Source organism: Rhinoderma darwinii, chromosome 4, assembly GCF_050947455.1.
Source record: "Rhinoderma darwinii isolate aRhiDar2 chromosome 4, aRhiDar2.hap1, whole genome shotgun sequence".
NCBI classification, from domain to species: Eukaryota; Metazoa; Chordata; class Amphibia; order Anura; family Rhinodermatidae; genus Rhinoderma; species Rhinoderma darwinii.
In genome coordinates this window covers 370,568,525-370,712,703 of record NC_134690.1, presented here as the reverse complement: position 1 = coordinate 370,712,703, position 144,179 = coordinate 370,568,525, and the positions used below count along the sequence as shown (strand labels likewise).

Sequence of the window (144,179 nt, the reverse complement as noted above, 5' to 3'; positions counted from 1 at the left end):
AGCGCATCACACTACATTTAAATAAAGAGGGGATTGTACAATGATATCGCCCTCCTATTGGTCCCAATGTTAACACGTTACCTCCCCTCCTGATCGAAAATGGAGGTGTGCGCTGTCATTAAGCAGAGCTTTTGTCGATCTGACCTGATTATACATCCCCTGTGTCAGGATATCATGTGACCGGTCAGCTGCTGTTATTGCCGGACATGTGACAGATGCATTTAACCCTAATCCTGCTATTATATATTAGGCTATTTGTGGGCTACTATACTCTATGTATTTAACATATATATATATATATATATATATATATATATATATATATATATATATATATATATATATGACTTGTTTAACAAATAAAACAGCTTAAAAACGTGAAACATGCAAAATTTGCAAAGACATACTGATGACGTTATTCTTATTGTACTCCTAAAAAATTCCTGTAAATCCAAGTACTCAAACACTAAAAAACTCCTGATGAACTTCTCACTGTTATGCCTTATCTAGATGAGCGTATAAATCGGCCGCGTGACAGCCAATTTATTCTCTCTGTGTTTGCGTGGGTAAACCTCTGGGTACACTGGTTTCCTTTGACACTTATAAATGTTTTGGTTCCAATATTTTTTCTCATAAATCAGTAGTACTTGTGAATCTGCAAAACTTTATTTTTATCTTTCAGCAGCCTGTATTCCCCTTCTCCCCTTCTGCAGACTTCCCTTCTGTAACCATTCGGAAACCTCTTCATCCACCCAAAAATCCATCTAACCTAAAACAGTAAATATGAGACTAGGAAGAGAGGAGAGGAAGGGGATGCAACTGCAATTTCTAAGACTGCATTCTGTTAAAGGGGAGGCATCTGATTGGCTCAAAGTGAACACAGCTCTAGCATCACATGTAGAAAGAATTTTTTTAAAAGGTATGCAGAAGGAAAAAGAGCAAAAAACACAGATAAAACTCACAGATACAGGTTAAGAAAAACATACTGTTAGGTTAATCAGCTTCCTATAAATAACGTAATACCTTGTGGACCAGATTGGCGCACCAACGTCTATACGATGATTACATCCACCACGTTATCCTGTTCACATGTACCTGAAGCTATTGCTCACAGAACCACATACACAATTCCTGTGGAGGACGCATAGAGCCTCTGTGTGCGGCTCATACTTTACATAGGGCAGGGCAGTATGGAGGGGGGGCGTCAAAAATTTAATTTATATGTGGCCTTACTAATTGCTAGATATATCCAAAAAAATATCCAGACAAGGGGTTATAGGGCATAAACATGCAAAATGATGACATATTTTCATGAAGCACCTAAAGCTGCAGCAACTGTACAATACGACCCTGAGCATAACGTATATCTGTTTAAGAGTAACTAAAACTAAACTAAATTTGAAAAAGTAACAACTTGGTGTAAATGGGGTCCCAAAAGTAAAGTAAAATTCCGGCAGCCTGCTGCTTATCCTTCAAATGGAGAACGCCATAGATGTGTTTAGAATTGGGAGCAGAGAAGGTGGAACAGGAATGTGTGAATGCAATTACATATGACTAATTCATATTTACACGTACACACCGCCTGGCAGAGAGGAGATGCAAAATAACGTGGCAGGCAGCCATATAATAATAGCCAGTGGGTCTTATTTATTATTTTAAGAGCAGTCCCTTGTTTAAGAAATTAGGGAGCCAGCCAAATAATTGCTCTGAAATGACCTTGAATTCCCCACGTTCTACCCAACTGTTGAACTTTCATTAACCTTGCCCCAAGAGAGGTCACAACCTGGAGGCTGATGCAAAATGCTCCTTAAAGTAAATATAATATTATAGGGATTAAAAATAAGTAAAATGTACTGTAGTTCTATAACACTCCCTCAATGGTAATATGAAGCATATTCATTTCTATGTTATAAAATATGTATTGAATTCATGCAGCAATGGTAGAAAAGATTCGACACTTTCAGAAATTGTAAAGACAATAGTTGATTAGTAGCTTGGGGAATCAGCGCAAAGAGAATTATCTATAAAAGATGTAAAAAATTCCAAATTATTGAATTATACAGAAGGCAGTTCATTGAAAACCAAAACAGCCTGAAGGGGATGTCCTATGTTTATGGATAAGGGGTGTAACGTATGATAAAAATTGCTTTATTTTTCCCATCCAACAGCATTACATAATTCTACCTACAACAGGTTGTACTCCACAATCATAAGGCTGGTCACATACATTAGACCAATGTCAGCCTAATCCACCAATTTCGGAGGTCTAATGTGTATGTGAGGCCTCCCGACAGTACCACCATAGGCAGATATTGGGGAAAAGTAGGATCAGCCAAGTTGGAATTCAGACTAGTGTGCATGATTATGGGGGAGTAGGGAGAGATAGCCGTACAGATGTTCGACCAACAGGTATCTGTTCTATATGGCCAACTGAAGACAACTTATTCTTTAATGCTGTTTTAGAGCAAGCTTAGATAATATGAAAGACTCTTGCATTTGAGGTCCACTCCATTGGTCCATTGCCTGTACTACACTCGCTTGAATGAAGAATGAAGAAGATGCAGCGTTCACCATGGCTCCTTCAATGTGCTGATCAGCATGAGTCCGGAGGGACCGTCCCCCAACAATCAAACATTTCTAGGCCATCAATGTTAAAGTCCCGGAGAACTCTTTTAAGACAGATGGTAATGCCAAGGTACATCTTCTCAAGTAAAATTTTTTAGAAAATAATAAACAGTGAACCAGAATAAATCAAAAATATTACAAAAAATATAAAATTAGGACTGCATAGAGGCATCCTAGCAATCCTGAGCATATAGCGTTTCGACTAAGTACATTTGTTCATAGGGACAAATACATCCAGCTTCCCCTAAATAAGACTTGATTGGCATAGGTGGTGAGTGACCTTCAGCCATCTTCTGTTGTACTCAAGTACGTGTAAACGGAGGGATCTCATCCTCTATCCAGAAAGGCTGTTCATAAAGCCAGATTAATTGGACCTTTGCTAATATATGTGGATGGCAGATGTTGTTGGACAGCCAGCTATATACCACTTTGCCGCATTCAAAACATGTGTTAACCATTTCTTCTCCACCAATGTTCCCCGCACGACTGTTCAATAATGCAAATTTTTGTATCCAGAGTTATACGAAATATATTACAAAACTCGGTCCTAAAATTGCTTAACAGAGGACAGACGATCTTAGAGACTTATAAATTGGCATTATCCTGTTTCTAAAGTTACCACAGAACATGACTCTGGCTTATACCCTCATCTCGAAAAGGGTTGAAATTCTGATATAATACAAAATAAATAACCTGCTTTCTACATTAATACTGCTTTCACATCCTAAAAGGGGTTCTCAGGCGTTCAATATCCTTAGGTGTGGGTTCGACTGCCGGGAAAATGCTGATCAGCCACGGCGTTCTCATAGCTTCCCAGGCACAAATCGATAGCGCCTGTGCCGGGATTGCAGTTCCAGTCCAATTCAAGACAATTTAACCGAGTTGCAATCCCAGGCACAGCTACTATGGATTTGTACGGTGCTGTGCCTGATAAACATTGAAGAGGCCACAGCGTCCATTGCCGTGGCCCCTTCAGTCAGCTGATTTGCGGGTGTGCCGGGAGTCGGACCCCCACAGATCTGATATTGATGATCTATTGGAAGAACAGACTATCAAAATAAATTGCCTGGAGAACCGAGATAAAAAAGAGGGAAAAACATGTTCTGAGAAGGTCAACATAGATGAAGATAATCTATCAATTTCTCAGTATTCTCTGATAATGAGTGCTCAGATGCTGTTATCCCTGTACCCCTGTATAGATGCATAAGCTATTCCGGGTCAATAAATAGTCTTATCATTGAGTTGGAAATTTTATATGAAACGTAGAAGTCCTTTGATCTGGATGTTAAGGTCTAAAAGTACAAGTCAAGGTGTTTTTGTGTTTAATTAGCATCAGGGTCAGAAGGACATCTGCAAAGATCAGCCTGGAAACTAGGTACAGCCATTAACTTTGGTGAACCTCCAGATAGTAATACTGGAGGGCACCTTTTCAAAAAGTTTGATTTAAATGGGTTTTCCAGGAATTTATGCTAATGGTCAATTCTTAGGATTAGCTATCAATAAGTCATCGGTGGGGGCTCGACTCATGGGATCCCTACCAATAAGTACAGCAAGAGGGCTTCAGTTTCACTGTTGTTCCATTCACACACTCAATTGAATAGGCCAAGTTTGGAATAGGCTGAAGTGCAGCAACCCTTTTGTTCTGCTGATTTTGGAAGCTCAGGTGTCGGACCCAAAGCAAACATACATTAATGGCCTATCCTAGGGTTAGACAAACAAAGTAAATTCCTGGAAAAGCACTTTAATCTTCAAAATGTCATATACACCTAAAATCCACCATCCAGCTGGCCCCACTGAAGATGGCACACCAATTGTCTTGGGATAAACAAGGATCAGGCATGTTGGCTTTCAAAAAGCCCAATTCTTTCTTGTGCCAGGACACAAGCGCTACCAGAGGTGACAGACATTGGCTTATTCCCCCATCCCCTATGGCAGTAAATATGTATTATGGGAAGACTGGGGAGATAGCTGTCGGCTAAATAAGTATTAAGCCGCATAAACCGGACCCTTCCCCCCTCATTTTCTCAGACAGTCCTTGTTATTAATGAAAGGAATAGGAGATATGAAACCATTAGCTGGAATAATATATAGTCAATTTTAATTGTACTATTAAATCAGAAAATTATAATTCACTGTGACAGGTCCACTTCAGTTATTATCCGCTGTTACAAATAACGCTTAATTTCTCTTTAGTATCATTAATTAATTCATCCAGTCGGACCAAGAACACATTTTTACTTTATTATGCCAGTTATTGCCTGACTAACCCCTTTGCCTTCAATCTTGGTTGAAGCATTTTCCTGATTAATCTGCAGGTCAAACAGGCCAATGAAGAGAATCAAACAATTGTCTAATGGCATTTCTAAGGTCAACTGGCTAATGTAGAATTGTTATTACAGGCAAATCAAATGTCATTTCCACCATTTATCTATATTTCTTTATATATATATTTCTACACTTGTCCTTTCTGATAACTTTCTTGCAGTGTATTTATGATCCATACATGATATTGGTTTCAGTTCCTCCACAAAGCATGACAAACAGACTGCACATTTTAAAGGGGTTGTCTGACTGGAAAACCAATTTTTAAAAACTCTAAATAGAATTCTAGCTATAGTCAAGATAAAGAGCAGCTACAAAGAGCATCTCTCTCTTGGAACAGGCATGTCTGAGCATTACATAGAAAAGCTAATGGAATTTGATGGGCATCGTGTAATGCTCCATTTCCCCTGTGGTGGTGCTGTAGGGAAATTAAACTCCTGCTGCAGTGTTCCTTCATATATTACAGCTGATCACTACGGGTCACCCTGTGATCAGCTTTTCATCCAAGGGCTCATCTAACAAAATGGAATTATTCAAAAGAAGACAATCTTTTTAAAACAAGAGATAGAAAATACAGGCTACCAAATCACAACTCAACGAATCGATCAAGAGGGGTAAAAAAATTTAACATGCAGTGTGTTCATTTTTTTTTTATAGTTTCAATGCTCACAAACTTGTAATTGAGTTGATGACATTGTTGAAGATCTATTACAGTATAATATATATTATATTGTATGCATTAGTTAAAATCACATATGTATCTGCAGCATTTTTATATTTCATCCATGACACTAATCAATGTACTTAAATTGTGAATTAAATAATTCTAATTTGATCATAATTAGTTTTAAGATCGCCCTGTTCTTTTTTTATGTTTTTGTATGGTAGTAATTATTTATTTGTTTCTGTTACTTACAATAGATCACTGTAAAAAAAAAACTGGATGTGCGGACCGTGTCTTTTTTATCTCTTGTTTGTATATATGTAAATTAAGTAATGGACATGACATTAAAGTAATTAAATGGGATGAAAATGGTGATTAGCATTGACAACTTGCAGCACTGGAACCATTTATGAACTGGATATTACTAGTTAGGAGTTTGTTTACATTGTATGTTTCTTCATGTCCGTTGTTCAGTGTAAGTGAGGCAGCAGCAAGTACACTTCAATGCAAAATCTCTTCAGAATATTCGCCACCTGTTCACAAGACATTTGCATTGGTAACATGCATATAGCGTAAAGTGTGCTGCATTATACGTATCGGTTCTTACATAACTACAGCGGCCACTTTTCCACAAGGGATAATGAAACAAGGAGCCATCAGACACTTGTAACGTGGGGTTACTGAAGTGGTTCCCCTTTGGTAGGTGACCTCCCTACTCAGCTCCGCACAGGACTTCCATCACGTCTTTCGACCTCCGATCCACCACCTCCACAGCCACCAGTCTCCCTCGCCTCTCCACAGAGGGACAAGCCTGCTTATGATTGTGACCAGATCCTGATACGCTAGTAAAAAAGAGAAGCAAATGCAAAAAGTGTGCTCACCAGATACGTCTTTGTGATATTTGTAGTTCCTCCATAGCGAGTGTAGCGGAGGGGAGCTTACAGCCTAACAAGAAAAATCCATATATGGAAGGAAAAAAGAAAGGATCTTCCAGCATATCCTTAAAAAGGTGTACGTTTGATCGGCAAACATAATTAAAATTCACAGGCAGAGAACAGCTTAAGCGTGTAGACACTTACATGTTTCGAATAGAGGTGTCCTTACTCATAGCTAACCTGTGCTAGCCTAACCTGTGCTAGCCTAACCTGTGCTAGCCTAACCTGTGCTCTGCCTCAGAATTTTAATTATGTTTGCCGATCAAACGTATACCTTTTTAAGGATGTGCTGGAAAATTCTCTCTTTATTCCTTCCATATATAGATCCCAATCCCTTCCTGCTCAGACTCACCACTAATGGTGCCAAAACCTCTTTATATGGGCTCTCTCTGTCCTGCCTGACTGTATGGTGTCACATCGCATCACTACGTTACGATGCCAGCCATCACCATGCTCTTCCAAGGCCTAGCCAAATCCTCTGAACCTCCTTTGTCACCCAAAAGCCTCTCATTTCTTTGTACAGTGACAGCATCGCAGGGCACCGCAGCCTGCCCACCAGCCAACCTGTAAGACAAAACATTGCATACAGTGCAACACAACATATTTACAGCAAATAAACAAACAGTCCATTTAAAGAGACAGGCAACCAATTTAATTAAACAAGCAGTCCAAAGGCTGCAAAATGGAGGTTGTACATTTCACCCTCCTTACACACTTCTACCATACTGCTAGTCTTGTCTTATGACTTTTTAACCTTCCCACAATCTAGAGTTGATATCTCCTCCCAAGTCCCTTACTTGCCCTGTACATTCCTAAGGCTGGGTTCACACGACCTATTTTCAGACATAAACGAGGCGTATTATGCCTCGTTTTACGTCTGAAAATAGGGCTACAATATGTCGGCAAACATCTGCCCATTCATTTGAATGGGTTTGCCGACGTACTGTGCAGACGACCTGTTATTTACGCATCGTCGTTTGACAGCTGTCAAACGACGACGCGTAAAAATACAGCCTCGTCAAAAGAAGTGCAGGACACTTCTTTGGACGTTTTTGGAGCTGTTTTCTCATAGACTCCAATGAAAACAGCTCCAAAAACGTACGTTTAAAACGGCACGAAAACGGCGGCGAAAAACGCCGCGAAAAATGCGAGTTGGTCAAAAAACGTCTGAAAAGCAGGGTCTGTTTTCCCTTTAAAACAGCTCTGGATTTTCAGACGTTTTTGGTCACTACGTGTGCACATACCCTAAGGGTATGTGCACACACACTAATTACGTCCGTAATTGACGGACGTATTTCGGCCACAAGTCCCGGACCGAACACAGTGCAAGGAGCCGGGCTCCTAGCATCATACTTATGTACGATGCTAGGAGTCCCTGCCTCGCTGCAGGACAACTGTCCCGTAGTGTAATCATGTTTACAGTACGGGACAGTTGTCCTACAGCGAGGCAGGGACTTCTAGCATCGTACATAAGTATGATGCTAGGAGCCCGGCTCCTTGCACTGTGTTCGGTCCGGGACTTGCGGCCGAAATACGTCCGTCAATTACGGATGTAATTAGTGTGTGTGCATATACCCTAACAGTGTCAGTCATAGACTATTTCAAGTTGTTACTGCATGATCGAATTAACAATGTTTTATGTTGGGTGCCACCAATCTCTTCTTTTGGTCATGAATGAAGGAGCATGGTGACTAGGAGCTGATATAATATGAAGTGGTTAACAGTTATTACAGTCCTGGCAGAAAATATTCCTTAAATATATACAAGTTTAGAATAGATTGTGGTTTTGATCACAAGTGACCGTACACATGGCATATGATAGCTGTTAGTCAAAGTCTTGATGCCGCCATTAACATACATAGTAGGCCTATGGCGGAAGGAGAGCTGAATGGCTTCTAGGAAACTTTGGCACCTCTTATCTCTCAGAGCAATAATATTCTTCTGGACTGAGAATAGCGAGCCAGAGGCGCAGTCAATACATAATAATGCAGGGTCCGACTGGCACACCAGAGTACCAAGCGATCCTCTTCGGTCCAGGCTCTGACGCAATAATGGGCCCCTAATAAAAAAGGGCCCCGAAGCATTAGAAGACAACTCCATTTGGATCTGACTTTGCATCCAAGCACTTGCTACTAGCTTCTATCTCATATGGACTCATTCACAAATAACAATACTGATGATACGTTGAGCGTGTGCAATGATAACAACAAAGTTTAAAATGTAATTAGAAGTGGATATGCACAAATTCTGTATATATGTATACTGTATTTTTCCCTGGTGGGCCCAAGTTTGACACTGCGGTGTCAGCAAAACCCACAGAAAATGATAGGATCTGCAAAAAAAAATCTTCTGCATGGGCAGATCTATGCACAAGTCTGGTCTGTTCCCATTTGGATTAAAATGTATTCTGTAAGTTCTTTAGTTCTGCCTAGTTTGTCTGTGGGACTTCTTAACAGAAAGGGTGCAGTGTTCTGTGAAGAGTAAGGTGTGGAGCGTTGATGTCCTTTCTAACGTCACTAAGTACAGGTGTGGCTACCATGAAAGTTCATGCAAATGCACATGATTTCATTGTTGTGAAAAGGTACACTCTAATAATTTTTTGGATGTGCCACCCTGCCCTTCATCTTACAAATACATGGGGTATAAAAGTCAATTGGCCAGGATGTTAAATCAATGCTCTGAAAAATGTAGACACAATGTACTTGGTGCCTGTCTAGAAAACCAGCCCATGGAGGATCAGTCCGGTGTGATGGAAGGAAAACTATATGTATCTATTGATTAGAAAAAAAAAATCTAATTCATGTCACATTGGATCTATATAAGCAAACGGGAATTAACCCCTTCCCGCCGCAGCCTTTCTCCAGATTTTCATTTTTTCCTCCCCACCTTACAAAAGCCATAACTTTTTATTTTTCCTTCGATATAGTCCTATGCGGGCTTGATTTTGGCGGGACGAGTTGTAATTTTTCGTAGCGCCATTCATTGTGCCATATAATGTACTAGGAAACGGGAAACAAGTTATTTGTGGGGTAGAAAATGAAAAAAAACTGTGATTCCTCCATTGTTTTTTGTGCTTCGTTTTTACGGAATTCACTGTGCAATTAAAACAACATGTTAGCTTTATTCTGTGGGTCAATACGATTACGGCGATACCAAATATATATAGTTTTTTCTATATTTTACTAAGTGTAAAAAATAAAATTCTGAGAGCCATAACTTTTTCCGTCGATTAAGTGGTATGAGGGCTTATTTTTTGCGGGATAAGCTGTCGTTTTTAATGATACCATTTTGGGGTATATGCAACATTTTTATCACTTTTTATTTCATTTTTTTTGTGGGAGATTAGGTGACCAAAAAAGAGCGTACACAGTGCGGGTTAAATAGTGATATATTGTAATAGTTCAGACTTTTACGGATGCGACGATACCAATTATGTTTATTTTTTTTTACTATACTCTAGGGGGAAAATGGGAAAAGGGGGGTTTTTTTAACTTTTAAAATACTTTTACATAAAAAAAACAACTTTATTTTTACTTTTTTTATTAGTCCCTCTAGGGGACTTCAACAAGTGATTGTTAGATCGCTTGCACTATATACTGCAATATCAATGTATTGCAGTATATCCTGATTCTGACAGGCATCTATTAAGCCCTGCCGGTGGCAGCGCTTAATAGGTGCACAAAGATGGCGGACCTGGGGGCTTTCATTAGGCCCCAGGCAGCCATAGCAACCATCGCCACCCCGCGATTGTATTACGGGGGGCGCGATGACCTGTTAGAGGGGGTCGCCCCCCTCTTTCTAACGATTTAAATGCCGTGGTCGCTATTGACCGCGGCATTTAAAGAGTTAAACGAGCGGGATCGCGCTCGAGTGCAATCCCACTTGTTATTCTGAAGTGTCGGCTGTAACATACAGCCAATACCCGCATCGTGTGGAGCGAGCTCACTCCGTGAGCCCGTTCCATACTTCCCCTACCCGACTTTGGCGTATGGATACGTCAAATGTCGGGAAGGGGTTAATAACACAATATTTGGTATTTTAAAGTGGTTTCAGGCCCCGTAAAGCATTTTCAAGTGGCTCAAAATATCTAACATGCTTACTGCTTAAAGGGTTTTTCTGGACATTTTTTATTGATGGCTTAAAAACTGACTGAAGCCACTTTGGCGTTCGTCCCCATAGCTTTTTCCCAGTTTACAGGCACAGCGCCGTACACATCCGGAGCGGCTGTGCCTAGGATTGCATTTTCGGTACCGTTCAAGTGAATGAGACTGAGCTGCAATCCCAGGTACAGTCGCTACCGATGTGTACGGCGCTGTGCCTGGTAAACACTGAAGAGGCCGCGGCCATTCAGGACTGTAACAATGACCATACAGCTGGATTATTCTAGATCAACCTATGAGGATATTTTTTTTATTATTATTATTGTTGTTGCTATTATTATGGTAGAACTGTTTTGCATTCCATGTGAACTAGCATCTTACAAAAATGGTCCCTATTTTGGATTAGTAGGATATTTCCTAATAGTCTGCCATTTTCTAAAATATTAAAGGATAAGTGAATCACCAATAGTCTTGACAATTTGATAATCCCGCCACAGATTTGAACATTTTACTGTATTATATTTGTAGTGCTAATCTACAGCATATTTCCAGATCTTCATTGGAGCTTGTAAAGGTATTGAAAAAGTCAATATTTGAGGCATCAAGATCGATGTGTCCATCTATGGCCATTTTAATATTGGAAAATTCTAATAACAGCAGCCTACATAACTGCCTCTGCCAACAGCTTTCACACCTTGATATGCAAATGTTTTTGGAGATATGAGAAGTAAAGCTGCGTTGATAAGGCTGAGGTTTTTTTTGCACTTCCTGTCAATAATCCCATTGAATAAAATTACAGCCAGCCTCTCCCCAGCCTGGGAACAATGGTTCATACAGAATTGCTCAACAAATGTGGGATTCCCCAAAAATTTAAAAAATGAAATTTGTAGAAACAAGCGCAGGAGTTGCTCTGGATTATATACTATATTTAGAATATTAATTTGACACGACTCGGCAGTGGCGTACCTGCAGTACAGCAAGTGTCCATGTTTGCTATGTGGTCCTTGCTTGTCATGACACTGTCATAGCAGCTACCTGCAGCTGCCACTAGGGGGAGCACACTGTATACAAATTTATACTGCAATTAGTGCCCCCTAGTGGTGGCTGCATGCAGGCAGAATTATATTAATTCTCAAACCAGAAAAACTGAGCTTTCCTATAAAGACATATGAAATAAATCAGAACAGAAATAGTGGACCATAAGTTTTATAAAGACTTAATACATTTGTTTGAGCTCTCTTTCTTAAAAGTTTTAATATTACAAGTTATGGACAGTAGATTACAGGAGATAGGTCATTGATCCAGGGATTCATTCTAATATAATTAGAGTCAGGAAGGATTTGTTTTCCCTTACATGAGGAAAATTTGACTCCTACCTCATGGGGGGGGGGGGGTTACCTTCCTCTGGATTAGAAGGACATCTTTTTTTAAACTTACAAATTATGTATGTGACTATGTATATGGGGCCTTTATTATTTCTGTGTATGCATCTGGGTTTTAAGAACCACTGCACCTCCATTGATGAGGTCTGATATCATAAAACTTCTGTGGAAATTGTCCTAAACACTGTTTGTATACAAATTTAGTGTTGGTCCTCAAAATCTGTTTCGGGGGAGGGGGAAATATTAATATAGAAACAGTATTACAATCTAAAAATAATTCTTGTGCTCGTTTCAATAAATTTGGAGAAATCCCTTAAATAGTGTAAAAGTTATATATAAAACTGTTGTATCGATGATATGTAATATAGGAAGATTTATTAACGAATGGGATTACCGCTTATCATAGATGCCGTGCATTGAATTCTGTTTGTCATATTAACTCAGAATTATATACATGCATATTATCCTTCACTGATCTTATTAAATAACTAGATATAATTTATAACCATTACTGTATGTGTTATATGAACTGCAATTTCCTCCGTTTAGAAATTATCGGATAATGTAAATAAAGTAACAGAGACTCATTCTCTTTAGTAAGGGATTTACTAGGAAACAATAAATCTCACATTTCCAGAATTTTTTTTGATGTAGAGCTGAAAATCCATTAAACATATTTTTAATTATGAAAATACATTAAAACAGCAGGGACATGGCTTAGAAGGGGGTATTACACTTTATTGCATGTCCAATATACCTTGCAAAGCAAGAATTCATCTTTACGGCAACATTCCACAACCCCCATGGGAACCGAAATGCACTGCAAAATACAGCTACACTGATTAAAGAATGAAGACATAGTAGAGTTATATATAGTCCTGGGCACGGGGGCCGAAGTCTGATCCTGAAACACTCTGCATGTACCATCCATAAATAAATACTATAAAATCATGAGGTCTCATCTGACTGTGAAGTGGAAACAGTAAAACTCAGATTATAGATATTAGATACAAATATAAAAGTGGGTTCCCATATTAATCCAGTGAAATCGAAAAAGTGAACCATCTAAGGCTATGTTCACACGGCATATTTTGCCGAGTTTTTTGACGCGGAAACCGCGTCGCAAAACTCGACAAAAACGGCCCGAGAACGCCTCCCATTGATTTCAATGGGAGGCGTCGGCGTCTTTTTCCCGCGAGCAGTAAAACTGCCTCGCGGGAAAAAGAAGCGACATGCCCTATCTTCGGGCGCTTCCGCCTCTGACCTCCCATTGACTTCAATGGGAGGCAGGAGAAAGCGTATTTCCCGCTGTTTTATGCCCGCGGCGTTCAATGGCCGCGGGCGAAAAACGGCGCGATAATCGCCGCGAAAATCCCCGTGCAGGGAGAGGAATATCTGCCTCAAAGTTCCAAACGGAATTTTGAGGCAGATATTCCTCCCCCAAAATACTCTGTGTGAACATAGCCTAAGACCCCTGTTAACATGGGAGTTATGGAAACAGCATAGCCCAGCGAATTCGTCTGTTTCCTGGATCCCTTCCTGCTCTGCACTGATTTCCTCCATAGATGCGGCTGCCAGCAGCGACTCCCCAGGCAGCACGAGGTCTGAAGACCCCCATTTAGGAGATAGGTGCTGGTCTTAGAGGTGGGACCCACATCTTTTAGATATTTAACTCCTATTCTTTGGATATGCCATTAATGTCTGTAGTGAGACAACCCCTTTAAGACAGCACCTAAAATGCTGAATAAAATTAACACCTTTTTATTTTAAAAAAAAGTTAATAAAGTAGGGCTACACTGTATGGATCAGCTCCATGTAAATAATCAAGGGCATAACTAGGGGGGTTTGGCAAGTCTTTTGCCCAGGTGCTAGGTTTCGGAGGAGGGTGCCAACAAGCCACCCTACATTGGACTGGATATTTAGATACTGGCTAGGGCACCGAACTGAATCCTTGCCAAAGATGAAGGAAATTCTAGCTATGACTCTGAAACAAGCAAACCCCTAGCCATGGATAAGGTCCCTGGGGTCAGCTCTTGAAGGTCAATTTTTTGCAGCAAGTATATTAGCAAATTATTAAAAATGTACACACAGAAAATTTGACTGAAATCTGTCGTGCCAGGTCATGAAAACGCTCTTTTTCCAGTCAGCGCTAGAGAATACCACTTTAAATGTACCATATAATAAAAACATACCGTATACCGCTCTATAGTACTACAATAACTAACTTCAGTGTTTCTATCCCTGTATGATATAAAGAGTCATTGCAGTCTCACGTGGGATTTCTTCGATCGTCTACTTTATGTGACGGGTAAGTGTGTATATATTCAGTCACAGCATGGCACTAGAAATTTCATTTTCTGTTTATAGAAATCCTCTCCACTAAAGGAAGCACTCAATCCTGGGAATGATTGATTTAATCCGCCGTCTTACAGAAAGCACACATGAAGTTTACTGGCTAAAAGCACATCAAACGGGAAAACCAAGCCAAGCCCTGACAGGTTAATCTTCAAAAACAGCAAGTCGTGTTCCTGACATTATGTGCAACTTCATACGTGTGAAGGTATTAGATCTCCAGCTGGGAATCTGACATCTTTTGGGTCAGAGTAGATACAACAGAATTACATGTTTCACTGCCTCCCAGAGTGCACTGCTCCAGCACGTGCAGAGTTTTAAATGGGAAAATATATTATTTAGACAAAAATACTATGGGGGTCCAGAAAAACTGTAGTTGCTGAAAACTAACAGAGGGATAACAAGGTCATTGGAGCAGACGCCCTCCAGAGATTTTAGATTTAGTTCCAACATGGGTGAAAATTTTCAAATAGAAGCTGTGGTTAAAGGGATACTCCTATTGTAGAGCTAGGATGTGCCATCAGTTTTCGCCCTCTGGGATGCCAACTGAGAGTGAACAGAGAGTAGACCATAAGTAGATCTCAACCAGCGCTGCTGCCCCTACATTTTCAGGTTTGGTAGGGGTTCCACCGATCAGAAAGTGGTGGCATATCCTGTTCACTTGCATTATGGTTTCAGTCTACGCTCCTCTTCCTTGCGCCTTCGTTTCGTTGAAAATATGGCCGGAAGCTGAGGCCGGAAGTCGTCATCTTACTGTCCGGCAGCGGCTTCCGGCCCACATGAAAATGGTGCCGGATTTCGCTCTACGAACGAGCTTAGTTTTCATCTGTGTGGGAGCGGCGCATGCGCCGTTCCCACACAGACTGCGCATGCTTCGGAGAATGAAACGGCTCCCGTTCGCATTCTCTATGGGGTTGTATGCGCCGTATAGCATCTCTGTATGTGTCGTTAATCGACGCATACAGAGATTTAAAAAAAAATGTCAGCCCCCATAGAGAAGTAAAAGTAAGAACAAAATAAAAAGTATAACATGAGAACACAAGTAAATAAAATGTATATTAATATCATATTAAAAGCAATATAATAATAGTAAAAAAAAAATCATGACACCTTCCCTTTAAGGAGTCACTAAAGTCAACCATACGCATTAGATCTTTTCTGAGATCGCGCAACCAAGTATACATGTTTATTTCAATGAGGAGGGGGAAATAAGCCGCTACCAGACAACTCAGGCAGCGGCTTATTTTTCTGCGGAACAAAGAATTGGCAATGTTAAAATAAAATCCTACAATCCCTTGACCCGGGGATGGATCCAGGATTGCAATCTAAGGGGACAAGGATTTTGCTATGTTTAGTTGTGGCCCTTGCTACTCCTTTCAATACATAAGACACACCATCAACACAAGATGGAAATTAAAAGTTTAACACAGAAGCAGCAGATTACACAGTTAGCATCAAGTGTACACTCCCACCATAGAAAAACCAATATAACCAATAATACCGTCATACAGTGACCATATAACGGTCAGATAGCAGTTCTACACAGGTGGTCTGCAGAGTATTATCACACTGCAGACCATACAAGAGAATACAACACTAGGTGGTGTACAGCCCCCTGAAGGTGAGTCGCGGTGACGATGGTATGAAGACAGGAGATTTCTTGTTAACTCAACTTTACTAGGCCGGTGTAAACAGCACACCAGACCACAGCAGGAAAAATAACAAAACTTCTAAATAAGAGAGGCACAGTCTCTCTGCTGAGACAGGTAGATATGGCTGGCTGGCTCACTCACTTTGTCACATACAGAGCCAAGGTTATTTTAGACCAGAACTCTAAATTAATTCCCACCCCAGACCGGACTCTTAAAAAAATTAAGCCCCCTGAACACTAAAGTAATTTAGACCACTGAACCTTAACCTCTTCAGGACTGAGCCTGTTTTGGCCTTGTGGACGCAGCCGATTTTTTCAAATCTGACATGTGTCACTATATGTGGTAATAACTTGGGAATGCTTTTACCTATCTAAGCGATTCTGACATTGTTTTCTCGTGACATGCTCTTCTTTATGTTAGTGGAAAATTTTGATCAATAAGTTCAGTATTTGTTTGTGAAAAGCACCAAATTTTAGAGAAAATTTGCAAAAATCAGCATTTTCCTAAATTTAAATGTATCTGCTTGTAAAACAGATAGCAATACGACACAAAATATTTACTAATTAACATTTCTAATATGTCTACTTTATGTTGGAATCGTTTTTTGAACATCCTTTTTTTTCTAGGACGTTACAAGGCTTAGAACTTTAGCAGCAATTTCTCACATTTTCAAGAAAATTTCCAAAACCTATTTTTATAGGTACCAGTTCAGTTGTGAAGTGGCTTTGAGGGCCTTATATATTAGAAACCTCCATAAGTCACCCAATTTTAAAAACTGCACCCCTCAAAGTTTTCAAAACAGCATTTAGAAAGTTTCTTAACCCTTTTGGTGTTTTAGAGGAATTAAAGCAAAGTACAGAGGAAATGTACAAATTTTTTTTTTTGTCAGAAAATCCATCTTAATCCATTTTTTCTGTAACAGAAAAGTACACGTGACTTTTTGATCCCTATTTATTAAAATTATTTGGAGCTGAAGTGACAAAAACTAGCGATTCTGGTATCGTTTTTTTTATATCGGTCATCGTGTGGGATAAATTACATTATATTTTTGTAGTTCAGGCCGTTACGGACGCGGCGATACCAATTATGCATAGTTTATTTATTTTTTTCAAATAATAAAAGGACTTTATAGGGGAAAAAGGGCGATTTTTTTAAAATGTTATTATACCTGTCAGTTTCACACTGGCAGGGGGCATATTAGGTCCTGCCTCTGGCAGGACCTAATCGCCTTCCATAGATGGCAGACCGGAAAGCAACAATAGCAACAATTGGCCCCCGCAATCGCGTAGCGGGGTGCCAATATTGTTGTAACAACTAAAATGCGGCGGTCGCTATTGACTGCCGCATTTAAGGGGTTAATCGGTTCGGATGACCGCTGTGATCCCTCCCGATGTTTTCCCCCAGTACTAAGGCTGCTAGTAGCAGCCCGTACTGGGAGATGCGGGACTGTGGGGATCGCCTGTGTGCTCTGTTAGAAGCACAAGTAGATTAACGGGCTGCAGGCACAAGGACCAGTGCTGCAGCCCGTTAATCTATGTGGGGTGGTCGGGAAGGGGTTAACTGCATTCAGACCCTAGACCCCAGCACAATATTAATACAGACCCCAAACTTAATTTAGACCCCATAGCAAACCCCAAAATTAATTCAGACCCCAGTAAACACCATTAACTTATTTCAGACCCCAGGCCAGAACTCTAAATTACTTCAGACCTTAGACTAAACCCCTAAATTAATTCAGACCCCTAAATTATTTAGACCCCAGACCTCTAAATTAATTCAGACCTCAGACAATCAAATTACTTAAGAGCCCCTAAATACAGACCCCAAACCAGACCCCTAAATAACTTCAGACCCCAGACCAGACCCCAAAATTACTTTAGACCCCAATCCAGAACCCTAAATAAAGTCAGAAACAAGACAAGACCCCTAACTTACTTCCATACCAAGTGCAATGGTGCATACATACACAGATTTGTGCGTTTTGGCACAACAGTTGTTATTTGCATTTATTCTTTAGGATCTTTTTCTTACAATAATGATCTTATAAATTGGTTTACAGAAGGACCATTGCAATTCATACTTAATATAAAGATTTTGGGGTGGTTTTCAGTTTTGGCATAATAATTGGGTTTAGAGAAGTTGTAGTCACAACCGGCCCTCATGCTTGGTAGCGCCACATATCTGTATAGTGGTACGATATGTGGATAAACATAAGGCTTAAAGAATCACCACTGCCCACATATGAGGGTCTCATCAATAAAAAGTTATTTTAAAGAGATATAATGCTAAATGTGCAATAATGTAATTGCGATAACTCACCATACTCCATCACAAATTCATCACAGATTTTCTGGGCAGATTCCCACCAGAAAATTTTGCAACAATTTACAGCACAATACATGTGGATGGATTTTTAAAAACCGTATGATGATGTCGATTTTAAATTCCGGAGCACGCCTATTCTGTTACTAAAAATATATTCACAGCGGATTTCACCCTTCCGCAACTAACGCATGTCATTTTTGCCATGTATTTGATGCGAAATCTGCGGCACATTTTTTTCCACCACGTCTGGACTTTATAATAGAGTATATATAAAGTTAAAGGGGTTTCCTAGGATTAGAAAAACATTTCTGCTTTTTTTTCTTGCCCATGGGCTGTGTCTGGTAATGCAGCTCAGCCCCACTTGAGGCATGGACTAGGGTGGTGCTGTTTCTTGAAAAAAAAAAAAAAAAAAAAAAAACAACACACCCTTTGGTCCTAATTGACATCTTTTGATCATTGCAGGAAAATTCTATGACAAAATATATTTAAGGATAAAAAGTTGTAAACAACTTTGTAACAGCATCAAAAGAAACTGAAGGATTTACCCGGATACAGTTGTAAGGGTACGATATTTAACATATAAGGAGTTGTTCATATCTGCGTTGGGCATTACGTTGTTCTGCTCCGTCAGAGGAGTACAACAAGGGAATGCCGACCGCGAAGGTTCCGTTGCAACACAGACACCGCCAGCGGCTGACGGAACCCATTGACTTTAATGGTTTCCGTCTGCTTTTTGTAGATTTACCATAGCGCAGCATGCAGCGCTATTGTTTCCGGTACTTTCTGCTGGATCTGCGACGGAGGCCCCTAACGGAGCCTCCAACGCAGATGTGAACAGCCCCTGATATTAAAGCCTCCTCTTTCTTTTACTACTTAAGCAATAGGGCAGTTTAAAGTGACTAAAACTTGCCTAAGGGACAAACAACTTTTTTGTATCACAGGGAAACAAGTGTTGCAATTACATCAAGATGTTAAGTGAAAGGAGACAACAAGTTTAAACTTGTAGAGAATAAAAGAAGAGTCTGTTCAGGTTTTATAAGCCATTTAATACATGTTTTACCCAGAGAACAAATGTTTCCTTTCAAAGAAAGTAATTCACCCTTTTTTCATAGTTAACTTCCAGCTGTTTGGAAAGTGATCTGCATCACGCTGTTTCTCTATATATCTATTTATTACATTTCTCCAGTCATATCAGCATGAAATTAGGGGGCCCATATTTCACGGGTATTTTAACTGCAGTGTAACATAAGCTCTAAATGAGTCCAAAATGGATCGGTGTGACACCTTTTGAAAAGTTGAATCACTATATTACATTTCCATGACCCAGACTTTTCAGTCTGACAGTAATATAATGTAACGATGCTAATGCTAACTTATCAGCGAGGCAGAGTAACAGAGATATATGGCGAAGTTATGAGGTCAAGTGCGGCAGAGCTGTGTACATGGAGCCTTACAGCAGCGCACAGTCCCTATGGCTCCATACTATGATGCCGCAGGAGCTCGGTGTGCTGCCATACAGTGCCTATCGACTTGCCTACTTTTGGGAAAATATACCAGGGACAATTTGTCAGTGGCAAGCAGAGCACCATATTTTTGGGTGGTTTAGGAAAACTCCCCATTTTCCAGGAGTCTCCCAGAAGTTCTGGGAGTATGGGCAAGAATGTTTATTACTACAATATTCTCTGATATGTGGCATCTGATGGAACAATACTTTTACCGACAAATTCTGTATGAATAAAAAAACATAACCTTTTTATGATTCCATATGAAATTGGAGACATCCTGTACGTTTAGTATGGGATGGCCCAGTTATTATAGTATTATGAATAGCTGGAATACACCCATGTGCATGATGTGGTGATATTGATGTGATTTTTGCAGAATTTTTCTATCATTTTTATACATATAGTTATCGCTTTTTTAGAATTGTAAGGCTGGATTCACACGAGGTCATTACGTCCGTAATGGACGGAACGTATTTCGGCCGCAAGTCCCGGATCGAACACACTGCAGGGAGCCCGGCTCCTAGCATCATAGTTATGTACGACGCTAGGAGTACCTGCCTCTCCGTAGAACTACTGTCCCGTACTGTAATCATAATTTCAGTACGGGACAGTTGTCCGGCAGCGAGGCAGGGACTCCTAGCATCGTACATAACTATGATGCTAGGAGCCCGGCTCCCTGCAGTGTGTTCGGTCCGGGACTTGCGGCCCAAATACGTTCCGTAATGTGCTTGTGTGAATCCAGCCTTAGGCTTATAGTTTGTAAAAACACCCCAAAAAAAGAGTTTTTAAATACTAGTTAATTTCTCTGGTAATCATATAGCGTTTCCCATAAAATAGACTTTTGTATTGTGTTCGTCATCAACTACCTTTAATTTTGATATATGACACTTCCCATTTTGGGTAAGTGGGTTAGGGCTAGCAATAAAGCAACGATTGTTGTGGGGTGGTTTTTATAAATTGACACCTGGGTGTTACAATTCCCCTCGTCAATTGGACGAGTCCCTACACAGTCTGAAAGGGTCCAATCAGCACTGACAGTGTTATACTTTATAGGGACACACCCTATTAACAAGAGGAATGGTAACACCCAGGTGTCAATTTATTTACACATTTCCAGGAGCTATAAAAGAAGAAAAGCACAACACAAAGTTGTAAGAAAAGATGTTCCAACATTGTTATTTTTAGGGCATGGCAAGTATTAACTAAAACAGACATGTCAAGAGAGTGGACAAGTTCTCTTTAAAGTGTAACTAAAAATTCGACAAACTTCTGACATGTCATAGTGACATTAAAAGAATAGTAAGGATGCACTCCTTATCGTTGGTGCTATTGTAGGTTCGGGTTGTACCCCACTAATAGAGATAGAAAACCTATAAGCACTCCAAGAACAAAAGGTCGTGTAGATTCCCAAGAGGAATTATTTATTTTTTATTCATTCCACAGGGTTCAGTATGTACAGAAAAAAGAGGTTTAAATGCAAGCGATCAGTATTAGACGTTTCGGCCCAACATAGGCCTTTCTCACATCTTATGCAGCGAATGTGAGAATGTGAATCTACAGGGGGGCTATATACAGGGGTAGGCTATATATGGAGCACTATAGGGGGAGCTATATGTGATGCACTATATACAGGGGTGGGCTACATGTGGAGCACTATTTATAGGGGGAGATATATGTAGGGCACTATCTACAGGGCTGGGCTATATGTGGAGCACTATCTACAGGGGGGCTATATTTGGGGCACTATATACAGTGGTGGCTATATGTGGGTACTATCTGCAGGGGTGGCTATATGTGGAACACTATCTACAGGGGGCTGTATGTGGGGCACTATCTAGAGGGGGATCTATTTAGGGCACTATCTACAGGGGGCAAGGTGTTTGGGGACACAGTGTATGGTGCTATTATAATTAGAGGTGGAGTGTATGGTGATATTATAATCAGGGACAGTGTATGGTGCTATTATAATTAGAGGTACAGTGTATGATCTGTATGATCTGCAGTGAGATGATGGGTGGTATGATATATTTTTTGGTGAAACAGCAACTCCCAGCATATCCTTACCATTGTTTGGGTCATGCTGGGAGATGTATACAATTTAGTGCAAACCTATACTGCAGGGGTTGCACTAAATTGAGCTGTATTCATGCTGGTGTTGTATTTATGTACTGAGCTTGGTTCTGGTGTTTTATATATGTACTGAGCTTGGTTCTGGCACTGTATATATGAACTGAGCTTGGTTCTGGTGCTGTATATATGTACTGAGCTTGTTTCTGGAGCTGTATATATGTACTGAGCTTTGTTCTGGTGCTGTACATATGTAATTAGCTTGGTTCTGGTATTGTATATATGTAGTGAGCTTTGTTCTGTATATACCGTGTTTCCCCGATAGTAAGACACCCCCGATTGTAAGACGTATCGGGGGTTTCAGGGGGGTCGGCTAATATAAGCCGTACCCCGAAAGTAAGACATATGTCTTACTTTCGGGGAAACACGGGGGTATTGCCGCCTGTGATGGCGCGGGTACTGAGACTGTACCCACGCGATCAGCGGCAGGAGCACGGCTGTTATACACAGCCTGGCTCCTGCTGCAACTGCCGGAATCGAAGCGCGCGCCGATTCCGGCAGTTTAACCCATTAAATGCCGCTGTCAATAGTGACAGCGGCATTTAATGTGTTTGACAGAGGGGGGAGCTCCCTCTGTCACCCCATCGGCGCCCCCGCAAACAAATCGCGGGTCGCCGTCGGGTTTCCATGACAGCCGGGGGTCTAACAAAGACCCCCAGGTCTGCCTTCAGCATCTGCCTGTTAGGCGATGCCGGAGGCATGACCTAATAGGTTGCCTGTCAGTTTTACACTGACAGGCAATAATGCTTCAGTATACTAAGTATACCAAAGCATTATATATGCGATCGGCACATCGCATAGTGAAGTCCCCTGGTGGGACTAAAAAAAAAAATGTAAAACAGTTAAATAAAGTTTGTGAAAAAAAAAAAAATAATAATTCGACAATTTTTTTCCAATATAAGACATACCCCGAAAGTAAGACATAGTGGGGCTTTTGGGGATAAAAAGAAAGTAAGACACTGTCTTACTTTCGGGGAAACACGGTAGAACTATATTGCTTGTAAAATTTACAAATGGCTTTTTGCTCGAGTTACATAAAAAAAAATGTGGCAAAAAATGCCACCTCATTGATTGTCAGGGAAAACAAACATGGCGAGGGGGAAGGAGATGTCGTGTAAGAGGTTTGGAGGGGAGGGCGCCAAACTGAATCTTTGCCCCGGGTGCTGGAGAACCTAGCTACGCCTCTGCATTTAGTTACACTTTAACCTTGTATATGCTGGGGGTCTAGGGAGAAACAAACGCCAAGCCTTTTTCTCCTGGTTGGTGGAACCCTACACCAAAATGGGGTGGCCTAGTTTGATATTTGGTATGGGATCCCTCTTTTCTGTGTACACTCAGTCATCCAGATATCCTAACTTATGTTTGGGAATGTGTGTGTAAAATATGTAAGTACTTTGGCAGGTCAATTGCTTTTAACAGTACAGGGCTGTGTCCCATAAAATAAATTCAGGTGACTATAAACAACAGAGGACAATGTCATCATGTATATATATTACCAAATGAATACATTATAGACCTTTCAGCTTAATGAAGTCTAGTGTGTGTCGTGTTACGATGAAGAAAAGATGAGGATCGCTACTTCAATAACCTAGATTTATCCCACTGTTAAAACGGTAGGTGATGCATCTAGCCGATGTTCGGTGTAGAAGTATTTTCCAACCGTGAGATTTAGATTTTTATAGATATAATTATACCCAAGACAACCAAATGTACAAGTTAGTTCATGTAAAATAAGGAGCTGATAACAAGCATAAGTATGTTTTACAAGTTTCAGATGCTTTACAGAATGAAGAATGACTCTGTGGCATTAAGAGGGGAACTCAAAATAACAGGTGGTTTAACATTTAACTTGGCCTAATTTGGGCCTTAAAGGGGTTTTCCCAAAAAGTACATGTATTCCCTATCCACAGAATAGGGGATACATGTGTGATCTCTGGGGGTCCGACCGCTTGGACCCCCAGTGATGTGAACGGGGGAACTTAAGTCCCCCGAGGTGCTCCATGAGAATGGAGCGCTATTGTGTATGCTCGACCAGCGCTCCATTTATTTCTATAGGACTGTCTCCAGCAGCTACATAGAAATGAATGGAACGCTGGTCAAGCATGTGCAGTAGCACTCCATTCTCATGGAGCACTTCGGGGGACTTTTGGTCCCCCGTTCTCCTCATCGGTCCCCAGCGATCACACATGTATCCCCTATCCTATGTATAGGGGATACATTTGTTTGTGGGAAAACTCCCTTAAGGACGCAGCAATTTTATGTTTTTTTCATCTCCGTATTCTAAAAGTCATACCTTGTTTTTTACAGTGACGTAGCTTTATGGGGACTTTATTTTTTTGCAGGACAAGCTGTTTTTTTTTTAACCATTTTGAGGCACATACAACTTTTTGGTTACTTGTTATTCCTTTATTTAAAGTCATGATAAACAAAAAAAAGCAATTCTGCCATCGTTTTTTGTTTAACTTTCTTAATGTTTACTGTGCGGCAGAAATATTGTAATAATTTTATAGTACTGGCCGTTACCGATACAGTGACATCTTCTCATAATAAAGCATTTTTTAAGGAAAAAGAGGTGGGTTTTTTGTTAGTGTTTTTTTATTCATAACACTTTATTTAACTTTTTCTCAATATTGTTTAATCCCAATATGATATTTCACATGCGATTGTACACTGTACTACTTATGCCTGTCAGTATTAGGGTATGTCCACACCCCCCAAATAAAATTTGACAAAGTATTCCAGTTTCTTTTTTAGCTCTTTCACATGTGCACAGTGCACCATGCCAATAAAATAAAATGGTGTAATATCTCTGCCCTGTAAATGTAGCATTCCTTTTTTTTATGTGAGAAATGGGCACAGATTAGTGTACCAAATTAAAAAAAATGGTGTCATTTCGCTGCTCTGTATTTGGAGTACTCCAGGTTTTTTTTCTTATTTGACACATGAGCATAGTGTCATGCCAAATGAAAGAAATGTGTTTATCGTCCGTACATTCGGCATTGCACTTTTATCTGTGACTTTATCATAGTACATCTCCAAATAAAAAATGTATGTAATTTCACAGCTTTGCAGATGCAGCATTTCAGTCTTTTCATCTTAAACACAATAAACACTTAGTGTTGTCTGGCTGTTCTGCACATATACTATTGCAAGACAAAAAAAAGTGAACCTTTCAGAATTACCTGGATTTCTGTATTGATTACTAATAAAATGTGGTCTGTTTGTTATCGAAGTCACAATTATAGACAAATCTTGCTAAACTAATAACAGAAAGTGTCCAAAAATGCAACAAATTTTTGTGCAAATTGGCACAGTTTGAGACAATTTTGATGCTTGCATTTCACTAGTCACTTTTTAAAAGTGATCAGAAAAGGGGCATGCCAGAATGTGGCGTGACCTAAAATGCACCAATGTGCACCAAAGATTTCAGCAAAAAATGGCACAAACTTCTGACGCAAAATAAGCCAACTCAAAAGTAGTATAAGGAAGAGAAAAATGTCCAATAGGTCATGCAAGATTCGCCAAAATTATCAGGAAGCGTGCACCACTGTGATAGACTTAGCGCATTTTGTGCCTGCCTGGTCTATGCGTACGTGTCTAACTATGAGACAGCATTAGTAAATGTGAACAAGTAAGAAAAATGTGAGAAAAAGTAAGTGAACCCTTGAATTTAATAACCTGCTGAACCCCCTTTAGCAGCAATCACCTCCAGCATACGTTTCCTTTAGCTGCAAACAAGATTTGAACAACATTGAGGAGGAATTTTGGACCAGTCCTCCCTGGAAATGTGTTTCAGTTCATCAATACTTCTTGGATGCTATGCATACACAGCGCACTTCAGGTCATGCCATAGCATCCTGATAGAGTTAAAGGGGTTGCCGATCAACTGTTTGAAGGGGCTGCAGCGCTCGTACGGGTGTTGTTGCCACTTCACTTCTTTTACTGCTCACTCTGTGAATCACCAACACACTTGTAGCGGCGGTTCACAGTATTACATTCACTTCCACAGGAGGATGTAATACTGTGACCGGCAATATAAATGTGTCGGAGAGTCACAGTACGAACAGTAAAATAAATGAAGGGGAAGCAGCACTTGTACGAGTGCTGCGGCCCCTTCAAAACAGCTCATCGGCAGGGGGGGCCAGGAGTCTGACCCCGGCCAATCTTTAGGATAGGCCATACATTTTTTGGGACTGGACAACCCCTTTAGGCCGGGTTCCTACGGGTCGGATACTGCGCAGCGCATCCGACCTAGAACCCGCAGTACCTTCCGTCTGCAAAACCGCACCACATTGTGGTGTGGTTTTTCGAATGGAATTTCTGCTGCAGGAAAAAAAAAATTGTTTCATACTTACCCCCTCCCTCTTCTCTGCACAGTCCGGCCGCCTACAATGACGTTGCAGGTCATGTGAAGCTGCAGCCTGTGATTTGCTGCAGAGGTCACATGGGATGTAACCTCATCCCAGGAGGCCGGACTGCAGGAAGGAGAGACGTTTCCCTGAGTTGCGATTTTTGCGGTGGAATCACTGAGATTCCGCCACAAAAGTCACAACACTTGGCTTTCTGTTGCGGGTGTTGCGTCCCCATTGAATTCAATGAGGAGAACCTGCAACAGAAAATCAACGAAAACGCAGCATAAATTGACATGATTAGATTCCGCACTGCAGGTCAATTTATTAACGTTTACGCTGCGTTTTTTCCCCTCAGCGTGGGCATGACATTTTCTAGATATCATCCACTTTGTTGCTACTGTAAATGCTGTGGAATTTCCGCACAGAAATCCATAGCGTTTATTCTTCGTGGGAACCTGGCCTTAAGGTCAGGACTTACTTGGACATTTCAAAACACAAATCTTCTTTTTAAGCCATTCTTTAGTTGATTTACTTGTGTGCTTTGGGTCGTTGTCTTGTTGCATCACCCAATGTTTCTTTAGCTTGAGGTCATGGACTGCTGCACTTACAGCAGTGTTCAAAAAAATAGCAGTCTAACATCATTAACCTGATAAATCAATGTTTTTGGTAGAAGTGATATTTCTACATAGTAAGTAATTTACTTGTAAGTGTAGTAGAGTAGTAGAAAAACAAACAGAGCCATCAAGAGGAACATGCATGCTGCTGATTCTGAGTAATTGAATCGTTAAATGAAAGGGGCTTGTTCAAAATAATAGCAGTGAGGAATTCAATTGGCGAAGTCCGTCATTCTGTGGAATAACCGGTGTCAATTTTGGCCCTTATTTAAGGTAGGAGGGTGGAAAATGTTGCACATGTTGGTTATAGAGCATTTCCTTCTGAAATACTGGGGACACTGGGTTGTTCCAGACATTGTTCTGATGAAAAACTTACTTTGATTAAAAAGTTGATTGGAGAGGGAAAAACATATAGAGAAGTGCAGCAAATTATAAGCTCCTCAGCTAAAATGATGTCTAATGCCTTGAAGTGGCAACCAAAACCTGAAAGACACGGAAGGAAGCGGGGAACTACTGCTCGAATGGATCGACGAATAGCTAAAATGGCAAAGGCTCAGCCAATGATCACCTCCAGAAAGATCAAAGAGGATCTGAAGTTACCAGTGAGTACTGCTACAATCAGAAGACGATTAAGTGAAGCCAAGTTACCAGCAAGAAGTCCCCGCTAAGTCCCGTTGTTGAAAATAAGACATGTCCTGAATAGGTTAAAATTTGCCATGGAACACAAAGGCTGGGCCAAAGAGAAATGGCGCAACATTTTGTGGACTGATCAAAGCACAATTTTTCTTTTTGGGTCTAGCGGCCGTAGACAGTACGTCAGATGACCCCCGAGCACTGAATTCAAGCCACAGTACGCTGTGAAGACAGTAAAGCATGGTACTGCAAAACTCATGATATGGGGATGTTTCTCATACCATGGTGTTGGGCCTATTTATTGCATACAAGGGATCATAGATCAGTTTGAATATACACTACCGTTCAAGTTTGGGGTCACCCAGACAATTTTGTTTTCCATGAAAACTCACACTTATATTTATCAAATGAGTTGCAAAATGACTAGAAAATATAGTCAAGACATTGACAAGGTTAGAAATAATGATTTTCACCTTCAATCTTTGCTTTCGTCAAAGAATGCTCCATTTGCAGCAATTACAGCACTGCAGACCTTTGGCATTCTAGCTGTTAATTTGCTGAGGTAATTGGGTGAAATTTCACCCCATGCTTCCAGAAGGCCCTCCCACAAGTTGGATTGGCTTGATGGGCACTTCTTGCGTACCATACGGTCAAGCTGCTCCCACAACAGCTCTATGGGGTTGAGATCTGGTGACTGCGCCGGCCACTCCATTACAGATAGAATACCAGCTGCCCGCTTCTTCCCTAAATAGTTCTTGCATAATTTGGAGGTGTGCTTTGGGTCATTGTCCTGTTGTAGGATGAAATTGGCTCCAATCAAGCGCTGTCCACAGGGTATGGCATGGCGTTGCAAAATGGAGTGATAGCCTTCCTTATTAAAAATCCCTTTTACCTTGTACAAATCTCCCACTTTACCAGCACCAAAGCAACCCCAGACCATCACATTACCTCCACCATGCTTGACAGATGGCGTCAGGCAATCTTCCAGCATCTTTTTCTTTGCCACTCTGCCCTGAAGGTCAGCATCCCGGAATCACCTCTTCACTGTAGACATTGACACTGGCGTTTTGCGGGTACTATTTAATGAAGCTGCCATTTGAGGACCTGTGAGGCGTCTATTTCTCAAACTAGAGACTTTAATGTACTTGTCTTGTTGCTCAGTTGTGCAGCGGGGCCTCCAACTTCTTTCTACTCTGGTTAGAGCCTGTGTGTGCTGTTCTCTGAAGGGAGTAGTACACACCGTTGTAGGAAATCTTCAGTTTCTTGGCAATTTCTCGCATGGAATAGCCTTAATTTCTAAGAAAAAGAATAGACTGTCGAGTTTCACATGAAAGCTCTCTTTTTCTAGCCATTTTGAGAGTTTAATCAAACCCACAAATGTAATGCTCCAGATTCTCAACTAGCTCAAAGGAAGGTCAGTTTTATAGCTCCTCTAAACAGCAAAACTGTTTACAGCGGTGCTAACATAATTGCACAAGGGTTTTCAAGTGTTTTCTAATCATCCATTAGCGTTCTAACACAGTTAGCAAACACAATGTACCATTATACACCTATGTAGATAGTGCATTAAAAACCAGACGTTTGCAGCTAGAATAGTCATTTACCACATGAACAATGTATAGAGTGTATTTCTGATTAATTTAATGTTATCTTCATTAAAAAAAAACTGTGCTTTTCTTTCAAAAATAAGGAAATTTCTAAGTGACCCTAAACTTTTGAACGGTAGTGTATTAAAATACTTGAGAAGATCATGTTGCCCTATGCCGAAGAAGAAATGCCCTTGAAATGGGTGTTTCAACACGACAATGACCCAAAACACACCAGTAAGCGAACAACATCTTGGTTACAGACAAACAGGATTGAGGTAATGAAGTGGCCAGACCAATCCCCTGACCTCAATCCCATAGAGGACTTGTGGGGTTACATAAAAAATGCAGCACTGTGGAATGTCGTCCAATCTTCCTGGACTGGACACCTATTCAGAGGTGCCAGAAGTTGGTCGACTCCATGCAAACACAGATGTCGAGCAGTTCTCAGATACAATGGTTGTGCCACTAAATATTAGTTCAGTAAAGTGAAATCTGAAACAGTTTATAAATTTTTGAGTTTTCAAGACAAACGCTGACACCGCTATTTTTTTTGAACAACCTAATATTCCTATTTCTAGACTTTCTGTAAAGGATTAACACAAACTGGATAAATATTATTGTTTTGGTTTGGAATTTAATGTGTCGTATTTCCAGTGCATTTGCTTTTAGGCAAATAAAAGTTGTTATAATGATTTTGTGCTTTATTTGCTTTTTTAAACGCTGCTATTTTTTTCAACACTACTGCATATTCTCCTGTAAAATGTTTTCACACACCTTTGAATTCATTGTTCCCTCAATGATGTGAAGGTGTCCTGCCCATGAGGCAGCAAAGTAGCCGGTGTTGGTAAGCAGAATTTTTGTGCTAAAAAATTACTTTTGTCTCATCTATCCATAGAAACTTTTCCCAGAAGCATTGTGGAACATCCAGGTGGTCTCGAACAAACTTAAGATGGGTCGCAATGATTTTTCCGTACAGTAGCGGCTTCCTAGGTGATGTCCCTCCATCCTGTTCAGTGTTTTTCTAATAGTGGACACATGAACAGAGTTTTTTTGCAGTTTGTAGAGTATTTAGTTGGTCTTTTACTCTTATCCTTGGGTTCTTTCTAACCTCTTTCAAGTTTGCCTGTTTTTGCAGTGAACTTAACAGGACGCCCACTCCTAGGGAGAGAGCAACAGTGCTGAATTTTCTCCATTTGTAGGCAATGGGGCAGATTTACTAATGCATCTGTGCCTAGAATGTGTCACTATTTGGCATTTTATGCATTTCATTATAATACACGTTTGCACCTCTTTAGACACAAAAAGGACTGAGAGATCAAAAGATCTGGCGCAAAATGCTGCCACAAAATAAGCTGATAAAAGGAGAAAACTGTCTAGCAAGTCTAGCTAGATAGACCAAATTTACCATACATCATGCACCACTGTGATAAATGAAGTGCATCTTCTGAGTATCTGGTCTAAATTTACACGCTCTAAAACAACCCCACAAGTTAATAAATCTGCCCCAATGTGTCTGACCATGGGTTGATTGTTGTTCTCCCAGGTCTTTAGCAATGCTTCTGTAGCCCTTTCCAGCTTCATGCGCCTCTATAACACGTCTTCTGAACGTTGTCTGCCTCGAGGCATGGTTCACACTAACCAATCTTTCTCGAGAAGAACAGATTTGTTAGTAATCAGGATTTGTGGGCCTTTATATAATAAGCAAAGCACCTGTGAAACCCACACTTCCAATCTCATCATCTTAATTGAAAAACACCTTTTAGCTAATTAGCTTCATTAAGCGGTACATAACAGATGCAAACGGAAACATTGGGCACCGGCTCCATCACCATTGAAATCAATGGTGATGGGTCTGTGTCAGTTCAGGGTCCCGTTCCGATGGAAAGCTCCGATGGAACGTCAGAACGGGACCCCAACGCAGATGTGAACAAAGCCTAAGATTGTATTTGTCTGTAAATATGACTTAAAATGTGGTCTGACCATTTTCTATTAGTAATCAATGCAGAAATCCATTTAATCTGCTTACTTTTTTTAAACTGTACTATACCAGAATTTATTTATGTTACAATGGTAAAGTGCACTGTTGAAGTTTTTTTAGAAATTTTCAGTTCAGTGGGTCCCCATTCTCAGCAGTAAGTGAGCTTGTCCAACCACAGACCCTCAGGCTATTTAAAGTGGTTGTTTCATAAAGACGTACTCTTTCTAAGCAGCTGTCCAAGCAACTGATCACCGCCCGTCTGGTCTACTCCAACCCTTGGTGATCAGTGGTTATCGCTGGGGGAAGCATACATCTTCTCTGCAACAGCCACTTTTAAAAAAAGGCACAAAAAGGCCACATCAAGAGCTGCGAATTGTGAGCGGCTCTCCACTCTGGCTCATAGATGGGGGCCCTAAAAGAACATATGGACAGGGGTTTACTTTATGAAATAACACCTTTACCGGCAAGTCTGATAGATGTACTCATCCACAGGGGTCAGCACTGTGAAGAGGTCTATTTTAGGCACTACATGACACTTGTCCGGTTTACTGTTTGTGCGCATGTGTTCTTACACCTAACTGATTCATCTTTAACACAATCCTAAATTATTGAGCGATCATAAATCAGAAGTATTGACCTAGCAGCTCACAACCTGCATTAGGGCATATAGACATGCTGGGACCTTTCACAGCCCAAAGCCAGTTCCGCACATTTGCTGTGGCTGTCCACTCTTGCTCATGGAGAGGGGTATATATAATATATAATGGGGGCATGCTAACACAAAGCATGATAAGTTCTGCCGAAATCAAGATGTGATAAACTGCTATCTTGCCCCAAATTGCGGTCCCATGTCCTTCAATAAAAGTATTGCTGAATAGGTCTCGTTCACATTTGCGTCGCAGATACGGCTGAAAATACCGGAAACAATAGCGCAGCATACTGCACTATTGTTTCCAGTAAAACCACAGACACCGTAACAGAAACCTGACAGAACCCATTAAAGTCAATTGGTTCTCTCGGCCGCCACTGGTGTCCGTGGTGCAACGGAAGTTCCGCTTCCGGTTTTCCCTTGTTCTGCTCCTCTGATGTAGCAGAACAACAGAAAGACATGCATGTATTCTCTGTGGATTTTTTTTTTTATTTGTGAAAGAAATTAGTGATTCCTGATCATCTTCATTCCATCTTTTAAGTCTCTTAACAATAATCATCAATGATCCTATGATGAAATAAACAACAAATTGATCCCAGTAAGAATATTACAATGCCGTACAGCCTGGAGCATCTCTCATTTATCTGCACAATATGGATATTCACAGATGTGTACTGAGCATTTGCCTGAAGAGATTTACTAATTACAACCATCATTTAGATTAATACATATTTTATAGCATGTAATTAGACTTGGGAAAATGTTATAGGTGGATTTTACTCCATACACCCCCAAAGCACAATACTTTTATTTCAGTACTCTGTTTACAAATGACTTACTCTTACAACACAGCAGTAGCTCTTGGGAGGATTAAAAGATAATAGAAGCAGCGAGTATCTCTTATTCAAACTACGCTATAATGTTTTTTATAAAAATTTGAGTTGTAAATGTCTTAGAGGGATTGTAGGAGATTAGAAAAAATTATTTGCTCTTTTTTAAGAAACAGTGCCACTTTTCTCATGAGCTGTGTCTGGTAATGCAGCTCAGCCATGTTCCCATGAATTGGGCTGTAATACCAGACACAGCCCATGGACAAGAGTGGCACTGTTTACCAAAAACATTTAATTTATTTTTCTTAAAAATGGAAGACAAAGTGAATGTTTGCCTTAGAGCATTTAATTGTTTTATACAAATTCTTCTCAGATTCATTTTCATAATATGTTATAAGATTTTAACTCTGTTTTGGTGATACAGAGCTCGAAATCCACTGCGTTCTTTCATATGGCCATAAAGTATGGCTAGCGGGGTTATTATTGCGTTTAATGAGAGCTGTATACATTTTTATGCAGTAAGCTCCCCCTAGTGGTGGCTGTAGGCAACCAGAATTTTATCATTTATCAATTACGGTAATGTGAAGAGAAGCAGAAGATTTTGAACTTTGTAAAATAAAAATGGAGCTCTGACACATATGAAGATACACGATATGGCCAAAAGTGTGTGGAGCGTTCTCCTGGCATCCGCCATACCCAGACTTGAATCACATTTCACTATCTGGCAGTCTGATGGACATCACTCCAGAGAACACATATCCACTGCTCCAGAGTCCAGTGGTGGCATGCTTTACATCACTCCAGCTTACGGTTGGTGCTGTTTAACCATAGAAACCCATTTTACGAAGCTACTGACACAGTTCTTGTGCAGATGTCGCTTCCAGGGGTAACTTGAGTGATGCAACAGAGGCTTGGCGATTTTTACATGCCAAGCGCTTGAGCAGTCAACAGCCCCATTGTGAGTTTGTGCTGCCTACCGTTTCATGGCTGAACTGACCTGACTCAACTTACCGCTGACCGGAGCAGATCTGAACTTTCCGGATCTGACTTGTTGCAAAGGTGGTATTCCATGACAGTGCCCCGCTTAAAGTCACTGAGCTCTTCAGTTTGACTCACATTACTATTAATATATTTAGGGCGATATCCCTTTAAGGTTGGGTTTCTTACGTTGCGATTTTAATTCGTTTTTGCCAAAGACAGCTGCAAAACAGAGCAGATTTGACGCGATTCACAGCAAAAAAAAATTTTTTAACCGTGATCTGGGAATCCAGCTTCAGAAGTTATTCCATTCTTCAATAAACTTTATTCATTCTTAAATCTATCCCTTTTTTTTTTGAGACATTTGAGGCAGATTTATTATTGTCTTTGTGCCTCGGTTCTGGTGTTTCGTGCGGCTATTTTCTTGGCGCATATATTGTCAACCAAATTTTTTTAATGTGTGCGTCAGGAAGAACCCTAATTCGTGACCTGCTCGCCACGTCGGAACGCATACTTAGAATATGGATAGATAGATTGATAGATATGAGAGAGTTGAGACAGATATGAGATAGATACTGTATATATAAGATCATGATAACGATCGATCGATCGGCTATAGATCAATAGATAGATAACTTCAGGCAAGCACACTATAAAAGTATTTAATACACATTTCCATTTCAAATTTTACCTATGCAAAACCTGATTCTTAATAATTAATTCTATTTCCTTACATTAACTCATCCTGGCAGACAAACATAAAACACCCCTGTTTTCATAATGGGTGTGTATCTATATTGGCAAAGATTCATCCGTTCAAAATTCATGCAGTGTTTGTTGCAAAAATATAAGAAGTATTTGCAATACCTAAGTAGATGTTTTGCATCTCACATTAACCCTGTGCCGCTCCAACCAGTTTTCGTTTTTATTTTGTTTTCACCACATATTAAAAGCCTTAATTTTTTTTATTCTTTCATCGATATAGCCGTATGAGGAAATTTTTTTTTTTTTGCAGGACAAGTTGTGGTTTTTGATGACCCCATTTATTATACCTTATAATGTACTGGGACACTGAAAATTCTTTAGGTGGTGGAATGGAAAAAAAAAAAAGTGTCATTCCGCCATGATGTTTTGGGTTTGGTTTTAACGGTGTTCACCCTACGGTAAAAACGACATGTTAACTTTATTCTGCTCGTCAATACTATTACGGTAATACCACATGTATATATATTTTTTTTATGTTTTTCTACAAAAATAAACTAATTATTATAATCCACATTTGTTTTGTGTTGCTATATTCCGAGACCCACAACTTTTTTATTTTTCTGTCAATTGAGCGGTGTGAGGGCTTGCTTTTTGCAGGGTGAGCCATTACTTTTTATTGGTAACATGCAACCTTCAATCACTTTTTGATGTCATTTTTTGTGGGAGACAATTTGACCAAAAACAGAAATGTGGCGGTTTAATTTTTTTTTTTTAATGGCATTCGCTACACAGGTTAAATAATGTTATACTGTAATCGTTTGGACTGTTATGGATGCAGTGATACCAAAAATTAATACATTTTGTTGGGAAAAAAAAAATTTCAACATTCAAAAAAAAACTAACAGTTTTCACTATTTTATTATTTCCCCTAGGGGACTTGAACTCATGTATTGCAGTATATTGTGTTTTTTACCGACTCTTATTAAATGGGTTTTCCAGTGAGAAGAAATTAATGGCTTATCTTCAGGATAGGCCATCAATATCTGATCAGTGGAGGTCCAACCCTCGGCACCCCCACCCAGCAGCTGTATTGAAGGGGGCGCTCGTAGAGGGGTTTCACAGTATTCCAGCCTTCCCCCATTCATGTGAATGGGAGAAGGCTGTAAGGGATTAATAGGCTGGCAGGGATTAATAGGAGTGTGATAAACCAGTCTTTGGGGGATGTAATATTCTTAATTTTCAGGTGGTGAATCAATCTCCCATACCAGCTACAAAAGGGAGAGGTGTCATGAGTTATGTTTTAAAGCCCATGCGTCAGGTAAATCTCCTAGACTGTGGGGGATAATCAGGACGTACATAATCAAATTAGTTTGCATGTCAACACAAGGACCAACTTTGTCTCTGTGGGGCTCCCATCATAATCAATACTTTGGAAGCCAGACAGCGAGACTCCAGTACCCACATGTCTCCAGAAATGGCTGTATGGGACAAAAGAAATATAATCCCTCAAAGCCCCCCCTGTCATAATTCATATTGTATATAACCCAGCTAGGTGTATATGATCCAAGAACTCAGACGCTCCTTGGGTCTCAAGCGCAGGGATTCTCGGGAATGAGAAACCCCAGAACTGAATGTTGGTTACAATTATTAATATTTCTTAGTCATGTTTGGTATGCCAGGGTTGGTTAATATATGCCGGGAACTTGTCGGTCATAGGATCTCGCTACGAGATTCATATAAGGAGTTATGACCGATTAGAATTGTGTCCGGCCACTTTCCCTGTTTTGCATGTAATTGACCATCCTCCTTCTACCTGACCAGGAGGAGGGTTGAGGGGTCTTGTTTGGACCCCTTATAATGCTATACCAAGAAATACACAGTGTCAGACCACAGGAGATGCGACCACATTGCAGTTCTGTCCACCTTCAAGCTGTTCTCAGCGGGATCGCTAACCTATCCAATACGTAAGAGGTCTGTTATTCTTTGCTTTATTCCTTTTATTTTGTAACTGTTTTGCTTATATGTATGTCATTTTTATTACATCATTTTTGTAACCTTTTTTGTAAGCACTGTACTTTCATATATTAAACCTTAAAATTAATACGTTTGTTCCTTGCTGCTCTAAACCTACCCACCACCTCGAAGAGGAAAAGCATAACCTGCTGGATATTTAGATTCAGTGTGTGCCTCTGTGAACGTGTGCGTTACCAGGAGGCGGCTCTTGTCGGCCTAATACGGCAAGTGGTGGCAGCGTTTTGTGTGGATGTGTGAATTGGTTTTTGGGTGCGCTTTAACTCATTGTTAGCCTGTTGCGATAGGTGTGTGTATAGGGAGAGTGGACAAGCGGAGTTCCCCTTTACAGTAAGTCACATGTGCCGGGAGTGGTGTTCGTGACAAGGATCATAAGGATGGCAGATCAGGGGGCCTTCATTAGGTCCCCAGGCTACCATGACAACCATCTGCACCCCCGCGATTGTGACGCATGAAGGTCGATAGAAAGAGGGGGGCCTAACGGCATAGATGCCGTGGTCGCTTTTGACCATCTAAGTGGTTGAACGACCGGGATCAGAGTTATCTCCGATCCCAGCCGTTGCAGTGAAGTGTCAAATAAAACACACAGCTTTTTTGAATTGTTACTGCATTTACATCTGGGCATCTGGTTAGGACAACAATGAAGTTTGCTGACAAAGTAAAGTAAATTGCGTTATTTTTTGAGTCTGTAGTTGGACGGTACCATCGTATGAGCTATCCTTCGGCATCTGATTGGCTCAGTGTACTCATTTGTATACAGCGCAACAGAAGCAACTACAGACTTTACCTTGGTAGAGTAGGGCCCCTACAACAATTGCTCTTTCTAATAATACACGCCCTTCAATTTTAAGATGGCCATACACATTAGATAAACTTTGGGGATAATATTCTGTGGACTGATGAGTCAAGGGTGGAACTTTTTAGAAGACATGGGTCTCATTACATCTGGCGTAAAGTTAACACTGCCTCCCACCATAAGAATATCATAGCAACAGTCAGATATGGTGGTGGTAATGTGATGGTCTGAGGCTGCTTTGCTTCTGCAGGTCCTGGATTGGTTCCATGTCTATTATGGGTTTATAGGGAAGCCTTGCTTCAGAATAGACTTCCTGATATCAGGTGAAGATGTGCAACTCCTAAGATCAGTGCTTACATTGATGTTAAGATATTGCCCGAAGTTTTGACCAACAGTCTTTCCAAAGTGATCACCACTGTTAAACATCCTGATATTAGGAATTTTTGCCTAAATGCTTCCACGGTGGTCAATATCCGTCATCTATTTCTTAATATCTTGGCCTCTCTCATTGCAAATAGGAATGCTGTGGTCAAGTCTCTTGCGGCAGCCAAGACATTTGACAGCGTGCAATGGCCCGACTCTGCGCTACTTTGAATATAATGGGTTTTTAGAAATATCTTTGTTTCTTGGGTTAAAATTACTCTATTCCCTCTTAAAGGGGTTTTCCCATAATCAATATTTATCACATATCCACAGGTTAGGTGATAAATATCTGATCGGTGGGTATCTGACCACTGGGAGCTCCACCGACCACGAGAACGGGCTTACCTTGCCGTTCCCAGGAGCCCCATAGGAATGGCGCGGTACTGCACATGATGAACCACTGCACCATTCATTTTTATGGGGCTGCCAAAGACAGCGCACTACCGCTCCATTCCTAAATTGCTAGGGTTTGAGTGAATAGCCTCCTGTCAGAGGTCTTTCTTCTCTATAGGGGCACGTCAGGGGTGCCCTTAATCACTGCTGTTATTTGCGATAACCATTGAACCATTAGCTGTGGTCCTTAGAGTGGAAGGATTTAAGTATGGAGAACTGCATGAAACGGAAGCACACTTGTGGATAATTTACTTTTATTTTTCAATGACTGTTCGCGATCTCTGCAGTTTGCCTATGTCTATAATTGCTGCCTTTTGTGTGCCCCTTCAGTTGGACTAGAACCTGGACCAAGTCGGTGGTCCTCCCCTTATAGTCTGTCTCCAATTCTAAATTGTCCCTGCATTTATACACTTGGTGGTACATGTCTCTGCCTCGGTCATTGACTAGGACTCCCTTAATTTACAGCGCCAGCTTCTCAAATTTCAAATAAAGACTGTTGTAAACTAACCCTTAAATTTGGCTTAATTTGGTTCCCTTTCAAAACTTTTACTCACCTTCCTACTTTAATTGCTATTCATAAACTTTGGTTGCAAGTTAGACAATTATTGGGTATATCGGGGTATACTACATGTACTCAAATTCTGCTGAACTTACTCTATCCTGAAATACAAAAATCCCTAGTTTTGATTCCTGGAGATCTAGAGTAATTGATCGGCTGCCGCATGTTATTTTTGATGGCAGCTTCAAATCCTTTCAGCAACTTTAACAAAAGTATGGGCTGCCTCATAGCAGTTTTTATCAGTATTTGAAGCTCTGCTATGCCTTTAATGCCCAAAATCAACTCCCTGCTATGCAGGCCTCAGCTTTAGATTTAACGCAGTCTCGTAGGACCAATTTCTCTGCATTATCGCTGTCTTTTTAGAGTCTCATCTGAAGGCTCATACTTTCGCTTTGTAAGGTGAATGGAAGACAGATGTATGACTGTTGACAGATGATCAATAGGCAGAGGTTATTCAAGCCATCATGTAGGTCTCAGTTAGTGAAGCCCATAGACTGTTCTATCTATACCTTCTACATCGTGTTTATAGGACTCCATTTTTTTTTTCTAATGGGGTTCAAGTCTGATTACATGTATGCGGTGCCAGTACCCCAAGGCTGGCATGATCCAAACAATGTGAAATTGTCCATGTCTGAGGAGGTGCTTGATTTGATAAAATATAAGCAGTAACACTCGTGATCTGGTAATTGGCCTTTTGGGTCTGAGCTTCCTGTGAGTGCCATAGTCTTGCCATTTTGCGTTCATTGTTAAAAGCTGTAAATTTATTTTTATTGGATGGCACCATTATCGCCAAATGTCGTGGAATTTTTTTTTTTTGCCCCTACGACAAACGCAGAAAACTCATGCCGCAGTGTGGGAAGGTGATCTGGAATTCCTTATTAGAAGAATTGTACATATTTTATTATGAAGTCTCAAAACATTTCAGGTCAATAATTAAATGTTATTCTTAACACAAACTTTAATCAAATCAATAAAAATACATATTCAGGAAAAAGAATAAAAATGTAATTGAAAGAAAAAAAAATTATCTAAAACACAAAAACCTCTATTTCTGCTTTGTCCTGGACTGTTTTTTGGCCGGGGTGCCTTCCTCGGCAGTGGGATCACAAAGAGCATGCTTTATAAATCGCTGCGCTGCTCCCTTGTCTATTCTGGCAGCTTTCTTACGGTCTGTTATTTCTTTGACTCTGTTCATATAACTTCGTATTCTTTCCTACAAAACAAAAGTACTAGTTCAGTCTGAGACGTACGGATAAATCAGTTTTCCTCCAACAAAAGGCAGTAGAAGAATAATCTACGGAAACACAAGTCTCAAATTCGGACAAACCATTTGATATTTAGCTGAAATTACCCGAGAACCTGAGCCGAACATAGCGGAGCTGCTGATCCTGGCATTTCGTCATACAAAGAACATTTGCCTTTTTGTATTATTTGTTCACATTGAGCATTACTGTATAATATTGACCACAACTTGCTGGCAGTCTCGTAACTAGCTTTGCTATTCTCGTTTGTAAGACCTAGCGCTAATTATCAGTTGCAGCATTTACGCCACGTACTTTAGTTACGCCAGCACTGGTCTTGGGCTAGGCATTTTGCACACTGCCATATTACTGATCTGTTGTGCTGAGTGGTAATATGGCGCTCATATCCTTCTGCAAGACCATACTGTACCTATGTTCGCTTCTGTATAAAATCTGAGAAAAATAATTGTGGTCTGCTCCATCGCATGCCATGTTACGCATTGATTTCAGGGGTGAACACATGTCTAACACGAATCAATAGGGACTCAGTGTGCCGCAGTCCGACTATCCCATGAGTTCTTATTCACACAAGCATATTGTATATTCATATCAGTTCAGTATGTGGAAAGTCCTGAATGTAAAACTTATGTAAATCAATGCAACTATTTATATGACCATATTTGTTACATCCATCTATACATATAGCATGTACTATTGTTGTCTATATTGGTATTGTATCCTAATGAAGTCAATATGATGAAAAAATAGCTGGCGCCTATTTTTACCCTTTACGTCATTATTTAATTCATAACATAGCGCCGAAATAGGCTGACAACATGGGGCACTGTCCGTGACTCCAAGATCACCTGCCCCTGCTGTATTATATATCAGTATTTATCTGATGAGGCCTTGGATACACAAATATGAGAATAAGGCTGTGATTCTTATGGAGGAAGTATCAAGTAATTTTATGCAACTTTTAAAGTAGGACTTAATTAAAAAAAAATATATATATTTTTTTTAAAGAGGCTCTGTCACCAGATTATAAATGCCCTATTTCCTACATAATCTGATCGGCGCTGTAATGTAGATAACAATAGTGGTTTTTATTTAGAAAAACGATCATTTTTGAGCAAGTTATGTGCTAGTTTAGATTTATGCTAATGAGCTAAATCTAATGAGATTTATGCTAATGAGCTGCACCGTTAATCTACTGATGATCTATCCGGTAGATAGGTCACCAGTTGTTCAGTAGTGGACACCCCCTTTAACTAATGCCTTCACATACCACATGCTACTTAGTAGTAAATAATGTATTTAATTATATATTTTTCACACATTGTAGAAGTCAGAATTATTATCTTCACTTTTCAGAATTTTTTGCATTTAGGTCGTTGAAATCCAGAGAAAAAAAAAACCTTTAACACCAGTGTGAACAAAATAATTTGGAGAAACAGCCCAGGCAATTACAACTGTGAGGAGAGAAAAAGGAACATTACGCTGCCCCAATTTAATATTTTGCTTGGCTACAATTTTTGGGATTATATAGGTACATTGAGAGCCATTATTATTCCTCTGTGACAAGTCAAAAAGGAACCAGTTCATTCCCATTTGTAATATTTCATACTTGAAATCGGTGATATGCTTTGATGTTCCCAGTTGGCAAGAAACCTTGATATCCAGAGCCTATATATTCAATCTGTTCATTCAACTTAATGGAACAAAAAAAGACAAACCCAAGAGATTTATTCAAAGTTGTAAATATGTCACTTCTACATGATTACTGGACAGTACACAGACTGCAGATGCCAAAAAAGCTTTTAGCTTTGTTGTAGAACCAAATTCTTAACTGTTGAGAAAATGAATTAATGAAGGAATAGGATGAGGGCTGCGAGCGTGAATGGATGTGTGTGTGTGTAAAAAGCTCCACTTCTATTGGGGGCTGCTCTCTCATCCCGGCTAGTAAATCACCGCCTGCAATATTTATGGACTTAAAACAGGAATGTGGAAAGCCGAGATACCATTTAAGCTTTAACACAAAGATCTTCTTAATGCAACATTTTTGCATCAATATCTCTGGGGGGGGGGAGGAGATATATGTCTATATCCTGAAGCAACCCTCTACGATTTGACAGATAACCTAAATGTTGCATTGCTACTCGTGTAGGAAAAGGATTATCAGCAACTAGCCTCAAATAGCATTTATATGTTCACATAATATACTATGGAGAATGAGAATCGGTCTCCCTACAAAAACTGTATAGGATGTACACAGCTAGGGTGGCCTAGACTATCAGTCTCATGCCAGACAGGCGTCCAGGATACAGTGAGATAGTACCGGATTCCCAGAAAACCATACATCTATGACCATGCCTCACCAACTTGCCCATCGCTGATCTCTGACTGCAGAGGTTGGCACAGGAGTGAAAGAGCTACATGCAGGTGGCTGCGGATTGGCTCCGCGCATGTAAGTTCCTTCTAGAGGAGTAGGGAGCAGTGCAGAACAATGAACGAGATAAGCAAGTTGTATTATGAGGTACAGTGGCTGGCACACTTGTATGGGCATGGTTGTGGCAGCAACTACTATATTGGCACTCCTGTGTGATTGGAACTTTATGTTTTTTATGTATGGAAGCAATGTGTCTGGTACATCACTAAAGGGTACTAAACGTTTAAAATCTTCTGACATGTCTTAGTGACATGTTAGTGGTCGGACATCCACCGTTCAAAACATCGGAGACCCCCACCGATCACGAAAACAAACCGGCAGAAGCTCTCGGGTGAGTAATGTGCCGCTTCGTTTCTGTGCGGCTTTCCGCAGAAAGCCGAGCGAGCAGTGAACGAGCTCAATAGAAAGTCTACGAGTCCGTACACCGTAGTGATCAGAAACAAATCGGCTCAGCGCTCAGAGGTCTCAATGGTCGGACCCCCACCAATCAAAACTTCTGACATGTCAAAAGTTTTTTTTAAAGTTGATTTACCCTTTAAAGGGGTTTTCCCATCAGAGACATTTATGTCATATCCACTGGATATGTCAAATGTCAGAGATGCGGGTCCCACCTCTGGGACCCACAACTATCTCTAGAACGGGGCCCCCTAAACACTGTTCTAGCTTTTTGTGCTCACGCTGCCTCCCGGCCACTTACTGATTACATGGTCGGGAGTTACGGAAACAGCCTAACTCTCTGAGCTATGCTGTTTCCGTATCTCCCATAGAACTGAATAGTAGTTAAGGGAACAGCGTAGCTCGCATGCTACGCTGCTTCCATAACTGCCACTTACTACTATGGGTGTTATGGAAACAGCGTAGCTCCGCGTGTTACGCGGTTTCCGTAACTCCCCATCATGTAATCAGCAAGTGGCCGGGAGGCAGCGTGAGCACAAAAAGCTAGAACAGTATTTAGGGGGCCCCGTTCTAGACATAGGTGGAACCCCCATCTATCTGATATTTATTAAATATCCTGTGGATATGTCATAGACGTCTCTAATGGGAAAACCCCTTTTAAGGGTAACTGTGTGATGAGCACCATGGTATAAGCTATTCTCTGGTCAGGATATTACGGTGCTTGCAATGTCTAATTTCACTTGAGGCTATTACTATGGTTGGTTCTGTAGGTTTAGCCAGAATAAAAAGGGGTTAAAGTTTCGTAGGGCTTACATCTAAAAAAAAACGTCACGCAGCACCAGCTACTGTGCTTCAATGATTGTGGCTCCCAAAAGGCAACCAGCCAGCCACATCTGCCTTATAATTCAACAAATTTTCTTCAATGAGTTTTCAAAGATTTGATTTCTTAGATTTCGGTTTTAAATGCAATTATGAGGCGGGTTAGAATCAAAGATAAAAAAGGAGATCACGGGAGGAATAGCTGGTTGTTTTCATTTTTTTGGGGTATTTTGGTCGTCCGTTTTGCACAATCACTTTTTGTCAGAAGGGTTCCCTTGGTAAGATGATCAGTGGATCCCACTGCTAGGACCCCCCAGCTAAAAACTCTGGGTAAACCCAGAGCTGAAAGTGTTGAATTTCCATGCAGTTCCACCAGAAGCGAAATAAAGTACTACTCGGTGGTCATTGAAATCAATACAACCCCCGCATCAGGAGCTGAACTTCCTGGACTCTCCAGTCTTGTTTTGCAGCCATGACCGCTACAGAGAGCCCTACTTGTTCCAGCATTGCCCGGCCATGTGTTTGCTGCTCATTGTGATCAGTTATGGATCTGCTATGTGGCCAATCACAGTAATTGCTGCCCTAGATTTACCCACAGCTTTGTGCTTTCCTGTACTTAGAGGCTCTGTCACCAGATTTTGCAACCCCTATCTGCTATTGCAGCAGATCGGCGCTGCAATGTAGATTACAGTAACGTTTTTATTTTTAAAAAACGAGCATTTTTGGCCAAGTTATGACCATTTTCGTATTTATGCAAATGAGGCTTGCAAAAGTACAACTAGGCGTGTTTAAAAGTAAAAGTACAACTGGGCGTGTATTATGTGCGTACATCGGGGCGTGTTTACTACTTTTACTAGCTGGGCTTTCTGATGAGAAGTAACATCCTCTTCTCTTCAGAACGCCCAGCTTCTGGCAGTGCAGATCTGTGACGTCACTCACAGGTCCTGCATCGTGTCGGCACCAGAGGCTACAGTTGATTCTGCAGCAGCATCAGCATTTGCAGGTAAGTAGCTACATCGACTTACCTGCAAACGCCGATGCTGCTGCAGAATCATCTGTAGCCTCTGGTGCCGATGTGTCCTCGCTCGTCTGACACGATGCAGGACCTGTGAGTGACGTCACAGCGTGATCACTGGAGAACACGGCTGTGTCTGCACTGCCAGAAGCTGGGCGTTGTGAAGAGAAGTGGATGATACTTCTATACACAACGCCCAGCTAGTAAAAGTAGTAAACACGCCCCGATGTACGCACATAATACACGCCCAGTTGTACTTTTACTTTTCAACATGCCCAGTTGTACTTTTGCAAGCCTCATTTGCATAAATACGAAAATGGTCATAACTTGGCCAAAAATGCTAGTTTTTTAAAAATAAAAACGTTACTGTAATCTACATTGCAGCGCCGATCTGCTGAAATAGCAGATAGGGGTTGCAAAATCTGGTGACAGAGCCTCTTTAACCACTATTGCTCTTCTGTGTACCGAACGCTGCATACGCCTGACCAATGCTTATCTGTCACTCCTGTGTACTTACACTGCAAACATCTGACCACGGCTAATCCTCCATTGTACTCCATCTGTAGCCCAGCCATCATTTGTAGACTATCCTGGGGATCACGACCTAGGAATCCCCTTGCAGCAAGGTCCATACCCCCTTGCGGGGATTCAGGGTGAAGACCAGGTGATTCCTTAGATTTCGCAACCCAAATTAGATTGTGCCAACCGAATTATGGTTATTTCTTATTCCAGCTTGCTAAACTACAACTCCTTAAAGAGGCTCTGTCACCAGATTATAAGTGCACTTTCTCCTACATAATGTGATCGGCGCTGTAATGTAGATAACAGTGGTTTTTATTTTGAAAAACGGTCATTTTTGAGCAAGTTCTGAACAATTTTATATTTATGCTAATTAGTTTGTTAATAGACAACTGGAAAAATTTTACCTTTTTACCAACTGGGCGTTGTAAAGAGAAGTTTATGACGATGACCTATCAGCTTCATACGCTTCTCATTGTTCCAGCCCAGCTTCGTTCACAGCAGTGTGATCTCGCGAGATCACGCTGTGCTGTAACATACTCCCACACTAACTTTACCTAAGTGTCTTGAGAGTGAATAGACATTGCCTCCAGCCAGGATGCGATGTCTATTCAACCTCCCGACACTTCGGTAAAGTTTCTGTGGGACTTAATAACAGCACAGCGTGATCTCACTGTGCTGTGTGAGTAAGTCCCACAAAAACTTTACCGAAGTGTCAGGAGTGTGAATAGACATCGCATCCTGGCTGGAGGTGAGGTCTATTCACTGTCAAGACACTTCGGTAAAGTTAATGTAGGAGTATGTGACAGCACAGTGTGATCTTGCGAGATCACGCTGTGCTGCGAGTACAGCTAAAAATGAATGAAGAAAAGTGTGTGACGCGGAATGGTCAGAATCATACTCTTCTCTTTACAACAAGTGTAACAGTCTCTGCATTACTGACTATTATTGTGAACTGTGTCGTTGCCTCGCCTATTGGATTTAGACTCGAGAACCAGCATCATTACAGCCCGTGTAATCCATGGATGTTCTGGGTCCTCCAGACGCTCTTTGTAGTCTTCTCCAGCTAAAAGATGAGGGTCCTCCATCTATTAAGTCAGTTTCCCATTTGAAAATTGCTTTCCTAAACCAGACAACTAGTTAACTTGTGTGCTTCTCACGGTCAATGAGAATGGTAACGCTCCAGGGTACCTACACAAATAATGTATACTCCAGCGCATGGCCATGTAAACTATAATTGTATTAAAGAGTATTCCCATGATGGTAAGTGATGGCATAACACTAGTATATGCCATCACTTACTGATCTGTGGGCGTTCAAATGCCGCAACCCCAACAGTTCCTCAGAATGTACACAGCATTGCCCTGTATAGCGACGCTCCTGCAACACAGCCCTGTTTCTTTGGATGAAGCAGTGTTGCAGTTCCTTGCACAGCATGTCGTCACCGACACCCCTGTGCAGGGAATGAGCCAAGGAAACCTCAGCCCGAGTTGGGAGACCCCCACGGATCATGTTACGCTATATCCTAGTGATACGCCATAACTTTATAAGATGAGAATACCCCTTTAATTTCAAAGGCATTTTTGTTTAATTTCTACCGACCACTCGACACTAAATGAAAAATTAACTAAAAGGGGAAAAAAAAATATTTTTTTTCCTAGCAGCACATAAAAAAAGTGAAACCCTAGAAGACCGGAGATGGGAACAATGAATCACAGTGAAGTCTCCCCGCTTCAGACAAGTTCATTATCTCCATGCAGAACACAGCTCTTTTGATATGTCTCCTGTAGATATACTCTGCCTCCTACAATGCTCGGCTACCATCATATATAATAATTACTTACAAAAAGGTCAACTCACAGAAGGAAGTCACCAGCCAACTGCAAACCGCTGCACTGAAGGAAATGATCCAAGTCCTGCTGGCTTACACCCTAATCTCTGCTCTTTGGATATGTGCTAAACTTTGCTGTTCTAATTACTTTATTTGTCATGGTTTCTCTTTGTAAAAATGATGGATAGCGGCGCTGCTTGCACAGTTCTCATTCCTTTAGCTTCTACAAGATATATACTGTTACAAGGCGCAGAGAATATAACGTTACAGGCTGCAGCTGTATAATCTACGCTCGCAGCTGCAGGAGCCCATAGATCTTCCTTTCGCTTGCAATGTTTCAAAAAAAAATATACCACTCAAAGGAAGGTAGAAAAATCATATACAACTCACATATTTAATCTCACTTATAAAGCCTTCCATCCTCCCGATTTTCTGGCTGATGTAACCCTTACAGTGTGAGAAAAAGAAATCTACTAGAAGAAAAGTCATGTCTTGTGCAGTAGTGTCTTCGTTATATGTGGGCAAACGGATCTCAAAGTCACTTTAAGTTCTATTGTAATAGTTAAAAATGCATACATTGTAGACACAGGTATACACAGAGGAGAAGCCGCTTCCATACTGATCCGGTTCTCACCCCCACGTAGAATAGTTGGGGTCTGTTTACATCCCCCCTTCTCATTGGTCATTGCTAAAAGTGATGGCCTCTCCTCTTCGGGATGTAATTTATGTAGGTTCATAGAGAAAGAGGTCTGGCTAAGTCACTCATGTATAATGCTATTCTTTATTGTATCATAATAAAAGCAGCTGGAATGAACAGTAGTCATGGTAATAGAGAATTTAGGTCTACGGCTTTCCTGTTGTAGTCAGACAGCCCCCTTGACTGTACTAACTCCATCAGTGCAGTGTCAAGCATTACATGGTCGTCTATTCATTTGTAAGGGCCGATATGTGAAGCTACAGGGGAACTGTATGCGGCCTCCTCCAGCAAATACAGCTCATCGCTGGAGGTTAGAGAAGCCAGACCAGCAGTAATCAACTGATCGCCAGGCTGGTTTCTAGTTCCTCCTTTATGGGAAGACATGCATATATATATATTATAAACACACAAAAATTGCAAAAGTCTACTATTTTTAGGACTGCCAAGGTGACAGATACTCCGGATACTCAGGGCTCACATCATACAAGGGTGCAACATTCATCAAAGCACCAACACTGATGTTAATGGGATTGTCGGTCACGGGATATTTTTTTTTATACTGATGACCTATCCACAGAACCCACTGGACCCCGGACAGATCAGCTGCTCTGGCTGCCTCCGAGCACTGGATGTCCGTGCCAGAAGCAGATGGCTCCGTTCACAGTATATTGGCCGTGCAGAAGTTTTGCTCCTATTCAAGTGAATAGGAGCAGAGTTGCAGTACAGCCGCTATGCAGCGTACAGAGCCTTCCGCTTCCGACACTGAACACTACATGCATTGTTTAACAACCGATGCCTGGAGGCAGCCGGAACAGCTGATCGGTGCAGGGTCCGGGTGTTAGACTCCCACAATTATATACTGATGACCTATCCTCTGAATAGTTCATCAGTATGAAAAACCGTCCAGTGCCCGGACAACCCTGTTAATGGCAGATACTAACAATGGTGTGTACGCTTTATCATAAAACATGAATGCGAGCGGTAGTTAATTCGAGTTAGTGCTCTGGAGCCCCGAGAAGATTAGAACTGCAGCAGTATCTGAAGTTCTGGACTGTCAGGTACCAGGATCTCTGGACCATCAGGTACTGAACTAACAAATTACATAATATTGCAGGGAAAAATAGTCTTCCAGAGGGATGGCCTCTCAAAGAGTGGGTCAATATACATAGGATATAAGGGAATTGAAAATCTGTCACAAAAAACTAAGGTCTAGATTTAGAGTGATATTCGCAAACTGTATATATGTATTTTGCAGACTTAAAGTATACGACGTATCTTACCAGCTCTCCTTTCACTGCATGCTCTTTAGGATTAAGCCCTTGAGTCGTCAGGTACACTAAATGAAAAAAGAAATGAGATTAAGCATCTTCCTTATCCTGTCTTTGCATTTTCAGCATCAGCAACAAAGCAGGACTTACCCCAGAACAGAGAATTTAAGGTGTATGCAGAAACCAGATCTAATTTTGCTTGTTCCATCGGGTCTATCTGCAACAAAAGCCAAACACATAATGCATTAAATGTGGACCTTCACGATACGCTCACAGTCAAAGGGCTATCTAAAAAGGTGCTCAGCTGGCTCTGCCAGGGAACTTGTGAAATGAGTTTATGGAATAACACAAAGTATTTACTTATAAATGTTGTGACTGCCTGCACCTCCGTTGGATGGTTTCCTAACATCTAGTCTGTTACTATGGCATCCCTCAGGCCTGATGTGGTTGAGAAATATATGTCAACGCTGAAAAGACAGGAAATGAGTTGACCATAAACGCTGGAACGCACAGTCCACTGAGGAGCGTGCGCCAGCCAGAGGGATTTTTTTTAATTTGCCCTCAAAATGAATAAAGTTTGTGGGCTGAGCGTGCCAGCATGACATGAGGTGGACGATTTCAGGGTAAGAGTGTGCAGGCGTGATTTATGAACCATGGGTGCCATATTGAAAACGCCAGGGGTAGGGACACTGTCAGATGAAAACCAGAGCACATTCATTTAATGGGATGAAAATGGTGAAATTACTAGGGAATAGGTCACAAGTTCTCACAATGGCGGCCTGCAGTGCGCAGTTCACAGGTTCACTACTTAAAGGGGTTGTCTGCTTCATAAATTCTTACGTTATATGCCCTAAAAGGGTATGGAGAGCCATGAAAAGTTGGCTTCCAGATCACACCATTAGCTAAAGCTGTCAGGACCATAGATGTCCATTTAAAACACGGGTGAGGAACGTCCGGCTCGCGAGATCATTTGGTTTGGCCCGACTTCACGCAGACCGCGCTGCCGCTGCGTCATTCGCTACTTGGCTCTGTCCGCCCTGCTCACTCACATTTAGGAGTAGAAGGGCGGACGGAGCCAAGTATGGCTGCGGCGGTCTGAGAGATGTCGGTGTGCCCAAGAGTGTAGTGTAGATATAGGATAGGACCGGTCCTAAGAGCATGAAGTGAGGTCAGGTGACAAAGATTTTTTTTTTCTTCATCAAGGATATTTATGATATATCCACAGAATACGTCATAAATGTCAGATAGTTGCGGGTCCCACCTCTAGGTCACATATCTATCTCTAGAAAGGGGCCCCCTAAACTCCGTTCTACCTCTTTGCATTGTGGCTGACTCGTGTGATTTCCAACCATGAAGGAGAAAACAGCATAGCTCGCTGAGCTGCGCTGCTCCCGTAAGTCCCATAGGATTGAATAATAATAAGAAACAGTAACTCGCATGCTACGGCGCTTCTGTAACTGCCATTCACTACTATGGAAGTTACGGTAGCTCCGCTGTTTTCTTCATGGCCGGAAATCAGCCGGAACACAGAGAGGTAGAAAGGGATTTAGAGGACCCCGTTCTAGAGATAGGTGATGGTCCCAGCGGAGTGAACCCGCTCCATACGATGCGTGTGTCGGCTGTATGTTATAGCCGACACTTCACAGTAACGAGCTGGATTGCGCTCGAGCGCAATCCCGCTTGTTTAACCCGTTAAATGCTGCGGTCAATAGTGACCACGGTACTTAAATTGTTAGAAAGAGGGGGGCGACCCCCTCTAGCAGCTCATCGCGGGGTGGCGATCGTTGCTATGTCAGACTGGGGGCCTAATGAAGGCATTAGTATTGCCGTATATAGTGCAAGCGATCCAACGATCGCTGGTTGAAGTCCCCTTGGGGGACAAATAAAAAAGTAAAAATTTGTAAAATAAAAGTTTTATTTTTTCTCTCTAAAAAAAATATACAAATATTAAAAGTAAAAAAAAAAAAAAACAACCTTCTCCCATTTTCCCCTAGAGCATTTAAAAAAATAAATAAAACAAAACATAATTGGTATTGTCGCATCCGTAAAAGTCTTATTACAATATAGAAATATTTAACCCGCACGGAGAACGCCGTAAAAAAAATGAAAATGCAAACGCCAGAATCACTATTTTTTAGTCACCTAATCCCCCACAAAAAATGGAATAAAAAGTGATCAAAACGTCGCATGTACCCCAAAATGATATTATTAAAAACTACAGCTTATCCGCAAAAAATAAGCCCTCATACCACTTAATCGACGGTAAAATAAAAAACATATGGCTCTCGGAATTTGGCGACACAAAATATATTTCATTTTGTACACTTCGTTTTTTACTTGTAAAAGTAGTAAAATATAGAAAAAAACTATATATATTTGGTATCGCCGTAATCGTATTGACCCACAGAATAAAGTTAACATGTTGTTTTAACTGCACATTAAATTCTGCAAAAACGAAGCGCAAAAAACAATGGAGGAGTCGCTGTTTCTTTCATTTTCTACACAAGTAATTTTTTTCCCGTTTCCTAGTACATTATATGGCAAAATAAATGGCGCTACGAAAAACTACAACTCATTCCCGCAAAAATAAAGCCCTCATAGGACTATTTAGACAGAAAAATAAAAAAAAGTTATGGCTTTTGGAAGGTGGGGAGGAAAAATGTAAATTGAAAATCTGAAAAAAGGCTTCGGCAGGAAAGGGTTAAGTAAGTTGGAACAAGCAGTTATTTTCAAAACTTACCATTGCAAAGTGTCGACTGCGCTCCAGACTGACATCGTGTCGGACGAGCGAGGACACATCGGCACCAGAGGCTACAGTTGATTCTGTAGCAGCATCAGCGTTAGCAGGTCAGTCGATGTAGCTACTTACCTGCAAACGCTGATGCTGCTGCAGAATCAACTGTAGCCTCTGGTGACGATGTGGCCGACACGATGCAGGACCTGGGGCAGGAAGTGAGTGACGTCACAGCGTGATCTCTCGAGAACACGCTGTGTGTCTGCACTGCCAGAAGCTGGGCGTTCTGAAGAGAAGTGGATGATACTTCTCGTCAGAACGCCCAGCTAGTAAAAGAAGTAAAAAACGCCCCGATGTACGCACATAATACACGCCTAGTTGTACTTTTACTGTAAACACGCCCAGTTGTACTTTTGCAAGCCTCATTTGCATAAATACAAAAATGGTCATAACTTGGCCAAAAATGCTAGTTTTTTAAAAATAAAACCGTTACTGTAATCTACATTGCAGCGCCGATCTGCTGCAATAGCAGATAGGGGTTGCAAAATCTGGTGACAGAGCCTCTTTAAATCACAGTATTTGCCTGTCTCACCAATGCAAACAACAGAGATTGTGTATCCTGTATCTTGAACATGTTTACACTAGACTATGCATGGCTGTTGTACAGATCAAATTTTGGTTCCTCTGTGGCTTTATATATGTCCTTATTTTTAAATTGATTTAATAAAAATTTATATTTTTTACTTTTTCAATAGTAGTGTTTGGCTCCTTTTTTCTCTATGTTAATACATATATAGAAGCTGCAGCATCAGCATGAAGGGCATTATACAGAAGTATACACCAGTGTAGCTGAGAATCCAGCACTGGGGTGAGATTTACATCTTACCAACAGTGCCTGTGTGTGTTTCTCTCAGCTCCTACTTCCTCCCCCTGCTTACTCCTCCATAGACTTAGGCTACATTCACACAAGCGTGACAGATTTAGGCCTCATGCACACGACCATATTTTTTCCCACCCGTAAATACTGGCGTAAATACGGGTCCGGTGTCACACGTATTCCACCCGTTTTGCACCAGTATTTACGAACCCGTGCCCGTAAATATGGGTCCGGTGTCACCCGTATTCCACCCGTATTTACGGGCACGTTTTTGGCGGCAAAATAGCACTGCACTAATCGGCAGCCCCTTCTCTCTATCAGTGTAGGATAGAGAGACGGGACAGCCTTTTCTGTAATAAAAGTTAAAGAAATTCATACTTACCCGGCCGTTGTCTTGGTGACGCGTCCCTCTCTTCACATCCAGCCCGACATCCCTGGATGACGCGGCAGTCCATGTGACCGCTGCAGCCTGTGATTGACCTGTGATTGGCTGCAGCGGTCACATGGCCTGAAACGTCATCCAGGACGTCGGGCCGGATGTCGAGAGGGACGCGTCACCAAGGCAACGGGCGGGAGACCGGACTGGAGGAAGCAGGAAGTTCTCGGTAAGTATGAACGTCTTTTATTTTTATTTTTTACAGGTTTATTCTGATCGGTAGTCACTGTCCAGGGTGCTGAAAGAGTTACTGCCGATCAGTTAACTCTTTCAGCTCCCTGGACAGTGACTATTTACTGACGTCGCTTAGCAACGCTGCCGTAATGACGGGTGCACACATGTAGCCACCCGTCATTACGAGAGCTCCATAGACTTCTATGGACTGTCCGTGCCGTTATTACGGCCTGAAATAGGACATGTTCTATCTTTTTCAACGGCACGGGCACCTACCCGTGAGAAAACGGGAAGGCACCCGTCGCCAATAGAAGTCTATGAGCCCGTTATTACGGGTCGTAATTACGACCCGTAATAACGGGAGTTTTTACGGTCGTGTGCATGAGGCCTTACGCGTGTAAATCTGTTAGTGTGCTTTGCGTTTTGCATCAGTGTGCTTTGCGAGTGGCGTGTGTTTTTCATGTGCTCGCAAACACTTTTTTTTCCAATATATTTGATGCGTAAAACATGGACAGTACACGGATTTCAATGGGCGGCTAGGTGCATGAAAACGCACCAATATAGGACATACAGTGAGTTTCACGCAACGGACACTCGCTGTATGAAAACTCATGCATGTGTGGAAGACCCCATTAAAATTAATGGGGCCACGCGCTGTGCGTTGTTTCAACGCACAGCACATAGACAAGATTCACGCTTGTGTGAATGAGCACTTACATGCAGCGTGTGTTGCGGACTCACACACTCTCTCTGCTCCCTTCTCCCCCACCCCTCTCCATAGACTTGTATAGGCAGGCAGTGAAGAGACACACCACCACCTTCTGCAGCCAACACTTCTGCTCTGTAACCAGGGTCGGCCAATTCTTTAAAACAGGGGGTGGACAGCAGATTACAGGAAGGGAATCACCTAGTGGCAGTAACTTCAGACAGAATTTGTATAGCTAAAACAACTAAATTTCAAAAGTAAGTAAATAAAAGTTGGTGCCCCATGTATACTATTAGATCAGCATAAGTTGTGTGAAAAGTTAATATTTATTTAAGGGCAAATTCATCATTAGTTTACCGCCGCAATACCTAAGACTACGTTCCTGATCTAATCTAATGCCATTAGAGAAGGTGAGTATTAGCTTTTCTTTCAACAAATAAGGTGACTTATGGGTGCAATTTTAAATTTTTAAAAAGCCTGGCTAACCCCTTTAAAATAAAGTGATCATATCTTACCCAAAAAAAAAACCTTGACACTAAAAAAAGGTTTTATATTTTTAATGAACATTTAAGGGTCCTTTTTGCATTTCTTCAGGTAGGCCTCCTTTAAGAAACTGCAAAGTGGGTCACTAAGATACATGATCTGCACCAATACTACAGCGTTAAAGTGCAATTCAAGGTTGAATTGTTCTGAATTAATATATCAAGTATCAAATTCCTTTCGTAATAGATATATTTGGCAAAAGACCACACTGTATATTCACCGCAGAGCGTTACTGACACCATCAGGCATACCTAACAATAAAAAGTTAATCAAAGCGAATCCTTTCAAGAATGTGAATACATATAATTTAACCCTATGCTAGTTCATTAGAAGCAGGCACAGAAGTGTGGGCTGAGGGACAGGATGTATTGCGGGAGATATCATAGTAGTTAGTGCCCAACTACTACTCTTCCCGCCCATGGCTTTGACGAGAAAAATAGCGTTGCATGCGCACATCTTTTGCCCAGTCAAATTTGACGTAATCTGCGACGGAGCTTCTGCACAGATGTGCACAGTCTTATTCTGAAATTCACCTAGAAAGGTCCCACTAAAAGCTCAAAAATGGTGAACTTCATTTTCTTCCAATCCCTGGCATGCACAATGCTTAGGACTTACTTTCTGGAGAAGCTCGGACCTGGAGACAGACATCATTTTGTTCAACATTTCATCAACAGTCGCAACCGACTCATCAAACGCCACCAGATACTCGTGGATCTCCGTAGGATATTCCTCGGTGGTCATGTCTAGGTCAGCCACGTACTCCTGGGTGAATCAGAATAAGGAAAAATGGGTCACTTTTACTTCCTACCTTTGTGCCAGGTCTCATTCACGCATTGCTCTCCAACGTAACCCAAAAACATATATAGGCAGATATTTTTTCTACTATAAGAATATTTTGCTTCTTGCCAGAATGGAACATTTTGAATAGGAAATTCTCAGCCAAGTAGTGAAAAACATGTTACATCTGTCCAAACATGTCACAAGTTTTTCAGAGGTTTAGTAACACTTTAATAAACTGAATAAATGCATTGGTCCACATAAAGAGAAAAATCTTTCAAATTGTCCAGCTCTTGGAAGGTACTGATTCTCCTTGCAGAGATCCAGCTGGTGTAGGGATTACAGCCAATGCTCCCTGGGAAAAGCATGCAAACGAGCTCTCTTCCAGAAGAAAGAAAATGGTCTTTAGTGCCACCTATAGGTAGGGTAGGTAAGTCAAAACTCCGACAAATTAAAGAAGCGCGAAACATTACTAGTGAGATCAGCCAACCAATTGTCCAATAATATTGATTTGTTTTGGATACTATAGAAACACAGATTATCGGTCATATGAGCAGAGTTGTCTGTTTGTATACATTGCTATGTACACATCATTATACTGTGATTAACAATAATTGACCTGCTATAGAAATATTTTAGGATTCAGAATTTTTTACTTGGAGGCCATTACTCATTCAACCACCTGAAGCATTACAGCTGTACGTGTTAGCGGTTCACTAAGAATGTTATTGAAAAAATACATTTACCAGGCTACGCGAAACTAACATAAACAAACGAAGGGAAATATGCTCCAAACTGGCGTGGCCAATGCCAAAATCAACAACGTCACGGCACGTTCACACCGACAGATGATGCCAGAAAAACAGACCTCACACACATATCCCTAATGCCCACAGGGTAATCCTGTTCTAAATCCTTTAAAATGATTGTTGGGTAAGGGAGTGGCTGGTAAAAAGTACTGTTGAGATACTATAACAGGATGAGACTGGAACGGATTGAGTAATACCCGTCACGTACACAACTAGGAAGTGCAGACTTGTGATCTGTTGTAATAATGTGAGTGGTCATATCCACTTGGCATACTCAAAAGGAAAAACATATATTATATTGGGCCGTGTGTGGATGACAGGTTATTTTTTATGATAAAAATTCCATTCGGTTAGGCTTCGTTCACATCTGCGTCAGGGCTCCGTTCTGGCGCTCCATTGGAGCTTTCCGTCAGAACGGAGCCCTGACTGAAACAAACGGAAACCATAGGGTTCCGTTTCCATCACCATTGATTTCAATAGTGACGGATCCGGTACCAATGGTTTGCGTTTGTCTCTGTTGTGCACGGGTTCCGTTGTTTTGACGGAATGAATGTCGCAGTCGACTACACTATTGATTCCGTCAAGACGACGGAACCCTTAAACAACGGAGACAAACCGAAACCATTGGCACCGGAACCGTCACCATTGGTGATGGAAACGGAAACCTACGGTTTCCATTTGTTTCAGTCAGGGCTCCGTTCTGACGGAAAGCTCAGATGGAATGCCAGTACGGAACCCTGACGCAGATGTGAATGAAGCCTTACATAAGTAAGAAAACGTAAGTATATTTTGGCAAGGTCAAGCAATGGGTCAACGATCCACTACTATCTGCAATGACAAATGAATGCCATGACTCTGAACATAAGGACTGCCTTAGGTCAGTGAGGATTGCAAATTCTAGAAGACCCTGGACCACAACCAGTAGCTCATGGGGTCGCTGCATCCAGCTCTGTTGTCAACTGTAGAAAATATTGTGCCCCAATGGCAGGGACTGAAAAATATCACTGGCACCTGGCTCAGTATTACTAGAGAACATAGTCACGACGGAGAACTGAATGTCGCTAAAATTGTCTGTCCATCTTTTTGTTTGTCTGCATACTAATTATTTTTGAAGGATCCTTGTAAGGCCTTAGGGCCCGTTCACATCACCGTTCGCTTTCCGTTCCGGGGTTCCGTCGGAGGATTCCGTCGGGTGAACCCCGCAACGGAAAGTGAAACCACAGCTTCTGTTTCAGTCACCATTGATATCAAGGGAGACGGAAACATCGATAATGGTTTCCGTTCGTCACCATTCCGGCAGGTTTCCGGTTTTCCGATGGAATCAATAGCGTAGTCGACTCCGCTATTGGTTACGTCGGAAAAACGGAAACCTGCCGGAATGGTGAGGAACGGTAACCATTAGCGATGTTTCCATCACCATTGATATCAATGGTGACTGAAACGGAAGCTGTGGTTTCACTTTCACTTTTCGTTGCAGGGTTCACCCGACGGAAACCTCCGACGGAACCCCGGAACGGAAAGCGACCGGTGATGTGAACAGGCCCTAACTGACAGAACACTGACCAATACATTTTTAAGGTGCCATTCATGCATCTGTTTTTTTCACAGAGGTGTCTGTTGCATGAAACTCACCGCATGTCCTATTCTGGTCCGTTTTTGCAGACCACGTCGCCCACCCAATAAACTCAAAGGGTGCGTGAAAACAATGGACAGCATACAGACGACATACATGTGCTGTCCGTGTTTTACGAATCAGTTGCTTAAGCATACCAGAGCGAAAAATGTAAAACCAGGAAGCGCTCGCAGAGGAGAAACACAGACTAGAAAAACGTATGACACAGAGAAACCACACTGACGTAACACAGTCATATGCATGAAAAATAGTCCGTTTTTTTGCGGATGCAAATTGGACACGCTCATGTGAATAAGGCCTCGTCAAAAGGAATTGCCAAAAGCAGAAAACAACGTTATTTGACACCTCAACGTCTGATATATTTGAATGGAGCTCACAAGCTTAAAAAGGTTGGGTACTATGCCATAAAATAAAAGATACTGCAGATCACTTAAAAAAAAAATGCCCCCTTCATTGTTTTGGTCCAATTCAAACTACATATCAAAAAGATGTTCCATATCAACTATGTTCACCGCACTGAACCAGATCCAAGTGTAGGGTTCAATGAATCCTATGAATAGCTTATCGGGGCGGAAGCATACACATGGGTGAGTTTATGTGATCATGATCTGTTCCATATCAGTTGTGGTCATAGCACTGAACTGGATGAGAGAATAAGAAGAAAGGGAAAGATTACAGTAGAAGGGTTATGAATCATATTTATCAGATTTCAGATAGAGTAATGACACACTATTAATAAAGGTTCATTATTACACAGACCCTGTCCATTCTCAGCTGACTGTCCCAGCAAGGTGGAGATACTCCAAAATGAATGAAAACAAAAACTATTATATTAATATCCAGCTCCGATATGTTCTTTAATGCAAGACATTTTTTTTACTTAAAGGCTTTGAAATAGTTTTTGTTTTTTAACCAATAATGTCTATCAGTGTGATTGGAGCAACTTTCTAAGTACTTTTTACTGCAAAAATTTTTGGGAGATACAGCTGCTTTGTATACTGTATACAGAGCAGCTGTATCTAGCGCTGAAACCTGTATCCATCAGCGGGACCGAGGGTTCAGCGACAGCGGGTCATGCATGTCTCTGACACTCAGGATCCACTCGTTATCGATAACATCTAAGTTATGAAAGTAGATGTGATTGGTAACCGCTCCATCCTGCGTGTCTCACCTGCTGACACTGAACCCGTCAGTGCGGTAATTTGACAGGTACAGCTTTCAGCACTAGATACAGCTGCTCTGTATACAGGATACAAAGCAACTGGATCTCAAAAAGTTAAAATTATTTTTCATATAATGTATTTAGATAGTTGCACCAAACACACTGATAGACATTTTTATTAAAAAAATAAATAAATAAATTTCAACGTTTATGGTCCAACGTTAGGCTGGCCATACTCATCAGATATATTTTGTTGGGATCCGCCTTACACCAATAGCAGATGTCGGTGGGAAAGAGGGATCAGGGATGTTGGATTTCACCCAATCCTTTTTTAGTCCCCTCTCCTCAATAGGTAAACATGCATGCTCGACCAATAGCTATCGCATGTGTATGGCCATCTTTATGCTAGGCCGTCAATGTGTCCTCCTGGGAACCCCACCAATGAACTCAAGGGATCGCTGCAGCCTCTTAAGGTTGGATTCACACACAGCAGATTTTGTTGCAGAAATTTCTGCGACTGAAAATCAGTTCCATTCATCTTAATGGAACTTGCAGAAATCCAAACACCTTCTGCAGAAACAACCACATTTAGATAAATCAAACTGATTTTCAATCGCAGAATTCCACCCTAAATGCCCTTTTACAAGGGCCTATGATCGGGCAAACAAGCGCTCACATGAACGCTTGTTCCTGTGTAAACCGGCAACGATCAGCTGATGAACGATCAAACGCTCGTTCATCAACTGATCTGCTAATTTATGCGGCCAATAAAACGGTCGCTAGTCGGCAGTACATCTCCTTGTGTAAACAGGAATGTGCTGCCGACATGATAGAAATGTGTGGGAACGAGCGATCGGAGTAACAATCACTTGTCCCCATACATAATTGATGATTGCTCCCCGTGAAAGGAGAAAATGAGCGTTTGTTTTCATGATCAAAATTGGGCCATGTAAAAGGACCCCTATTCTGCTGATTGTGAGAGTCCCAGAAGGAGCTGCTTGACCGGGTCCTAACAATGAAGACTCATGATCTTTCCCTCACAAAAAACAAATCGTCTATAGGAAGAGTAAAACATAAAATGGATGGGATTATTTAGCCAGCAAAATGCCAAGTTTTTTGTCATGGAAAATTACCGATGACCACAAGCTGTCTACAGTGTGAGGACCCTGCCAAACCACCTCACGTATCTCACCTTCTTGTTCCCATGTGAAAATTAAATTGGGGAAATATCTTGAAATTAGCGAGAATTTTTTTTCATAACTTTTTATCACACAGTGATCATCATTAAAACCAGAAAGCCCCTTTAACTGCAGTCATATGGTCTCCTGGCATTTGTCTACCCCAGCCTTTTCGTGTAGCGATCGATGTGCGACAAGAATAGGCCATCAATATTATATCCTGGAAAAACCCTTTAAGGCCTCATGCACATGACCGAGCCTGTAATCACATGCCGCGATTGCGGGCACTGACGGCCACGGACAGCTGCGCGCATTTTCGGCCTGTGCTCCCATACAAAGTATGGGAGCACGGCCCGTAAAAAGCAAAAGATAGGACATGTCTTATCTTTTGCGGCACACTTCTACAGCCCAGACACCTTCCCGTAAATAAATGGGAAGGTGTCTATGGACAATAGAAGTGAATGGGTCCGTAATTGCAGACCGTAAGTGGGGTCCACAATTACGGACAATTTTTACGGTCATGTGCAGGGGACCTAAATGCTACGCAAACCTTTTCACTTTTTTTTTTCTCTTTTAATAAAATAACATTATGGTATTTTAAAGTGTAACTAAACTTTTAAAAAACTTTTCACCTGTCATAGTGACGTGTCAGAAGTTTCGATCGGTGGGTGTCTGAGCACGGAGACCCCCAACGATCACTAAAACGAAGCTGCAGACGTGTTTGGGTGAATGCTGTGTTGCTTCCTTTCGGATCGGATTTTCTCAAAGCGTTGTACGGGCTCAACAAAAAGTCTGTGAGTCCGTATATCACTCGTTTGGCTTTCTGATGAGAGACGATCAGAAATTAAGCGGCACAGTGCTCACCCGAGCGCTACTGCCACTTTATTTTAGCGATCGGTTGGGGTCTCAGTACTCGGACCCCCACCGATTATAACTCCTGACATGTCACTATAACATGTCAAAAGTTTTTTAAAAGTTTAGTTACACTTTAAACTACTTTTCAATTGGTTTTTATTTTTAAAAAAATGTGACTTTTTGACATACAGCTTCTATGTTTCCTGGATACATAGAAGCTGTATCTTGTGCTCAGAGCCGAAGCCCTGCTGACCTGACAGATTTGGGTTTGAGCGCAAGATACAGATACTATTTATCCAGGAAACATAGAAGCTGTATGTTAAAAAGTAGTATAAAGAGCAAAGCACAGAAAAATATTTCTCAGTCGTTTCTTTTTATCAAAATATATTTCATTCGTAGAAAAATGTGGTGTCAAAAGTACATACCCCTGATCAAAAATAAAGCAAAAAGTGATATCACCCATTGTGCCATAATTCATTTAGAGGATCTGGTTTGATTTCCTCGGTTTCCAGGACTAGCAGCAAAAACTTTCCGTGCTTTCCTCTTTAGGGTAAGGCCACACGGAGAAGCCCTGACACGTGTCCATCAACCGCACCATATTCGGCGCGGCTGTCAAACACCCTGTTAATGGCCACGTTAATGCGGGTAAAACGGCCCTTTATCTGCAAAATCTTGCGGCTATTAATTATTACACCCTTTATGGGCACACGATTTTGCAGGTAAAGGGCAGTTTTACCTGCAATAACGCACGGCCATTAACAAGGTGTTTGACAACCGTGCCGATCATAATGCTGGCGCGGTTGATGGAAACGTCGCAACCATGTCAGGGCCACTCCGCGTGGCCTTACCCTTATACTATGTTAATCAGAAACACAGGAGGCGTCTCTTATAGCACGCTGCAGCCATTTGCACATTTAAACAGGGTCTAGAAATTATATTGCGTATCTCAAAAAGTAAACATTCTTTTCTAATAAAACCCAATTAAAAAGTTGTCTAAAATGCCATGATACGTTGTTTTATTAAGAAAAAAATGAGAAGAAAAGCGTGCAAAGGTTTATATAGCCTGTAAACTACTACCGACAATATAAACCATTCTCCCAAAACAATCCGGTTGTTGAAAAAGTCCAGAAAGGTCATGCCCCATGGCATGTGCCAGTTTTTTACGCTCTGCGGAAGGCAGCATCCTCCATAATCTGTGCCGGATATGGTTTAATTTAGACAGGTAACCACATCAATAACTCTGAACAATGACTGGCAACCTGTAGAGAAAGCAAACGAAAATCCTACTCTACTCCTTGGCAATAAGATTAGCTCAAACAGATTTTGGGCAGAGCGCCATCCTAAATTACAGAAGCCTCAAATTATCACGATGAGCCTGAAAGGTCAAATAATAGGTCATGCTTGAAATGCAATGGTAGGAAACAATAATAATATTAGGTTTCATTGGTCGCAAATGGAGTAGATTTGTCCTTGGAAACAGTCAGTGTGGATCTGGCAGCAGGGCCCAACTACAAACTTTCTTAGTTTGCAAAACACCACACATGTGGTCCCTCGCGGGCAGGAAGCAGCTTACCCTGGAAGTAGGGCTGGGCGATTTTGCCCAAAAATAAAATCTAGATTTTTTTTCAACCCTATGGGCGATTTTCGATTTGAATCTCGATTTTCTTATTAGGGTATGATCACACGGCAAACGAAAAATGGCCGTAAAATACGGAGCTGTTTTCAAGGGAAAGCAGTCCCTGATTTTCAGACGTTTTTAATGCATTAAGCGTTTTTTGATGCGTTTTTTTTACGGCCGTTTTTGGAGCTGTTTTCCTATTGAGACAATGAAAAACGGCTCCAAAAACGGCTCAAGAAGTGACATGCACTTTACAAACTGCAACGTAAAAAACGCTCCGTCAGAACGGAACGCCGTTTTTCTTATTGAAATCAATGGGCAGATGTTGGGAGCCGTTCAGCCTCCGTATTTTTAGCCGCTTTTCGGGGCGTTTACAGCCTGAGAAACGGCTGAAAATAGGCCGTGTGAACATACCCTTACTGTTAAATAAACTGAAAAAAATACCAAGAGATAATTTAATAAATTATTTTCTTTATATAAATAACTTTTTAACATATTACTATAATAATTCTATGTAACTTCACAACTTTTAATCTCTGCAAACACTTTATAAGAAATACTATTGGAAAAACGTTTATCTAATTGATTATAATTTCTGTGTTCCCTGGCAGGGAACAGGTTAACAGAATCTATAATCAATGATGTGCTGCGTGCACTAACATCCCCCTCTGCCCGTCACCACCTCAGCCGGTCTCCGACATTGCAGGAGAGAGAAGTGTAAATTGCAGCAGGGCCAGGCAGATCGTGCTGAGCGGGCACTCTGGGGCGACATTACATTATAGTGTCTGAAGTGTGAGCAGGACCCTGTGCAAAACCGGCCCCACCATGGAGGGTTAAATAAATGACATTAAGGCCCGATTCACACGACCGTGATTGAACCGTGAAAAACGGTCTGTATTCCATGCAGATTTCCCAGTCCAACCACGGTGCATGTGAACGTCATCAGTCATTTTGGCTGCAATCACACGACAGTGGAAAAAAATGGCCATTAAAAACTGATCAACTGTCAGTATCATGTCCATTATGCATCAGTGTCTCCAAATGGATTTCCTGTCAGCTTTGTTTTTTTGTCCCAATTCCCTGAAAACCAGTGACCATGTAGATAGTGCCGCAATGTCCCTGCAGATAGTGACACGGCGCCCACGTATAGTGACACGGCGCCCACATATAGTGACACGGCGCCCACATATAGTGACACAGTGTCCACATATAGTGACAGTGGGCATACACCCTTGCAGATAGCACTCCAACCCCTTGTAGATAGCACCTCCCATCCCCCTTGTAGATCGCAGCACCACCACCACCCCGTCCTTGTAGATTGCAGCACCACTTTTAGATCACACCCCACATGTAGATCGCAATCCCACCCCCCCTTGTAGATCGCACCCCCACATGTAGATCGCACTCCCACCTCCCTAGTAGATCACATCCCCACCCCATCCTTCTTGTAGATAGCGGACACTGTAGCTGCCACTAGGGGCTGAATCCCCAGCCAGAGATTGCCGACATTTTGACCAGGGATACAGCTCCTAGTAGGAGCTACAGGGGCTCTGTCTACAAGAGGGGGGGGGGTGCGATCTGCAAGGGGGGGGGGGGGGGGGAAGTATCTACAGGGCGGTGTGGCTATATATAAGAGGAGTCTCTGCGTCCCCACGGACCTGCTGTTTCTTACTGTATCGTTTTGTTCACTACAGAACAGCAGTTCTGTGGGGAAGCAGACAGACCGGGTGCAGCTTGTCAGACGGGGCAGATCAGGCAGTGACGAGGCGGAGCTTCCTCTTGCTGCACGGCGCCACTTGAAAAACAGAATCGTCAGAGGCCTTGAGGGTGAATTAATCTAATTAATTAGATTGATCGCCCAGCCCTACCTGTAAGGCTGGGTTCACACCTGTGTTCGGCTTTCTGCAGTCCTGCAACGTCAGAAAAGCAGAACGGAAATACTGAAGCGCCGACTTGGTTAAAGGATGGACAGCACCGGCGGCTGACGGAACCAGCTGCCTATAATGGGTTCTATCGGGGTATCTGTGGTTTTATCAGAAACAATAGCGCAGCGCTATCGATTCTGGTATTGTCTGCCAGATGTGAACGAGGCCTAAGTAAGCACCCCCTAATAAGTCGCTGACTAGAGTAATTTCACTGAGTCTCTGACCTGTTTAAGGGATATATAAATTGGCAGTCAACGAATCACTGACAATGTTTGTATCCTAAGTATGTCAGCTTATACAAGATAAATGATACCATGTATCAAGAATGTGTCTAGTGCTTTCGCATTTTGAATTGACACAAAATAAATTAATCTAGTGTGGTAGGTAATAATGCTAAAAAAATAACATATCACATATATTCATGTCCAGTTTGTACCTTAGTTACTATCTATTTTTATATATGTTTGTAAACTGGACATAGAATATCAGAGATACACTATTAGCCCTAGTTAGGATTGGAATTAAAGGGAAGGTGTCATGATTTTTTTTTTTTAATTATATTGCTTTTAATATATTAATAAAAATTTTATTTAATTGCGTTCTCATTTTTTACTTTTTAATGTATTCTTACTTTTACTTCTCTATGGGGGCTGCCATTTTTTTTTCATCTCTGTATGTGTCGATTAACGACACTTACAGAGATGCTATACAGCACATACAACCCCATAGAGAATGCGAACGGGAGCCGTTCCATTCTCAGTTGCATGCGCCGTCTGTGTGGGAACAGCGCATGCACCACTCCCACACAGACCACAACGAAGCTCGTTTGTAGAGCGAAATCCGGCGCCATTTTCATGTGGACCGGAAGCCGCTGCCGGACAGGAAGATGACGACTTCCGGCTATATGTTGAACGAATCTAAGGCGCAAGGAAGAGGAGCGTAGATGAGCGGCGGCAGGAGCGGGTAATTTATGTTTGTGTATGTGATGTGTGTATTATGTGCGTGTAGGTTCGTGTGATACTGTCTGCTGAGCCCTGTATCTAATCCTCCTACACTGTGCATTCGCTCAGAAAATGGCGGCACACAGTGTAGGAGGTTTGAAGACATTCAAACCCTTCCTTCTCCTGCCACTAACCAGAATAAGGGAGGGGGAATTGTGTGAAGACACTAGAGCGAGTGTGTCCACCCCAAATTTGCAGCATAAAGCAACGAGGTTGCTTTACCACAGTGACCATACTGCAATTTTGGGAACTGCTCCCTCTCGTGGCCAGCACATGGAAATGTTATAAATTAGAATTTAATTTATAATATTTCCTGACTTGTGAAAAAAATAAAACAATGTGTAATCACTTAAATAATAATTAACTGAAAAAAAATAAAAATTCTATCGACACATTCCCTTTAAGGGTCTTATGACTTGAACCATATTCCTTGCACATAACTTGAATGTGCTGGACTTGGATTTAATCTATCTACCTTGTGCAGATCTCTATAGGTGTGGTTATTGGGCCCCACCTATATCTCTGATATTCTATGTCCAGTTTACCTACCACACTAGATTAATTTATTTTGTGTCAATGCAACGTGCGAAAGCACTAGACACATGTTCTTGATACATGGTATCATTTATCTTGTATAAGCGGATATACTTATGATACAAACATTGGCAGTGATGCGTTGACTGCCAATTTATATATCCCTTAAGCAGGTCAGAGACTCAGTAAAAATAATCTTAACTACACATGTTGGGGAAAACGAACAGAAATTGAGAATTACTGACAGTGATTTAACGCTGACTAGAGTGATGCCTTCTTGCCTTGGGGTTAGGTGTGCAAGATTTACACCCAATCCTGGACAGCCATGTACCTGAATTTCTGCACAAGGCTCATTTATGTCTTGTATAAATAGCAGATTTATTAGAAAAGGATTAAAGTAAAAGAACTTGCAGGTAAACTGTGGGTCCATCAGAGTATTACAACTACCTGTTGCTTCTAAACCATAGACAGAATACAGGCTGCCCACACTATGGTAGCCTGTATTCTGCTGATGGATTTACAGGGAAATTTGAATCCTTTTATTGAATCACTTCACACTTGTATAAGGACTAATCATAATTCAAATACACAGTAGTCAAGTGCTCTTATAATATGAGAGAAAGAAAGGTAGGATCCAGCGAGGTATAGTGATAAAAGGAAACTCGGTTTCCACTTTATTGAACGTGAATGATAAAATAACGAACACAGGAGAAGGAACGCAGTACAAGGTGGTCAAAAAATGGCAAATTGAGAGAGCCTACGCGTTTCGAACACGATCTGTGTTCTTATTCATGGCTAGTCCTTCTCCTGTGTTCGTTATTTTATCTTTCACGTTCAATTAAGTGGAAACCGAGTTTCCTTTTATCACTATACCTCGCTGGATCCTACCTTTCTTTCTCTCATGTTGCCTGCCGTGTGCCGTCATGGAGATCCGGGCGAGACCTGAATACAGAACGCAGAACTGGTGAGCTGGAGGTTTCCTCCTACCCCTTCTTTCCCTGAAACAATTTTTGCTCTTATAATACCCTGATATACAACAGTAAACGTACTAAACGTAAAATTCATAAAAGTGTATATTTTTATTAGGCTGGATTCACACACAACGTTTTTGTGGCATTTTAATGGTGTTTTCTTAGTGTGGCCAGTCCGTGGTAAAATATAAAATGCGCTACATACAACTGAGTTTTGGTCTGTGGCGCTTTTGAGGCAATTTTGTGGTTAGTGGTGTTTTTTCTCCAAACGCATCATGATCTGGACATGACATTTTTTAAGGCGTTTTTCCCATAGGCTTCTCTATAGGATTTCAAAAACCAATGTACAAAACTACACCAAATTAAAAAGACTACTAAAAAATACCTTAAAAAACGCATGTTACATTTTAATAGCATTTTTAGAAGCATTTTTGGATGCAGGTAAAATTGCCAGAAAAATTCTGAGTGTAAAGGAGGCCTCTAAAGGACCAAGAATAGGATCGGATCCAGTCAGGACAACTAGGGGAAAATCTTTCCAAAACTGAACCCTAGGGAGAGGTTCCCCTGCCTTGCCCTGGCGGAATATGATCGCCTGCTTGGCACTATAAATGTGGAGGATTATGGCCATATTAAGGTCTTTCTTACAGTATTTCAGTCTGTTTTTATATGGTACTTAAGTAGTAACTACACGGTCATCGAACTACTGATATGCCATAGAGACATATCAAGTTTGGATCGATGGGGTTCCGGGTACAGGGACCCCACTATTGCGGTCAGCCCCCAGACACCCACTGACCCAAACTTTTGCTATGTTTCTATGACACATCAAAAGATTGATGACAGCGTAGTTCTTTTTTTAAAGGCTTTGTACACCTTTGAAATATTTTTATTTCAATTTATTTCATTTTTTTTTTATAAATATCTATAAGTGTGTTTAGTGTAACTTTCTAAATACGTTTTATTAAAAATTATTTTTACTTATTGCGATACAGCTGCTTTGTATACTGTATACAGAGAAGTTGTATCTTGCGCGGATACCTGAATCCGTCAGGTCAGCAAGACTGATGGGTTCAGTGTCAGCCCGTCCTGCATGTCTTTGACACGCAATGCAGAATCCACCTGTTATCAATCACATCTTAGTTCACATCAGCGTTGGCTTTCCTTTGAGGAGTTCCGTCGGAGGAAACCCTCAAAAGAAACCTTAGCTTCCGTTTGCATCACCATTGATATCAATGGTGACGGAAACATTGCTAATGGTTTCCGTTTGTCACCATTCCGGCAGGTTTTAGTTTTTTCAACGGAATCAATAGCGCAGTCGACTGCGCTATTGATTCCGAGGAAAAAAATGGAAACCTGCCAGATTGGTGACAAACGGAAACCATTAGCAATGTGATCGGTAACGTCTCGATCCTGCGTGTCAGATTTCAAGTATTTACTAAAACAGACACGTCAGGAGGCCCCTGCTCTATAAGGGTATGTGCACACACACTAATTACGTCCGTAATTGACGGACGTATTTCGGCCGCAAGTCCCGGACCGAACACAGTGCAGGGAGCCGGGCTCCTAGCATCATACTTATGTACGATGCTAGGAGTCCCTGCCTCGCTGCAGGACAACTGTCCCGTACTGTAATCATGTTTTCAGTACGGGACAGTAGTTCCATGGAGAGGCAGGGACTCCTAGCATCGTACATAACTATGATACTAGGAGCCCGGCTCCCTGCACTGAGTTCGGTCCACTACTTGCGGCCGAAATACGTCCGTCAATTACGGACGTAATTAGTGTGTGTGCACATACCCTTAGGCCCTGTTCACACTGAGTTTTTTTGACACGTTTTTTGACGCGGAAAACGCGCCAAAAACGACCCAAAATGACTCACATTGATTTCAATGGGAGACGGAGGCGTTTTTTTTACCGCGAGTAAAAAAAACGCCTCGTGGCAAAAAGAAGGGACATGACCCTTCTTGATGCGGTTTCCGCGTCCAAAACCGCATTGAAAGCAATGGGGACACGTCAAAAAACACCTCGAACTAGTGAGGTGTTTTCTGACGAGTATATTGCCGAGTTTCTTGCAGGAGTCGTCTCCTGCTGCTAGTCCAGCCCAGCAAGGGGCTGTCATTTCCTGTCTGCTCGTGGAGCCTGAAAAACATCGTGGACAGAACTCCCCTGAGGGATACAGAAAACCGAAGTCCTGCATCCAAATCGAATACAAGTAAGTGCAATTGCTCCTATGTTCCATACATGCTATACATGTATGGAGCTGTGCATTTTTTTTTTTTCAATTTTTTAATTTTGTTATGCACTTGTTCATGTATGTCATCTCTTTTTTATTTATTTTTAACATTTCAGGAACAGAAATGACGACAGCAGAGGTGTACCACCGAATGGACATTGATGTTGGGAAATTGATTCAAGAAGTAAGTATACTTTTTTTTTTTTTAATGTGGGCCTGTTCACATCAGCGTGGTTTCCGCTGAGGGGTTCCGTCGGTGCTTTCAGTCAGGGGAACCCCTCAACGGAAAGGCAAGTGTGAAGTAAGTTCCGTTTGCATCACCATTCATTTCAATGGTGACAGATCCGTTGACAGAAGGATGTCAGGCTGGGTTCACACGACCATGTTACGTCCGTAATGTACGGAACGTATTTCAGCCGGAAGACCCGGACCGAAGACAGTGCAGGGAGCCGGGCTCCTAGCATCATAGTGATGTACGACGCTAGGAGTCCCTGCCTCGCTGCAGGACAACTGTCCCGTGCTGTAATCATGATTACAGTACGGGACAGTAGTTCCACGCAGAGGCAGGGACTCCTAGCGTCGTACATCATTATGATGCTAGGAGCCCGGCTCCCTGCACTGTCTTCGGTCCGGGTCTTCCGGCCGAAATACGTTCCGTACATTACGGACGTAACATGGTTGTGTGAACCCAGCCTCATGCGTGTGAAAACCTCGGCAAAAACAGCCTGAAAAACCGCCTGGAAAACCGCCTCAAAAACCACATCAAACATGAAAACCTCCAGGGTCAGTTTTTACAGGAGGAATTTTCCTCCTGCAAAAAAACTGTGTGAACAGGGCCTTAGCAAGTGCTGAGACCCGCTACAAAGAGTTGCACCCCGAAGATCCGCTGAAGGTGATGGTAGAGATGAAGGATAATGTTGTGGAGCTGTACCTGGTGGCTGATGTTGTTATGATTTGGGAATAAAAACCTCATTGATTACAATGTAACATCTGGATAGTGCAGCTGTGTGAACAGGACAAGGTAGTAGTCACATGACCCCCCTCGTACCGGACTCACAGCTGATGTGGTAGACGAGTCCTGGTCTCAGGCATTATATGTGGCCAACAGCGTCAGTGACGACTGTAATAACCCTCTACAAGACATCAGCGTCCATTACAGTCCTCTCACCCCACGTACAAACCTCCATCATCCGCACACACTACCGCCATCATCCGCACACATTACCTCACACACATGGGTCCGCAGCACTTCCGGGAGATGCTGGCGTGGGGACGGTTAATGGAGGTCACATTACGGGACAGGAAGAGGCGGGGCCTGCCGGCCGTGCTGTTGTATAGATGGGGAGAAGCAGTGTCAGGAGGGTGTGTGCTGCACTGAGGAGCGGGGGATGATCCTGTACTGGAGGGTGGCGGTGGCGCCGCCGGGTTATACTTTGTACAAAGGAACTTATGTGCTGGAGAAAACCTGTATGAAGGGCGTGATGCTCTGCAGCGGAGGGGCCGGGTTAATATTGCTGGAGAGTGATGCTCTGCAGATGGGGGCTTGTGTTTGTGGATGAGTGATGCTCTGCAGATGGGTTTGCCTTGGGGGAGTAATGCTCTGCAGCGGGGGGCCTATATTGGGGAGGCTGATGCTCTGCATTTGGGGGAGTGATACTCTGCAGGTGACGGCTTGCGAGGGGGGGGGTGTAATTCTTATTTTAGGGTGTGATGCTCTGCACATGGCGGCTGACGTGATCTTTACACAACATTGGGTTTCCTCGCAGGCTCATGGGGTGACGTCTATTCTCCCAGGTTCCCTCGGCAGATGCGTCTTTTCTGGCAGCGATCTTCCGTCAGTGACCCGCACATGTGACCGCCTCTCCGCTTTCTCTATGATCAGAGTCCTGTAGTGTTAAATACATCTATGTGGCTAATAAAGAGTTAATAGCACTTGCTGTTTCATGACCTTACGTGTGGCCTATGTTATGTGCTGAGGAGCTGCATAGAATTTGGCGCCTGTTTTAGAGCAACTTGGGTATCAAATTCCCTCTAGCTGCTCTTCCTGGCACCATCAGCAGAATACTAATCTTCGGTAAATGTGGTTTTGACTATAGAATAGGTACTCCATATATTGTTGTTGGGATTGCTCCCTTTCTACGTGTCAGTGATTATAAGGCTGGATTCACACGAGCGTGGCGTTTTGCGTGCGCAAAAACCATTTAACAGCTCCGTGTGTCAGCCGCGTATGATGCGTGGCTGCGTGCTTTTCGCGCAGCCGCCATCATTATGACACTCCATTTGGATGTTTGTAAACAGAAAAGCACGTGGTGCTTTTCTGTTTACATTCATCCTTTTCACTGCTGTTGCGCGAATCACGCAGTTCGCACGGAAGTGCTTCCGTGCAGCATGCGTGGTTTTCACGCGCCCATTGACTACAATGGGAGCGTGATTTGCGCAAAACGCCGAAAGAACGGACATGTCGTGACTTTTTCAGCGGACTCACGCTGCTTAAAAATCACGCACATGTCTGCACGGCCCCATAGACTAATATAGGTCCGTGCGACGCGCGTGAAAATCACTCGCGTTGCACGGATGTAATTCCTGTTCGTCTGAATAAAGGCTAGGGCTGCACGGCTGGTTTTGCTGCCTCATAGTAATCAAAGTGAACGTGGCCGTATTGCGACCAGCCAAAAACTTGAAGGATTTCTTGTCACTACCTGCAGGTTGAAACATGGCCACATTCACTACTGCGATGTCTGGCCGCGTGATCTGTGTCACAGCTAAAGTCGCCGTAAAGCCTGTAACCTAATTTTTTTTAAAACTTTTGACATGTCCTAGTGAGGGTCCTGAGCACTGAGAACCCCCACCCCACGGATTGCTGAAGAGCTCAGGCGAGCGCTGCGAGGCTTAGTTTCTGGTGGGCTTTCCTCACAGCGATGTTTGAGATACGATGGTGAGATACGGGAGGTGTTTAGGCAGGGTGATCCGTAGACAGCTGGTGGTCATGACAAAAAACTTGGCACTTTGCTGGATAAAAAAAAATCCAATAAATGTTATGTTTTACTGTTCCTAAAGACTTTGTTTTTGTCAGGTCAAGATCATGAGTCTTCATTGTAAGGGTATGTTCACACGCTTAACAAAAAACGTCTGAAAATACGGAGCTGGTTTCAAGGGAAAACAGCTCCTGATTTGTCAGACTTTTTTGAGCAACTTGCGTTTTTCACGCCGTTTTTTTACAGCGGTTTTCAATAGTTTATGGAAAAACTGCTCCAAAAACGTTCCAAGAATTGTCCTGCACTTCTTTTGACAGCGACGTGTAAAATGACAGCTCGTCTGTACAGGACATCGTAAGACCCATTGCAAGCAATGGGCAGATGTTTGCCGACGTATTGGAGCCGTAATTCAAGGCGTAAAATTCCTCCGTTATGTCTGAAAAGAGGTCGTGTGAACATACCCTTAGGGCCCTGTCAAGCAGCTCCTTCTATTTCGGCTTCCTGGACCCATTACATGGTGGATGCGAAGGGTAACAAAACGTTCAACAAACTAATGACGTGTCATAGTGACACGTCAGAAGTTTTGATTGGTGGGGGTCCGAGCACTGGGACCCCCCTCCGATCGCTAGATCTCATCGGTAGAAGTGATCGTTTGAGCCGCTTAGTTTCTGTTTGGCTTTTCTCAGAACGCCGCTGTAGCGGTGTATGGACTCCATAGACAGTCTGAGTCCCTATACCACTTGCTCGGCTTTCAGAGAAAAGCCGATCAGAAATGAAGTAGCGCAGTGCTCACCCGAGCGCTGCTGCAGATTCGTTTTAGACATCGGTGGGGGTCTCTGTGCTCTAACCCCTACAGATCAAAACTTATGACATGTCACACATTTTTTAAACATTTAGTTACCCTTTAAAATGGAAGGTACACCCTAAATCAGATATCATCGTTAGGGGTCTGTACCCTGTGACCCCACCGATCCCTAGACAGAAGGTATTGCGGCGCAACTCTGTCTTTTGACTCCGATCTTTGGCATCTTCCATTCACTGTATTGTTCAGGCGATCACATTGTAGTGAATTTGACATGCCAAACGTCTCAGAAGATGAAGGTGCAGCACAGCCGCCTTGTTCTACGGATCGGAGGAAGTCCGTAGAATAAAAACGAAGCTTCCCGCTGGTATTTTCACCATACATAGCTGACCGGCTGAAAAAGGCATAAAGAGGCTTTCAGGGAGCAAGTGCTGGGAAGCGGATGTTCCTTAGTCCTATAGGATACTATGGGATCATCTCCACCGTTTATACATTTTATTGGTTGTCTTAATAATAAAGAAAGTTTTTACGATAAACTGACAATTCTAAATTCAATCTGAAATCCAGTTCTACCTCCTCCGCCGCGAAAAATGGAGGAAGAGGAAAAGTGGAGGGGGAATTGTCTGGGCACACAAGCATCCTGCTCCTTGGACACCAACACTTTATATTAGGAAATCTATAAGGTGACCTATCATTAGGGTGTAATGGGACCTACTGAACCCAGAGCTAGAAATTATATATATCTCTAAGTGCCATGAAGAATGAGAGATTTTATATAACATTCAGGGGCGGTTTAATGAGTACACCCCCTAGTATCCTTTATAGTAGAGGTCTGGCTGGTGGTTGTTAATTACATGGAGACTTTGTGGTACAACCGATTGGTTTTGCTTTAGGCTGGGTTCACACGAGCACATTAACGTCCGTAATGGACGGACGAATTTCGGCCGGAAGTCCCGGACCGAACTCAGTGCAGGGAGCCGGGCTCCTAGCATCATAGTTATGTACGACGCTAGGAGTCCCTGCCTCTCCGTGGAACTACTGTCCCGTACTGAAAACATGATTACAGTACGGGACAGTTGTCCTGCAGAGAGGCAGGGACTCCTAGCGTCGTACATAAGTATGATGCTAGGAGCCCGGCTCCCTGCACTGTGTTCGGTCTGGGACTTCCAGCCGAAATACATCCGTCCATTACGGACGTTAATGTGCTCGTGTGAACCCAGCCTTAGGGTATGTTCACACACACTAATTACGGACGTAATTCGGGCGTTTTTGCCCCGAATTACGTCCGAAAAATGCGCCTCGATAGCGTTGACAAACATCTGCCCATTGAAAGCAATGGGCAGACGTTTGTCTGTTCACACGAGGCGTATATTTATGCGCCGCTGTCAAATGACGGCGCATAAATAGACGCCCGCGTCAAAGAAGTGACCTGTCACTTCTTTGGGCGTAATTGGAGCCGTTATTCATTGACTCCAATGAATAGCAGCGCCAATTACGTCCGTAACTGACGCGGCGTTCAAGCGCCTGCACATGCCGTTACGGCTGAAATTACGGGGATGTTTCCTCCTGAAAATATCCCCGTAATTTCAGCCGTTACGGACGCTGTCGAGTGAACATACCCTTAGTCTGAAGCTCAATCAGTTGTGCTACCAAAACTCTCGAAGTCCAGACCCAAAGCAATGTGACAGAACTACATCTCCCAGCATTTATTCTAACCACTAATGAGGTGAAGACTGCTCCAATATGCAGAGCATCCCCCCCAGAGCTGCTCCCATGTGCAGAGGATCACCCTCAAAACTGTTCCTGTGTGCAGAGCATCACCCCCAAAACTGTTCCCGTGTGCAGAGCATCACCCCCAAAACTGTTCCCGTGTGCAGAGCATCACCCCCAAAACTGTTCCCGTGTGCAGAGCATCACCCCCAAAACTGTTCCCGTGTGCAGAGCATCACCCCCAAAACTGTTCCCGTGTGCAGAGCATCACCCCCAAAACTGTTCCCGTGTGCAGAGCATCACCCCCAGAGCTGCTCCCATGTGCAGAGCATCACCCCCAGAGCTGCTCCCATGTGCAGAGCATCACCCCCAGAGCTGCTCCCATGTGCAGAGATTCACACCCAAAACTGTTCCCGTGTGCAGAGCATCACCCCCAGAGCTGCTCCAATGTGCAGAGCATCACCCCCAAAACTGCTCCCGTGTGCAGAGCATCACCCCCAAAACTGCTCCCATGTGCAGAGAATTACCCCCAGAACTGCTTCCATGTGCAGAGAATTACCCCAGAACTGCTTCCATGTGCAGAGCATCACCCCAGAACTGCTTCCATGTGCAGAGCATCACCCCCAGAACTGCTTCCATGTGCAGAGCATCACCCCCAGAACTGCCTCCATGTGCAGAGCATCACCCCCAGAACTGCTTCCATGTGCAGAGCATCACCCCCAGAACTGCCTCCATGTGCAGAGCATCACCCCCAGAACTGCTTCCATGTGCAGAGCATCACCCCCAGAACTGCTTCCATGTGCAGAGCATCACCCCAGAACTGCTTCCATGTGCAGAGCATCACCCCAGAACTGCTTCCATGTGCAGAGCATCACCCCAGAGCTGCTCCCATGTGCAGAGATTCACACCCAAAACTGTTCCCGTGTGCAGAGCATCACCCCCAGAGCTGCTCCAATGTGCAGAGCATCACCCCCAAAACTGCTTCCATGTGCAGAGAATCACCCCCAGAACTGCTTCCATGTGCAGAGCATCACCCCCAGAACTGCTTCCATGTGCAGAGCATCACCCCAGAACTGCTTCCATGTGCAGAGCATCACCCCCAGAACTGCTTCCATGTGCAGAGCATCACCCCAGAACTGCTTCCATGTGCAGAGCATCACCCCCAGAACTGCTTCCATGTGCAGAGCATCACCCCCAGAACTGCTTCCATGTGCAGAGCATCACCCCCAGAACTGCTTCCATGTGCAGAGCATCACCCCAGAACTGCTTCCATGTGCAGAGCATCACCCCAGAACTGCTTCCATGTGCAGAGCATCACCCCAGAGCTGCTCCCATGTGCAGAGATTCACACCCAAAACTGTTCCCGTGTGCAGAGCATCACCCCCAGAGCTGCTCCAATGTGCAGAGCATCACCCCCAAAACTGCTCCCGTGTGCAGAGCATCACCCCCAAAACTGCTTCCATGTGCAGAGAATTACCCCCAGAACTGCTTCCATGTGCAGAGCATCACCCCCAGAACTGCTTCCATGTGCAGAGCATCACCCCCAGAACTGCTTCCATGTGCAGAGCATCACCCCAGAACTGCTTCCATGTGCAGAGCATCACCCCAAGAACTGCTTCCATGTGCAGAGCATCACCCCAGAACTGCTTCCATGTGCAGAGCATCACCCCCAGAACTGCTCCCATGTGCAGAGAATTACCCCCAGAACTGCTTCCATGTGCAGAGCATCACCCCAGAACTGCTTCCATGTGCAGAGCATCACCCCCAGAACTGCTTCCATGTGCAGAGCATCACCCCCAGAACTGCTTCCATGTGCAGAGCATCACCCCAGAACTGCTTCCATGTGCAGAGCATCACCCCCAAAACTGCTCCCATGTGCAGAGCATCACCCCAGAACTGCTTCCATGTGCAGAGCATCACCCCCAGAACTGCTTCCATGTGCAGAGCATCACCCCCAGAACTGCTTCCATGTGCAGAGCATCACCCCCAGAACTGCTTCCATGTGCAGAGCATCACCCCCAGAACTGCTTCCATGTGCAGAGCATCACCCCCGGAACTGCTTCCATGTGCAGAGCATCACCCCAGAACTGCTTCCATGTGCAGAGCATCACCCCCAGAACTGCTTCCATGTGCAGAGCATCACCCCAGAGCTGCTCCCATGTGCAGAGCATCACCCCAGAACTGCTTCCATGTGCAGAGCATCACCCTCAAAACAGAACCTTTGTGCAGAGCATCACCCCAGAACTACATCAGCAGTGCCCCTGTACAGAGGCAGGTGTCGGATAATATAGAGGATTTTTGTCACACCCCAGTGCAGTATATACAGCTCAGCACAGAACATCTTCCTGCCGCTGCACTTGGCCCATTCCCCTCCTGTCCGGTCATTTGACCTCCTTTAACCCCCTCCACTATCTGTGGAACTAAGCCCGACTTACAATAAGACGGCTATACACGACTTGTAGTTCCACAAAATCCGATAAGTCACGTGTTATTTTACTACTCCCTTCAAATGATCAGTTTTCTCCATGGTATCCGCGTCCTTAACCACCGCATCTTGTAACCGAAGAACAAAAATATGTCTTTGGTTGTGTGTGCTGTACTAGATGGTGGCGGCCATTTAACAGGAGACCAAAGTGCGGGTAAGCCCATGACAGTGGCCACAGCAAAATGGCGGAAATAGTAGAGACCTATATTAGTCCTTAGGGAGAAATGCTTCAGTGTTTGTGAACCTGCGAGACAGAGGACAACTGATAAAGGTAGTGTAAATGATATTTATAATATTAAGCAATAGAAAAAATAATAACTCTGTGTGGTATATTGCGAGCACCTTACATATTGGTTACTAGTCAGTCAGAACCATCTCACCTGTATTATGTTCTCCTTGAAGACTCCTTCGAATAAGTTATCATTAAATTGAAATAAATCAAGTATATGTGCAATGTGGGGGCAAAACTACAGAACAGATATGAATCTATGTAAGTTTTATATTTTTATTACCATATTTCAACAGTTGATATTTAGTTATAACACGCAGGAACCCCCCCCCCCCCCCCCCCCAAGTGTCACTGAACCTGTCAGGTCCGCAAGACTGATGGATTCAGTGTATTGCGCTAGATACAGCTGCTCTGTATAGAGAATATCCAAAAAAAAGTTAAAATAATTTTTAATAAAAAGTATTTCTAAAGTTGCACAAAACACACTGATACACCTTTTTATTTAAACAAAATTCAAAGGTTTACATAGCCTTTAATTTTTTAATGATGTATTCCCTTTAAGTTCACACATAGAAGATTTTTATTCTGTTCGCCATATAAAAGTTTCCTGATGGAGTAGAGGTTAACTGATGCCAATTAATTACATTTGCCATAAAATAAAATCTAGTTGAAATCATTGGTGCCATTAGCAGAAACATTTCTCTACCTTTTTCTATACAAAAAAACATAGTGAAATAGTGTAGAGAAGTTTTCCCAAACTTGCTGCGTGACACAAACTTATTTTGCATGGGCATCAGGAGCTCTGACAATATGTTCAAGATGTTCTTATCATGCAAATTGTATGGTACCCCAAATATACAAAAATTATCCCTGGTAACCCCAAAACATTTATCTGGTCTACCCCATCCCTATCTGCTCTTGTGTCATCACTAAAAACTTTCTAAAAGGTTATCACCCACGTGCACAGGCCGCATATACGTCCTCGTGCACACAGCAGAGACATGAAGTCAATGTGGCACTCCATGTGGCATGGTAGGGTATTACACTACAGAGAAAACCGTCGCTTCTAGAATGCAACTTTACAAAAGGTGACATTTTGTTCTGGTCATCAACTCCCAAAATACTTACAGCCATGAAAGAGTCCATCTCTGATTTTTTTTTTAAAAAGTGCCTATCAGCTCTCCTGCCATGTCTGTTTTAGTAAATGCTTGTATGCCACATAAAATCATATTTATTTATTTTTTAGAACTTTGAACATGCGGCATTCCTCTGTTATTCTTCCTGGAAATATATGAGTAAATTGACAATTAGGTATTATCAATGTCAATAGCCTATGTCCTTACACATTCTGGCCCTGTCCAATTCGTACTGACTGTGTATGAACACATCCTATTGACAAGAAAGGTAACTGGTAATGCCTAGTGGTCAATGTATTCATAAGTTTCCAGGAAAGATGCCCCAGAATTATTATTTTATGTGGCATCGAAGTATTTGCTAAAACAGACATGTACAGAGAGTTGACAGGTTAACTATTAAAATTGTAATTTGCAGGACTCGAGCTGTACATAAGAAGAAGAAGAATGAATAACTGTGACCTGGAGAAACTTTCTGTTTCTGGGGTAAAACTAGAACCTCCTTTTAAACCAGACATAACAATATACCAGGCAAGAGTTTCCAGTCAGGTAACACGGACCAGTGTGGACGCTTGGCCTAGTGACACAGGAGCTACCTGGACGTTGCTGGTGAGTCTGCTTTAAGGATTTGATTTCTTTATAGTCTATCTGTATGTTTTTATACCCATGACTGAAAGTAGATTCATCCTATGACTATGGACCTATTCACATAGGTGCCTCCGTTGTAGATCTGGTTGAAAATACAGGAAACAATATGGTACCACAGCATGCTGTGCTATTGTTTCTGGCAAAAACCATTGACACCCTGATGGAAACCCGACAAAACCCATTAAATTCAATGGGTTTCCTCGGGCGCTAGTTGTCTCCATCATTCAACGGAAGCGTTGCTTTCGGTATTTTCATCGTTCTGCTCCTCTGACGGTGCAGTACAACAGAAAGCCAAACGCAGATGTGAACAGACCCCACAACAACAATATATACGGTAAAGTGCCCTAGTAGCAATACCACGCTATGCTTATGTAAATCCCACCTTACGGTGCACAAAGAATACCAGCATACAGTGACCAAGTAACAGCCCCATATAAAAAGTAATCTAATAACAGTGCAATGCAATGTCTAAATAATTTTGCTATGCAAGATTGACGAACGCTAGCCTTAACTTCCATGTCACGTGTGGTGCCACTCCATCAGCAAGGGCCCCTGATGTCCTGTGGGATTACACAGGGTGGACACCCCTAAAGCTAAGGGGAAACTAAAGGAGATAAATATAAATTCTTTAAAAGTATGCAATGCTTTACACTATGTGCAAGGCCAGCCTCTATTGTTGTGCGGCTGAACCATCTCCTTCTGACTGCGGTGCTGCTTGGCTGAACATGCCATTTTGTAAAGCAGATTAGATTTTTTGCACCGGGGGGGCCCCATAAGCTGGCCAGGAGGCAGTAAGACAATGTTTAGTTTTATTTCTGGCGCCTGCTACAGCACAATAACAGTAAGCTGTCTACTACTCTCCATGATGGTACTGACAACCACTCGGCTCTTCAAAGTCAATAACCTGACAAGCGCTGGGAGCCTGCCGTCATCATGGAGAGTTGCTGATGGGTTACTGGGTTACTGTCTCACTCTGTCTGTATGAGTGAGAGAGCAGCTAGCCCTGACTGTCTGGATGAATGAGAGAGCACCTAGCCCTGACTGTCTGGATGAATGAGAGAGCACCTAGCCCTGACCGTCTGGAAGAGTGAAGAGAGCACCTAGCCCTTACTGTCTGTATGAGTGAGAGAGCAGCTAGCCCTGACTGTCTGGATGAATGAGAGAGCACCTACCTCTAAGGGTATATTCACACGCAGTGTTTTCAGATGTAATTCGGGCGTTTTACGGCTCGAATTACGCATGAAAAAACTGCTCCGCTACGCCTACAAACATCTGCCCATTGCTTGCAATGGGTTTTATGGTGTTCTGTTCCCACGAGGTGTAATTTTACGCCCCGCTGTCAAAAGACACCCGCGTCAAAGAAGGGCTTGTCACTTCTTGGGACGTTTTTGGAGCCGTTTTTCATTGACTCCATTGAAAAACAGCTCCAATAATGTCAGTAAAATATGCCTTGAAAAACCTTGAGTTGTTAAAAAAAAGTCTGAAAATCAAGAGCTGTTTTCAGATGAAAACAGCTCCGTAATTTCAGACGTTTTTTGCTACTGCATGTGAACCTACCCTTACTGTCTGGATGAGTGAATGAGCACCTAGCCCTTAGGGTATGTTTACACGCAGTGTTTTCAGACGTAATTCGGGCATTTTACGCCTCAAATTACGCCTGACAAAACGGCTCCATTACGCCTACAAACATTTGCCCATTGCTTGCAATGGGATTTACGATGTTCTGTTCCCACGAGCCTTTATTTTACCCCTCGCTGTCAAAATACGGCGCGTAAAATGACGGCTCGTCAAAGGAAGTGCAGGACACTTCTAGGGACGTTTTTGGAGGCGTTTTTCATTGACTCCATTGAAAAACAGCTCCAAAAACGGCCGTAAAAAACGCCATGAAAAACGCGAGTTGTTAAAAAAAGTCTGAAAATCAGGAGCTGTTTTCGCCTGAAAACAGCTCCGTATTTTCAGACGTTTTTGCTCACTGCCCTTGCTGTCTGCATGAATGAGAGAGCACCTAGCCCTGACTGTCTGGATGAGTGAATGAACGTACACCTGGCCCTGTGTATTTGGACGTGTGAATGAGCATCTGGCTTTGTCTGTTTAATAAGTGAACAAACATACATCACGTCACTGGGGAGAAATAGAGAGTCCTGAACAGAGCCCTTCCAACCAGTACAGATGTACATGTAATAACTGCAATGAGGACCGGCTTTATTGTATCTTGTTTCACTTCACACTTACAGTTGTAGATTTGATAAATGGTACTACGGTACATTTTTGTTTGTAAATAATTCACTTTTAATTATCGCCTCTGTCTAATCAATTTCAGGGAGGCAGTGGTTCGAAGATTGTGTTTTTGAAAGATGGTCTTAATTCCGTAGTACTGGAAGTGACTGCTGAAGATGGGACTGCCAAGAAATATTTTCTAGAAATCACTAAATTATCCACTAGCCATGCTTCACTTGAAGGAATCATTCTGTCTGAGGATCTGAATCTGGCCCCATCATTTGCTCCAGATGTCTTCGAATATTCATGTACTTCTGTTTAATATCCTAGACCTGTCACTGTGAATTATTATTGTCTAATACGTTCGGAACAGGCTGCACATCACTTGTGTATTCCAAAAACATTTATTTTATTCGTTATTTATTTATTTATTTATCTTTTTTCCATCTTGATTTTTAAAACACATTAGATTTCTTGCATTTACTGCCATACATATATCTATGTCATCCTAAATGTAATTCCTATTCTCATCACATTAACAACCAGCAAAATTCTTCATTCATTGTTCAAGAATAGAGAAAAACTTTCAAGATACTCATGCGCCAGTCTCCTGTGTCCCTTGCCACTCTTTGTTGATAGTAACTTTACCGGGTGGCCAAGTGCTTGCTGCCCCAGTCATGTCACTATGGACAGGGCCGCCATACAAAATATCTGGACCCATATAAATTCAAATGGCGAAGGCCCTCTGAACTTTGCTCCACATCTTAGCGCGGATTTTCAGTCGATAGGGGGCGATAACATGATAATAATTTCCGATAAAGATCATGTTGTTCCCCGTACCATGCACAGACCTCTGGTAGAAATATTTTTTTGTCAACATAGCCGCATGAAAACTTTTTAGGGATCTGTTTTAGGGATACATATAATGTGTTATATAACTTCTATTAATTTTTGGGGTATAGAAAAAAAATGGCAATCCCGCCACTGTTTTCGGAGTTTTGTTTGTACGTCGCTCACCGTGCGGTATAAATGACATGCAAACTTTACTCTGTGGGTCATTATGATTATGGCAATATCAAATTTAAAATGTGTCGTGTCGCCGCATTAAAATACCCCTAACATTTTTATTTTTCTGTCGATGGCGCTGTATGAGGGTTTGTTTTTTGAAGGACACCTTGTGGTTTTGTGGGGTACATACCATTTTTGATCACCTTTTATATTTTTTTGGGATTACAAGATGAACTAAAAACAGCAATTCTGGCATTGTTTTTCTTTTTTTTTTTTTTTTACAGCATTCACTGTAAAACCGTCATCATTTTTTTGTTCCAGGTCGTTGCGAATCCTGCTTGCTTTTTTAAATAGTTTTGTCCCATAATAAAGCATTTTTCATTGCCAAAAAGGCGTTTTTTTTGTTTTTTTTAATTTAATTTTTATTTTTTATAGTTCAAAACTTTTTTATATTTTTTTTACAATATCTATTAGTACAACAAGAGGACTTGAAAATGTGAACATTTGACTGCTTACATAATACATATTGTGCCTGCCGTCCTATTTTAGGTCGCATTGTGGGGGGTGCTGATGAACTGATTGAAAGGCTGGGTTCACACGACCTATTTTCAGACGTAAACGAGGCGTTTTATGCCTCGTTTTACGTCTGAAAATAGGGCTACAATACGTCGGCAAACATCTGCCCATTCATTTGAATGGGTTTGCCGACGTACTGTGCAGACGACCTGTCATTTACGCGTCATCGTTTGACAGCTGTCAAACGACGACGCGTAAAAATACAGCCTCGTCAAAGAAGTGCAGGGCACTTATATACATCATATGCAGGACACTTCTTTCAGACGTAATTTGAGCCGTTCTTCATTGAACTCAATGAAGCACAGCTCAAAATTTACAGCTGTCAGAGAAGCCTCGCAAAATGCGAGGAGGAGGAATTACGGCTGAAACGAGGCAGCTGTTTTCTCCTGAAAACAGTCTGTCATTTCAGCCGTAAAAGCCTCTCATCGTGTGCACATACCCAAAAAGCCCACCACTTTGTCGAACTTCATAGATGCAGCGGTTGCTAATGACAGTGAAATCTACGATCGTTATAGCTGGGTGTCAGCCGTATGTTACAGCTAACAACCCCTGCTGATGGTGTGGGCTCAGCTCCTGGACCTGCGCAATGCAAGCGTCATACATGTACGGCAGCTTGCGATACGGATCTCCTTCCTGTACCGTATATATATATATATATATATATATATATATATATACACTTAAAGTGGTATACCCAAACATTACATCGACAGTATATGCCATAAATGCCTGTTAGGTGTGGTTCCTACCTCTAAAAACCACAACCTATTGGTAGAATTGGGGTCTGGTGACCCATTTGCCAATTCAAAGCCACTGCAATCTCCATAGAATTTAATCTGGCGTATATGGAAGTTACAGAAAAAGCTGAGCAAGCAACGGCTCTTTCCATAAGTCCTATCGACTTCTATAAAGTTGTTAAACTCTATGAAGACTGTAGTGGCTGTGAATTGGCAAACAGGGATCATCGGATTACTGATTTGACTAAAGGGAAAGATGGGACCCGCACCAATCAGACTTTTATGGCATATCCATGTTTAATATTGGAATACCCCTTTAATCTTCTCTGTCACATGAACTTTGACTACGTTGAGCTTAGAACACCCTATTGGGTGAGATATTATATGTACAAGTGGGAAAGTTTTTCCTTTTTAATGATACCTTGTCACCCATAGCAGATGAAATAGCTGTTAGTGTAGCATGGTAGAGGAGCAAGGTGGATGTCATGAACACCAATGATGGAAATCCTGCTTAGTGAGTGGGTTTGCCTTTAAAATGCTTAAAATTGATTTCCTGTTTCCTATACGATGGCAATATGTTCAGCAGCATTATATTTAAATTACAGTTGCTAATATCAGTAATGGCGACCTCCATTAGGTGCTGCCTTAGACTATAACTTAACAAATAATTATAATGTAGAAAGTAAGTCCTGGTGCTTTCGTTCTACTTTATTTGCAGATCTCATGTATTTTGGAACTTTATTAAATATATTCCAGCACTTGGAAATTGTTTATGATCCATATTTTGCAGCATCCTGCAGAGCATTACAAATTAATGATTTCACCCAATTAAATAAAAACATTTTTGCCGTATTATCTTGGCCACGTCAGCTTATCATGTTGACCGTAACTTATTAATAAGCTTCCTGCGAGTTTAATTTTACAATAATGTTCTCTCTATAGCTATTTTAACACAACTACTTTATCAGTCTCTGTTTCCTCTGCCCTAGCCATACAGTTAGCAAATAAAAAATTTTATAACTAAGTTTACCTAGGTTTCAAGTGAATAGGAATTTTTTTTATAGGGCGCACTGTTTTATGTGCAGCCTTGAATTGAGAGACCTATCAATGGGCAATAATAGCTCAAATTTAAATTAGATGGTATGGTAAACTTTGTGTGCCGGACATCCTGGGTCCCTGGGGTGCACTAGCACAGCAGACGGCACTATTGCCCTTTCTCCGAAGCATTCGCTGGCTGAATGTTGTGAGCATCTGCCCTAAAAATCGGACAGAGCAGATATGATGGCAGCTTCTGCACACTTATTGCAAGGGTTCACTTTACATGGTCACTTCTCAATTTACTCCAACTTTGTTGTCTGTTATTGTAGCTTATATATGTGGTGTAAAATATCATGGTTTGTCACTTATTGTGCTTTATGCTTATTTTATGTTCTTTTACGTTTTCCTGTTTCGGTTTCCCAACTAGGTACTATGCCATATTTCCAGAACAGTATTAGCATTAAACCCTTAATCCAAGACAGTCAGATGAAGGTGACAGTGAATGGAAATGGAGACACTAAACCTCTCCCTATCGCTGTTGGAGATACAGTTATAGAAGTTAATGTGGTTTCAGCTGATGGCACCAATACACAGGTTATGTAATAACTGGCATGTTCTTGGGTTATTCTTACTTCTATATAGACATTACAAGTCATATGAGATTGATTATTCAGTAGATCTATAGTAGTGGCTCCATCTCACCTGAAGAGTGTTGTCGTGGCCTCCATCGGGTTAGCATACCTTTTTTTTTTTTTACTGTATAGGAAAGCAAAGAAGACTGCGCTTTCCTATACAGTGGTCCACCTAAAAAAAAGTGTACAGTGTCATATGTCGGAGGTATAGACAATGTTTTACAAAAACATTGCTTTATCCCAGTCCAAGCAGCTACCTGGGGTTGAGAATAACAAATAGGACTTTCACCACAGACAGAGCTTATCTAATAGGCACTCTACCACAGACAGTACATGTTTATGAGTGTCTATTAGTAACACCGATCCCAAATTGCAGCTTTTCTACACATCTCAGCAAAGGAAGCGGCTACCATCATAGGACAGGGCAATATCCTGACCATACTTTGTTTCCTCCAATATGGAGCTTGTGTTTTTCCCTTTATATACATCGCATAATCCCATGTATACAAAGTTAGTATAGACTTTCTATCAGGTCCCCGTGAGAAGAAGAAAATAGGAATGGATCCCAGCAGATATGAGAAGAAAATCTTCTGTACTGAAATCTTTATCCTTATCACTGTCGTCTAGTCTTCTATTTTTCCTTTTTTTTGTTTGTTTTTTAAAAAAAAAGGGGAATGGAAAACAAAGCTATAAAATATTTGTAAGAAAAAGACTTTACCTTTCTTCAGTCACATTTCTTCTCAATTGTTCTCAGTCTATACATACAAACATGCACTTGTATGTGTCTCCATGTGAACTCTCTTCCAAAAATGTTTTCATGTTCACTTTTGATATTTAGGTATACAGAATTATTGTTACACGTGCGCAGCTTCCGTTTTGTGTAACATTCGCAGATGCTCAGAAGCAGATGGAATACGAGTGTCCTATTTCCTTAGCTGCTTTCTACAGACCAGTTTCTATTAATCGCAGGTAAGTTCATGGTAAAACCTGATAGAGTAAAACTTGTACTCATTGGGTAATATGTACTAATTCTGTGTAACTTTAGACAGTGTAAACTTAGGCCAGGCAGTCAGAAGATGCGCCAAATTGATCACAGTGGCGCATATTGCATGATAAATTTGGCAACACACTTTTACTTATAGCACCTCTTGGTCGCCTTAGATTGCGCCAGTCTTTTGTTTTGTCCTTCAGCAAGATCACACCCCTTTTTGTCTAAGCCATGCCCCTTGTCTGTCGAGACGCAAAAAAACTTTAATAAATGTGACGCACGACATGTGAGCCAGAATTCTGGCTCAATTTGAGCGTTGTGTTTTTCAACATAGGTTTAGTAAGATAACTAAAAATATATTTACTAGTTTCCATTGCTTATTGCACTCAGGATATCGGATAACAAAAAGCTGACACATTCTTCTCTATGTGTGCCATAAAAATTGTCGGAAACCTTGACGGAACCCTCTGACAGAGTGTATTAACACCAGTGTGAACACAGTCTATTAACTCCATGAAGAATCCGAATAACACTGCAATGTAGTGACTAAACATTTAGAGTATGATTGGACTAAAATATTCTGGAAAAGGTCCACATACATTGATTCTCCCTTCTTCCATGACTCTTGTGCCTCTGGATTTGGATACTTGTTTTGCAGGAGCCTGTTGTCCAGTCTGTACCTGGTAGAGATGGGTTAATGTAGATACCTAGATATTGAGGGCCCCATTTGTCCTAAAATCCTAGAATAATAAAAAATTATAATACATACATATGAAGATCCATAAATGTATTATTTTTGGTCAATCATGCATTTTTTCCTTATATACTCTAATTTGAAACATAAAGAAATTACATTTATATCCTAATATTATATATTTATATAATATAATTTAATATACAGTATATATGAAAAAATTACAGTACATATAAACAGTAATAAATAGATAAAAATGCACAGTCGAGTCACATTGTTATGACCACAGCTAATATCCAGAGTAACCGCCGTGTGCAGCACGGACAGTAGCTAGACATACGTGGAGTGACTCAATAAGGTGCTGGTAGGTTGTCTCCGGTATCTGGAGCCACGCTGACTGCTGTGCATCCCACATTTACTGGAGGGTGCGTGGGGGAGGATCCATAGAGTAAACAAGACGATCAAGGTGGCCCTACAGATGCTCAATTGGGTTAAAGTCTGGTGAATTAGGGGACCAGGGAAGTACTTGGAAGTCTTGGTCGTGCCCTTCCATCCACTATCGGACATTTCTAGCCGTGTGACATGTCGCATTGTCTTGATGGAAGATTCCTTCTGCCCCACGGCAGACAAACAGCATGTATGGGAGGACGTGATCTGCAACGATGGATTCATACACAAATCGGTTCAGAGTGCCTTCCAAGTGGATTAGTGGGCCCAGAAAATGCCATGAAAAAAATTCCCCAGACAGATACTGTCATGCAAATTGAAGCCTTTTTCCAATGCGCCTTTGTTAGCATAAGGGCAGTGACCATCCGTCCGCTTCGGAGCCCCATACTCAGTAGGGTTCGCTGAACTGTTGTTTTAGACACAGCTCTGGCAGCTGCCTGGTTGATTTTCACGGTGAGTTGCTCCACCGTAGCGCGTCGTACGGCCCGTGAGCACCTTCGTAGCCGATGTTCAACTCTCACATCAATGGCACGTGGTGCTCCGCAGTTTCCACGTCGGTTTTTCCCAATGGTGCCATTTGTCCACTCACAATCCGCTTTCACCACAGCAGCACGCGAACAGTTCACAGACTGCGCTGATGAGAAATACTGTCACTCTTTGCCCAAAAGCCAATAATCATGCCTATTTGCAATGGTAAATCCCCCCTTTTACCCATGGCAACAATGAGTGATATGTGTTCAGACAGCCTATCGCACCCCTTATATACCCACCAAGCCAGTCCACCACACATCACTTCCTTCATGGGCTACACGCTGCCGACGTCGAAAGTAGGTGGTGTTCATAATAATGTGACTCGACTGTGTATATTATTATTATTATTATTTATCACAGTAAGGGTATGTTCACACGGCAGCGTCCGTAACGGCTGAAATTACGGTGCTGTTTTCAGGAGAAAACAGCACCGTAATTTCAGCCGTAATGGCATGTTGAGGCGCTATTTCGCTGCATCCATTACGGATGTAAATGGAGCTGTTTGTCCATGGAGTCAATGGAAAACTTCTCCATTTACGTCTGAAGAAGTGACAGGCACTTCTTTGACGCGGGCGTCCTTTTTACGCCCCGCCTTTTGACAGCGGGGTGTAAAAAAATGACCGTCTGCACAGAACATCGTAAGACCCATTCTAATGCATGGGCAGATGTTTGCCGACGCTTTGGAGCCGCTATTTCGGACGTAATTCGGGGCAAAAACGCCCGAATTACGTCCATAAATAGTGTGTGTGAACATACCCTTTAATATGTACTGTTATTTTATTAATTTGCACCTATGCTTACATTTCATACAGTCTTCCCAAGCACACCATATCCGCACAATACATGGACCTTCTAACAAGACGATCAAAATCAGATCCATTGGATGAGACCATTCTTAGTGAGAACTGGAGAATTCCTGAGTATGAATTGGATATGAATATGTCAGCAGAAAACGTCTTCTGCTGTTTTGCTTACCGTGGTAAATCTGTGTATTTCTGAAATTCAACCTAACTACCGTATATCCGTTCCTTAATAGAAAATGTACCAAACAATTAAAGATTAATTTTAAATGAAGAATGTTTTGAAAATGTTGCTTTAACTTTAGTTAACGTACCGTAATATATTACAACATACAGTTTATCATATTATCAATGAGTATTGTTCTAATAAGTATACAGGGCTTCAGAGATTACAATAGCCAATGGCTTCCTGCAAGACCTATCCGTAGACGCAGGTTGTTTTATGACTGGATCTACACAGTGATTCTCATTACAACATGAAAATGGCGGTGCATTGATTGAGGATCATTCTCCCACACCTGGAGTTTGCTGAATTTGATAGCTCAATGGGGGGAATACCAGTAAAAAGTCGAAATTTGCAGGAACAATGCAACTTTAGTGCCGCTTCCGCCGCTCACGACACTTTTCTAAATGTCGGCGTTACTTAAAGGGATGGATTTTGTAATGTAATTTGTATCAATCACATGGAATGGGTGGACTAAAAAGACTACTATATATTTTCCTGTGTGCAGTCTGAAGGGTTATAATCGTCATTGTCACATATATTGAGAATATGAATTATATCAAGGCTGACATTTATACCTTTTATCTTGCAGGATGTGGAGACGTCGTACAGCTGTCGGATTTTGGTAATCATGCAAGGTGCTGCCCATTTAAACCACAGACTGAATTGGAACCTAAGGTTATAAACTGTCTTTATTATAATCCAATCATTTGTTTTTTTTTAGCCATGGTGGCTATCGTCCTGATAACACAAGTATTATTCACATTCAAAGCTGACTTTGTAAACATAAAGAGGCTTTAGGCTACACGCACACGTTGTGTAATTTGATGCAGATAATCTGCACCAAAACCGCAGGTGTACGCATGTAATTCCGCAGCTAAAACCGCACATAATGGTGCGTTTTTTTATTCGTTTTTAGGTGCGGTATTTACATTTTGATGCGGAAATAGGTGCGGTTTTATGCTGCATATTTTGGTGTGTTTTTCTTTAAAACGAGTCAGATACAATTCGCAAGCGTAAACGCAGAATAAATTGACATGCTGCAGATTTTACAATACGCACCGCAGGTCAATTTACGCGCAGAAAAAAATCTGCACCGTGTAGATGAGATTTCTTGAAATCTCATTTACTTTGCTGGTACTGTATTACACTGCGCATTTCCTGCATGAAAATCTGCGTGTAATACGTTGCGTGTATTCAGCCCAAAACGTAATAATAAATACTAAAAATGCAGAAATAAATCACCAACCCATTTGTCAAAATATAAGGATGCACGATCCTGACAGGGAAAACAAAGAACCACCTCCTTCTAATCCCCTTCTTCTTTGGCTGGGGATTGACCAATGATGTGGGGCTTAGTAGAACTGTATGGGTTTAGGGGCTCATTCACACACAGCAGAGGCGAGCATACAAGTCTTGCATAGTGGCACACAGAGTCCCTACAGCTCTGCTTTATGGAGCCATAGGCCCTCTGTGTATAATGCCTCTGTCCTAGTGCATAATCTAATGGAACATGCCACCATTTGTTTTCTGTTAGATTCCATATGAAACCTATGGAAAAAACTCTGAATGCCTCTGTATGAAATCAGAGGTATATGGAGATACAGCCAGGGCCGTATTTGCATCTCCGGCTGCCTTTGGCACTAAGCCTCAATTTGCCCCCATTAAAGGCCCATTTACTCTCACCAATTATCCTCATGATTTGCTCGTTTCTGAGTTATCATAACGATTATTGTGCAGTGTCACTCAGGGAGAAGATATAACCATTGTTTGTTGTTGATCATCAATTGTGACAGCGTAAAAATATTCATTATTGGCGGCACGATCAGTAAATGTAACGATATTTACACTGTGCAGTGCTAAGCTCTGATGTTCAGATGTGGGGACTGTGTTACCCAAGAGTCATGTGCTCTATTGGTGAACACAGCACACACTATACTGTACCAGAATCTGGAATTTGTATACATAGGTAAGCCCTACACACAAATAATAATAAATACAGTGACTAAATATTACCATCATATCGTTACTAAATAATACCACCATACTGTGACTGAATAATACCTACATAAGCTTACTACATTTTTCCATCATAGCATTACTAAATAATACCACCATACTGTTACTAAATAATACCACCGTACTGTAACTGAATAATACCACCGTACTGTAACTAAGTAATACCACCGTACTGTTACTAAATAATACCACCATACTGTTACTGAATAATACCCCCATACTGTTACTGAATAATACCTCCATACTGTTACTAAATAATACCACCATACTGTTACTGAATAATACCACCATACTGTTACTAAATAATACCACCGTACTGTAACTAAGTAATACCACCATACTGTTACTAAATAATACCACCATACTGTTACTAAATAATGCCACCATACTGTTACTGAATAATACCTCCATACTCTTACTGAATAATACCACCATACTGTTACTAAATAATACCACCTTACTGTTACTAAATAATACCACCATACTGTTACTAAATAATACCACCATACTGTTACTAAATAATACCACCATACTGTTACTAAATAATACCACCATACTGTTACTAAATAATACCACCTTACTGTTACTAAATAATACCACCATACTGTTACTAAATAATACCACCATACTGTTACTAAATAATACCACCATACTGTTACTAAATAATACCACCATACTGTTACTAAATAATACCACCATACTGTTACTAAATAATACCACCATACTGTTACTAAATAATACCACCATACTGTTACTAAATAATACCACCATACTGTTACTAAATAATACCACCGTACTGTTACTAAATAATACCTCCATACTGTTACTGAATAATACCACCATACGGTTACTAAATAATACCACCATACTGTTACTAAATAATACCACCGTACTGTTACTAAATAATACCACCGTACTGTAACTGAATAATACCACCGTACTGTAACTGAATAATAGCCTCATACTGTAACTGAATAATACCACCGTACTGTAACTGAATAATACCACTGTACTGTAACTAAGTAATACCACCATACTGTTACTAAATAACACCACCATACTGTTACTAAATAATACCACCATACTGTTACTAAATAATACCACCGTACTGTAACTGAATAATACCACCATATTGTTACTAAATAATACCACCGTATTGTAACTGAATAATACCACCATACTGTTACTAAATAATACCACCATACTGTTACTAAATAATACCACCGTATTGTAACTGAATAATACCACCATACTGTTACTGAATAATACCACCATACTGTTACTAAATAATACCACCATACTGTTACTAAATAATACCACCGTATTGTAACTGAATAATACCACCATACTGTTACTAAATAATACCACCATACTGTTACTAAATAATACCACCATACTGTTACTAAATAATACCACCGTATTGTAACTGAATAATACCACCATACTGTTACTAAATAATACCACCATACTGTTACTAAATAATACCACCGTACTGTAACTAAATAATACCACCGTACTGTAACTGAATAATACTTCCATATGGTAATAAATAATATCAGCATATTACAGTGACTTGTCCATTCACCTATTAGCCAAGACGGCACAAAAATATATTGTGCTTTTTGGCTAATAGGATCGATAAAAGAATACACCGCACTCATAGTTATGAATCCGGTACATTCATGAGGAGACCGCTCCCCCAACGCCTCTCGGTGGTAATTGACGGACTGCTGTATTTGTAGATTCACAGCCGTCAACCACTGTGAGGATGGTGGGGGGAGGCGGGGAAGCACACTCCTCATAAATGTATAGATATACCGGACATATATTATGTATTCTTTATTCGCTCCTATTAGCCAAACAGCACGATATTTATTTAGTGTCATTTTGGCTAATAGAAGAACGGACCTGTCGCTGTAATATTACCAACGGCAGCATATTTAGCCAACGGATTCGCTTTAATTACTGATGTGGTTATGACAGTATCTAGTGATCATGTTCCCGATAGCATAACATGTTTTAATATTTTAGCCTAATTATTTTCATTTTTCTTTATTTTTTATTAGACTGTAACAGATGCAGAGTGGTATAAAGAAGACTTTTCTACCAGTAAATCCTTAGAACCTATCCTTAAGCACACAGTACAGGTAAAGAATAATGTTTTATATTATTATATTCGTAAATTGAATATGACTAGTAGGATTTAAAATGAAGCATATGTGAGAAAATAGGAACGTTTGTTAACATTAGCAACAGTGATGTGGTGGTGAACTGTACCACTATTGCAACAACAAATTAAAATCGCACAGTACACTGTTGCTGTGTATGACTGGGAATTCATAAATTCTTATTTACGTACATGCAGAACTGGCCTCAAGGAAATAAAAAGAATATTGTTTACTTGTACTCAAGACAATTCAGATTTAATAGATGGAAGTTAGAATAAGTCTCCCCTGCTTTGGAATACAAACTGTGTAATACTTCATTTCTCCTGTGGGGGCGCTGCATGGGGATATGAACACTTGCTTATAGGTTCCTACAGAGTTTACAGCTAATCTTTGTAGATCCCAGTAGCGAGACACCCTATGATCAGCTTATCAACAGCGGATCCTTCTAACAATAAGGGATCAGCCAAAGCAGACAATAGCAGCATAACAATAATGAGAAATTGGGAATGTCACCATGATTTTTCTATTCTGCAAAATAACAATGGAAATTTATGCCACAGGGGGCACGATCTACACGGAACGCCACAGTGGGCACTATCTACAGGGAACGCCACAGGGGGCACTGATTATATCGCTAGTATGTAGTCGATTAATTCCTCATTACTACGACAAAGCAAAGTTACAATTGATCAGCAAGTAAAATAATTACAGATCTCACTGCCAAATATAGATAATGCACTCACATAATATTACACTATTATTATCATATTTTATCTACTATGTTCTTATAACATATTTGGTATTTAAAATTCTTAACAGACATTCATGGCACAATTGGATATGCCATAAATGTCGGATCGGTGGGCTCCAACCTCTGCGCCTTCATCTACATGGAGAACAGGGATGTCCAGTCCCTATACTCAGTGGAGAGGTGGCTACTAATGCAATGTAGTGAATAGGAGTGAACAGCCACATCCATGGACATCCTGGACAAACAGGACAGGATGTACAAAATACTTCTTCCTCCAAATATCTTTACACGATCCTGCTTGTGCTACTGTTCTTCTTTTACCTCATCTATGTTGAGGAGATCACTGCACTGAGCCATCAGTAGTGCACATTTTTATAGACATGCACATATATGTAACAGCAGTGTCAGTCAAGGTGAAGGACGTATGGAGGTCTGTTGTCACACAACCTGGACTACAGTCTACATACAGTCCCACAGACAGTGAGCTGCTGGGCAGTGTAAACAATAGGGGCAACACAGCAGTGGCCACTACATTATAAGTTGTACATCTTTCATTATAATATGCCATAATACAATATTTTTGTTATATCGCCTGAAGAACCTATTTATGTTACGGTATAATGTATAAATCTTATATGTCTATTGTATTTTCTCTTATAACTTCTAAATAGATGGAATATTCTAAAATCATATATGCACAAAGAAAGAGCCCTTTTACTGTTTTAATTGTACTTTCCAAAATCTTTGTAGTGTACGGTTCTTTGATGACTCAAACATAAAGCCTGTAATAAACTTTATCACCATACTAAAAGTAAATCCTGTTGCACTGCAGGGGTTTCAATAGAATTTCAGTTGTTTAGTACATTTAGGGCTAAAGATTTGGAAGCTATTAAAAAAAATCTCATCTACGACTCTTGCATAAATGGTGCCTTTGATCTGAGTAGCAGAAACTGTATGTATGAGGTTGGCAGAGTTATTGCAGTTTATGACTTGCTGCAGTAAACTTCATTCAATTTAACAAGCACAATAAAAAACAATGTGATAATGCATCACTGCTTACGGCTGCGTGACCCATTGCCCTGTTACACACTTTTTTTGCGCCGGCTTTTCGTTTTAGTTACTTTTACTGGCAATAGGTTACTATACGGTGCATGAAGAAAAGACTATAGAATGCATATTACCCATGTATAGACATTGAGCCAACAAGCAATGCTGAGAGATTTCAGCTCTGAGGCTTGCTCTGGCTGAATATAGGATGTAGATGAGAGAGGCAGAAAATCCGAATGACCGCCCTGGCGCAGCCAACTTTGAGAAATTCTGACATCCGTAGACACAGATGAAAAGGGCTTTGCAATAGTTAAGATAATTTAATGAGTATTTGTACATAAAAACAACGCGGCTCGACGCCGAAGGTCCTTTGTATTTTACCTGAGGAAGAGGCCAGTTCGGCCTTAAACTGGGTTGTTTTTATGTAGAAATGCTCATTAAATTATCTTAACTATTACAAAGCCTTTTCATCTGTTTCTACTGATATCAGAATTTCTCAAAGTTGGTTGCGCCAGGGCGGTCATCCGGATTTTCTGCCTCTCCTCTTTGCTGATTCTGGACAAATTCCTGATCCAGACTGGAGACTAGGCTGCAAATCTCCAAGACTGACAACTCATCGAGTTAATATACTCTCCGTCTCTATGGATGTTGTGCTCCCAGCACAAAACAACCAGGGCAGCAGATTGGACCACCCTTGAACACCTTCACCTTTGTATTGTTTGATGCACTATGTGCGCTTTGTGTTTCTTTTTTGTATATATATATATATATATATATATATATATATATATATATATATATATATATATATATATATATATATAAAATATAGGCTGTAACCCAGGAACAAAGTAACATTAGTAATGTTATGTACGAAGTTATTCATTTTTCACTTTGCAGAGGTGGATACACACCGTGTTCCAAATTATTATGCACATTGGATTTAAGTGTCATAAACATATAATTATTAGTTTTTCAATTAAACTCATGGATGGTATTGTGTCTTAGGGCTCTTTGGATCATTGTAATCAATCTCAGACACCTGTGATAATTAGTTTGCCAGGTGTGCCCAATCAAAGGAAAACTACTTAAGAAGGACTGTAAAGGATCTGCCAGGCACAACTTCTGTGTATACGCCCATAGGTAATCAGTCTGCACCTGAGTCTATGTCTCTGAGACTGACTCTATCTACCACCACTCAGGATGGCAAGCTTAGGAGCGGGAGAGCCTATCGCAGCCTGGCCAAACGGAGCTAGCTCCCGCCCTCTGTCTATTTATACCTGCCTTTCCTGTTCCTCCTTTGCTTGTGATTCTTCTCGTGTGGTTTCCTGGCCCAGCTACAGCTTCTGACTATTTGATCCTGCTCCATACTGACCCTGGCTTACTGACTACTCTCCTGCTCTGCGTTTGGTACCTCGTTCACTCCTGTTTTGACTCGGCTCGTTCACTACTCTTGTTGCTCACGGTGTTGCCGTGGGCAACTGCCCCATTTCCCTTAGCTTTGTGTACCCTTGTCTGTTTGTCTCGTGCACTTCCTGAGCGTAGAGACCGCCGCCCAGTTGTACCCCGTCGCCTAGGGCGGGTCGTTGCAAGTAGGCAGGGACAGAGTGGCGGGTAGATTAGGGCTCACTTGTCCGTTTCCCTACCCCCGGTCATTACAAGGACGTTCCACATTATTAAGCAGGCCACAGGTTGGGAAAGAAAAAGGATCTCTCTGCTGCCGAAAAGCGTGAAATAGTGCAATACCTTGGACAAGGTATGAAAACATTGGATATTTCAAGAAAACTTAAGCGTGATCATCGTACTGTGAAAAGATTTGTGGCTGATTCAGAGCACAGACGGGTTAGTTCAGATAAAGGCATAATGAGGAAGGTTTCCGCCAGACAAATTAATAGGATTAGGATAGCAGCTGCTAAAATGCCATTGCAAAGCAGCAAACCGGTATTTGAAGCCGCTGGTGCCTCTGGAGTTCCGCGAACCTCAAGGTGTAGGATCCTCCAGAGGTTTGCAAGTTTGCATAAAGCTATTATTCGGCCACCCCTAAACAATGCTCACAAGCAGAAACGGTTGCAGTGGGCTCAGAAATACATGAAGGCTAATTTTCAAACCGTGTTGTTTACTGATGAGTGCCGTGCAAACCTGGATGGTCCAGATGGATGGAGTAGTGGATGGTTGGTGAATGGCCACCATGTCCCAACAAGGCTGCGACGTCAGCAAGGAGGTGGCGGAGTCATGTTTTGGGCTGGAATCATGTGGAGAGAGCTGGTAGGCCCCTTTAGAGTCCCTGACGGTGTGAAAATGACCTCTGCAAAGTACGTAGAGTTTATGACTGACCACTTTCTTCCGTGGTACAAAAAGAAGAACCGTGCCTTCCGTAGCAAAATTATCTTCATGCATGACTATGCTCCATCTCATGCTGCAAAGAATACCTCTGTGTCATTGGCTGCTATGGGCATAAAAGGAGAGAAACTCATGGTGTGGCCCCCATGTTCCCCTGACCTCAACCCTATTGAGAACCTTTGGAGCATCCTCAAGCAAAATATCTATGAGGGTGGGAGGCAGATCACATCAAAACAGAAGCTCTGGGAGGCTATTCTGACATCCTGCAAAGATATTCAACCAGAAACTGTCCAAATACTCACAAATTCAATGGATGCAAGAATTGTGAAGGTGATATCAAAGGGGTCCTATGTTAACATGTAACTTGGCCTGTTACATTTTTTTTGATTGAAAGAGCTTTTGATTTCTGTAAATATGACCTCCTGATGCTGCAAATTCAACAAATTACCATTTTAGTTCTCTTTACAACCTTTAAAATGTTTTGATCTCTGTTGTGCATAATAATTTGAAACAGTGCATTTTGAGTTTTTTACTTCTAAAAAAAAATCTGTTATCATTAGGAGATTTGTTCAAAAAAATTTGCATTATACTCCAACGGTTGATGGCTTGAAGATTATACTGACTGTCATTTTCATAGACTATTTAGGAAAATCAGCGAAAAAAAACATTTGCATAATAATTTGGAACGCGGTGTACACTTAAGTGATTGCTTTGTGCTTATTGCTGACTTTATCGTTACAGGAGAGAAGCTGGGAGAAGAGGCTTCAACTTGTCCATGATAGTGACTTAGACGAGCTGTGCAGTCAAGCACAAGAACAGATAAATCTTTATGAGAAGAACTTGCCCAAGTCAGGTGTGCTGAAAATGTTTGCTAAGGCATCCTGAAACTACCTCTGATTATTAATAAGGCTAGGTCTACACTATTGTATATGTCACATAGCTGAATGCAACGTCATTGTAAAATTACATTGTATCCTGTAGTCGACCATTGTCAAAAACATTGTGTTGGGCCATCTGTAAATGGGTGCAATGCAATAGGAGTAGGACATGGCAGCCCAGGTGTAATAGCCTGTGTTGTGGTGGGCGCTAAAATGTAACTACCAGGGTAGAAGGCATAGCAGCTGCCATGGGACCCTGCAGCCAGGGGGGGCCCATCTTCACTTAAAGGTAAGGTGCCATGAGGAGCGATCACTGTAAATAATGGAGAGGAAGATTGAAAGGGGTTAGGGCAAAATTAAATTGAGAATGTGGAATTAATACCAATATGTTCATAAGCTTTTCATCTCTTAAACTCACTTACTGCTGAAGTTGGTCATGGCGCAATGGTGCCCGATTAAAGGTTTTTCTATGGGGACCAATGAATACTTGTTACGCTCCTGGGTGGGCAGGACAACCCAAAACAGTTGATAAGTACCCAAAACCGAGACATAATTTAGTTGGAGCCGTAATGCTGGGGCCTAAAGTAATGAGTAGTTCAAGACCTTTCACACAAAACACATTAGGATTGAAATATTATCTCAAAATATCCTACATCCAAGATGTGAGTATTGTACATTTCATCAGTTATGTAGCTATATTAAAAGACATTATTCACCTAAATGTTTGATCGCTTGCACCTCCATCAATCACTAAAAGAGGAGTCCCAAGTCCAAAAGGTCAGAAGATATTTTCTAAATTTGCAGTTAACTTTTCGGTATCATTGTTGGTTAAAAGGAACTTCCTCTAAAAAAGTCCCCAACTTTCTTAATATTCTATTTAGCCATGTCATAGTTATCTAATTGATTGGGGTTTTCGCTGACTCCTAAAAAGCAAACTCGCCTAGTCATGGAGCAGTATAGGAGCAGCAGATGTATCACTGAACAGCTAAGCAAATTTGGATTTCAGGAGTTTATGAAAGCTGGAGGATAACCCTTGAGGAAGCTGTAAGAGCCAGCAGAATGTCAATTGTAATTTGTTGCCAAATATGTCCACAAGTAGTGTACGGTTGCACGATGCATCAAAATATCGATATTATTTCGATGCCGTGCACCCTGAAACGATTCCATACCGTTAATTCATGTATTTCGATACTAAGCCGTACAGCTTAGTATTGTAACACATGAATGTAGTTAGAGCGGGGCTACGGTTGTGTAATACAGCCATTGCCCCGTTCCTGACAAGTGTGCACACGCGGTCAGCAGAATGTGATGCGGCCGGCACCGAAGACAGAGAACATGGCGGGCACACTGCAAAACACCCCCATGTTCTATCTTCAGTGCCGGCCGCATCAAATCATACTGACCGCACGCGCACACTTGTTGTCAGGCGCAGGGCAATTGCTGTATTTACACAGCTGTAGCCCCGCTCTATTGGCGGAGATCAGAGAAATCTCTGATTTCCGCAGCTATTCCCTTGAATGCCGCGATCAAAGCTGACCGCAGCATTCAAGGGGAAAGTGAGAAGGGGGATGTCCTTTGGATCGCGTCACATGAAATTCCTGTGACGCGATCAAGGGACATACCATATATTGGCAGATGGCCCAGGGTCCATTGAAGGACCCCAGGACTGTCTGACCATATTTCCTGTTGTTAGGGCATACTTCGGTAATGTACTGGAATATAGATATATGCCAGTACATTAAAGTTTAAAAATAAAAAAGTAAAAAAACACACACACATTTTTTACACTTAACATTAATATAAAAGTCTCAATACATAAAATATACACATATTTGGTATTGTTGCGCACATAATAACAAATTAATAGCGTCATTTAAAAAAATAAAATAAAAACTGCTTTATTTCACTTATTTATTTGAGGCACGAGGTGTTATGAATTTTGAACCTCCATGTGCCTCATATTAATAGTATTTAACCCCATCATGTACCTCACACATTCATGATGGGGTCAATTACAATTAATGTGAGGCACACGGAGGTTCAAAATTCATCACACCACGTGCCTATCATCAGAAAATGGAAGAACTTTTTTTTATTATTATTATTGTTGGCAAAGTATCGTTTTGGTATCGAATTGCAATACTACACGAAGTATTGGTACCAAAGTCCAAATTCTGGTATCGTGACAACCCTAAAGTAATGTAAACACTGCAGATTTTCTGTAACGTATTTCATTGCGAAAAAATACCCAGCGTAATACAGTAGCAGAAGAGTGAATAAGATTTGAACAAATCTCAACCACACGCTGCATAAAAAAGAAGCCGAAAAACCATTCATAAATTAACATGCGGTGCGGTTTTTTAATCCGCAGCATGTCAATTTATGCTTTGGAATTGCTGCTCTTCTGTTTCGGGTTTTCCCAATAGGGAGGTAAAACCCGCGTCAAATAGCAGATGTTGTTATTTTTGCAGTGGAAAAACTGTGATTCCGCCGTAGCTAATCACAGGCTGCAGTGGTCACATGGGAGGCCAGGCTGCAGTGGTCACATGGGAGGCCAGGCTGCAGTGGTCACATGGGAGGCAGGGCTGCAGGATGTCAGAGGAATGCATCGCCATAACTACGGGTAAGTATAAGGTTTTTGTTTTTTTTATTTACTTGCTGTTTTCCGCAGCAAACATTCCACTTGAAAAACTGCACCACAATTTAGTGCGGATACGCTGTGTATTTTTACACAGCGTATCCACCCTGCGTGAACATACCCTTCAAGTGCATATATTTACTTTTGTTTCCTTTGATTGTAAAATAGTAGAACTAGCATAACTCACTTCCAGAAGTAGTGTGTATATATATATATATATATATTTTTTTTTTCCAAAAAACAGGCAGCACTCAAAAAGTTGCAGCAAAAAAAATAAATAAAACAAATAAATATATATATATATATATAAATAACCATTTGCATTATAGGTAATATACTCGATTACAAGGAAGGGTCGTCCCCCCTGGATTACCTTTACCAGGCTGCAGTTTATTATGCATCAGCAATCAAATTGAAGCCCAAGGACGCCAGATTCCATTTTCATCTCGCCACCATTTTGGAGGAACAGTTTTATGCATCAGAAATCTATGGCTTAAGGAAAAAGGTAAGTAAAGCCTCTGGATGTCTATTTATTTAGAAAAAAGTGATTATAGCACAAGTCAGAAATAGGGCCTGTTCAAACCTCCGACGATACCCCTCAGCGGAAACTAACTCTGATGTGAACACAGCCATAATAATAGTAAAAATAGCAGCGTACAGAAAAGTAGAAAATAATATTATTATTATTTGCAGTACTACTGTTTATACTATATCAATCTTCTCTAAATCATTTATAGTAAACTTGCACCAGAGGGTCGGTTCACATCTGGGTCATGGCACAACACTTTGCCGGATATGGTATTCCATCGTCTTGGTGCGAAGAATAGTATTGCATGCAGCGCTATTCCTACCGTCAAATCTGACAGAATTGGCGAAGGAGGCTTTGAAACTTTGCAGCCAGGAAAACAACGAGATTCAGCAATTTTTAGAAAAGACGTGTGGGGGGGGGGGGCTTTTGTATGTGCACGTATGCATTCCTATGTATATATGTGATGTTTTTTATATATATATATATGTGTGTGTGCACACTTGTATATGTACGACAGGAGCCATATAGCCAATGCCCCAAGAAATTTACTGACGACACCTAACTTTTTGGATCTATTGATGTCTAAAGTATACAGAATTTGTCCCCTCCCGATGTATGTACAGTGTGTGGATTTATTCATGTGGTGGGCTATGAAGCCACTTTTCCTTTTTTTGCTGCCACAACACATAGCAGAAGAGGTGAACTTTTTATTTGCTTAGGTTAAATACATAGTAATCTCTAACAAGGAGCCATTTCATTGACCATAGATGTTTTCCCTTCATGTCAGAGTGATTTTTCTGACAACATAGAAAAGTGACGCTTTTGCTGACCTCCGTTCATCTTGAAATTGTTACTCTTGTTAAATAAATGAAATATTCTAACCACAGAGTAGAAAGGATTTCAAAGACAAAAGCGCAAAAGTAATCCAGATGATCAACATCAAACAGGCTAAATTGCTGCTGTGTGGTAGAAAATCAAATCCAGACCTGGAGAAATCTCCGCTGCGCTTTCTGATTAAAGAGTTTTTCCTATTGAAATAGCAGATACATTGTTCAGATCTGGACAGAGATAAGGATTTCTAGCATAAATCAATAGCCACATGTCTGTTACATAAAATAACAGGATGTGGTCGGGAACAGGACTAGATCTGGTTTCCGTAGAGTCCGCAATTTGTATTTAGTATCAAAAGAGATCTAAATGTTTATTTACAGAAGAATGGAATAGGTTTAAGTCTGAAGTTCATGGTGTCTACATCGCCTTTCTTATTGAAAACAACCGTATGTCTCTTTTTATATGGAGAGAAAATGTGGGTAATGTACAGGTGGTCAATGCATGACTGTTATTTGGAAACTAAAGGGGTATTCCCATCAGGAAGATATTCCATAACTTCATGATCGACAGGGGATCTGGGACCCCCGCCAATCACCTTAACCAAGGAGCGGAAGCCCCTTTGGCTTTTAGCCCCGCACATCGGCGCCCCCACTGTGCAAGTAATGGCACCACAGCTCCATTGAAGTGAATAGGGCTGTGTTGCCGTTTTCTAAATAGCAGGTGGATGGGAGTTCAGCTGTGCAGGCAAAATCTGTGAAGGAGCTGTAGCACTTAAAGGGATTTTCCCCACTAAACATTTATCACCTATCCACAGGACAGGTGATAAGTGTATGATCGCTGGGGACCCCACCATTGAGGGCGATGGAAACAGGCAAGCTCTATACTTGGTTGGCTTTGTCGGCCCCATAGACATTTAATGGAGCGGCAGCGCACATGCGTGACAGCCGCTCCATTCAAAATCATTATAGATATTTATCGCGAAAACCATTTAAACTAGCGCATGTGTAAAGGAGTTGATCTTTTTATATATCCAGCAGTAAACATTATAGATATTTGGTGATGGTTCCATGTCACGCAGGAAATAATTTCTTTATAAAGTGAAGGTGTTCTTCCATTAATGATGAATTTGCTATTATCAAAATGTAGCTTATACAATGCACAATGTTGTGCGGCATATGTAACTTTATAAAGGTGTGTGTGTAGACCGTGTTGAGAAGATAAACATTGACATTCGACACTCAAAGTTCTGAAATTCTCACTTCCCAGTCATATCTCCTTCATTCATTTGAAAGAGTCGTCCCCTCACTAAAAAGTAGGCCAAGGGGGAGAAATGCCATCAAAGAAGCATAACCTGTTAAATCCAGCGCCACCGCTGTGGTTCTCCTGGACGATCTCCGTTTACTGTGCTGCAGCGATGACATCCCATCAAAATACGTGACTGACGCAGCCACCGTGATGTCATCGCTGCAGCTCAGTAAACAGAGATCGGTGGGGAGCAGCGGAACAGTGACGCTGGATTTAACAGGTAAGTTATACTTTTAATATTTACTAGCATTTTCCCATTTTTTGGTGATCCCAGAACACCCCTTTAACATTTACTATTCCTGGTGGTTTGGGCTCTGGAGGTAGTTTAACCCTTTCAGGACCAGACTAATTTTTGTTTTTATGCTTTTGTTTTTTCCTCCCCACCTTCAAAAAGTCATAACATTTTTAATTTTTGTTGACACAGCCATATGAGGGCTTAATTTTTACGGGACAAATTGTACTTTCTAATGACACTATTTAACATTATGTGTGATGTACTGGGAAGCTGGAAAAAAATTCAGAATGGGGTGGAACTGGAAGAACACAGCAGTTCTGCCATTTTCTTATGGGTTTTGTTTTTACGGTGTTCACTGTACGGTGAAAATCAGACATTACCTATTATTATTCCTATAGCAGGCCTGGAAGCGCTCATAAGGTTACCAGCTGCTATAGGAACACACAGGCTCCCACAATTTCGCAGCGCGGGAGCCGATGACTGGCACCAAAGTGAAAGGCAAAGTTAAAAAAAACTCACATCTGACCACAGCATCTGAGGGGTTAAATGCTTGCGATCAGAGGTGTCTCTAATCGCAAGCATTGCCGCTGGTTTCGGGCTGTGTAACACAACAGAGACCCGGTGGCTATGGCGCCTGCTTGGCTTCTGAGCGGGTGCCATTTTTAAATAACCCTCTCCTAACGTAGATAGGCAGATTACCGATGGGAAAGGGTTAAGTGAAGAGAAGATATTTTAAGGCAGGTAAATATACCTATTACTGTATATAATTTATAATAATAATAATAATAATCTTTAATTATATAACGCCAAATTCCGCAGCACTTTACAGTTCAGGGGGTTCATTGTACAGACAATATCAGACATTACATAGTGACAAAACGAATTAACAATTCAAACAAGAGGAGTGAGGACCCTGCTCGCAAGAGCTTACAATCTATGAGGAAATAGGGGAGGCACAAAATGTAAATAGTGCTTGTTCAGTACAATGGTGCAGCCATCTTTTATACATATTAGGTAGTAACATAAAGCTGCATGAGCCGGTCACCAGCGAGTATCCGTGTATGACGGGCATGGAGTGTATTAGGGTGCGAAGAGTGTGAGGGATACTGCTGAATGACGGTGTCAGGTTCTAATGAGTAGTGTAAGAGGGGGGCCAGGGTAAAAAGTCAGATTAGGGAATGTTATAGGCCTCTCTAAAAAAAAAATATTTACAGGGCACACTCAAAACTGTGGATGTTGGGAATTGATCTGAATGTCTGGTGTGGAACATTCCAGAGAACTGGTGCAGCACGAGAGAAATCTTGGAGACGGGAGTGGGAAATTCGGATTATGGTGGGTGTTAATCTGAGGTTGTTGGCAGAACATAGAGTGTCGAGTAGGGTGGTAGAAAAAAATAAGGGAGGAGATTTAAGGAGGTGCAGGACTGTGGAGAGCTTTGGGGGTGAAAGTAATAGGTTTGAATAAATTCTGAAGGGAATGGGCAACCAGTGCAGTGATTGGCAGAGGGTAGAGGCGTTGGTGTAGCAGTTGGTCAGAAAGATAATCCTGGCTGCTGCATTGAGGATAGATTGGAGAGGGGAGAGTTTAGTGAGGGGAAGTCCGATTAGTAATGAGTTACAGTAGTCAAGACCAGAGTGAATCAGAGCGACAATGAGAGTTTTGAAACCGTAAGAAAAGGGCGGATTCTGGAGATGTTTTTGAGGTGAAAATGACAGAAGCGTGTAAGTGATTGAATGTGAGGAGTAAAGGAAAGATCTGAGTAATAAATAACCCAAAGACAGTGGGCGTGTATCAGGTTTGGGTATGTTAGTAGATAGTGAGAACACAAGGAGCTCAGTTTTAGAAAGATTCAGTTTCAGATAGAGAGAGGACATGATGATAGAGACAGCGGACAGACAATCACTTAAAGTGTAGCTAAACGTTTGACAAACTTCTGACGTGTTATAGTGACATGTCAGAAGTTTGGATTGGTGGGGGTCCGAGCACTGAGACCTCCGCCAATCTCCAGAACGAAGCAGCTGAAGTGCTCGTTTTTCCGGAAAGCCGATGTATCAGAGTACGGGCTCATAGACTTTCTATTGAGTCCGTACACTGATACATTTATTTCCGGAAATAGCCGAACACACACGAAGCGGCTGAGCGCTCACACGAGCACTTCAGCTGCTTCGTTCTAGAGATTAGCGGGGGTCTCAGTGCTCAGACCCCCACCAATCCAAACTTCTGACATGTCTCCATGACATGTCAGAAGTTTGTCAAACGTTTAGCCACACTTTAAGGACATGCTAATAGAGACAGTGGATAGGCAATCACTGGAGGACATGATGATAGAGACAGTGGACAGACAATCACTGGAGGACATGATGATAGAGACAGTGGATAGACAATCACTGGAGGACATGATAGAGACAGTGGACAGAGAATCACTAGAGGACATGATGATAGAGACAGTGGACAGACAATCACTGGAGGACATGATGATAGAGACAGTGAATAGACAATCACTGGAGGACATGATAGAGACAGTGGACAGAGAATCACTAGAGGACATGATGATAGAGACAGTGGACAGACAATCACTGGAGGACATGATAGAGACAGTGGACAGAGAATCACTAGAGGACATGATGATAGAGACAGTGGACAGACAATCACTGGAGGACATGATGATAGAGACAGTGAATAGACAATCACTGGAGGACATGATAGAGACAGTGGACAGAGAATCACTAGAGGACATGATGATAGAGACAGTGGATAGACAATCACTGGAGGACATGATGATAGAGACAGTGGATAGACAATCACTGGAGGACATGATGATAGAGACAGTGGATAGACAATCACTGGAGGACATGATGATAGAGACAGTGGACAGACAATCACTGGAGGACATGATGATAGAGGCAGAGGAGAGGACATGATGATAGAGGCAGAGGACAGACAATCACTAGAGGACATGATGATAGAGACAGTGGACAGACAATCACTGGAGGACATGATGATAGAGACAGTGGATAGACAATCACTGGAGGACATGATGATAGAGACAGTGAATAGACAATCACTGGAGGACATGATAGAGACAGTGGACAGAGAATCACTAGAGGACATGATGATAGAGACAGTGGACAGACAATCACTGGAGGACATGATAGAGACAGTGGACAGAGAATCACTAGAGGACATGATGATAGAGACAGTGGACAGACAATCACTGGAGGACATGATGATAGAGACAGTGAATAGACAATCACTGGAGGACATGATAGAGACAGTGGACAGAGAATCACTAGAGGACATGATGATAGAGACAGTGGATAGACAATCACTGGAGGACATGATGATAGAGACAGTGGATAGACAATCACTGGAGGACATGATGATAGAGACAGTGGACAGACAATCACTGGAGGACATGATGATAGAGACAGTGAATAGACAATCACTGGAGGACATGATAGAGACAGTGGACAGAGAATCACTAGAGGACATGATGATAGAGACAGTGGACAGACAATCACTGGAGGACATGATAGAGACAGTGGACAGAATCACTAGAGGACATGATGATAGAGACAGTGGACAGACAATCACTGGAGGACATGATGATAGAGACAGTGAATAGACAATCACTGGAGGACATGATAGAGACAGTGGACAGAGAATCACTAGAGGACATGATGATAGAGACAGTGGATAGACAATCACTGGAGGACATGATGATAGAGACAGTGGATAGACAATCACTGGAGGACATGATGATAGAGACAGTGGATAGACAATCACTGGAGGACATGATGATAGAGACAGTGGACAGACAATCACTGGAGGACATGATGATAGAGGCAGAGGAGAGGACATGATGATAGAGGCAGAGGACAGACAATCACTAGAGGACATGATGATAGAGACAGTGGACAGACAATCACTGGAGGACATGATGATAGAGACAGTGGATAGACAATCACTGGAGGACATGATGATAGAGACAGTGGATAGACAATCACTGGTATTTTGGAATATCTAACTCCATTCTTGACCTCTTAAAGACACGGCTCTCTCTTGGTTTTCTCTCTCTCTCTCTCTCTCTCTTTCTCTCTTTCTCTCTCTCTTTCTCTCTCTTGTTACATCTTCCAAGCAAGGTAGTATGCCTTGTAGTGACAGCACAGCGGACAGGACGAGCAATGTGGCGCTGCAGCTGGGAGAAGTGAGTAACCTGCATTACGTCACATCACCAAAATTTCCCCTGATGGTTGTAGCTCATCATAGTCTCCCACAGAATGCACAGTAGCTACTGGACACCGAAAAAAATGACGCTGTTTAAACAAAGCTGCCCACAAAGCTTCTTATTCCTGTCTCCAGCTACTATCCTCCAAGAACATATGCAGCCAAAAAACATTAAAATGCTACCCATATTTTATTCTTTTATAAAAATTAAAAATTAAATTGTAAAAACTATTCCCACTGCTAAGCAACAGATTTACTGATCTGGTTGTAGTGGTGTAATGCGATGAATGAGTTAAAGTGACTTTTCACGTGAAGGTCCGCATATCCTGATGCATAATGTTGAGTCAGCTTTGCTCTAATTATCCAGGTTGTGTAGTAGATTACCGAGCGTCCAATTTATGCCCGGTTGTCTCTTTTCTGCTGCAGGTACAGCGCCTCTCGAGATGATTAAATGTGCAATCTATTGATTTCTTCAGTCCATTCCATCACTGTATTTTACATTTCAGCTTTGTGGTTATGTTTCCCCAGAGACTTTGAAAGCTGTTTTTATTTAGGTAGTGAAATTGCATGGTGCAACTCTAACTGCTGAAACCTCAAGATTATCCAAATGCATTATTTACCATTGGCTGATATAGGCAGGTGCAACATACACAAATGTCTACAATCTCACATATTTCTTCTGAACATTCAGGGAAATCTGAAATGATTTCCAATTATTTGATTTAAAAAAAATAAAAATAAATGTATTTTATGTACTTGCATAAAATTCTATTCATCTATTATAATTGCATATAGTCTCCAAAATAGGTTGCTTGAATGAGTCTTGGGTGCTGTACCAAGCACCGCCACAGAGCGTCGCTGATTTTAGAAATAATAAGCAATTTTTTTCTTCGAATCAGGATCTCACACAGTTTTGATGCAGTTTGTTTTTGTCAGTTTTTACCTCAGTTTTTTTTAACCAAGCACAGAAGTGGACACAAAACAAAGGAGATATGTTTCCCCAGAGACTTTGAATGCTGTTTTTATTTAGGTAGTGAAATTGCATGGTGCAACTCTAACTGCTGAAACCTCAAGATTATCAAAATGCATTATTTACCATTGGTGTAAAGGATCTGCCAGGCACAGCTTCGGGGGTTAACTCCCATAGGTAATCAGTCTGCACCTGAATCTACGTCTCTGAGACTGACTCCATCTTCCACCACTCAGGATGGCAGGCTTAGGAGTGGGAGAGCCTATCACAGGCTGGCCAGACGGAGCTAGCTCCCGCCCTCTGTCTATTTATACCTGCCTTTCCTGTTCCTCCTTTGCTTGTGATTCTTCTCGTGTGGTTTCCTGGCCCAGCTACAGCTCCTAACTATTTGATCCTGCTCCATACTGACCCTGGCTTACTGACTACTCTCCTGCTCTGCGTTTGGTACCTCGTGCTCTCCTGGTTTGACTTGGCTCGTTCACCACTCTGGTTGCTCACGGTGTTGCCGTGGGCAACTGCCCCTTTCCCTTTGCTTTGTATTCCCTTGTATGTTTGTCTCGTGCACTTACTGAGCGTAGGGACCGCCGCCCAGTTGTACCCCGTCGCCTAGGGCGGGTCGTTGCAAGTAGGCAGGGACAGAGTGGCGGGTAGATTAGGGCTCACTTGTTCGTTTCCCTACCCCCGTCGTTACAATTGGCTGATATAGACAGGTGCAACATACACAACATACTGGAATTTTGTATTAGAGGGTGATGTAATGGGAAGAGGCATATACTTGGGTGTCATCAGCGTAGTGATGGTACTGGAAGCCAAATCTGCTCATGGTTTACCAAGTAGGAAATGTAAATAATAACCTAAAAAGGAGTCAATATACCACTACTTACTATAAAACATATACATTTTATTGTGTACAAATACATAAAAGCTATTACATAAAAAAAGTTACAGAGATGATAGCGACCACAGTGTGTGAAGATGGAAGCCAGACAGCATAAGTCTGAAATGATAATATGCATGTAATACATATATGGCAAAAACGAGGATATGGATGTATATATACAAAATGTATATAAGAGCTTTACTTGAAATACTGATAGGGGAGTCACTTATGTGATAGCCCAGGTAAAGCTCACAAACATATGTGTTGGTAGCCATCACCCACCAAACACAAGGTATGGTAGGTGAAGTAGCTGGACAACGCCAGTCACATAAACACAGAGGTACAAAATACAACATATCCTGAATACCAAATAACAGTCTTACCCATGGCACAGTGTCCAGCTGTCTTGCGTTACACCCCAACGCACGTTTCAGCAAGAAGGGGTCAAGAATTGAGTTAGCAGACAAAATACAACAGAGACCCGGTGGCTATGGCACCTGCTTGGCTTCTGAGCAGGCGCCACATTTAAATTCTCTCCCAACGTAGATAGACAGATTAGCGACAGGAAAGGGTTAAGTGAAGTTGAGATATTTCAAGACAAGTGAATATACCTATAACTGTATAGAATTTATTGTTTCTAAGTGTAGAGTTTTACTTCTCATCACACAACCTCAAAAAGAAAATGACGTGTAAACGTGTCAAATACGCTATTGTTTCTTGTCAAGCGCTTTTTAAAATATAGGTGCTTTTGATGCGCTTTCCGCATGTTTTTTTGATGCGCTTTTTGCACATTTTTTGGTGCGTAATTAGGACTCCTATTGACTATGGGAACATTCTGTAAGTTTTCCGAGCGTTTTACGCGTCAAAGAACTTACTTGGCGCCTGTTTTTTACACAACGCATTTTTTAAATGCACATCTGTAAAAAAAAATGTGTTGTATGTACTAACTGCACGCTTCCCATTTTTTTGAATGGGAAGCTTAATCAAGTGTTTTTTTACGTGTATTTTGGAACGTAAAACGCATCAAAATATGCGTCAAATACACGCCGTGTGAACAGGGCCTGGGAACATTCTGTAAGTTTTCCGAGCGTTTTACGCGTCAAAGAACTTACTTGGCGCCTGTTTTTTACACAACGCATTTTTTACTAACTGCACGCTTCCCATTTTTTTGAATGGGAAGCTTAATCAAGTGTTTTTTTACGTGTATTTTGGAACGTAAAACGCATCAAAATATGCGTCAAATACACGCCGTGTGAACAGGGCCTGGGAACATTCTGTAAGTTTTCCGAGCGTTTTACGCGTCAAAGAACTTACTTGGCGCCTGTTTTTTACACAACGCATTTTTTAAATGCACATCTGTAAAAAAAAATGTGTTGTATGTACTAACTGCACGCTTCCCATTTTTTTGAATGGGAAGCTTAATCAAGTGTTTTTTTACGTGTATTTTGGAACGTAAAACGCATCAAAATATGCGTCAAATACACGCCGTGTGAACAGGGCCTTAGAGTTGCATGATCAAATTCTGTTTGCATACAGCTACCACTAGGGGGAGCTCACTGCATAAAGATTTATATAGCTCTTGTTGAAGTCTATAATAAATCTATATGCAATGGAAGATTTTCAGGTCCTAGGAACCCCCCTCTAAGTGCACCCATGACACAGGGCTAAGCAGATTAGTGGCTGTCACTTAGTTATTTTCTTGTTGTTGCTATGTAATGCACATTCTGCCTGATATTTTATCACACAATTTTACACAATTTGTGTAAAATTTCCATGGAATTTCCCTTTAACACTATCGAGCTACAATCTACTGTAAATACAGAGAAACACAGACTAGCAATAGCAGAATAAGGTGAGAGGTCCGTCTGGTCTGCCCCTTTATTTCTTGTAGTGTTACACTACCGTCCAAAAGTTTGGGGTCACCCAGACAATTTTGTGTTTTCCATGTAAACTCACACTTATATTTATCAAATGAGTTGCAAAATGACTAGAAAATATAGTCAAGACATTGACAAGGTTAGAAATAATGATTTTTATTTGAAATAATAATTTTCTCCTTCAAACTTTGCTTTCGTCAAAGAATGCTCCATTTGCAGCAATTACAGCATTGCAGACCTTTGGCATTCTAGCTGTTAATTTGCTGAGGTAATCGGGAGAAATTTCACCCCATGCTTCCAGAAGCCCCTCCCACAAGTTGGATTGGCTTGATGGGCACTTCTTGCGTACCATACGGTCAAGCTGCTCCCACAACAACTCTATGGGGTTGAGATCTGGTGACTGCGCTGGCCACTCCATTACAGATAGAATACCAGCTGCCTGCTTCTTCCCTAAATAGTTATTGCATAATTTGGAGGTGTGCGTTGGGTCATTGTCCTGTTGTAGGATGAAATTGGCTCCAATCAAGCGCTGTCCACAGGGTATGGCATGGCGTTGCAAAATGGAGTGATAGCCTTCCTTATTCAAAATCCCTTTTACCTTGTACAAATCTCCCACTTTACCAGCACCAAAGCAACCACAGACCATCACATTACCTCCACCATGCTTGACAGATGGCGTCAGGCACTCTTCCAGCATCTTTTCAGTTGTTCTGCGTCTCACAAATGTTCTTCTGTGTGATCCAAACACCTCAAACTTCGATTCGTCTGTCCATAAGACTTTTTTCCAATCTTCCTCTGTCCAATGTCTGTGTGCTTTTGCCCATATTAATCTTTTCCTTTTATTAGCCAGTCTCAGATATGGCTTTTTCTTTGCCACTCTACCCTCAAGGCCAGCATCCCAGAGTCACCTCTTCACTGTAGACGTTGACACTGGCACTTTGCGGGTACTATTTAATGAAGCTGCCTGTTGAGGACCTGTGAGGCGTCTATTTCTCAAACTAGAGACTCTAATGTACTTGTCTTGTTGTTCAGTTGTGCAGCGGGGCCTCCCACTTCTCTTTCTACTCTGGTTAGAGCCTGTTTGTGCTGTCCTCTGAAGGGAGTAGTACACACCGTTGTAGGAAATCTTCAGTTTCTTGGCAATTTCTCGCATGGAATAGCCTTCATTTCTAAGAACAAGAATAGACTGTCGAGTTTCACATGAAAGCTCTCTTTTTCTAGCCATTTGGAGAGTTTAATCGAACCCACAAATGTAATGCTCCAGATTCTCAACTAGCTCAAAGGAAGGTCAGTTTTATAGCTCCTCTAAACAGCAAAACTGTTTACAGCGGTGCTAACATAATTGCACAAGGGTTTTCAAGTGTTTTCTAATCATCCATTAGCCTTCTAACACAGTTAGCAAACACAATGTACCATTAGAACACTGGAGTGATGGTTGCTGGAAATGGGCCTCTATTCACCTATGTAGATATTGCATTAAAAACCAGACGTTTGCAGCTAGAATAGTCATTTAGCACATTAACAACGTATAGAGTGTATTTCTGATTAATTTAATGTTATCTTCATTGAAAAAAACAGTGCATTTCTTTAAAAAATAAGGACATTTCTAAGTGACCCTAAACTTTTGAACGGTAGTGTATGTGTATGTCATTTGTTTCATGAACACATTGATATAAATATTTCTTATACCAGCAGCAGGAATTTTTTCACTAGTTTTATGATCTTTTTTATGTTCATCAGATTGAAGATGTGGAGCTGGATCTTAGCAGTGCCAAAGCTACAGGGAAAGATGAAGAAGTACTAGCCATCGGCCGGCTTCATGGATTTTTAGGAAGACCAAGTATAGAACAGCAGCTGAAGGCTTTAGACATGGAATATCATCAACTCAAAGAACAGGGTCAGTCAAGCAGAGCAGATTACATCCAGAATCTCTATGCCTGGAAGTCCAAACAGGCTGGTAAGGTAAGTGATAGTCTGGTTATGTGCACAGTTTATGGCTTTGCTGTAAAGTAAATACACATTAGAGATAACATGGTGCCATAAAGGCAGGACCAGCTTAGTTTGGCCTTATTCAAAGTTTTGACAGAGAAGAGCAGATTTATTATTACTGTCTTACATTTAGGGTCCTTTTACACGTGAAGATAAATGTAAACGAAAAACAGGTGCCCATATAGCGGGTTGTTAACATTCGAAAGACATTCATTTATATGTAACAATATTCGTATGTTTTTTCATAACTTCGATCGCTTTTGAGCTCACTTGTCTTTCCTCTCTTCCTCCTGTCTCATCTGCTAATGACTAACAGATTCCTGTTTACATGAGGAGATATAACGCTGACAAGCCATCATTTGTAGGACATCATAAAAGATTAGATCAACGACAAGCGAGCAATTTCCCGCTAATTGTGTCATTCCTGAGCATTTTTACACTAGCCATTTTTAACTCAATATTTTACACAATAATCATAAAAGGCCCTTTCTGCCATTAAACGAGCACTGATCAGTAATATAGCGCGTCGATCGGCGCACATTTAGCTCCATTTACATGGAGCAATGATTGTACTGTACATTGTACTTGAATGAGGTCATTTGTCCCCATCAGTTTGCATCATAGTCAGCAGTAAATTCCCTATGTACATGGGGAGATGTCCTGCCGACAACAAAGATTTTTACTGCCACATAAAAGATGCGATTAGCCGACAAAAGCGCGTTTGTTTGTTGGGCCCTTTTACACAGGTCGATGATCGGGAACTATTTCCGTTTCCCCGATCATCGGCCCGTGTAAAAGGGGCTTTATACTAGACCAGGCAGGCAGCCAAATCTATCACAGTGGTGCACACGGTATGATTTGGCACATCTTGCTAGACATGTTAGACACTTTTCCCTTTCTTACACCACCTCTTGGTTGGTTTACTTTTGGACAATATTTTGCACCACATTTAAAGCCAAACCCTTTTTCTTGCCACTTTTCAAAACTGTCTAGTAAGGCGCAAAACGTGTCTAAAACACATGCAAGTGCACCGTTTTTTGGTTTCAAATTGGGACAGAATCCTGAACATGTAGCTTACTAAATCGCCGCAGACTTCCAGGTATAGTATTTGGAGTTCATAATGTGTGACACTTTAAAGCATTCCCTTAGCTAAAAATTTTTTTTTACAATGCTTCCAGATTCTTTTTGTGAAGTCTTTTTTCTCCAAAGTTCTGCGTTTTTCCCACAGACCTGTCAATATCTGTTCATTCAAGACCAAACTTGATATCTTATACAACAGCAGTCTAGTCCACCATTCTGCTTTTTTAAGTTACAACTCTGTACGATTAGATCATGTTACCGGAACTCTCCTCCCTATTTCCTGCTCCCTGTCAGTCATTTTGATCGCCCTCCCATTGTCATGCCGCTTCTGCTTCCTATTGAAGAAGGACAAGCAGAGCCCTGGGTGCAGGAATAGGCAGCACACCAAGGAATGGGGACATGTAGTTTTATGGTGAAGTCATTAAGGGTTAGGTCCTGGCATAGCAGGTATATTTCACAATACAATTTCTCCAATAACACATGGTGCTCAGTGCTTAGAACAAAGTCAGTTATATATAGTATTTTCTGTAAAAAAGACAGCACTTTTTTTTATATACCCAGTAACACACGGGGCGCTAATATAATACTCTGACACTGCTTCATTCCCTTTTGTCACTCAACAGGAGCAGGGGAGCTGAACCTGTCATGATTGGATTGACACTAGCTAATATTGTGGTGTGAAGTCCAAGGGTTCTCTGGTCTCCACCCTTTGCCTCTACTGCAGAGGTCCCCCAGGTTGTGGCCCTTAGAGTGTCTTCTGATTGGTAATGGCTGCCTGCAGACATTAGTTGTAGTGAAATGGAACCCGAGGTCAGACCAACATGTGCCGAATGAGGTGCCAGGGAGCAAACTAAAGTGTAATCAGAGTATGTCTGAAGCCAGGAAAGCGAGCCAGACCAATGCTACAAATCAGGACGGGGAAATGAGCCAGAAACCAAAAAATGGAGCCAAAAGTCAAGAAGAGTGTGTACAATTAAAGGAACAATGTCTAGATTTAGGACAAACTACCCGGTCACCCATCAGTGGGGGAAGAAAGCCCACCCAAGATCCCCTCAGACTGCCGCATCAGGACCTTGTATGCGCCGAGGCACAGCCTGATCTGGCAGTTTGAGTGGATCTGGGGTGGTCATCCTGTGGACAAGAGAAGATGGGAGCGGTGTGAATTTGTTTTTCTTTTTTAATGTCTTTTCTATGGCTATCACTGGGTCCAGCATAGGGCCCAGAACACTCTTGGTAGTCATAACAATCAGGTTTAAATAGATGTCCTGATGACCTTATCAACATTGGACACAGGTAAAGGGTGGTCAAGAAGTGGGGAGAGGAGGTATCACGTTGTATTGATGATGTTACATCTTCCAAACAATGTAGCATGCCTTGTAGTAACAGCACAGCATTACGTCACATCACCACTCTGGTATATTTTGTGACCAAAATTTCCCCTGATGGTTGTAGCTCATCATAGTCTCCCACAGAATTCACAGTAGCCACTGAACGCCGAAAAAATTGATGCTGTTCAAGCAATGCTGCCCACAAAGCTTCTTATGCCCATCTCCCTCTACTATCCTCCAAAAACATATGCAGCCAATAAACATTAAAATGCTAACCATAATATTTTATTTTATAATTTTTACAAATTTTTTAAAAATGTAAAAACTATTCCCACTGCTAACCAACGAATTTACTGATCTGGTTGTAGTGGTGTAATGCGATGAATGAGTTAAAGTGACTTTTCACGTGAAGGTCCGCATATCCTGATGCATAATGTTGAGTCAGCTTTGCTCTAATTATCCAGGTTGTGCAGTAGATTACCGAGCGTCCAATTTATGCCCGGTTGTCTCTTTTCTGCTGCAGGTACAGCGCCTCTCGAGATGATTAAATGTGCAATCTATTGATTTCTTCAGTCCATTCCATCACTGTATTTTACATTTCAGCTTTGTGGTTATGTTTCCCCAGAGACTTTGAAAGCTGTTTTTATTTAGGTAGTGAAATTGCATGGTGCAACTCTAACTGCTGAAACCTCAAGATTATCCAAATGCATTATTTACCATTGGCTGATATAGACAGGTGCAACATACACAAATGTCTACAATCTCACATATTTCTTCTGAACATTCAGGGAAATCTGAAATGATTTCCAATTATTTGATTTAAAAAATTCTATTCATCTATTATAATTGCATATAGTCTCCAAAATAGGTTGCTTGCATGAGTCTTGGGTGCTGTACCAAGCACCGCCACAGAGCGTCGCTGATTTTAGAAATAATAAGCAATTTTTTTCTTCGAATCAGGATCTCACACAGTTTTGATGCAGTTTTTTTTTGTCAGTTTTTACCACAGTTTTTTTAACCAAGCACAGAAGTGGACACAAAACAAAGGAGATGCATCAGTCTTTTTTCTTTATACCTTTCCTACCATTCAGATCCATGTCTGGATTGCTAAAAAAACGGAGCCAAAAACGACATGAAAACTGTGTGCGTGTGCGTGTAATCCTGGCCTTAGACAACTCTTTAAAGGGGTTGCCCAGCATTTTTTATTGATGACTTATCGCGATTACCGCAATTGTGTCAAAAACAGCCACAAAAACACTCATGAAAACATTAGGCAGGTATATGAGGAGGTACATTTGACTGAACAATACAACTTTAGTTTGACATAAGCCTCATATTTGTGTTCTGTTCTCATAGTATAGCCTGCTATTTCTAATATACACAGCTCTTCATATTATGATTTACATGCCCCTTTTAAAAATTTTATTAATGGGATTTTCTAGGGCACATAAAATAGCTGCCAGATCGCCTACAATGCAAAAATAATAAACGTACAATATACTTACCTCTACAATTATGTGTATTAGACCAGCGCTCTCATGGGGTGTGTCATCCCTAGCAGCTATTTTATGTGCCTGGAAACCAATATCTGGACATTTCACTTCATTTTTTTGTCCTACCACTAAGGCTACATTCAGATGAGCATGTCCGATTTGCGGGCGTAAAAAAAAGACGCAACATTTTTCCTACGTTTCATGTCCGTGTGCGTTACGTATTCGCATCGGTGTGCTTTGTGTGTGGCATGCGTTTTTCATATCCGTGCAAGCACTTTTTTATTTCTTTTATTTATTTCTCTTCTTTTCTATGTAACTTATGCGTGAAACATGGACAGCACATGCATGTAGTCCACGTGCTGTCCGTGGTTTTCACGCACTTATTGACTTCAATGGGTGACTAGGTGCACAAAATGCACCAATATAGGACATGCAGTGAGTTTCACGCAACGGACACTCGCTGCGTGAAAACTCACGCATGTCTAAATAGCCCTATTGAAATCAATGGGTCCAAGTGCTGAGTTATTTCAACGCACAGCCACACAGACAAGTATTACGCTCGTCTGAATGAGCCCTAAGTCACGTGGCCTTCAGATAGGGCAGCATGATCTTCGTGACAGGTTGACTATAAGGTCCCATTCAGATATGGCAATAGTGGTATGACTAAAAAGCATAAAGTTACTGCACCAAAATTTCTGCAGCATGTTAAAAAGGTATTTTTTTCTGGAATTGAAGGAGTAAAGGCAGTGTTTTTTTTAATAAACCACAATGCAGTGCCTCATGTAAGGCTGCACATGAGGCTTGTTCCTTCAGTTGTCCCTGGGGTCTAAAAGCACAGAAAATCAAGGGATAGGTATGCTACAGATTTCAACAAACGCAGCAGGATCTAATTTCAGAGCGATTCGATCCACATGTTTATTATGGCCACACGTAGAAGCCGTATATTTAGCACCAAAAACAATGTCAGATCCCATCAATGGAATGAAGGTAAATGATTTATTGCAATGTAAATCGCACTGGTGGCTAATAACAATGCCCTGACTTTAGGCTTCCATCTCTTCGCATGGGCTATAATTGGAACATCCACAGACTGTGCTTCTGCTTATTTTTGGAAATCATCTTTTTTTTTTAAACTAAAACAATGTATTATACTGTTTAGTGTAACTTTGCAATTCATTTTTATTAAAAATTTGTTTTACTTTTTGAGATACAGCTTCAATATATCTTGGATACATAGAGGCTGTATCTTGCGCTGAAACCCGAATCCGTCAGGTCAGTGTGACTGGCGGCTTCGGTGACAGCGGGTCCTGTGTGTCTATGACACGCAGGATCAAGCTGCTATTGATCACTTCTAAGTTCATAAGTTCTTCAAAGGTTTCCATAGCCTTTAAGCTTCTCAGTAAAGCGAAAAGTAGAGGGAATGATGTGCATGTGTGGTCACTGTCCATTATGGGGAATGGGAGATACAGAACCCGCCAAGTAAGCACCCCCTTGTAGTTGATATGTTATAAAACTGTACCTTAAAACTAAGGGTAAGTTCACACGGCTTATTTTTGCCGTTTTTGGGCCGAAAAACGGCTGAAAAATCGGAAGCAGAACGCCTCCAAACATCTGCCCATTGATTTCAATGCGAAAAACGGCGTTCTGTTCCGACGGGTTTGGAGCCGTTTTTCATTGACTCTATAGAAAAACAGCTCCAAAAACGGCCGCGAAAAACGCGAGTTGCTAAAAAAAACGCTGAAAATCAGGAGCTGTTTTCCCTCAAACTACTGAGCGTGTGAACATAGCCTAATTACATTTATTATCGAAAAAAATATCAGTTTCTTAAGGAAAATCCATGCTGAAATGTAGATTCTGGGAATTATGGCTAAAACTTTATGGCTAAACAGAACCACATCGCCAGTCTTGGTGCCAGCTCATAATCTGTTATTTGCTGTTTATTTTAGTCTATTGGATCTCCTAAGAATTTGTTGTACCAGTCTCTTTAGAGCTCTTTGACATAAATGTGTTAAAGCAGTTTTTGATCTCTTAGACATCTTAAGGCTAAAAATCTTCCAAAATTTAGTGGCGGGGCGAGCTATCATTTTTATTGGTACAATTTCGGGGTACATGCAACTTTTTGATATCTTTTAGTCTATTTTTTTGGGGAAGCTAAGTTGACCTAAAAACAGCAATTCAGGTGTTTTTGTTTTATTACAATAGTTCGCACTTTTACAGATGCAGCGATACCAATTATGTCAAATTGTCTTTTTTTTACACTGCTTGAGATAAAAAATGGGAATTTTTTAAACTTTTTAATATTTTTTGTAGTATAATTAAAATAACGGAGAAACGGCATAACGCTGAGGTCTAAGCTGAGAAAATACGTTCCAGAATTGTTATTTCATGGGGAAGAAAAGAGTTTACTAAAATAGACATGTCAGAAGAGACGACAGGTTCGCTTCATTACTGGACCCATAAACCTCAATGGGGCCATACTGTACCTATGTAGCCATGCCGTACCTATGTACATGCCATGATTTACCGGATGCTGTATTATGGAGATATTGCTCCTAAGGGAAAATACCTCCATTATATGGTCCATGTGGAAGCACTATACAGTGACATGCGGAAAGCCTACGGCTCCATATGCTGCTGTACAGGCTCCATGTACACAGCTCTGTCATGGGCATCAACCCTTATTGAGCGCTTGTCGAATCAGCTTGGTCTCTGGGAAATATTTCCTGCAGAACAGTGGCACCTCCGGATAGGTACAACTGGTCAATTTAGGTGCCATGAGAAAATAAATATTCACTCTTTCAAAAACAGACATTTCTAAGTGATGCCAAATCTTTGCCTGCCAATGTGTACATAATAGTTATTCATTGGAAAGTGAAGCAATGAGAAAAAAGGCTCTAAAATGAAGATATATTGAGCTATAGATGTGACCTATAAGTGTTTACTGACTGCCGTTTCCAATCCTCGGGGGTTTGTCATTTTTTTTTACATTTTATCTCATCATTCTTGTTTATTGCAGAGCGGTGTCTTTTCACTGGGCGAGGAGAGTCCAGTAACACAGGCGTTCCTGAAGTATAAAGATGCTCTTTCTCTGGATCCTAATAACTGGCAATACAGTTTTCATGTGGGCAGACACTTGTTGCTACGGAAAGAAAACAAAGAAGCCCTGATGTTCTTACAAAATTCCCTGGCACTCCGACCCGCATCTGCTATTGCCAGGTGACGTGATGTTTTCCTTCAGATCTTCTTCTGTGTAAAATGATTGTGTCATCTATTTACAGAGCATTCTTATACTTGGCCCAATACACTGCACATTTCTATAGGTTTCCGTTTGCATCACCATGATTTCAATGATGATGGATCTGATGCAAATGGTTTCCGTTTGTCTCCATTATGCAAGGGTTGTGTCATTTTGATGGAATCAACACCGTAATCGACTACGCTATTCATTCCGTCAAAACAACAAAACCCTTACACAACTGAGACAAACGGAAACCATTTGCACTGGATCTGTCACCATTGAAATCAATGATGGAACGCCTGAATGGAGCCCTGACGCAGATGTGAACAAAGCCTTACTGGTACAATGTACAGAGGATGATAGTACCTTATAATAATAATAATAGTAATAAACCTAAACATTTCATAGAGATGACTGTCTTGTTAATACAAATATTCATAGACTAGGCGTAGTAACCAATTGTGAATCACCACATGATGGTATAAACTCTGAGCATGCGGGACACTTGACAAAATGAACGCTGTTTACCAGGACTCCTCGGGGGCGGGGCCAGAGGTCTCAGATCAGCAATAACATAAAAGACTGACCTATAATATTTGTTCATGAAGCATTCACCATTTTATAAGCTACATGAATTAAAGTTATGTTTTACAATCTCTTTTCACACGCTCTGTTACCCTTCTTTCTCTGTTCTCTTGTTAATACAAATGAAACAATAACATATGGAAAAGAATTATACTTTATTATGGTTATTATTATTATTATTGTGCCTGTCCTGGTTATAGGTGTTATGTTGGTCTAGCTGTGCTTGAGCAAGAAAATGGTGCTGGACCAAGAGTGCAAGAAGCAATCCTGTATCTTCAGCAAGGCCTAGAGGCTTTCATCCACAAGCTTGCTTCACAGGAGAGGTGAGTGATAAAAAATAGTCATATAAAAGTACTAATCCACACTCGTGTATAAAGCACTAATCTAGAATGTGTGTGTGTGTGTGTATATGTATGTATGTATGTATGTATGTGTATATATATATATATATATATATATATATATATATATATTGTGAGGGTTTAGCATCAGGAGAGGTTGGTACAGCGGTTTCTTAGTAGCCAGAGACAGGGACACCGTGCATTAAAAGTCATAACAGGGCTTTGCCTGTGTTTTTATTCTTGTCAAAGAAACAGCCTCTTGTACAACAAGGCAAAATACAAAATAAATCCTGCTCGTCTGAGCACTAACTAAACAAGATATTATCTAACTATACCAAGTGCCTTCCTACCAGGCACTGGACACAAAGTAACACAGGTCTTTACTCACATAGAATACAGGCTACTCCAGCCTTAGTAGTCTCCAGTCTGAGTCAGGGGTGAGACTCCCACACACTGTGTCTGCACCTTTTTATACACAGGCTACAGGTGCAGCTAATTGAGCAGCAGCCTTGTCCTACAAACAGAGATGGACTAGGGATTGGGGAACCCGCCCTGCTCTTCTCCAATCCAACTCCAGGCCCTTTTTCCGGCTTTTCCTTAAGCCGAGATTGGAAAGCTAGAGCTTTCTATTGCAAGAACTACTCATTCCCTGGAGCCTAGGATACATATGACAGGATTCTAGGGGAAATGTACCTTCCCTCAATGACTTTACCTGTCACTGTCTCACAATATATATACACTAGTAATTCTCAATGAATTAGAATATAATCAAAAATTTAATTTATTTCAGTAGTTCAATTCAAAAAGTGAAACTCTTATATTATATAGCTTCATTACACACAGAGTGATCTATTTCCAGCATTGTTCTCTTTTAATGTTGATGGTTATGGTAACAGTTAATGAAAACCCAAAATTTTGTGTCTCAGAAAATGTGAATATTATATAAGCCCAATTTCAAAAATGATTTTTAATACTGAAATGTTGGCCTACTGAAAAGTACATACAGTATATGCACTCAATACTTGGTCGGGGCTCCTTTTGCATGAATTACTGCATCAATGCAGCGTGGCATGGAGGCGATCAGCCTGTGGCACTGCTGAGGTGTTATCAATGCGGCGTGGTATGGAGGCGATCAGCCTGTGGCACTGCTGAGGTGTTATGGAAGCCCAGGTTGCTTTGATAGTGGCCTTCAGCTCGTCTGCATTGTTGGGTCTGGTGTCTCTCAGTCAGGCGAGTTTGCTGGGCAATCAAGCGCAGTGATACTGTGGTTATTAAACCAGGTATTGGTACTTTTGGCAGTGTGTGCAGGTGCCAAGTCCTGCTGGAAAATGAAATCAGCATCTCCATAAAGCTTGTCAGCAGAGGGAAGCATGAAGTGCTGGAAAATTTCCTGGTAGACGCTGCGTTGACTCTTGACTTGATATAACACAGTGGACCAACACCATCAGATGACATGTCTCCCCAAACCATCACTGACTGTGGAAACTTCACACTGGACCGCAAGCAACTTGGATTGATGCCTCTCCACTCTTCCTCCAGACTCTGGGACCGAGATTTCCAAATGACATGCAAAATTTACTTTCATCTGAATACAGGACTTTGGACACTGAGCAGCAGACCAGTCCTTGTAAAGGTTTAGGAAACCTTTGCAGGTGTTTTGTGTTGATTAGCTGATTAGAGTGTCACACCACGAGTCTACAATCTTCAACTTTTACCCAATATTCTAATTTTCTGAGAGATTACATTTTGGGTTTTCATTAACTGTTAGCCATAATCATCAACATTAAAATAAAAAAATGCTGGAAATAGATCACAATGTGTATAATGATCCTATATAATATAGGAGTTTCATTTGTTGAATTGAATTGTTGAAAAAAATAAACTTTTTGATGATATTCTAATTCATTGAGAAGGACTAGTGTGTGTGTATGTATGTATGTACGTACGTACGTACGTACGTACGTACGTACGTACGTGTATATATATATATGTATATATGTATATATGTATATATATATATATATATATATATATATATATATATGCATTTGACCTGTAGATGGCAGCATTGTCACCCGCACACATCGCCAGCAAGGAGAGCATTTGCTGATCTCTGAATTAGATTGACTTGTCACATTCACATATAGTAAATAACTCAGTAGATAGATTGATCCAAGACCGAGGGGCCCCAAATCGCAGTTTTTAGCCAGAGATCAGGAAGAACCTGCACCATCGCGTTTATTCCTTTGTTTCCAAGACTCCCATACACAGATCAGGCTGTCACTGTTAAAGGGATATTCTGGCTATCACTGTCATGGGGCGCTGTGGCTGACACTTCTATGAAGGGCTGTGTCTGTCACTGTTATGGAGAACTGTGTGTAATTTTTCTTGGGGATGTGGCTGTCACTAACAGGGACTTTCGAGCTGTCACTGTTCTGGGGCACTCTGGCTGTCACGGTTATGGAAGCTGTTATCGCTAAGGGGCAACTTTAGCTATCATTGTTATGGAGGCACTCTAGCTGTTTGGGGCACTGTAATTGTCATTATTATTAGCTGATACTCAGAAGGTAGGTTGAGTGTCAATTTATGATTGCAGTGACCATATTTCTATAGTCCGCTTTTTCATAAGATGCTACTGTAACATCATATCAGGAGGCAAAGTCATGAGGGGCAAAGTGTTTATACATAAAGCATGTGTGTACACAGAACCATCTTCACCCAAGAAAGGTTCCAGATATGACCTCCTCTGCCCACACCAACAAGTTTTGTCAGTTACTGTTTCATAGTATTTCTTTATAAGGCCTAGATTTAAATTACATTAGTATGGGAATGAATACCTGTTCATTCAGTGACCTCTAAATGTGTTACCTTTTTTTTTTAGTTCAGTTCTTCTTGCTGAGAATCTCTTGTGTCCCTTCAATGCTCAGATACTCAGGGGATTTGTAAAATTTGGAAAGTTGCTGAAGAACCTTACTGCAAACCCTTCTACTTCAGTTGTGAGTCCAGAGCACGTTCTCCATATGTAAGTACCACAGTAGTCTTATTCACTTGCACGCTGCACAGTCCATTCATTTTAATATGGAACAGAGTAGATAGACTAGGGGTCAGCAACCTTCGCCACTCCAGCTGTTATGAAGCTACAACTCCAAGCGTGCCCTGACAGCCAAAGGCTTTGTTATTCCAGTCAAAGGCTTGTGAGGGCATGCTGGGAATTGTAGTTTTACAACAGCTACAGTGCCAAAGGTTCCTGACCTCTGAGATAGACAGACAAACTGTAACGACGCCAGCTGACCACAAGATGGCAGAGCTAGACTAATCCCCTTTCCCGGAGACTAACAGTGTCTCCTAGTTCTCAGTTATCCTCAGGACTTACAGTAGGGTGGAATTCTAAGCCAACCAGACAGTCGAAAGAAATGGAACTATAGAGCACATATCACAATTCTAGCACGCAACAGAAATACATGAAAACAGGAACTCTCCGATTCAAAACAGAGATGGTAACAAGATTGTAATGTCAGACAGATGATGGACAAACGGATGATGAGTGTTAATAACAGATGAATGATGGGTTATGACAACAAGCTGAACCTTCCTCCAGCTAGCCCTATATCTATCGCTGGTTCTATCCCTGAACACTGACCCTAACAACAGACACCACTAACCCTCACTGTCCCAAACACTGGTTCTAATGGAGTCTAATCTGCAGACACTGTCCCCAGCGCAACACCAGGAAAACAATAGGCACCAGAGGCAAAACAAAACTATAGTCCTGTGATTACAGAATCTTCAGTAATGATTTATTCAAGCTGGTTCTGCAGTTTGAGAGGGGTTTCAGAGTGTTTTACACTAACAGATGAGGAGGAGGAAGAGTAATCCGAGCTAGCAGGCTTGTATAAACAGTGACCGTGACCGGGCTGCATCTTCACTGTATCTGTTACTTGGTAGACAATGCCAACAACTTCCTGTTAGTGAATTAGGAAGAAGTAGAGGTGTGCAGCACAAACAGCTGGGCTTTGAAGGGAAAGTCACCACAAGCATACTTTGCATAAGGATCTAAGAGTACAGTGAAGATTTTATTATTCACTTGAGATTTACGTTTTAAAGGGATTTTTACCCAAGAGAGATCCATAGGAAATGTGATAAATGTTTGACCAGTAGAGGTCTAACCGCTGTATTGCTATAAATGATCCAACAGGAGGGAGAAGGGGGGACTGTGCACTTAATGTTCATTCTTCTTTATGGGAGATACAAAAACAGCCAAATGAGTGATCATAAAAATTAAAATAAAGAGAGCCTGCCCATATTCTCCCCACTCCTGCTAAGTCACATAACTAATGGGGGGCACAGGACTCTCCATTCTTATAATCAATGTGGGTCAGATGGATATGTGTTAAATGTTTCCCATGGAAAAATCACATTAAAGCAATGGTTTATCTTCGATGAACCTTCGCTTCACCCAAATCCTTCTCTGCAAACGAGAGTAATTCAGGTAATAAGCTGGCACCATGGGGACATAAAATTTCCCATGTTTGATGATCTCTGCAAAATACGGGCTATTCTGCTCCTGCTGACCTATGTCTAGATCGGCTGAGTCAAGTACAATACACTTAGACTATATAATCACATGACTGCATGGACATGATGCCACAAGGACGGCACTTTACACCGTGGCCAGTGTTTACACTGGATGTGGCACTTGCACAATGGTGACAGGGGATATACACTTTTTGTACAATAACAATCCTACATTTTCAGGAACCCTAGTTGAATTGTGTCCCATTTGCAGTACAGCTGGTCATATGTTTTATTATTTATATCTCTCTTTTGGATTGACAGTGTGGGTTTTCTAGTATTTTTTTTTTTTTTGTTCATGTCTTTTTGTGTTTTGTTTTTCGCAAAATTCTTAGTTGATGTGGATTAATTCTCCACCTCTTTATTACATAGATATGATGTGTTATGAGACATTGCAGAGCCAATTGCAGACAAGCCTCTGCCAGAAATATTTATAAATTCAGCAAGTTAGCCATGTACATGAACTGGTAATAGACACCTTTGTTGGCAGGCAAGCATTTAGTGAACAGCTAAAAACTACAAAGAGGCATGAGAGAGGGCATTTAAGGATGCAAAGTATTTTCTGCTGTTTGTATAAAACACACACGTATTCATTCTTAAAGCGCTTTCAGCTATTTCGTCAAAATATCATATACTCAAATCAAAGTTTTTTATTTAAACATTTTATATATTAACATAGTATTATAACTTTTTTCTGACTTAAGAGGTGATGTTTCCATTTCTAGCACCCAGAATGTTTGTGGGCTGCCACGTGGGTGTTCTTCAGCATAGCAGTGCCTTCCATCCCTTTGAGTACTAATGCAAGAAGGCACAAGGATGTGTCTGTCTGTAAATAATATTGACAGACATCGAGAGAAGAGAGGAGGAAAGTGTTTTTTTTTTATGCCTGTATGCAGGTGGGTGACTGGGTGACCAAATGACTTAGCTCCTTAGCTTCAAAATGGCTGACTTTTAACTTTTTGTCCCCAATGATAGTAGAAAGAGCATAAACTAATGCGTAAGTTGTATTATTTGTAAGAAGAGGTGTTTTGAGAACATTATTCTAATTTATACCTATTTTAAACCAACATATGTGCTGTATGGGGGATGCATGGTTTAAACTCAACACTGTATTGTCCCTATTATAGACATACAGTAGGTTATCCCCAAAGGGAGAGGTGAGTGGATTATTTTCCTGTAGAGCACTATATAAATAAAGACTAATAATAACAGTTTAGACACAATGGCGCAGTTCTGTAATTTCTCAGCCAGCTAGATAAATACTCGTCCATGTTATATACACTAAAATCATCTCATATTTCATGTATTTGCTAGACTAAACAAATGGCAAGCATTATAAAACCCAAAAAAACCAGCATAAATAATCATGACTCTACTACTCTTCATGTTAACCTACAGACAACAGAAGAGGTCAGAGGTGGAGGAAAGTAACACATGACTCCAGGATCAGACTACACAGGGTTTGTTTGTAGTCTGTAACCATGAAGACATATATGCAGATCAGCCATTACGTTACACCACGTGCCTAATATTGTGTAGGTTCCCTTTGTGCAGCCAAAACAGCCCTGAGCCCTCGAGACCTGGACTTCACAATATCTCTGGAGGTGTCTGTGGTATCTGGCACAAAGACCTCAGCAGTGAATCCTTCAAATCCTGTAAATTAAATGGTGGGGCCTCCATGGATAGGAATTGTTTTTCCAGCACATCCCATCAAATTTAAAATCCGGGGGAATTTGGAGGCCAGGTCAATACTTTGAGTTCTTTGTCATGTTCCTCAAACCATTCCTGAACAATTTTTGCAGTGTGAGAGGGAGCTATATCCTGCTGAAAGATGCCACTGCCATTAGGGAATAGGGTTGCTATGAAAGGGTATATTTGGTCTGCAAATATACCTAGGTGGTACGTGTCAAAGTCACATCCACATGAATACCAGAACCCAAGGTTTCCCAGCAGAACATTGCCAAGAACATCACATTGCCTCTGTCGGATTGCCTTCTTCCCATATCCTGGTGCCATCTCATACCCCAGTATGAGTCCACATGATGTCAAGTAAAATCGTGATTCTTCAGACCAGGCCACCTTCTTCCATTATTCCATGGTCCTGTTCTAATGCTCACGTGCCCATGGTACATGCTTTCGGCAGGAAACGGGTCTGCATTGGCACTCTGACGGTCTGTGGCTACACAGCCCCAAACACAGCCAACTGTAATGCACTGTGTGTTCTGTCACCTTTCTATTAACGCCAGCAGTAACTTTTTCAACAATTTTAGCTCTTCTATGGGATCGCGCCAGACATGCTAGCCTTCACTTCACTTGCGCATCAATGAACCTTGGTGGCCATGACCCTGTCACGGATTCACAAGTTGTCCTTTCTTGGACCTTTTTTGGTAAGTAGTAACCACTGCATACCGGGACTGTTTTGGACCATCACAATTTGGCCTTTGTCAAAGTCGCTTAGACACTTACACTTGCCCATATTTCTTGCTTCCAACACATCAACTTCAAGAACTGACTGTTCACTTACTGCCTAATATAGCCCACCCCTTGAAAGGTGCCATATTAACGACATAATCAATAATAGTCACTTCACCTGTGGTTTTAATGTTATGGCTGAACAGTGTAGGTCTGCATAGGAGCTGCATACACAAAACGTTAGGATATTTTTAATCAAGCCTGTAAAGTTGCTTCATATTTTATCCTAGATTCATTGTAACAATAAAAAAACTAACAAATACACTTAAAAACACAAACACACCAAAATGTAAAGACAACCGAAAAGTAGCTGTATCTAAGTCTAAGAAAAATGTGTAAAAGAATGTGCTTTGGACATGTGTTAGAAGTATACCACAAAAACTGTTCACATAGTATTCTGTTGCTGGGACCCCCAGTGGTCAGCTGTTATCTGTGGGAGAACCTGGCAGCAAGTGTTCATGTTACGTCTGCGGTCGCGGCCGCTGCCGCTCACTTTCGGCGAATGGCCACGACCCCAGCCTGCTGGCCATCTGCCAGCGTCTCCCACCCTGGAGACGCCAGCTGGTGCAGCCTTCCCGTTCTGGACAGGGTGATAGGGTGCGCGGGCTCGTTCCCGGCCTTAAAGGGCCAGCGCGCCAACTCAAAAGTTCCCTAACCGATCCCAAGAGCACCATGGACTATAAAAAGGGCTGCGCCCTTCCACTCCTTGCCTGAGCATTGTTGTAGTTTTCCCATGTTTGTATTGCAAATGGTCCCTTAGTGTTTTCCTGCTCCCAGTGTTCCCGTGCCCTGCTACCTGTCTCCTGTATCCCGTGCTGTGTTTCGTTCCTGAGCCTGTCTAGTGTCGGAGTCGTGTTGTGCCGCCTGCTGTTATACACCACGTTTGGTGTCATATGCCATCCCTGGTATCATCCGCCACGTCTGGCGCAACCTGTCGCGCCTGCTGGAATATACCACGTCTGGTGCCATCTGCCACTCCTGGTGCCATCCGCCATGTCTGGTGCACCCTGCCACATCTAGCCCCATCTGTGGCAGAGCCTCTGCTGCCATCTGGAATATCTCAGGTACCCTTGCGCTACGAGCCTCTTCCATAGACTGCATAGACTCTGAGTTGGGCAGCCGCCTCTCTGCTACGGCGTAGCGGCCTAGTGGGTCCACATACCCCTAGATCGTGACAGTGCGCTCATGCCATGGAACCCGCTGGCCAATCTAAGACCGCAGTTCAGGTGATACAAACAGATATGCGTGACTTACGTGCACGCCAGGATCAACTCCTCGTGGCTGTAAACTCCATCATCGCCCGACTGGATCAACCCTCTGCTCCCCTTCCGGATGCTGCTGCCGTTCCACTGCCCGTTACGCCTCCTGTCTGTTCCGGATTCACAGTTTCGTTGCCTCTTCCTCCTCGCTATGACAGTGATCTTACAGCCTGTAGAGGGTTCATCAATCAATGTGTTATTCATTTTAGAGTACGCGCTCATCTCTTCCCCTCTGATGAGGCCAAGGTAGCGTTCATAATCTCCCTTCTTGCTGGCAAGGCCCTCGCATGGGCGAACCCCATCTTGGAACCACAAGGACCCGAATTCTTTAATTTAGCCTTATTCTTACAGACTTTTCATACTATGTTCGAGGAGCCGGGTCGAACATCCTCTGCAGCGGCCACTCTGCTAACCCTAAAGCAAGGAGGGTCCACAGTAGCAGAGTATGCTATATCCTTTCGTACTGTGGCAGCAGAGTTGGCATGGAACAATGAGGCGTTTGTGGCGACCTTTTGGCGGGGTCTGGCCTCACACATTAAAGACGAGCTAGCAGCCCACGACCATCCCTCTACCCTGGTGCCATCCGCCACGTCTGGCGCAACCTGCCACATCTAGCCCCATCTGTGCCAGAGCCTCTGCTGCCATCTGGACTATCTCAGGTACCCTTGTGCTACGAACCTCTTCCATAGACTTTGCATAGACTGTGAGTTGGCCAGCCGCCTCTCCGCTACCACGGAGCAGCTTAGTGGGTCCACATTCCCCTAGATCGTGAAAGTTAATTTCTCCTGCAACAGAACTATAGACGTATTGAAATCAATGGGATGTCAGTGTAATGCACGGATGTGTTGGGTCCTCCAGAGCGAGTTACACTCTGTGTAGTTGCTCTTTGATCTCTGACCTCCCTCTAATAACGCAGAATTCCTTGACATGGTATTTAAAAATGTTTTTTTCCAAACCAGACACCACTTTTAAGCCAAATTCTTTAGTACAGAAATGAAACATAACACATAGTTAAAATGAATAAACACAGATATGAAGTACTCAATACTGATTGCCTATAACTTGCCAGCACCAACAATTGGTACCAACACCTTCACACTTGTGCCTCAATATGTTACTTGTCAGTGTTTCAGATTGGACTGCAAGGGCCTTGTGCCAGTGCCTGCATAGAGGAGTGGTCACTCAGGACTTGGAATGGGCTCTGTTGGAAGCTTGCTTTGGTCTCCTTGAATTCTTGGTTGAAGAAGCTCCTACTAAAGAAGACTGGATACGGAAAAGGTGTCAAGCACTATCTGCTGTGATACGGCTAAGCTCCATCCCTGGATGCAAGAGGCTCTTAGACATGCAAGAAAAGGTACAAGATCCTTGTGTTCAGCTGTAGAAATAAATATGGAAGTAAAATTGTAGATCATATTTTATGTGGGGGCCCGACTCTTCGCACCCCAGACGATCAGCTGTTTTGATGGGGCCGTGGCGCTCATGCGAGTGCTGCTTCCCCTTCATTCCTGTCACTGCTCATACTGTGAATCTCTGACACACTTGTAGCGGCGGTTCACAGTTACAGCCTTCTACTATTTACATTGTGAGCAGTGAAAAGAATGAAGGGGAAGCAGCGCTCGCATTAACGATGCGGTCCCTTCAAAACAGCTGATCGTCGGAGGCGCCGAGACACTATTTAAAAATTTGTTTACACATGCTTGTTTACGGCCAATACATTTTAGTACCCCAATAAATATAAATCAGTTATTGTGCCCCTACAGTCTAGTCCTCATATTGGTTACACACGATCTGATGTTTATTTTAAAATAGTAAGTGTAATGTTTAGGATCAATGCTAGGGTTTAGGGCTATTGATAGCAGTAGTTGGCACATTGCTTTTTACTTTATTATTTTTTATTTACTGTTTCTTTTTTATATTTTGCTTTATATCTCACACAAAAGGTCACAATTGAACATTATTAATTATATTTATATTTAGAGATTAGTACTCCTCTGTGGCTGGAGATGACACAGTAGCCCTAGTTACATGGTAAACTGTTTTAATCTGTAACACATCCAGAGCTCTGGGTCTTCCTAAATTTAGCATCCCTGCCTTCACTGCAGAGTCCTGGTGGTCATGTGATCGCCAGGTTTATTACAGAGGACAGCACTGCTGCATCCCGTATTATATGCACAGAGCTGGGTATAGACTTAAAGAGGATCTATCGTCTCTCCTGACATGTCTGTTTTAGTACTTAGTACTTGCATTCTCCCTAAAATAACAATTTTGTTGCATCTTTTCTTAGCACTATGCATTGTGATGTTCCTCTGTTATTCCTCCTGGAAATATATTTATAAATTGACAACTGGGTTTTGCCATTTTCGTTGTCAATGGGTCGTGTCCCTACACCTTCTGACACTATCCAATTAGAGCTGACAGGGTCAGACTGTTTAAAGAGTCTCTGTCACTAGTTTAGTGATGCCCAATCTCCTAATCTAATAGACACTGTCACACTGATAATGCTAATGAGAATTGTGTTCCAAAAAGTTAATTTTTTTAAAAGTTATAAGCTTTTTTCTAAATATGCAAATGAGGCTATACTAGACAAGTGGGCGTCAACACCAGCGATTCTCCTGAGGTGGAGCCTCCTCACAGCCTCTGGCGCTGTCCTATCAGCATGAAGCTGCTTCACACAGTGTGAGAGACTGAGGCAGGAGGGAAGGGTGATCGATCACTTTACATAGCCCTATCTCTGGCTGTGGACCACCTAGAACTGCGTTTCTGGTGGCATATGAAAGATGAGATTCTAATCTTGTTAAACAACCGGAGATATCACTGGTTGAAAACACAGTCGGGAATAGAAGCTGTATATTATTTGATCACACTGTGTTGCTTGGCTGGAAAGAGGAGAACTGTATAACACTGATTGGACAGTGTCATACAGAAAACATTACACCGCCCAGAGTGAAAAGAAAGAGTCACCTCCCATTTGGCAAGTATAGCTAAATTAGCATATTTAGAAAAATGCACATAACTTTGTAAATAATAAACGTTTTGGAAAAAAACAGTAGTTCGCATCATAGGATCTATTAGATTAGTTAGGAGATAGGGAATTAATAAACTGGTGACAGAGTATTTTTAAGGACAGGGGCATGGTCACGCCCAGTTGTCAATTTATTCATACACTTTCAGGAGGAATAACAGTGGAACGGCATCATGTAGAGCATTGAAAATAAGGTGCTCAAGCATGATATTTATTGGGGAATACAAGTACTAAAACAGATGTGCCAGGAGGGCAGATAGGTCCTATCTAAAATAACTATTGCCCAAACCATCTTGCTCTACTTCTTCTGCTTGGCCAAAAAGGCATAGTTATTGCAATAGAAACAAAGAATCAGAACGGTTAAAATATAATCTGTCCAGAATTTTCTAAGGATTCCCAAAAATCAGAAGAATCCATACACAAAAAAATTAATCTCCATGGCCAGTTTAGGACATGTCATTTATTTTACATTTGCTAATCTGCTTTCTTCTATATTTAAAGGTCTGTCAATTTGGAGTTATTTCCTCTCCATGTAACAGCAATGCTTTGTATCTGCTGGGTAATGCACAGCTTGCCCAATATGATGATGAGCCATCCTCAAAAGAAGCACAACGTGCACTTCAGAACTCAAAGCTCAGCTTTCAAGCCAGTATTCGCCTAGAGAATATGCCAACAAGAGGACCTCCTCCTGCAGAACTAACACGTAAGATCACTATTCTGAAATGGACCCTGTTGCAAAAGTTATATTATTGGCACTATCTTATCACCGATGGGATCATATACCATATATAATGACTTCAGGCTGCCTTCTCATTCTATAACTAGTGAAGTGAGAATATAAAATAAAAAGCAATCAATCAACGAAAAACAGTAAGGACTTTACGTTTAGTTGTATATACATGCAGTGGAAAAAATACATGTGGATTTTAGGGATGGAGCCAACATGGTCCTGGCCCCTCTCCAGGAACCATATATCAGCATGGGCTGTCTCTGTGGCACATATGTCCTTGGGTGGGGTAGAAGTCCATCCAGCCATGGACTGGGAATGTCCCACAAACTACACATCTGTATAGTAATTGACTACAATGTAACATCTGGTGTCTAATATAAAAAGCAGTTACCAAATTTGGAAGTCGACTAGTATGACCCTAAGACAGTAATTGACAGGTGTATTCACATAGTAGATGCATCACACAGTTGCCCACATCAGGTGTAGTTCTCCCTTTTCGAGGTTGGCATCAGAATTGTACCAGTTATTGTTTTAGCAGAAGAACCGAATACTTTAACCCTTTCGCTGCCAAGCACGTATGTAATACATCATGAATTGAAACGCTTTCCGCGACTAAAATATAAGGGCTAGAGCTTAGATCTTGGTATCATAATAAAGCACAGAATAGCTTAGCTTTAAAATGATACCAGACTCTAGATGTAATATTCGGGGCGCAGCACTTGCTTGAAGTCAGGGAACAGGATGAAAAGTTTTACTTCCTGGTTTTATCGCTGTAAGGGTATGTTCACACGGCCTATTTACGGACGTAAATCGGGCGTTTTTGCCCCGAATTACGCCCGAAAATAGCGCCTCAATAGCGCTGACAAACATCTGCCCATTGAAAGCAATGGGCAGACGTTTGTCTGTTCACACGAGGCGTATATTTACGCGCCGCTGTCAAATGACGGCGCGTAAATAGACGCCCGCGTAGAAGAAGTGACCTGTCACTTCTTTGGCCGTAATTGGAGCCGTTACTCATTGACTCCAATGAATAGCAGCGCTAATTACGGCCGTAATTGACGCGGCGTTCAAGCGCCTGCACATGCCGGTACGGCTGAAATTACGGGGATGTTTTCAGGCTGAAACATCCCCGTAATTTCAGCCGTTACGGACCCCCGCCGTGTGAACATACCCTAAGGGGGGCGTGGGGTGTGGGGTCTGATAGTGAGAACAGGAAGGAAGATCACATCCTGTTACAGTCATCCCTACACCTGTACAGCCTTCCAGTGAACCCAAGGGGTGATACAGGATGTTTTCTTCATGTTATGTCCACTCTTATCAATAAGACGGATATATTGGGGGCTTTTTGTACCAGCTTTTTGATCGCTGATATTTTTGGTCTCTTCTGTAGCCATAAGTGGCATGTATAAACTGTGAACAGCTTTAACTTATATTATTTGGATGTGTTGTGCATCTAAGGCTCAGATTTAGGAAGACTTTTACTTACAAAGATGACCTTTATGCACTTTTTACTCAAATTTACGCATTAATGCAAAACTGCTTGTTTGAGTATTTAAGTGCTGATTGATGATTTTTTTTCTTTTCTGTTTAATTCAACTTTGATTTTTCTATGTCAAAATTTTGGAAATTGTTGCAGTAGTGAAAGAGTTAAAATTTCTTTATTTTCATTTTTATTGTAGATCAGAAGTGGTGGGAGGAGTGGAAGGTGTCACAAGAATTAAAAAGACAGAAACAGGCGCCTCAGGCTCATTCTGGTAAAGAAGGAGCCTCTGTGGCCATCTCTACACCAGAAACTTCTAAAGGGAAAGGAGTCAATCAAGTGTCCAAAGTAACAAGCGCTTCATCCAGACCTTGGCCTCCCGCAAAGAGAGGCGCCACATCTGCAGCGAGCGGCCATAATATTCCACCCGGGGGAAGCAACACTAGAGCTATTAAATCTGTTGGGGGTAACAGTAAAATGGTTAAACCAGGAGGAAGCAGCAATAAAACAGATACAACTGGAGTGAGCCATGGTAAAACACTTACTCCGGCAGGAACTATCACAAAATTGTCCACTATGGCTGCCAGGTAAGCCATTACATATGTGCTCACTAATAAGTTCTTATAGACATACGGTATAAAGCTGAAGTGAGGGAATATATTCTGTGTACAGCATTCATTTTATTTTTTATGGCACATTTTTATATATATATATATATATATATTTCTTCCATATCATTTGGCCAGCTGATGATACAACTATATTACAGTCATACATTTCTATGGGCGCTGTATCCGGGATCTATGTGACACCGATCTCAAATATGGTTGTATGCATTGTCATTTTTCCGTTAATCAATGTCAAACTAGACAAATTAAATCCAATGCCAATAAATCCACAACATTGTATAACACAAAAAATATCAGCTCCCCCACTGCAGCATCTTGTAATTCTCACATTTCAGCCTTCAATATGATCATCATTCAAATCAGGTGGCGCTTGGGGGAGCTTGAATAGAGCACAGGACGAGAATGCACCCTGCCGCTCAATTCAGTGTCCATAGGATTGTCGGAAATAGCAGTCATTCTCGTCATCGGTGGGGGTCCCAGAGGTGAAGACCCCCAGTGATCACACATTTATCACCTACCCTGTGGATAGGTGAAAAAAGTTCATCTTGGGACAACCCCTTTTAAATTATATATTTTTTAGTCTTATGCAGTTATTTTCAATTCCCCTAGAGGGCGTGGTGGAGCCACAGAAACCACATCCAGGCCCCAGGCAGTGAATAATACCGGATCAATAAAACCTGCAGACCAGTCAGCGCCTTTACAAGAAAGACCAGCTATATTACAAGACAAGCCTGCACTTGTTGAAGGCAAGTGATTATTTTTTCATATTTTTTTGCTTGTTTAGGTTATTAATATTTTTAAGAAAAAAAACAAATGTACAAACGTCATTAAGTAAAAAACATAAGAATACAAAGGTAAACAATGCCATAAGCATAAAGGGGGTCTCCCCCAGGTGAAGTGAATTATTGCTTAGGGGTTCCAAGGAGAGTTCTGTAGTCTAAGTGAAACGTTGACATATTGGGCTATAAATGCATGAATCATTGCGCTGGAACAAAGGCAAATGCAGGGGAGCATCAAGATAAGAAGTGTAGACAGGGTAGACCAAATGGATATCCTCCACAAACTACTCACATAGAAAAATATCAAGGAGTATCACCTGCAGTAAACAAAGTAGGCACAAACGGGAGGAGGGAGAGAAGAATGTAGTCCGGGAGGACATGGGGGCATTCATTTAGCCAAATTAGTTGAGGGGACATCAATGGTGCTGCAGAAGATGAAGCAGAGACGGGGCACTCCAGGCAATGAGGAGGGGGGTTGTGATGATTACAGAAAAGTACGGTATTTGGAAGAGGATTGGAATGAGGTCCAATGATATCAAGTGCTTGCATATCTGGTGAACTCCTCCGAGGGCTGGGCGATAAGACTCCTCCGAGGGCTGGGCGATAAGACTCCTCCGAGGGCTGGGCGATAAGACTCCTCCGAGGGCTGGGCGATAAGACTCCTCCGAGGGCTGGGCGATAAGACTCCTCCGAGGGCTGGGCGATAAGACTCCTCCGAGGGCTGGGCGATAAGACTCCTCCGAGGGCTGGGCGATAAGACTCCTCCGAGGGCTGGGCGATAAGACTCCTCCGAGGGCTGGGCGATAAGACTCCTCCGAGGGCCACCTCTGTATACCAATCCACAGACCTCCAACGGCAAGGAGTCATTGTTTTTGCTTCTTGCAATATCTGATATACTACAGCTTCAGGATTGTCCAGCATTACAACACCCGTCACTTCGTGGATAGTTTTGGAGAACAGCAGACCAAAAACATTACAGGGTGGAGCAGCTCCACCATATATGTGATATAGTGCCTCCTGCCAAACCACAAGGTGCCCCAAAATCCCTATTCTCTCCCACAGAAGGAGCCCCTAGAGAGAGAGAGGTGGCACATTCCATGTTGGTGGTGAGACCCTGCACACGGATGTGGTCTTCACGGGTATTGCAATGTTAGCAAACAATTAGAAAATGTACTAAAGTCATGAAAATTTGATGGAGGCACCAGAACCTCCTGTCATGGGTGGTTAGGAGTGTGGTGGTATCAGGGAGCACCAGAAAGTGGACTTATCTTTGCTATGGGGCCCACGTCCTCTATGTACGCCACTGGCAGTGATCAGATTTATTTGCTTGCTACCGCTCTATTCCTCATATCATTCCCACTGATTTGTAGACTAGGTGTATGCCAGAGAACGGCAATATCCTAACATAAGGTACAAAAAGGGGAGCTTTATTTTGTGCTTTGGATTTTGGTCCTATGTGAAGGTCATATAGGCTGTATGTTCTTATTACACATTAATGAGATGTAGCGAGCAGGATGTAGTTATGTAGGAGACCCTGTAAATAAATGATGACATCTCCATATTCTCTATCATGTTCCATGTAGATAAAGCTTCTGGCTCCAGACCGGTTAACAGCAGCTCCTTCCTGCATCGTCTGGGTTTAGCGCGCGCGCTCTCACGTACCAACGAAACGCTAACAGATGCTGCAGATTTATATCGAGAAGTCATTAAAATGGCAGCAGAGGTAATGAAAAACTCTTTGTAACATCGGCTGAGGGACTGGTATATAGTTTTGTTTTTTTTGGAGGGTTGTTTGGGAAAGAACCGTAATAACAGATCATGAGGCACAATATTAACAATACCCTGGTAATTGGAGCGCCATGTAAATCTGACTATATCGGCATCCGTCAACTGCCATGTTAGGTGAATCCTTCCATGGTTTTCTGGCACAATTGTACAGAAAAGAATAGCATTCAGACTGAACGCCATTTTTACTAAGACTTGAACAATTTTTTCCAAAATTACGGAAAGTGTTGGATGAATATATCACACGCGACAACCGCTCAACAGTGCACCAGTATTATTTCCTAAAGTGATTATAATGACATGTGTGATATTGCATATAAAACCCCACACATGCATTTTAGGTTTTTTTGCCTAACGGGTTTTAATATTAGGGGAGATTTTTTTAATGCGAGTGCACCAAGTTATTGGTGCACCAGTGTCTTTCCCATGTTTAGCGAGCGCCACATACAGAAACAGGAGATCATTAGTAAATATGTGTCATACTCCGTGGGACTCTGAAGCCCCCCACCCACTTTCTCGACTGTCACATTTGTTGAGGCAAACCCGCAGCATGCCCTATATGCCGTGGATTTTGCAAAAGGTGGAATCTAAGACAAAATCTGCTTGTAACACTTGCAGATTGTACCACGGATTTATGGCAGAATTTGCAGCAGGAACCGGCTATATCTGAACGTACCCATAGATTCCTATAACTGCACTAGTAGAGAACAGCTTAGGGCAGATTTACATTGCTGGGGTCTATAGCTGATATCTCAGGTACCCTAAGCCCTGTCCCAATGAGTAGCCATAGTATTTATACTAAAATATGTTTTTCCGTTTACTAGTTCTAATGGGGTTTTTTTTTTAACGTTCTACAAATATGGCTGAAGTAAAACAACATAGGCAATACACCAATACACTATGCTAAAATCCAGTCAACGGTTCATTAGGGAGCAAATTTTCATTTAGACTATTCAATTCAACCCCTATAATGTAAAGATAATCACTTGAGGGAGAGTTTTAATTTGGACTTTATTCGGGGCATTTATGAAGGGACGTCAACTTGCATCAAGATTTCCTCATCGAAAAGGATCTGACTTGTCAATGATATTTATACAAAGCTACCCAGCGGTAATGTCAAAAAAATGATATCCAATAGCTTAGGTCATTATTCTGTTGTGTATGGATTGTTCATCTGTAGGTTCCTGATGCCTACACTGAGCTGGCCGAGCTTCTGTTAAAGACGGACCCTCTCAGTGCAGTGGATGTCTATTGTCAATACCCTCAAAAACCACCCCAAGAACAGTCATTTGATGATGCGTTCATCCCTGGGGAAATTGTTCGCCTACTCATGAAACGTGAGAAGTATGATGACCCTCGTCTGCCCGTCAGCATGATTTCATATGGGAAAATTATGGGAATTGGTAAGTAACAGAACGGATGATGACATGTACTATACAAGATACGGGTGTTCAGAACATTTACCCACTTATTACTAATCATGTATTCACTGTAAATTACCATCTTTTTAACATTTTAAGACTTATTTGTAATGATGTATTTTATTCTTTAGTCTTTCTTGGGGGAGGGGGCAGAAATAACATGATTTGTAGATCCTCCTTTATATACTGGCTGCTTACCATTAGATCATTATTAGCAGTTATCTCTGCATTGAGGAATGCAGGAAAGGCACTGATAATGTCCTCCCAGTATGACCCGGCCACAACAGGGATCCTACATCAATACGTCAAGTTTTTCCATAGTAACATCCCAAGTAGGCCTTGTTATAACAATTTTAGTGACATGGAAGTGATCATGAGGGGGGTTAGGTGGTAATACATTTTTCAGGCTAATAATCAAGCTACGTATATAAAGATATAGATCTTGTCAGGCATACAAAATCTCTTTTAGGTCTCCCTTACACACGCTTTTTGCAGCATTTTGAAATGCGTTTAAAATACTCCATATGTTTCAAGCATTATTTACATGCATTTTGGTGGCGTTTCTTATTTAGTATAATTTTGTACATGCGTTTTAAAATGCGAGGGAAATCTCTGTGTGAACCCACACTTCTGCAGAAATCTTCTACCATTACTTTGTCTGCCATGGAGTACAGGAAATCTTTTAGATGGTGTTATGTGACAGGTCAGGCTTGTTTTTTCAGATTATTTTACTTTAGCTTTGTACTATGCGCTATGATTGATCATCACATTATCAGTAATTCTGAATTGGAGTGTCAGTTTGAAGGAATTTTACACTACATTTCCTATTCTCCACGAGAAAAATGAGGACTTATAGAGCACCCTATAGAGACACATGAAGTGCCTATGGCTCTGTGTGCCTAATTAACACCCAAAAAGTCTCTGTATCCTGCGTGTTCTCTTCTGGCATGCTGCATCGAAATGGAGTGGGTGGCCAGTAGGAAGTGACGGCACCAGCTACACCTCCCCTCTCCATTCACTAAGACTGTGATGATGTCTAGTCACAGGTAACTGCACAGACTCGCACTATCACGTCCCTAATATTGGCAGCGGTCTGACAACTACCAGGCTTTTAACCACTAGCACAGTCCTACAGGGTCAGGGCAGACTATAGATATTCAGTCCCGCAATCATATCCAGAATTCCTTTTTCTTGGACAGGACGTTACTAATCCACATATGGAAAACACAAAACATCTCATTTTTCTGAACAAGTGTTATTTCCTATAATTATAGTTTTCCGGGCAGAAGTAAAAAAAGTGCATGAACTGCGATTATTCCCTTTTATATGCGATCATTTTATATGGTTTATTCATATGTATATAACATTATTAAAAGTAAACCATAAAGATGGAGTATTAACACATTTAATAAGATTTAAATCAGCTCTACCGCCTTATTTTTATTGCAGCCATCAAGTACCTTTTGACATAGTATTTGTGAAGAAAGACCATGAAATGGCGGTTATGTTCGTATTTACATATTCTGCTAGCCCTGACTGCAAAAACGACAATCCTGAAATTGTCACTTATGTATATGGTCTGCATAGAAAGCAGGCAAATGTGAACAGGCCCTGACAAACGCGACTGGAGCAAAGGCTGTGAGAACAAAGCGAACAACATATGGTATTAGGAGGCCTGGATGTCCATGAATTATTCACATACATCACATGCAACAACATGCAACAACAAAGTGATTTACTTAAATGCTTTATGCTGAAGGCTTCGTAATAGTACAAGGTCTTGGCCCTTAATATGGAGACCATGATTGCGGTAGAAGTGCTGCGCGACATTGCTCCACCCAATACCGGATCAATATCCTTCGTGCTTCTGTAACTTAACTTTCCTTATTTGGTAAAGGGGTATTCCCATCTTCGGCCCTGTTCAGTTTTTTTGGCCCTGATTTTGACGTGTCAGCATCAAAAAATGTCTGAAATAGCCCATTGATTTCAGTGGGTGGCAGATGCATTTTTTCCCCCTGGCGGCTTTTAGCCGTTTGCGGGGGAAAAAAACGGCATGTCCTTTCGTGCCGCGGTTTTCACCTCTGACCTCCCATTAAAATCAATGGGAGGCAGAAAAAAAAAAATTATGGTGCTCATTTCCAAATATTTTTCGCTACTTTTTTTGCTTGCGGTCCTTGCATTAGCCTCAATTGCCGTGGGTGAAAAATGTTGCGAAAAAATGCAGGTCAAAATCTGCCTCAAAATTCCTAAAGGAATTCTGAGGGAAAAAAATTCTGCCTGCAAAAAACTCTGTGTGAACAGGGCCTTAGGGTCCTTTTATACCAGCCAGTATGGGCCATAAAAACTAGCGCCAATCAATGAGACGCTCGTTCATCGGCTGATCGTTGCGCTGTTTACACAGGGAAATTATCGGGAACGAGTGTTCATATGAACGCTCGTTTGCCCAATCATTGGCCCGTGTAAAAAGGCCTTTACACAATTGCTTGGCTCTTTCCGTAACTCTCATAGGCTGCAGTGGAGAGAGGCACAAGCAAGTGCAGCTACATCTTAATTGATTTCCATGGGGACAGCGGCTGCAGAGAATTGGCAGATTTGGGTCATGGACCCCCCCCCCCCCCCACAACCCTTTCTGCTGATAGGCGAGGGTCCCAGAGCTGGGACTTGCACCTTTTGCACATTTATGGCATATCATGTGGATATGTTATAAATGTGCAAGAAGGGAATTCACCTTTAAAATTCTTTTTTTATTTTTATACCATTGTAGGTTCTTTGGAGAAGTATATAACCATTCTAGAAGCAAAGTTCAAAACATCCATTCTCAAGATGGTCTACGCTGGCATTCACAATAAGTCAGAGGATGACGAAGATCTGCACGATTTCTTCCGTTTTAAGTGCTGGATATGAGATAATGTAATCATTTGAAATACCTTTTTTTGATTAAATAATTGAGTGTAGTATTTTCCTGTGCTTTTATTATGTCTTGATTTTCTGTTACAATGCAAATTCCTTATGCGACCAATAAAACGAGAACTAAAATATTTAACTGGCTAAGTAACCTATGACTCAAAATAGAAATAACTTTGTTTTATGTAGACAGTGTCCAGTTGGACATGGAAGATTGTTCTTTTATTCTTAGATAATGATTATAATTAGTAGTTAAAGGGAATGTCCAGTAGAAAAACATGGCTGTCTTCTTCCAAAAACTGTGCTACATCTGTCCACAGGTTGTGTCTGGTATTGCAACTTAGTTCCATTTACTAAAATGCAGTTGAGCTGCAATACCAGACACCGCCTATGGACAGGTTTGGACCTGGAAGAAAGCAGCCATGTTTTTTTTTTAAAATTCTGGACAACCCCTTTAAGACCAACAAACACGATACCTACCGGGTAGGCTAAAGGTTATGTGCACAAACATTTTTTTTTTAATATTGTATCTAAATGAATAAAAGAAGCAACTTTCCTTATAGCATTGATTAAAATAAAAAATACTCTACCGTTTTGCGTATGCAGCACCTGTGCGGTCCTATTTCCAAATCTGCTGCTTCATGGTTACAAGAATACAAACAAACCCTGTGTGTAGTCTTTTCCAGGACCTTGCTTCTTTCTTACCTTCTGCTGAGTACTTTGAAGGCATCTGTGATCAGAGCACGACCATATTATTCACGTACATTATGCTATATGAGGAGACAGCCATGTCCGTGAGAGAGACACGGGAGGAGATACACCTGGAGCACACAGACTAGAGCAGTATTTCTCAAGATTTCATAGTCATGCATTCTTAGGGTATGTTCACACGTAGTCAACAAAAACGTCTGAAAATCCAGAGCTGTTTTCAAGGGAAAACAGACCCTGCTTTTCAGACGTTTTTTTACCAACTCGCATTTTTCGCGGCGTTTTCGCGGCGTTTTTTACGTCCGTTTTTGGAGCTGTTTTCATTGGAGTCTATGAGAAAACAGCTCCAAAAACGTCCAAAGAAGTGTCCTGCACTTCTTTTGACGAGGCAGTATTTTTACGCGTCGTCGTTTGACAGCTGTCAAACGACGATGCGTAAATAACAGGTCGTCTGCACAGTACGTCGGCAAACCCATTCAAATGAATGGGCAGATGTTTGCCGACGTATTGGAGCCCTATTTTCAGACGTAAAACGAGGCATAATACGCCTCGTATACGTCTGAAATTTGGCCGTGTGAACATACCCTAACTCCTATAAATGAAAGCACCTCAAGTCTATGATTATATACTGTGCTGCACTTTTAAAATCACAGCATGAGCAAGTATCCCGAGGAGAAAACGGCATGTACCGCCTGGGGTACACATACCAGGTTGAGAACCTTTCGACTGAACCATTTAGGGTATGTTCACACGGCCAAATTTCAGACGTATACGAGGCGTATTTTGCCTCGTTTTACGTCTGAAAATAGGGCTACAATACGTCGGCAAACATCTGCCCATTCATTTGAATGGGTTTGCCGACGTACTGTGCAGACG

At 41.6% G+C, this 144,179-nt stretch overlaps 2 protein-coding genes across 7 annotated transcripts; one reads left to right on the top strand and one right to left on the bottom strand.

Moving 5' to 3' along the window:
- Positions 1-39,457: 39,457 nt before the first annotated feature.
- C1D (C1D nuclear receptor corepressor) lies at positions 39,458-76,944 on the bottom strand. 4 transcript variants are annotated; one of them, XM_075863117.1, is made up of 5 exons: positions 76,843-76,944; positions 54,840-54,986; positions 48,905-48,971; positions 48,767-48,822; positions 39,458-39,732 (listed from the first exon to the last, which is right to left on the bottom strand). In XM_075863117.1, exons 2-5 carry the CDS (start codon positions 54,963-54,965, stop codon positions 39,565-39,567), a joined length of 417 nt encoding a protein of 138 aa, XP_075719232.1. In that variant the 5' UTR covers positions 54,966-54,986; positions 76,843-76,944; the 3' UTR covers positions 39,458-39,564. The 4 variants fall into 4 exon arrangements, with proteins under 4 accessions (XP_075719232.1, XP_075719228.1, XP_075719229.1 ...); XM_075863113.1 differs by lacking the exon at positions 76,843-76,944 and adding an exon at positions 70,146-70,314; XM_075863114.1 differs by lacking the exon at positions 76,843-76,944 and adding an exon at positions 69,969-70,119.
- Positions 76,676-142,610, top strand: LOC142760141 (uncharacterized). Of its 3 annotated transcripts, XM_075863111.1 has the most exons (22): positions 76,676-77,163; positions 77,262-77,382; positions 78,673-78,863; positions 81,223-81,427; positions 84,906-85,072; positions 85,949-86,079; positions 88,583-88,749; positions 89,386-89,471; positions 92,879-92,959; positions 97,860-97,971; positions 100,964-101,139; positions 113,229-113,450; positions 120,395-120,594; positions 121,402-121,524; positions 124,424-124,564; positions 130,971-131,199; positions 133,369-133,570; positions 135,277-135,664; positions 136,316-136,452; positions 138,069-138,208; positions 139,451-139,673; positions 142,456-142,610. In XM_075863111.1, the coding sequence occupies exons 3-22, from the start codon at positions 78,702-78,704 to the stop codon at positions 142,593-142,595; spliced, it is 3,432 nt and encodes a 1,143-aa protein (XP_075719226.1). In that variant the 5' UTR covers positions 76,676-77,163; positions 77,262-77,382; positions 78,673-78,701; the 3' UTR covers positions 142,596-142,610. The 3 variants fall into 3 exon arrangements, with proteins under 3 accessions (XP_075719226.1, XP_075719225.1, XP_075719227.1); XM_075863110.1 differs by lacking the exon at positions 77,262-77,382; XM_075863112.1 differs by lacking the exons at positions 77,262-77,382; positions 139,451-139,673 and having other exon boundaries at positions 142,456-142,559.
- The last annotated feature ends 1,569 nt before the right edge of the window (positions 142,611-144,179 follow it).

Excerpts from the sequence above, each read along its gene's own strand:
- C1D (XM_075863117.1), bottom strand. The coding sequence starts at position 54,965 with ATGACCACCGAGGAATATCCTACGGAGATCCACGAGTATCTGGTGGCG. Across the intron at positions 48,823-48,904 it reads CTTAAATTCTCTGTTCTGGG|TGTACCTGACGACTCAAGGG; the intron begins GTAAGTCCTGCT and ends TTTTTCATTTAG. Across the intron at positions 39,733-48,766 it reads ATGCAGTGAAAGGAGAGCTG|GAAAGAATACGAAGTTATAT; the intron begins GTAAGATACGTC and ends TTTGTTTTGTAG.
- LOC142760141 (XM_075863110.1), top strand. The coding sequence starts at position 78,702 with ATGAATAACTGTGACCTGGAGAAACTTTCTGTTTCTGGGGTAAAACTA. Across the intron at positions 92,960-97,859 it reads TCCTTAAGCACACAGTACAG|GAGAGAAGCTGGGAGAAGAG; the intron begins GTAAAGAATAAT and ends TTATCGTTACAG. Across the intron at positions 135,665-136,315 it reads TTGTCCACTATGGCTGCCAG|AGGGCGTGGTGGAGCCACAG; the intron begins GTAAGCCATTAC and ends CAATTCCCCTAG.